This window comes from Schistocerca americana, chromosome 4 (genome assembly GCF_021461395.2).
Source record: "Schistocerca americana isolate TAMUIC-IGC-003095 chromosome 4, iqSchAmer2.1, whole genome shotgun sequence".
Lineage (NCBI taxonomy): Eukaryota > Metazoa > Arthropoda > Insecta > Orthoptera > Acrididae > Schistocerca > Schistocerca americana.
In genome coordinates, this window is record NC_060122.1 from 65336018 (window position 1) to 65480196 (window position 144179).

The 144179-nt window shown below is 41.5% G+C and overlaps 1 protein-coding gene across 1 annotated transcript; it reads right to left on the minus strand.

The window, feature by feature from the left end:
• Window positions 1-22737: 22737 nt before the first annotated feature.
• LOC124613194 (endothelial differentiation-related factor 1 homolog) lies at window positions 22738-105274 on the minus strand. The gene is made up of 5 exons (XM_047141854.1): window positions 105004-105274; window positions 104881-104932; window positions 75310-75470; window positions 48672-48765; window positions 22738-23932 (listed from the first exon to the last, which is right to left on the minus strand). Exons 1-5 carry the CDS (start codon window positions 105073-105075, stop codon window positions 23871-23873), a joined length of 441 nt encoding a protein of 146 aa, XP_046997810.1. The 5' UTR covers window positions 105076-105274; the 3' UTR covers window positions 22738-23870.
• Between the last annotated feature and the right edge of the window lie 38905 nt (window positions 105275-144179).

Here is a 144179-nt window from a genome sequence, read left to right on the forward strand (position 1 = left end):
GTTCCTCCTGCCACCGAACCTCACTAATTCTATCTAACTTTAACCTATCCATTTCCCTTTTTAAAATTTCTAACCTACCTGCCCGATTAAGGGATCTGACATATACAATACCATGGGTGACAAGGAAAACAGTACGTAAAGAAATATCAAGAATGATAAACTGGGGAATAATTGAATCTTCAGTCACCATATTGTAGCCCCTTTTCTGGCAGTCATGAAACTGAATGTTGCTGCCCACCTAGTTTTAGATGCCAGATGAATCAACAAGATCATGTCCCCAGTTAGGATGAAGCCAGAAAATTTAGATGAGCAGTTACTTAAATTACACAATGTAAAATACTTAGTTAGCATAGACTTGTGTACCTTATAGTGGCAGGTAGCACCTCATCCTTAAAGTAGGAAATCTATGGCATTAGTTTGTACTGGTAGTAGTTACTAATTCCATGTATTTCCCTTTGGATTAAATGTCAGTGCAAGGGTATTCTTAGCAGCCCAGGGTACAGTTTTGGGCCTAGAGTTACTAAGTAGACCGACATGCATGTATGTGTGTGACCTATTGGTTGCCATCACACATGGAATTGCTTATGAAAGTGTTATATCAATTCAGAGAGCATAAAGCCACAATAATCTTATGAAGATATGATTTTGGACATCAGGAAGTATAGTAGCAGACTAAGGAAAGATCAAGGCTATAAAAAAATTTCCAGCACCACAAAGCAGAAGAGAACTTTAAGCATCCTTAGGATTAATGTTCTTTTTCAGAAAGTTCTTGCCATATCAATTTCTGAATAATGATGCTCTCTTACACCTAAACAATACATGGCTGTGGACAGCACAATGACAAAAAGATTTTCATGCAGTTTGAGACCTTTGTTAATGCTAACTTGTTACATCAGCCAAGACTTTTGTCTAAGCACAGATGCCTCATTACAGGGGAGTGACAGCATGCCCATTTCAAATCAGAAAAATTGATGGAAAATCTACGTACATGTGATTAGTTTTGCAAGTAGAACCTTGAGGTAATGTGAAATACCTTAGTTGGTAACAGAACTGGAAGCCTTGGCAGGCATTTAGGAAATTTCAGTACTATTTATGGGGTAAGCACACAACTGTTTTGTGATCATCAAACCCTGTCCTCTCTACTAACCTGCAAATTGTTACATAAGCTTATTGCCCACTGGTGTCTGTTCTTGTAAGAGTTCAGTTTTGAAATAGTACACACACAAGGAGAGCAGAGTAGTGTAGTAGATACATTTTCACATTTGAATTCAGTGGGTTGATGAAACAAACTTAAGGCTATTGTGTTTTTCTTATGTATGTCAACACCTACTAACCACAATAACTAAGGATGTACCAAATGACGTGTAAATTACTGGACGAAGAGGAATGCTGGTGAAATGTAAAGCAGAGACTACAAGAAGAAAATAGTGAAGAGCTGGGCAAGTTCTGTACTCTGCACCAAAGAGTGCCGTGTCGTCATGGCACACCAGAGTGCATATGTTTACCTGAGGCATACATCAGTGACTTTATCAAATACACTCACCAAGCTTGGGAACATTATGGGGTATCAAAGTGCACAAATAATATCATTTCATATTTCTGTAATGACCAATGTAGAGTATACAGTCATAAGAAAATGTCATCTGTCAAAAAAGGTGAAGCATCCAAATCGATCTAGTTTAACAGAATTACACCAAATTATTCATACTAAACCACTGGAGTCAGTGTCCCTAGAAGCAGCTGGCCCCTACCACAAGCTAGAGGTGGGATAAAATACATAATTGCATTATATGATGCTTTCACTAAGTGCTGTAACATTTATGTTGTTAAAACAGTTTCTTCTACATCTGTAATACCTTCGCTGCGCAGTGCCGATGGTACTGTTACCGACGACTGTGCCGCTAAATCGGAGTTATTGAACGCAGTTTTCCGAAATGCCTTCACCAGGGAATACGAATAGAATGTTCCAGAAATTGAAACACGAGCAGCTGCTAGCATGAGTTTCTTAGAAGTAGATACCTTAGAGGTTGCGAAGCAACTCAAATCGCTTGATACGGGCAAATCTTCAGGTCCAGATTGTATACCAATTAGGTTCCTTTCAGATTACGCTGATACAATAGCTCCCTACTAGCAATCATATACAATTGCTCGCTGGATCTGTACCTATAGGTTGGAAAATTGTGCAGGTCGCACCAGTGTTTAAGAAGGGTAGTAGGAGTAATCCATCGAACTACAGACCTATATCATTTACATCGGTCTGCAGTAGGGTTTTGGAGCATATACTGTATTCAAACATTATGAATCACCTCGAAGTGAACGACCTATTGATACATAATCAGCATGGTTTCAGAAAACATTATTCTTGTGCAACACAGCTAGCTCTTTATTCGCACGAAGTAATGGCCGCTATCGACAGGGGATCTCACGTTGAGTCTGTATTTCTAGATTTCCGGAAAGCTTTTGACACCGTTCCTCACAAGCGACTTCTAATCAAGCTGCGGGCCTATGGGGTTATCGTCTCAGTTGTGCGACTGGATTCGTGATTTCCTGTCGGGAAGGTCACAGTTCCTAGTAATAGACGGCAAATCATCGAGTAAAACTGAAGTGATACCAGGTGTTCCCCAGGGAAGCGTCCTGGGACCTCTCCTGTTCCTGATCTATATAAATGACCTGGGTGACAATCTGAGCAGTTCTCTTAGGTTGTTCACAGATGATGCTGTAATTTACCGTCTAGTATGGTCATCCGAAGACCAGTATCAGTTGCAAACCGATTTAGAAGAGATTGCTGTATGGTGTGGCAGGTGGCATTTGACGCTAAATAGCGAAAAGTGTGAGATGATCCACACGAGTTCCAAAAGAAATCTGTTGGAATTCGATTACTCGATAAATAGTACAATTCTCAAGGCTGTCAATTCAACTAAGTACCTGGGTGTTAAAATTATGAACAACTGCAGTTGGAAAGACCACACAGATAATATTGTGGGGAAGGCGAGCCAAAGGTTGCGTTTCATTCGCAGGACACTTAGAAAATGCAACAAGTCCACTAAAGAGACAGCTTACACTACACTCATTTGTCCTCTGTTAGAATATTGCTGCGCGGTGTGGGATCCTTACCAGGTGGGATTGACTGAGGACATCGAAAGGGCAGCTCGTTTTGTATTATCACGTAATAGGGGAGAGAGTCAAAGACGTTTTTCGTTGCGGCGAGATCTATTTACGAAATTTCACTCACCAACTTTCTCTTCCAAATGCGAAAATATTTTGTTGAGCCCAAACTACATAGGTAGGAATGATCATCAAAATAAAATAAGAGAAATCAGAGCTCGAACAGAAAGGTTTAGGTGTTCGTTTTCCCGCGCGCTGTTCGGGAATGGAATGGTAGAGAGATAGTATGATGGTTCGATGAACCCTCTGCCAAGCACTTAAATGTGAATTGCAGAGTAATCATGTAGATGTAATCAGATGGATTACAAATGATTATTTACTGAGAGTTGATCAGCCATTAGCTTTACAAGCAACAAATAGAAAGACTTTTTTGAAGGAACAACACACAAAACATTCTAATTTCACACTTCCACCCAGAAACAATCTAGTAGAGAGAGTGTTTAAGTGTGTAGCAATTGATTAGGACATATGCTCCTCACAAACTAAGTGGATAAAATGTGACCCCATTTGACAATCTTTGTGCCTCTACAGGATTCACACCAAGTTAATTTTGGAAAAACTGAAACTGACGAGTGGGTCAAACCACTACCATGATTGCTGCAAAATGAATTATTTTTAGAAGAAAAGATTAGGGCATACATGCACTTTCCAAATCTGAGAGAAGATACTCTTATGCACTCACCCTAAATCAACCAAACTAAATTTTAAGTGGCAACTACTATATGCAGGGCAATACACAATAATCAGTAACCCACACCCTGGATGCTATTGCTTGGGTCAATCCAGTTCAGGAGAAACACGGGGTTTATATTGACATAAAGAAATTTCTGAGATGAAGCCAACAGGAGTAGTACAAAATATCCTATTCCAGGTTCAAGTAATAATAAAAAAATCTGTACATATGTCAATATTAATTTTAAGACTCGATTAAGGAACTAAACTAGAAATAAAGATGGAGGAAAAGCAACTATGTACAAAAGATTACCTATATTACACTAAAAGTTATCCAGAAGTATACTATTTACATAACCACTGCCATGAGTAACCACGAATAATGAAAAATAATGACTGAACACTACAATGCACCTAGGGAGAAAGAAATGAATTTTCTATCAGTAAACATTAATTTCTATTGAAACCATCATTAGGCTACCTGAAGAGTAAAGCGTCTAAAAGGTAAGTTTTTACTCTATATAAATGCAGTGTTGTTCCACAAAGCTGACAACACATGAAAGATAGATGCGTAACTTCACTACCCAGAATTCCGTCTAAACTCAATTTTAGTACATATGCACTGTAAGACATGAAAAATGTTTCGCAAAAAATGGAGAATAGTGCGGTCCTAAACCACTCTATAAATATTGTGCTTAGGTATGAGTAATGAGCTGACTACATTGAGTTGAGCACTTAGTTTATTTAGTATTGGTTATATGGAAGTGCATGTCCCAATGGAGAGAGGATATACGAATAGCAGTGGTAGGTACCAAGAAATGACTGCTGGTAGAGAATATTATTATTGTGTGAGTACGTATGATAATTAGTCCTGAACATAAGGTAAGAAAATGTTCTATTTCTGGTGCATGTACAATAAGTTGTGTATGAACAACTAAAGCATCTAGCTACACAACACTTAACTACTTGTGCTTTTCCTGATTAGCATAACATCTTTTGCAGAAAAGAGTTGACCTACACCTTTTTCCGCTGGTGATATAGTCTCAAAATGGCACAAAAGGTTATGCATATAACCTATTGTAGATAGGGAAATGTTTACACAAAATTACTTTTTATTTTTGCAATACTGAAGTAAAATGACCAATGCTGTGTACTGCCAATAGTTGAAATCAGTGCATCAGTATCCTTGATACCATGGAGAGCAAGCAAACGAATATTCATAGTTACAAGAATATTTGGTACAGAGTAAATAAAACAGGCAAACATTTTTGTCACTATCTAAAAGATTGAATGATCCTTGCAGTGAGAATCACAGTCACACACATTGCAGTTCTGTGTAGCTCTGGTAAGAATAAAAATCACAAATCATTCGCCATTTCCTATCCTCCAGTCTCATGATAAAGGAATTTCCCCAGACAGTCTATACACCTTACTTACAGTAATGAGTGTCCAAAGAAAACATGTATGCAAAATGTAAATTCGGGTAAACACGATAACAGCTGTTACTGTTTGCTATCACAACCAAGGACTGAAATATGCTCAAACAGAGGCAGATGTGGTGTTGATAGGTCATGAAAATTTTATAAGTAGAGTAGATTATTCTGCAAAGGTGTTTAAGAAAATAAGTATTTATTGGGGGTACATAGCTGTACCTGGTGCAATATATGCATTAGAATCATTGGAGTTGGCAGAGAATAGTTGATGCAAATGTGAAGATGAAGCTGTACAATGCTTTTTTGTCAGACTCATTATCCTGTTATATTCAGCTTGTTAGAGATGGTTTTCTTGTCCTTTGGATTCTAGCTAACTTAAGAAAAACAAAACTTTGATCTGCACGAGTCCATGAAGTATTTTGTTTTAATATATATAATACGAAATTTGTTTGTCATGAATGTATTTATTGAATAATAATACAGCAAGTCAATGCTAAACCAATGCGGTGTAAAAAGAAAATGTGCGCTTCGCCTCCATTAAAGCCTCATGGAAAAGTGTTAAAAATAATAACTGCCAACTTCGATGACCCCAGAGGGGGGAAAAAAGAAAACAAAAGGTAAAAGGTTGGAATTTACAATATTTATGGATGCTGGAGTACATGAGTGCATCAAGTGCATAGCTTAGCACTACACAAACTAAGAAAATTAATCATCACAATATTTTATTCACTTGTATTTATGCATTTATATTTTATCCTTCTCTCTCTCCTTTTTAATATCTTGTATAGGACAAAGAAGTATGATTGATTCATAAATGTGGTCTCTATGGCAGTTGTGGAAGACGACCATGACGTGATATATATAACACATGAAGTTGTAAGAAAAGCAAGACAGCAGTTTATGGCAGCCAGAGCTGTTGGACAGAGTACGCAAGAGATAGCAACCATGAATGGCAGCCCCATAAGGCAGGAGATAGAGAATGTTGAAGAAAAGGTATATTCATCTTTAGCACCAGTCTCTCCCATCAGCCAAATATGCTAGGAATAATGGACTTGGCCAACTCAGATTAATGCCACTGGCATCAATCAATCAATCACCCAGCAGCCAACTAATGCAGGTATGACTAACTCCTCTGTCAGGTATAACACCTAACAAGAAAGAGATTTGGAGGACATACAACACCCTGGTATGTTTCCACTGCAGAGAAAAGAGTTTTCGACTACTACACTGCCAGACATCGACTGTCGCAACCATGCTATTCATGCGAGTCAACTGTAGATGATTATGGTCAACCTGTGGGACAAAGCCTATCGCTGCACCATGCAGGGGTCTCCCCCGTAACACACCATAGTTGTTCGGTGTCTCCATACAGAGGTACAACTTCTTGTCTAGCTGCCGAATTTAAGAAAATTTATGCAAGTGTCCATCTGTGGAACTGAAGTTGCCTCTGATGAGATTCCACACTGAGTGAGTCATCAAGATTTCAGGTGTCTTCATTGACTGCCAACTTGTTCAGGTACTAATTCACTCAGGGACTTATTTTGCGTAATGTTGAATGTTTATCGTACCAACTGAAGATGATTGTTCTGTGATACAAAAGTGACTGTGCTGAAAGTCACCAGGAAGATATATTGCAAGCATAACTATCAATAACAGAACATGGTCCTTTGAATGTGTCATTTTGTTGGACTGAAATCACAATATTGTTCTTGGAAGGACTTCTTGTAGGCATCAGAAACAGTCATAGACTGTAGAAGATCGGAGCTCCAGACTGCCATGAGCAGCCACAATTCTTCCATAAAGATATTTCTGTAGAAACAGTCCAAGAAGATTTGTGCTTTGCTACCCCCACAAACAACGCAGTGGAGGAAGCTGCCCATATGATATAGCCAGATTGAGGAACAATATTGGTGTGTTTTAGCTGTTCTGCAACAATTTTCAGATGCTGTAAAACCTGAAGATGAGAAAAGGCAGCCAAAAGGTAAAACACCATATTAACACTGGGACTCACCAGTTAGCCAGTGCCCACATAGGGTATCTCCAGCTGAACAACAGGTAATCTGGGTGGAAGTGGAGAAAATGCTACAAGAAGACATCACTGAACCGACGGAAAGTTGCTTCCTGGAGTCCTTGTGAAGGAAGATGATGGCATTTCCGCATAGACTGCTAACAACTGCACAAAATCACAAGAAAAGGTGTCTGTCCTCCGCTGTGCCTTGCACTTGACTACTTGAAAGAAGCAAATTATTTTTCAGCTATGGGCATGCAGACAGGATTCAGGAAATTCGAGTTTCATGTGGCTGACATGGAAAAAGATTGCATTCATAATTCCTGACGGCCTGTTTAAAAGTTCTAAGTTATGCTGTTTGTACTGTGTAACACCCTAGCCACCTTTGAGCATATGAACCTGCTTTGACGCAAATGGACAAAATGTCTTTACTATCTGAAGGACATCTAAGATTCCTGACAATCACGCTGAAGTGTGTTCAGACCACAGGCCTCTGCCAGAATCCAAAAAAAACACCTTTTCGCCACCTAAGGAAAAATCTTTGTGAATGGTGATTAGTCCATTGTAGTATATAGAAAATGAGAGCAATCACAGATTTTCTGACCCCTTGGCATATTTGTGATGGGAAAAGTTTTCTCAGAATGTGCACATACGGACAATTCATAAAGGACTTCTGTACCAAGGCATGTTCCTTGCAAGAAATACTGCAAAGTGATGCCAAATTTTACTTGAACGAGGTGCAAGAAAGATCTTGAATGAAATTTTCACTCTACAGCAGAGTGCGTGCTGATATGAAACTTCCTGGCAGATCAAAACCATGTGGCGGACCGAGACTCGACCTCGAGTTCGAGTCTCGGTCCGGCACACAGTTTTAATCTGCCAGGAAGTTTCAAGAAAGATCTTCACTTCTCCTGTAGGAGATGCTGTCATCATATCCTGGGCTAGCATTATATGGCCAGAAAGCCGAAACAGAACTTCACACCAATGTGTGTGGTACAAATTCAGAAAGGTGCTGAAAAGGTGATAGCTTATGATTGAAGAGCACTCCCAAGTCTGAGAGCCAAGAAAGAATGCCTTGCAGTTATTTTGGGTCATCAAGTTCTGGCCCTATTTATTTGCCAACGATCCACCATTATTATGGTTCACCATTCTCTATGCCAGCTGACAAAAATAGATGCAAAGACAAGGATGGTGACTACCTTTCAGGGAAATCTTTTGCAGAACACAGTACCCTGGATGAATTTTCAGTCATCACTGCATTAAATGACACTGCTGCTGAATAGAGGGAAGATGCGGCATTACAGAAAACCATAAAGGTCACGAAGAAGAAGAAGAAGAAGAAGAAGAAGAAGAAGAAACAACCAAAGAAGAATACCATTTAGTAAATAGAATATAGTATAAGAGGACTTGTAATCTGATGGGGTAGAAATGGTTACTTGTCATCCCAGCTCATCTACAGGCAACTATCTTGAAGTTAGTGCACAACACTCCTACATCTGGTCACTTGGGATTGGTGAAGACTCCCAGACAGAATCAGATGCAGATATCATTGGTCAGGTCTCTGCTGATACGTTAAGACACCAAGTAAGCCACTTTATAGAATGCCAATGACTGAAGCACCTGTCACAGTTATCCTTGTGGCATCTGATATCAATTCTGCCTGCAGCAGTACTATTCCACCAATTTGGAATCGACCCCTTGGGGAGGCTCCCAAAGTTGACATATGGGAATCAACTGATAATAGTCTGTAATGACTGCCTCACAAGCTATACTTTCACCAAAGCTGAGGCAACTGCAGAAGCTCCAGAAGTGCGTGGTTTCTTGTAGAATATGTCATTTTGAAGCAAAGAGCACCCCTTATCATGATCTAACAAGAGCGCATAACTGAGGTGGTGAAGAATTCACATTTGCCAAGGTGCCATCAATCCTTGAAAGGGGATAATTATCTGGTTTCATGACCTTATTGACTCCTCTCATGTTTATACAAATGTGGTAAGCCAATTGTCCATTACTGGTTTTCTTGGGGACAGTCCTTAAAGGTGAGGCCCAGGGACTGGAAGAACTTTGGATGACTCCTGCTTGTAGCAAATCTGAAATATTATTCCCTGCTGCAGGCTGAAAATGATAGGGAAGTGATGTGGCTTGTGGGCTGTAGGCCTAGCATCACCTGTAAGAATATCGTCATACTTTAAGAAGGTTGCTGGAAGTTGTTTCTTTTCTTCACGCAAAGTTGCAAATACTGCTTATACAGGTGTTCAAGCTTCTTTTCAATTTTTGCTTTTATAGGTGATGTAACTGGAGTTCATGTCAACTGTTATTTGAGGCTGTTCATTTATTGGGTATGCTGTTATGTCTTCGGCATTTACTCTGTGCACCTTGGTGAATACGGTACTCTGGAGAATTTTTATGTCTCTTCCAAAATTAACTATGCCCATTGGTAAAACTGTGCCCTCTTCTGATACATTTGTTTACTGTCCAAAACTTATTTTCGTATTGGATCCATTAACAAGAAATTATCACCTCTAAAAAAATCTTTCTTCACCTCTATCCAGAAGATATCCTTGCACCACCTATTATTTTCTCAGTTTTAACTTCAGTGCTATGGTACATGGCTTAATGGATTGTCTGAACATGGGAATTCATTCTGGTCTCCCTTGCATCCTTACAGCGACAACCTGCCAGGAGGTCTCCCTTGCATCCTTACAGCGACAACCTGCCAAATTGGTGGACATTTGTGTATGGAAGCTGACTATGACTCAAGATCCTGTTTCTAAACCCCCTTGAATGTGAATCGGCGCTTCCTTCTGGGTATTTCCAGGTCCACCTTTTATGAACCTATTACCTTTTTTCCAATCCATTCAATCCACAATGTGGCTGTTTTAGATCTAGACCAAATGTGGATTTAACAACCAAAACACTTGTCTGTGTGCCTTTTATCAGTGACAAATGTAGACCGTGTATTACTGATTTTGCCTTGCGAAGTTACATTTGCCACCTGAGTGAATTGTACCTCTGTTATAAAACCACTCCCATTGTACCTCTGTTATAAAACCACTCCCATTTGCAAGCCCCATTCCTTCGAGCACCTCAGTAACCTATTTGGTTGGAGTGAAGATATACGGATCTCAGGAAGCCCCCTTCCAAGCAACTGATGAAAAGGTTGGCATAGGAAGGAGCCATTCTGGTTTCTGTGGCTGTGCCCCTGATGTGTCTGTCTGCCCCTCAAAGGTAAAGTAGTTGGTTAAGTATAAAGTTGATTAAGGTGAGCAGGAAGAATGTTATAAGTTTGGAATCGGGTGGGTGCTAACTGAGGAAATGTTCAGCAGCAGACATACCATGTACATGACCAATGTTGGTATAGAGGGATATGGCATCAATGGCGACAAGCAAGGTGTGTGGTGAGAATCAATCGGCACAGATTTCAGTCTTGGTTGGTGTCTTTAATACAGGATGGAAGTCTTTGTACTATTGGTTGCAGGCACTGATATACGGTCAGTGGGTGCTTTGATCTTAGGGAGAAGATAAAAGGTGGGGGTTGCATGGTTTGTGTGGGATAAGAATTTCTATGGATTGAGGAGTTAGTCTTTGTGGAGGGGTATGAGGTTTTAAAGAGGGACTGCAGGTCAGTTTGAATCACAGGGATGGCATCCTGATGAAAGATGCTATATCTCAACACCTGCAACCATAATAGAAAGCTTCCCTCCTTTATTAAAGATGTCAACCATTTCCTAGATCATCTGAAATCCGTGCCCATCCCAATCCCACCACACATCTTGCTTGTTACCATCTCCCTCTATACCATGTCTCCCGTGTACACAGTCTGTCCACTGCTGAACATTTCCTCACTGAACTCCCTGCTTTTCTTGGGAGTCCCAGTATGTCCAGTACATCATTATATGAAGCTGTTTCTTATGTTCATATATCTAGTGCAGTGCAGTACTAATCATTGGAGATTGGTTAACCACAATCAAGTGTGTCTGGGAACAATATTGGGGATATGAATTATGATTGCTTAGATTATGTACCATAAATCACCCAACTGTAATTTATGTAGTACATCTTAAGTCTACCCTCATACTGGCCAGCAGTTTGTGTATCCTGGAGCCACTGACAAAGTCCCAGACACACTGCTATATGTCTAAACAGCACTGATTTACATATACATGTACATACATACTTCACAAGCTGCCATATCGTGCATGGTGGAGGTACCATTACTAGTCATTTCTGTTCAAGTTCCATTCGCAAACTGAGCAAGGGAAAACAATGGTATGTATGTCTCCATGTCTAATTTATCAACTTAAAGATACTTACGTGAAATGTACATTGGCAAGCAGTAGAATCATTCTGCAGTCAGCTAAAATGTAAGCTCTGTAAATTTTCTCAATAGTGTTCCACAAAAAGAATGTTGTCTTCCCTCCAGGAATTCCCACTTGAGTTCATGAAGCGTCTCTGTAAGAGTCACATGTTCATCAAATCTACCAGTAACAAATCTAGCTCCTCACCTCTGAATTCCTCCTGTCAATCTGATTGGGGGCATCCCAAACCCTCAAGCAGCATTCAAGAATGGGTCCATTAGTGTACTATATGTGGCCTTCTTTGCAGATGAACCATGCTTTCCTAAAATTCTCCCAATAAACCAAAGTTGACCACTCACCTTCCCAGCTACCACCCTTATGTGGTCATTCCGTTTCACATCACTTTGCAACATTAACCTAGATAGTCAATTGACATGACTGGATCAAGCAGTGCTCTGCTAATGCTGTATTCGAACATTACGAGATTGTTTTCATAATCTTGTGCATTTAAGTTAAATTTCTCTACATTTAGAGCAAAATGCCATTCATCACGCAAACTAGAAATTTTATCCAAGTCATCTTTTATCATCCTGCAGTCACTCAATTTGACACCTTTCCCTACACCACAGATGTGCTCTTACAGTATGCAATGGAAGTTCGCAATTAGCACTGTGTATACTGATTAGACCATGAAGTCTCAATAGAGATGTGCCATGAAGCTCCTTTTCTCATTCAGTTGTATTACTCTATTGGAAAGCAAAATCCTCATCAGGAGGAGACAGGTAATCTTATTAATCACTACTTTTAATTTCTCTGTGTACCACCTGTCTATCTTTTTGAGCACATACTTCACCTTCTCCAGACACCACAACAAAAAATCAGCAGAAGCAACAATGGCACAAACCAACAGCTCCTGCTATGGTTTAGTGGCTAAGTATTAAATGATGAGGCCACTTATGGACCTTTTGGAAAACCATATGAGATTTTCTTCATTACAATGTTAGAAGCGTGGATAGTTATCTATGTACTTTATGACAAAACCACAATACACAGATCAAACCTGTCCACCCTAGGAATTTTTTTAGATACTTGTTGCTTCTTTCTCCTACATGAATGATTTGTTAATGTGAAAAATGCTAAGTAGCACTTTGGTTTCCACTCTAAATTTACTTCCTCCTATAATGGGCTGGGTCAATTCAAAGGAAGGCTAAATTGTGCACCTAGGAAGCATCGTGGTATTAAAACCAACCTTCAGGTTGGGGATAATTTATCTTACTTTCTTAGAATGTGTGTGTTACTCAAGCACCCACCCATTAAAATAATCAACAATACTGTCATATAGGGAAGATGGAATTTGGAGGTTATGTAACTGGGCAAACATAGCAATCCACAGTGGGTCACTGAGTGCTCATGCTGTGTCAGCCATAATGCCGACAGCATATTTCCTCAGTGAGCAGTCAGCAATATGGAGAGCTTCATTGATAGAATAAGCAGTACATCTTCCCACACCAAAATACAAAATGCCTCTTTGGCTAATTCAGTGTGTGCTTGTAAACAGTCATGCAAGACGTTCTCCTGGACGTTCACCAAACATCCCAGACAGATGTTTTCGGCTCTGGAGGATCTTCATCTGCACTTTCCTTACTGATGACAGTACATGTATTCTTTCCAGCACCAGTCAGTCATTAAGGGGGCAGTACCTGTTTTCTTCCATACAACTGGTACTCTTCTTACCACAAGATAGTCATTAAGGAGTTAGTCTGAACTTGGGCAAACTTTTTTATGGTCTCTTGGATTGATCCCTACTGCAAGAGAGGCTTTTTCACACAAACTGATTTATTGCTTTCATTACCTCCTATGCAGAAAGGATTGTGACGTCATTCACTAGATACAGTTCAGTTGTCAGTATCCTCAGTTGTGTATGTAGTCCAGGATCCATCTTGTCATTGTCATATGGGGGCAATGAAGCAGATACTTTGCAGAATCTCTACTACTGTTTGTCATGATTTCTGTCTTTTTATTTGAAATGGTCAGGTCCAATATTTATTTGAATCCGGGGTTTCTTTATTTAGAAATCTCTCCCAGCAGTTTACCTTCACAGAAAACAATTTTCATTTATACTACAGCTTCAAAATCATTTGTTATTTCCTCTACAGCCACGAGCTCTCTAGGGACCTCAAAGATTTGATAGATCATCAGTCCGAAGACTGATTTGATGCAGTGCTCCAAACTAGTCTATCCTGCACAAGCCTCTTCACCTCTACATGACTACTGAAACCTACATTCATTAGAACTTGCCTACTGTATGCATCCTTTGGTCTCTAAAAAGTTATTATTGGTCAGTTAAAGAAAAATTTTAATTATTTATTATAAATAATTATTCTTTATGTGAGCTTTTATTTTAATTATTGGTTTAGCTTAGTTCCTTACTCCCTTTTATCTTTCCCCTCCTGAAAACCTGGAAAATATAAATATTTCTTTTTAAATACCACAGGAAAGCAAGAGATGTATTCCGCAGTGGCGATCTCATGGAAATTCCTGTGTGTGCTATGTTGTTTGATGAGTCTGGATGATAAGTCCAACAATTTAGCAAGTTAAAATTTATTAATTCGGAGATATCTCTTGACGGATTACGTGCATGGAAAATGCAGGTTTGCACTATCACTTCAATAGCAAAATTGATCTACTACCTTCAGTGTCTCATTTCCTAATCTGATTCCCTCAGCATCACTTGATTTAATTAGACAACATTCTAATACCCTTGTTTTACTTTTGTTTATGTTTATCTTACCATCTCTTCTCAAGACATACATTCCATTCAACTGTTCTTCAAACGCTTTTGCCATCTCTGGCAAAATTACATCACTGGCAAACCTCAAAGTACAGGCTGTTTATAAATTAGTTATATAAAAGCAACCTTCAATAGTGGAAAGGGCAAATAACATACAGAAATATTTAATACAGCTACAAATGCTGTAAACAAAGGTTTGCCTTTCTTTAACATAAATTCTACCATAACATTGACTTGCATGTTCCTACATTTCATTCGAACCCAAACAGATCTATCTCGAGGCCAGTTTCTCCATTCTTCTGCGGGTAATTAGTGTCAGTGCTCTGCAAGCATGACTTACTAGCCCATTGGTACAGTAGTGTTCACAATTGTCGGTACCTGTCTTTTTGAAACTGGGGTTATTACTGGTGCACAGCAGAATAGTAATGAAGAGTTGAAATAAAATATTGTTAGAATCAGCTGGGACGTTGTTAAGTGAAATATGTCACCAGCTAGGCATCAGTGTCATAACCATTGTCAACACTCTGGAGTGCTGAAGTAGAAACAAAGTGAGCTTATTGCCTAACAGTCAGCAAGAGAGTGCATTGGAAAGCCCTGATTCTACACCCACATGACAGAGCAGAGCAGACAAAACACTCTTCTGTAAGGAGGCTACATGTGGTCTTCACCCAGGAAAGTCATAAGATCGCCTTACAGGGAGTAAATTTTACATAAAGGAATGCTCTGCAGTTGAACACTACGCCAGCAAAAAGTGCTGACAGGTTCAAAACAGGAGCACATTCGGCCACTTGTATGGGGGAATCATTTCTGACTATTATAAAACCACTGCCTTCCATTCAGTCATTCTAATAGTTAGGTCACTCCATTGGCATAACTTATACTGATGGAAGGTTGGCTCTGCTAGTTGCGGGACGCTCTGGTGACTACAAAGTGTCTACGGTCTCACGAGTGCCACCTTGGTGGAAACTTCAACTCTGCGAGCTGCACTCCTGCTGGTCACAGTGGTGTCTGAAGATGAGGGTCAGACCGATCTTCTGTGGATCAAGAACCAACGTGCCTGTCTGCAAGTTGTTCAGTTTGGGAACAGGGCACCTGTGCTGCCACACCTGGGCAGTATAAATTCTGCTCTACCAATTGTGTGGTGGGACCACCTGCCAGGCTGTCCTACACACCATCTCAACAACGCACATTTCTGGGGCTTGAGCATAAGGGCAGCTTCACTCCTGAAGAGCGCTGAGGCTCTAACAACCGTCCAGGCTGATGGACCCTCCTAAGACGGGGCTGTAGCACTGGCCTCAGACAACGCCTTAGCCCACAGATTACTTACCAGGGGCTGGTATCCCACCCTGCACTTTTGTGCAGCATGGGTTCAGCATGGCTGCTGCTGCTGGGCAGCGCTGGAAAAAAGATGGAGTTTTTGTACAGCTCTCGTTAATAAATGGTTAACTGAATGTCTCATTGGCACCACAGAGCTCCAAAGGGTCACTCACCCTTACCTTTTACTCCGCCTCCTGTTAACAATGGGACCCCAGACTGGGTTGTTACACTACATTCTTCCTGAAGTCTGAGTGAATTTCCTGTATATCTTGCATACCAGGTGGAACACTTTTGTTACAGATGGCTCTCCCAAGGATTTCACAAGTTGTGAGGGAATGTCATCAAACACAGGGGCTTTGTTTCACCTTAGGTCTTTCAGTGAACTGTCAAATTATTCTCACAGTTTCGTATCTCCCATCTCATCTACTTCCTCTTGACTTTCTGTAATATTACTTCCAAGTTTATTTCCCTTGTATAGTCTTTCTGTATATTCCTTCCATCTATCCCTCTTTGACCTGTACAGGTTATCCATCTGAGCTCTTTATGTTTATACAGCTGCTTCTCTTTTCTCATGAGGTCTCTCTTAACATTCCCCTACATCTACAACCTTGCATGTGTCCACTAGCCAGTCTTTGTTAACCATTTCACATTTTCTGTCAATTTTGTTTTTTAACCATCTGTACTCCTTTCCTGCATTTTTTATCTTGTCTACATACCCTTTTACTGTGCATTTAGTCTGAGTGGTCACCTGCCATGTGTGTGTAATTTTCAAGTGGTGTGTATATATGAATGTAGCAGTCTGTCATTATTACTGAGAAAAATTAAGATGCAAAATGCAGTATTATAATGTTAAACCTTATTTTTAATCTCTATAGAAAAATACTTTTTTGAAAAAGGTACTTCACTAGAAGAAAAAAATGCATATGTTATTACATTAGTTAAACTTCAAAATGTGGCATCTTTCAAAACGAAAATTCAAGCATATAAAGATGCACTACATTTTATACAAATGCATCTATAGTCACTTCATTTGTCATGTTTTGCACATACAATGCACCTTTTCTGGACAGCCTTCTTTAATGTTCCTGGGATTTGTGACACAAAGTGACACTTAGGTTAGGCATAAAAGATTATCACAATCAGATGATCTCCTTCCACGACAGCCCTCTGAGGCCAGCGGTGAATCTCTATGATCTCCTTGGTAAGTTTCTGCCAATAACCAGATATTGAAATATTTCTTCCCTTTCGAGGTTTATACAATGTACGTGCAACCACAGAGACACATCCACCAAATCATGCCATTTTGCCACTTTTCATACATAATCTATTGAACTTATGTTCATGTCACTGCTGTTGACAGCCCTCATATTTTCAGTTGTAGCTCAAAATGCTAGTTTATTTTCTTTTTGCTTCATTGGTGCTGCTGTCAATTTTATTGGTGATTGTTATTTTACTTTTATGGAGAATTCGAAGCATCCTCACTTCCCATTTGTCCTGTCACATAAGTTCAAGAAGTTTGAGAGTTGACATAAACTCTGTCTCACTTGTTTTAAGTTGTTTTGATAAAGGAGGCATGTCTCCACTGTTTTTTGTTACAGTTCCACAAGCATTAGTCACTCTGCCATCCAGATAAGAAAGTAACACCAGGCCAGTGTAGCAACTGTCAACATACAGTGTTTGATATTAACCTAAGTAGTGTTCTACTAAAGTAAGAACAATACTTCCAGGCATTCTAGCTTTTACACCAAACTTTTTTTCTTTTTTATGTCCTTTGCTGCATCCATACAAATAATAAAGAAAAGAATATATCCAGTTTCACTCACACAGCACAAAAGATTTTACACCAAATATATGGCATTTCAATGGGATGTACTGTTTGAGGAAGACACAACCTTTGTAGAGAACTAAACTTTCGTCACTGAACAATTTTTTTTTTTTTCAATTTTTTTTATTTATTAATTAATTTATTACTTTCTTAAGGTATGGAATGCATCTGGAAATGATTTTCTTGAATGATCCACAATTTGCCCAATTTTCCAGATTTTGCCATCTCCAGAGTCCACATTGTCATCAAAACAAAGCGTATCATTGTTAGTAACAGAAGATTGACAGTATGGCTAATATTTGCACAAACACTGGAGTAGACAGTAATGGATCGTTACCCCTGCAACTGTTTACTTAATTTTTTTCCACTTTAGCCAGAAAACAGTAAATTTCATCACTGTTCATGTGTTTCCAACGTTGCAGTTCTACATTTTCACATAGTTTACAACTTTTTGGCTAAAAACTGGAAGTGGTCACATACAGTAGATGAAGTGTCTAAATTGGCATTTTGCAACCAGAATGACTGTTCTGGAGATTGTACACTTTGGGTTTCAAATCAGTCTTTCCATCTAATTTTTATTTATTTTTTTGCTAGAAGATTTGTCAGGCATATGCTCAGACACTTTGGAATTGGAGGAAGAAGCAATGTTTCCTCAAACTTGGCTCAGACTTTGCCTTTGTACCAGCTCCAGCTAAAGCTGTTGAAAATTAACTTCTTGTTCTCATTCATTCCACACATAAATAACAAGTGAGATGCAATTCACCTTCTTATATTATCTTGAAAATTACAGCTCAATGCATGATAAATGAGGACAGATACCAATTGGTATACTGCCTCTCTGTACTATTTAAATAACAAATCTGATACTCAACGTGAAATCAACAAGAACCATACATATATTATCTTTAATATTTTGCGTTCTTCCATTTCATGGAGCTCTTTTATCCGCACCTCCTGCTCCGTAGAGCTCCTATCTCCAGTTTAGCAGGTAGGGTTATCTCTGACTGCTACCCACTTCTGTACAGCTAGCTCTAGTATCAGCACCTATGATTTAAATTAAGTGCATCACATAGCTTTTTTACTATTATTTTGAGTATTCCAGTGCTTCCTCATTCTGTTTTTCTTTTTCCTATCTCTACGTCCCACACCAGACTTCTATATACTTCCGATTTTCTCTGGACAGTTCACTTGCTTGACTGACCTTCCTATTGCTACTCTCCTCCAAAACACATTTCCTTCTACATGTTAGCTTGTCACTTTTATCTTTGGGTTATTCTGATATGTGGCCCCTTTATTACTCCCCTCAAAAAAGTGACAAGAGCAACTCCTAGGAAAAACTATTTTTGCTGTGAATAAAATTAATTAAATCGCACTCCAACTGCTTGTGTTATACATAATCTCCATTTTAGTCAAACTTTCTGGATTCAAAATAACACATTCCTTAGGTTTCATTACCTTTATCTTTCTCATATAGCCTACACTTTTCGTTATTTATAGTATCTAGATTTTCCACAAATGATAATTCTTATACACTAGCCCAATGCCAGTGCAAAATATCTTTATGTACATAATAGGGTAGCCATATCACTAATAGTTAAATAGCTAAATGAACTTTGTCCACTGGGTTGTCTAAATATTTAGATCATGTTAAATGCCGCTCAATATATTTTTAAAACTTCCCCAAGAACTATCATAGTGCTTTGGACCGAGTAATTCTAAAGTTAATTTTTTCTTGTATTGTTTGCGACCAGTGTTTGCATTTAAATTTCTCTTGAAAATCCTTCCATGAAGTAAATTCTTCTGAGTGAGAATCTGCCCACTCAGTAGCATCCCCTACTAGATAACTTAATGTAAAATCTTTTTTCTGAGAATCCTCTCCTTTTAGAGGTAAAGATCCTGAAAAAACTCTTGAGAAGTATGTTGGGTGTACATCTCCATCAGATTTAAACTTTGTGAAATGCTTGTAGAGGTTCATGCTATTGCCTAATTCTAGCTCTTCTAATGAATTATTTGTATCTAAAGATTTCCCTCTAAACAGACTTTCTGTGATTTCTTGTCTCATTTTAGCTAACTCATCCCACAATCATTTAAATTCATTATTTGGATGAGTTACTTCGTCCCCAAAAAGCTGCACATTATTTAAAGTTTGTGCACTCTCTTCAAATTTTTGATCTACTAATGCCAGGACTTTTTTTTTCCAAAGCTATATAACATGTGAAGAAACTGAATATCCATTCTTCCTTCTTTTCTCTAAAAGTTCAATATGATTTTGTGCATTTGAGATCTGATCCTTAATAACTTTACGATCATTGACCACCAGTGAGAGAGCTTCATAAGATTCATTTGCAGCACATCCACCAAGGTGCCACCCACTCCCAATGGGCGCTGTCTCCAGGAGCGCCACCCAGCCTCAGCAAAGGTTACTTGGCCAGCAATCCATTGCTTTGAGTCCCCATGCTCCAGTCACAATGAGCATATACGCCTTCACATACCTGCAGAGTTTTCAGCTCAATAGGGCTATCCCTGCATGGTCAGCAGGTCTATGCAGGTATTTGACGACTCCCTTCACAACGTGATGGCTACTGTGCTGGGTTTTGGGCATATTACTGTATTAAAGGGAAGGGTGCATAGATGAGAAGGCACAAAGGTGGAGCACACACCACATTTGGTGACCTTCCCTGCACGATCAACACTTCTGGAGAATTTTGAAAATCAGTGGCAGTTCAAACCCAAATAATGTGTCTATTTAATGAAAAGTTGTAGAAAATGCCAGAAGTTGAAACTTTAGTCGCAAATCATAAGCCAGGTTCTAACAGGGTCTGCACCAAGTATACCATACGATAGAAGAGCAGAGGGGAAAAGGATGAATTAAAGTATAAGCTTGCAGCACAAAAAGGAAGTTACTCTGCAATGGCTGGGGCTCTGTGGTAGCCAAGCACATGCTCACGGAGTTGTGAGGCCCTTGCTGAGGCCAAAAAAGAAACTACTACTAAATGACCAAGTAGATATGTCAAATATCCCACTAGGTGATCACATATTCATTCCCCCCATTAAATAAATAAAAAATGTGTGCGCACCCACCCACACAAATATGCAGATGAATAAATATAAATAAATGAGCCTGGGTAAGGCTAACATACATCAAGAGCAGGGAGGTAGCACTAGGGGAGAATACTAGAGTGCAAATTCCCACACTTCAGAGTTCAGGGAAACGAGTTCTGCACCACACGACAAAAATAAGCTATAAGGCTTGACAATTTAAGAGTAATCAATATGGCCAGCTTATTTGCGAGCGTTCATGCATTCTGCAAGTTTATTGAAGGACTGACACTGGAATCTAGATTTCAAAATATTCCGCTGTACTAATATTATCACTTAAAGCAGGTATTTGCACTTACATATTTGAACTGAAGCTGTTTGCGTCTAAGTAATTTGAATTGGGTTATTCCACATGAGGAGTGTGTAATATTGCTCGAGGCCCTGCGTATCAAAAGTTTGGAATAACTGTATTCAAAGTGCCAAATGCAGAAGAATGCAAGATATTCCCTGCTGCGCTGAAGTATTTGCAATCCAGTATACACAGTGAACTGGACCTGCATCATATTAAATACACTACATGTTTGCAAGGTTCTGTACAATACTGTGACTGTGATTGTGAGTAACAGTGCTTAGTACATTGTTAGGAAACTTAGTCACTGTTGGCAGCTACTGATTCACAGGCACCACGGTGCAAATAATGTCAGATGCAGGTGGCCTGTCAAATGCCAGACAAAAAAAGTGAAATTAGTCCTCCTCAATACTTCGATGTGGCATGCAAATTCATTAGAAGCAAAAATTGCTCTGTTTGCTAAAAATACTCAGTTTAACAACTTGTTATAAGGTGTATTATATTTGGGATTATTTCCAAAATGTTTTAAGCTGCTTTCTTTGCCAAAAATGAAACTAACCACTGCTGTAAATTTTATGTAAGTCCTTAACAGGGTATTAAAAAAATGTATACCAAAATGATTGTCATGAAAGAAAACACCAGTCAGCTCTTCAAGCTTTTAACTTCTCTTTAGGAGTCCTTCCTACAACCTTCCATTAACAACATCTAAAACATGAAAACATTTCGTATGGGAATCATATGAAAGACAATATTCTCAAGCATTTCAAAAAACTCTTCAAATATTAGCTAAAAACAAAGCAAATAACAAACCTGACAAATGTTTTAACTGGTATTTGCAGTGAACACACATAGGTGCTAACTGTTTTATGGACACCAACAAACAACGTCTACTAGCCTCTCATTTCACTATAATACTGTTATGGACAGGAGGCAAGAATGCAATGGTTTATATCTGAAGAACAAAAACATTAAAATTTTGCATTAATGAAATTTGTTACTTTTTAAATGTAAGTTGTTGAACAATGGTAGTTAGTGAAGAAGTTGCATTTGTAATATAAAGGGTGTTCCAAAATTACCTTCACCACCATGACCACATGAACTCGAGGGAGGGTCGTGTTCTTTTTTTTTTTTTTTTTTTTTTTTTGCTCAATTTCCAAACATTCTCCTACATCCAAGTGCCAGAGTTTCATCACACTGCACTTCACTGACACAGAATATATTATTTTCATGTTTTGTAAGTCCACACAAAGTGAATTTATAAAACATGAAAATGATAGCATGCTCTGTATCAGTGGAGTGCAGTGTGACATAAACCTAACTCTTGGACACAGAAGAAAATTTAAAAATGAATTACATGAAAAAAAAAAGACCATTGAAGATGTTTAAAATAAAGTGAAATGTATCTGGCCCAAATGAGACTTCATAGTCGCAAAGGTGGAATACATTCCATATTTATTAATTTTTTATTTTTTAATCCCCCCTCCAAAAAAAAAACACAAACACCATCAAAAGAAGTCTCATTGCCCATATTCACCTGATTTATGACCTAATACAAAAAGAAAAACTTCAGATTAACAACCATTCGAATTGACCATATTATATACTGACCTTATAACCTTCACATTACACAATCTGCTTCAGTCCTGACATTAAATAAATTTATTTCATAACACGCAGCACCGACAGGTGTTGGTACTGCTACTGTAGTAACAGGGCTACACAAATATTAATCTCAGATTTTACTGTAATTCCTCTGATTTCTATTTTGCTACACAATGAAATACAACAAATCAGTCTGCATTAAGTAAAGGAGGAGTAAAAAAAATAAAAAATGCAAAACTTGTAATAGCAGTCCAGTCACTTTATAACATGTGTTAAAAATACAAACTTAAAGAAAACTTTCAAATTAAACAGTTATCAAATAATGGACATCAAAAGCATGATACAACACTGTGTTTTCCACCCTACAGCATCAGTCTGTTTCTATTTTAACTACCATTAATATTTGTTTAAACAAAAGCTCTGTATACAAATACTTGAGAAACTCTAACAAGATAAAACATTAACTGCAAAAAACATTTAGCTAACTCATTTATCTATGTCTCCAAAATTAAACAAACTCCCATGAAATATGGGTGACAGGCCAGACTTTATAAACATTCCTGGGAACCAGCTGTATTTGAATTACAGAAAGATCTAATCTTGCACTTGAGAGTAACTTTTGAAAGAAGTTTTTCAGGAATGTCATGTCAGAAAGAAGCCTGTTACTCTAAACTTAATTCTTCTTCATTGTGTATGTGTGCTGAAGAAGGGAAATTGGTATTCAAACCATCAACAATACACAATGAATAATAAAAACAAATACTAAAACAACCACATGCCATATTAGTACATTAGATAATAAGAAATTATCTTACAATATATCAGATATGTTCCTACATAAGACATAGTTCACCAAATTTCAAAACATACTTCTGAGTAAGTCTTAAATGCACCAATTTATACATTGATCTTTGAATCGCTGCAATATAAAGGATATCTTCCTAAACATTACCCCCAACCTTACAGCCATGTCTTTCCTGTACAAGGCATCATGACTATTTCAACATATTATGGTTTTCTTAAATACAGAGCAATTGTGATTATGCATGTAATGAGATTACTTGCAGTAAAAAATAAAACAATTCCCTTAAATTGTTATCTAAGAAACAACTTGATCAATATATTATAGACAGTGAAATAAGTAGTTTAATTTTTTTTTCTGTTACATGTGCTGAAAACAAAATTTGGAAGAAACCAACTATCTGAACATACTAAAGTACGTTGTGAAATTGCAATCTTTCCCCATCCCTTCCTCTTAAAACTGAAGACACAAAGCTGTCAGGAATATTCTAGAAATAGATTCCCACCAGCAGGACAAACTTGTCAATCGATACACACACATGCAGTACAGTTGTGCCCCCAAGGACGAAACTACTTTTTCGTCCCAGGGGGCAGTAACGGTTGGCCCTTGTCCTTTCCTCGGAGTTTTATTCCTGAAAGATAAACAGACACTATCAGTACAAGATTTCAAGCAACTTCTATTGCTACTTTGCATTAGGTAAACTTTAACAGCAAATTTCAGCTCTCTTATGGATTAACTGCAGTAAGAGCTTCCTATCTAACATTTATTGCTTAAACTGTATGTCAAAAAATATGATACTATTACTTTTATTACAATCTTTGATGAAACAGTATGTGAGATACAAACTGTCATCTTACACTTTTTAGAGTGACAGTGGATATGTGAAAAAAAGGAAACAAGATTCAACATTTCACCAGCTGAATGATGGTGAAGAATTATGGCAGTTAACAGCACCCTTTGCATAGTATGAATACATGAGAAACAAAAAACAAGAGGGATAGTGTACAGGTGGAGGGAAAAGAAAATGCTGTCTGGCAGATTGAGAAGGAACTAGAAGGAGGAGGTCAAAGCTACCTGGCACAGCACTGGGAGGCTGTGCAACGGGAGAGGGAATGAGGATCAGAAAAGAATAGAAGCAGAGAAGGGATAAAAACCGGTGGGTGCCTTGTCCTATAGCAGCATACAATGAGGGTGATGGGACGTCGATTGGGAGTACGTGATATACTACGGGGGATTAAAACTATTAGGTGGAGGATGTGGGGACAGTAGATTACTGTAGGTTGAGCCTGGGATTTTTTTCAGGAGTGGAAAATGTGTTGTAAGGGTAACTCCCATCTAGACAGTTCAGAAAAGCTGGTGGTGGAAGACAGGATCCAGATTGCAGTCAACCACAATATGTACAGCTGCATTGTTTACCACAGGGTGGTCCACTTTGTTCTTGACCAGTCTGGCAATGGCACTCATTCTGGTGGACAGCTGGTTGATAGTCATGTCTATATAAAAGGCCATGCAATTTCACTGATGGTCCAGTCTCTGATGTGGTAGGATAAGTCCGCAATAGGACTAGAACAGAAAGTGTTGGGTGAGTGAGTTTGGAAGGTCTTCCACCTGGGTCTCCAATAGTAATAAAAATCCCTGTGCAAAGTGCTAGGATTGAGTTAGTTAGTTGGTTGGTTGTTTTGTAGTGAAAGGGACTAAACTGCAAGGTCTTCAGCCCCTTCATCCATTACATGGCAAACCAGAAGTAGTCATCAAAGGAAGGAGGCAAAAGGCAAATGCTGGAAAGCTTGAGTGTAACTAAAAACATAAAAACCATGATAAAAGTCCAGGAAACAGACAGCACACACAAGTCGATAAAAGATCAGTCGCCACACGGCATTAGAACCAAGAAATGAAAAACCATAAAGAGAATAAAAAGGTGGGAAGGTTAGAGGCCAGGCAAGGGCCACCAAGGGGCCCTGGGGGAGGGGGGAGCCAAAGAAGGGCACCCCGTCAACCCCATGACAGTCAATGACACCATGAACCCCTACCTTACAGGGATCAATAGAAACCACCTTTGCAGGTAAAATGGTAGCCCCAGGTCAGCCTAGTTGTCGCTGTCTGCTAGCACGAAAGGGAGTGAATCAGGAAGATTATAATGCCGCCTCGAAGTAGCCGAATCAGGGCAGTCTGCAAGTAAGTGGGGCACTGTCAGGCAGGCTCTGCATCGGCAGTGAGAAGGATCCTCACATCTGAGAATGTGACCATGGGTCGGCCAAGAGTGGCAAATCAAGTCTACAGAGGACAGTGTATTCCCTGCGAGAAGCATGCAAGGAAGACTGCCATGTGGTACTGACTTCCTTAATTGTTCTGTTTGTTTGGGGCGTCAGGTCAAACCATTGTGGGTTCCACGCTTCCAGCAATCAATGGTGTATAAACAGCCGGAAATCCGGTTCTGGGACCCCAATTTCCAGAATCCGCATCCTGCCGGCCAGCTCGTTCATTTCCCCAAATCCCAACATGACCAGGCCTCGAAATGATAATGACTGGCTGTCCAGCTTGATGGAAGTCAGAGACAAGATCCTGGATAGCCATAACCAGTAGGTTAGGAGAGTAGCACTGGTCTATAGCCTGAGGGCTGCGAAGGGAGTCACTACAGATTATGATACTCTTGTCAGTGCAAGAACAAACATGGATAAGCGCTAATTTAATAGCCATCAATTCAGCTGTGAAGACAATGCAGCCGTTTGGCAAAGAGTGGAGTTCACTGCTCTGTGCATGTGTGTATACAAAGCCTGTTCGGCCATCGACCACTGAGCTGTCAGTGAATATGCTACCGAACCCAGGCACTTCTGGAGGGCAGCCAGAACAAGCAGCGAAAAATTGTGGGTAACGGAATCTTTTGGACGATAGGAGACTTCAAGGCAAGTCCGAGGTCGGGGCACAAGCCATGGGGATAGATGCAATGTCTCCCTGACCAGAGGTGACAGTGGAGGGAGTTACAGTTCCGAACAGAGACACTGGAGGCATGCAGCAACTGTAAACCCAATTCTAGGTCACTGCTGTGGGAGGTGGTGCTGCCTTCCATAGAAAAGGACCAGGATTCTTGCTTTCATCATTTTATAAGGTAACAAACATGGGACAGAGCCGTTAAAGGCAATAAGGTGCACTGCACTGGTGATGGTGTTGGAGGAGGGGGGGGGGGGGGGGGGGGGGGGGCCTTGTAGAGCTCGCCTACAATCTCTCAATCTCTAATGGCTGCAGTGATCTCTGGGGTCCACCTGGTCTTCCAATGGGGTGGGGGGAGGGGGGGGGGGCAGTGAGGAAGAGGGGATGGGTTGGTTGGCTGCCATAACTGCCGCCATTGTATGCTGAATAACCGAATCCATACTGCCTTGTGACAGGGAGCTAAGGATGATAGCAGAGATGAACCCATCCCAGTCAGCATTATGGAGAACCCATCTGGAAGGCCATCTAGGGGAGCAATGCTGAGGGAGGGACAGCAAGATCAGCAAGAGGGCACTACAATAGAGGTCATCTTGGACCCTCAGTGGACAGATGATAGAAGACCATGAGCGCAAAAGGAGAGCTCAATGTTTGAATAAGTTTCACGTGCCACACTGAAAAGTGTGGGGACACCACAGTTCAAGAGGCAAAGATCCAGTTGTGCCAGTAAAGTTTCAATGTCTTCATCATGGCCAGTGATCACTGTTCCACCTCACAGAGGGTTATGGGTACTGAAGTCACCCATGACTAGGAAAGGTGGTGGGAGCTTAAAAACTAATGCAGACAGTATATCCTGGGACACATCATCATCATCAGGGAGATGAACATTACAGATCCTGATATGCCTGTTCCCAGACAGACACAGCCTCCAATGGAGTATCATGAGAGACAAGATCAATGTATACAGACTTCAGCACAAAGGTACAAACTCCATCCAGTACCCTCTCAGTTTGTACAATTCTTAAAATCACTTCAGTAGCCACGAAGGGCATGGGTCTGAGTTGCTGGAAAGCATGTATCCTGGATGGCAACATAGAATGCAGGGTATGTGCTTAAAAGCTGCCATAGCCCATCTAGGTGGTGGAAAAATCTGGTATAGTTCCACCGGAGGATACGAGCATCTGAATACTATTGGGGTATTAAGCGACTGGAGGTGTGCAGGTTATGACCCAGGGTACGTACTGCCACCAGCTGAGATGTCAGGGGATCTGCTGACATAGGTTCTGTGGAACATTGCCTGGGAGATCTGGTGTCTCAGTGGCCACCAGCATCTCCATCTTGGGCACAGAAGTAGTACATGCAGAGACCAGTGGTGTGGGGGCCACCGAAGTTTCCTTCATCTTCGAGGACTTTTGTTTGTCCTCCTCCTCCTCCTCCTCCTCCTCCTCAGAAGATGAGGTCTGAGGTTTTCCTGAACTGGTTTCAGGGACAGAGGAAGAACAAAAAGTCCAACAGCCAGCAGGGACCATGAAAGGGAGAGCCCCAAGGGACCTCTTCCTAGTTAGTGAAGCTGGAGATGGTTTTGGCACCCCTGGCTGGAGGATGAGCACCGGTGTCCCTGGCAGTTGGGGAGCCAATGGTCCCGAAGCGGGTGCGACGGGAAGACATATGTCCGAATTTCATACACCAGAAGCGTCTAACAGGAGGAGGAACATAGGTTTTCACGACCCTGACTTTCTCAGGCAACACATCACCCCCAAAAGCCAAGATGAAGGTCCTGGTAGCAACTCTGTTTTCCCTTGCTCCCCTGTGGTCACAACAGATGAAGCATACACCCCTTCACTCTAATTTGGCCTGCAGCTCATTGTCAGACTGCAGAAGAAGATCACAGTGAAAGATGATGCGCTGGACCATACTGAGACCCTTGTCTGGAGTGGCAGTCATGGGAATGTCACCCAACTTTTCACAAGAGAGCAGCACCTGTGACTGGGCAGGAGATGACATTTTCATCAGGAGGGAGCCGCTCTCCGTCTTAGGGATGGCGGCAACTTCCCTACATTTGTCCTGAATGTTTTACATAAGAAGTAAAGCTTTGTGGCCAATAGCTGTGTCCCCATCAATCCCCCACACAGACCAGGTACTGGGGGAAGAATTTTGTTCCTTGTTGTTTAACCGCGAGTTCCTCCTACAGCACGGCATGGGAAGGGAACGCATTGGGATCATACACAGTGGCATCATATGAGGCCTTTACGCTGCTGGGGCCATGTGAGCACCAGCGAGATAAAAGTTTATGTCTCTTCATGTGTCAACTATCTACCATGGTACCACCCACTCTGAACAGGGGCTCTCCCAATGGTTGCCACCCAGCCACAGCTGCAGCTACCTGGCCAGTAACCTGCTGCCAGGAGTCCCCATACCCTAGTCATGACGGGCACATACACTATGTGATCAAAAGTATCTAACACCCCCAAAAATAAACATTACTATTATTAGGTGCATTGTGCTGCCACCTACTGCCAGGTACTCCATATCAGCAACCTCAGTAGTCATTAGAGTGTCATTAGAAGTGGGAGAGAGCAGAATAGGGCACTCCGAGGAACTCGCGCACTTCGAACATGGTCAGGTGATTGGGTGTCACTTCGTGTCATACGTCTGTTCACGAGATTTCCACACTTGTAAACATCCCAAGGACCACTGTTTCCAATGTGATAGTGAAGTGGAAACATGAAGGCACATGTACAGCACAAAAGCCTACAGGCCGACCTCGTCTATTGACTGACAGACTGCCGACAGTTTAAGAGGATCGTAATATGTAATAGGCAGACTTCTATGCAGACCATCAAGCAGGTATCCCAAACTGCATCAGGATTCAGTGCAAGTACTATGACAGTTAGGCAGGAGGTGAGAAAACTTGGGTTTCATAGTCTAGCGGCTGCTCATAAGCCACACATCACTCTGGTAAATGCCAAATGATGCCTTGCTTGGTGTAAGGAGTGTAAACACAGGACGACTGAACAGTGGAAAAATCCTGTGTGAAGTGACAAATCACGGTACATAATGTGGCGATCTGACGGCAGAGTGCGAGTATGGTGAATGCCCAGTGAACATCATCTGCCAGCATGTGTAGTGCCAATAGTAAAATTTGTAGGCAGTGGTGTTATGGTGTGATCGTGTTTTTCATGGAGGGGGCTTGCACCCCTTGTTTTGCATGGAACTATCACAGCACAGGCCTACATTGATGTTTTAAGCACCTTCTTGCTTCCCACTGCTGAAAAGCAATTCGGGGATGGCAACTGCATCTTTCAACACGATCGAACAACTGTTCATAATGCACAGCCTGTGGCAGAATGGTTACACAACAATAACATCCCCATAATAGACTGGCCTGCACAGAGTCCTGATCTGAATCCTATAGAACACCTTTCGGATCTTTTGGAATGCCGACTTCGTGCCAGGCCTCACCAACTACATCAATACCTGGGCTTCCATTCCCCAAGAAACCTTACAGCACCTGATTGAACGTATGCCACCGAGAGTGGAAGCAGTTGTGTGGATGGAGCCATCAGAGACGAGACGGTCAGTGTTGAAGAAGATGGCATACAGCATTGAGGAAGACCAAGTGAAGCAGGTAGGAGAGAAGGTGTTGAGGTTGTGAAGGAATGAGGTTGGGTGTCTTGGTCACAAGTCCAGATAATGTTCGCAGCAACATGAAGTCAATATTGACCATTTTTTTCGACATTTGGGGAACAGTGTGTAAGGAGTTTGTTCCACATGGTCAGACTGAACGGGCAATTTTACTGCGAGGTTTTGAGGCGACTGAGGGAAAATGTTCAGTGCAAGTGGGCAGAGTTGTGGAAAAGAAAGACTGGTTGGTGCACCATGACGACACACCCAGGCACACCTCACTGGTTGTGAAGGAATTCCTGGCCAGAAACAAGATAGCAATTGCCCTCACCATGCTCACCAGATCTAGCCCTATGTGACTTCTACCTGCGTCCGAAGATAAAAATCACATTGAAAGGGTGACTGACTCAATTGAAGACATCCATGTGGAACCCAACAGGTCCCGAACACCCTTAACTCTGCAGATTTCCAGGAGTGCTTCCAAAAATGTGAACACTGGAATCGCTCCATACATGACCAAGGTGACTATTCTGAAAGTGACAGAGGACATTATGATGTGAGTATAGTTTACCAATTTTTACAATGAAATTCTCTGGTATTTTGGGTAGAACCTCATATGGTCTATCTCCTGGCACAAACCTGTTATTTGAAGATGACCTCCTGACATTAACACAACCAATTTGTCATTTGAACTATTTTTCTCCACAGTTTCCTGTTGACCAGTGACCACGTCATCAAACGAATCCACACCAGGAAGTGGTCACTGGAATGCAAATTTGTGGCAACTTCCCACTGAACTGTCTGCAACAGCTAGGGAGTAAAACCAGGGGACAATGGCTGAAGATGACCCTGTAGCTCTAAAAAAGTGTGTCATCTGACCAGAGTTCAAAATGCAGATATTACTTAAATGGACAATTCACACGATAATTCGACTCCTGGAGCAAGTGATAGCCGAGTCCTACTGCACACTGTGTGCCTCGAGGTCCCCCAAGAGGAGGAACGGATGGGAGAAGTGTCCAGAAGAATTTAGTTAGTGCATCTGCATCCAACCAACTATGAGGTGGAAGACATAAAGAACGAACTGTGACTTTTAACTGGTACGAGAATGCCCACTGCAACTGCTTGTATGGGTGTGGAAAGAGGGACAGGAAAGGAGTGGCATCTGTCAAACAAAACAGCCAATCCATCCTTAGTTGTATCTCCAATATAATCATATTTGCTGCACCGCAGGGGTGGTAGCCCCATAATGCATGTGTGTCGATGACTTCAAACAGTTTCTTGTAAGCATATGCAGAGCAGTCTTTCCTGGGCTAGCAGTTGTAATTCTTCCAAATGTGACTGGTATCCATTTAAGTTCCACTGCAACACGGAAGCCACTGTGGGAGCCATTGATTGGCAATGATTGTCAGGTCTTCCCTCCCCAGTGGCAGTGATTTACCAGAGATGTCCGGGGGAACATTAGATGGTGCCTGGATTTTCAGTTCCTCCATGTGGATGTGAATATCCTCGACAATAAAATCACCATCACAAAGGGAGAGCACTCAATAATCTGAACATTTAGCTACTTTTGATTTCTAACGACTTTTTGTATGATATTTTTTTACTTAGGAGAGGAGTTGCTTGCATGGTAGTGAGAAAAGCTAGAGGGCTTCTGATGATATGCAGTGGTATGTGGCTGAGGTTCGAAGTCCATTGTTGACATCTTCCGAATGATTACAGGTTCGAGTGTAGCTTTTACTCCCACAGGTACGCTGCCAACTGCACGTACTCTTAACTTTAATCCGTGGTATGAGTTTGTGTGGTGGAATCACACTTGGTGACTAGCTTTGTCAGAGGCGATGCAACAGTAGTAGTGAACATCGCAGATTGCACAGTTTTGAATGCTTTTTTAGCTTCACTATAGGGTGGTGGTTGTTGTGGTCTTCAATCCAGAGACTGGTTTGATGCAGCTCCCCATGCTACTCTATCCTGTGCAAGCTTCTTCATATCCCAGTACCTACTGCAAGCCACATCCTTCTGAATCTGCTTAGTGTATTCATCTCTTGGTCTCCCTCTACGATTTTTCCCATCCACACTGCCCTCCAATACTAAATTGGTGATCCCTTGATGCCTCAGAACATCCTCCTACCAACCGATCCCTTCTTCTAGTCAAGTTGTAGCACAAATTTCTCTTCTGCCCAATTCTATTCAATACCTCCTCATTAGTCATGTGATCTACCCATCTAATCTTCAGCATTCTTCTGTAGCACCACATTTCGAAAGCTTCTATTCTCTTCTTGTCCAAACTATTTATCGTCCATGTTTCACTTCCATACATGGCTACACTCCATACAAATACTGTCAGAAACGACTTCCTAACACTTACATCTATACTTGATGTTAACAAATTTCTCTTCTTCAGAAACGCTTTCCTTGCCATTGCCAGTCTAGTTAATATCCTCTCTACTTCGACCAACCTCAGTTATTTTGATCCCCAAATAGCAAACCTCATTTACTACTTTAAGCGTCTCATTTCCTAATCTAATTCCCTCAGCATCACCCGACTTAATTCAACTACAATCCAGTATCCTCATATTGCTTTTGTTGATGTTCATCTTATATCCTCCTTTCAAGACACTGTCCATTCCGTTCAACTGCTCTTCCAGGTCCTTTGCTGTCTCTGACAAAATTACAAAGTCATCAGCGAACCTGGACGTTTTTATTTCTTCTCCATGAATTATAATTCATACTCCAAACTTTTCTTTTGTTTCCTTTGTTGCTTCCTCAATATACAGATTGAAAAACATCAGGGATATGCTACAACTCTGTCTCACTCCCTTACCAACAACTGCTTCACTTTCAAGCCCCTTGACTCAGAACTGCCATCTGGTTTCTGTACAAATTGTAAATAGCCTTTCGATCCCTGTATTTTACCCCTGCCACCTTCAGAATTTGAAAAAGAGTTTTCAAGTCAACATTGTCAAAAGCAAGTCTACAAATGCTAGAAACATAGGTTTGCCTTTCCATAATCTATCTTCTAACATACGTCGTAGGGTCAGTATTGCCTCAAGTGTTCCAACATTTCTACGGAATTCAAACTGATCTTCCCCGAGGTTGGCTTCTACCAGTTTTCCACTCGTCTGTAAAGAATCCGCGTTAGTGTTTTGCAGGCGTGACTTATTGAACTGATAGTTCGGTAATTTTCACATCTGTCAACAGCTGCTTTCTTTGGGATTAGAATTATTATATTCTTCTTTAAGTCTGAGGGTATTTCACCTGTCTCATACATGTTGCTCACCACATGGTAGAGTTTTGTCAGGACTGGCTCTCCCAAGGCTGTCAGTAGTTCTAATGGAATGTTGTCTACTCCCAGGGCCTTGTTTTGACTTAAGTCTTTCAGTGCTCTGTCAAACTCTTCATGCAGTATCATATCTCCCATTTCATCTACATCTATGTCCTCTTCTATTTCCATAATATTGTCCTTAAGTACATCGCCTTTGTATAGACCCTCTATATACTCCTTCCACCTTTCCGCTTTCCCCTCTTTGCTTAGAACTGGTTTTCCATCTGAGCTCTTGATATTCATACAAGTGTATCTCCTTTCTCCAAAGGTCTCTCTAATTTTTCTGTAGGCAGTATCTATCTTACCCCTACATCCTTACATTTGTCTCTAGCCATTGCACTTCCTGTCGATCTCGTTTTTTAAATGTTTGTATCCCTTTTTGCCTGCTTCATTTACTGCATTTTTGTATTTTCTCCTTTCATCGATTAAATTCAATATACCTTCTGTTACCAAGGATTTCTACTAGCCCTCGTCTTTTTACCAACTTGATCCTCTGCTGTCTTCACTATTTCATCCCTCAAACCTACCCATTCTTCTTCTACTGTATTTCTTTCCCCCATTCCTGTCAATCGTTCCCTTATGCACTCGCTGAAACACTCTACAACCTCTGGTTTAGTCAGTTTATCCAGGTCCCATCTCCTTAAATTCCCACCTTTTTGTAGTTTCTTCAGTTTTAATCTACAGTTCATAACCAATAGATTGTGGTCAGAGTCCACATCTGCTCCTGGAAATGTCTTAAAATTTAAAACCTGGTTCCTAAAACTCTGTCTAACCATTATATAATCTATCTGAAACTTTCCAGTACCTCCAGGCCTCTTCCATGTATACAACCCTCTTTCATAATTCTTGAACGAAGTTATGCTCTGTGCAAAATTCTACCAGGTGGCTTCCTCTTTCATTTCTTACCCCTATTCCATATTCACCTAATAGATTTCCTTCTCTTCCTTTTCCTACTGTCGAATTCCAGTCCCCCATGACTCTTAAATTTTCGCTTCCCTTCACCATCTGAATAATTTCTTTTATCTCAGCATACATTTCATCAACCTCTTCGTCAAAATCTGTGGAGCTAGTTGGCATATAGACTTTTACTACTGTAGTAGGGGTGGGCTTCGTGTCTACCTTGGCCACAATAATACATTCACTATGCTGTTTGTAGTAGTTTACCCACACTCCTATTTTTTATTCATTATTAAACCTACTCCTGCATTACCCCTATTTGATTTTGTATTTTTCACCATAGGGTATCCATCTCTCTAACTTTCAATTCCAGTTTTTCTTTCTTCATTATGAACCCCATACTTTGCTTCATAGTGGGTGATCCCCACAACAATTTAATACATTTCAGAAGAACTGTACAAGAATGGCCCAACTTGCAAGCTGAGCCTCTAAAATTTGCAAACGTAGCCACCCTGTCACATGCCATAGTGGTATGACCAAATCTTTGGCACCTGAGTCATCGCACTGGACTGGGAACAAACAGTCAAACCTTTAAGACGGATATAACCTGCAAGGATTTGTTAGGCAATTCTGAAGTACTGTACGTTACAATAGATGTTGCAGTTTATTCCAATGTGCCATTAACTCTCCTCATATAGTACTGTAGTTCCACATCTACATCTACATTTATACTCCGCAAGCCACCCAACGGTGTGTGGCGGAGGGCACTTCACGTGCCACTGTCATTACCTCCCTTTCCTGTTCCAGTCGCGTATGACGAAACGCGCCGCTCTTCTTTGGATCTTCTCTATCTCCTCCGTCAGACCAATCTGGTACGGATCCCACACTGATGAGCAATACTCAAGTATAGGTCGAACGAGTGTTTTGTAAGCCACCTCCTTTGTTGATGGACTACATTTTCTAAGCACTCTCCCAATGAATCTCAACCTGGTACCCGCCTTACCAACAATTAATTTTATATGATCATTCCACTTCAAATCGTTCCGCACGCATACTCCCAGATATTTTACAGAAGTAACTGCTACCAGTGTTTGTTCCGCTATCATATAATCATACAATAAAGGATCCTTCTTTCTATGTATTCGCAATACATTACATTTGTCTATGTTAAGGGTCAGTTGCCACTCCCTGCACCAAGTGCCTATCCGCTGCAGATCTTCCTGCATTTCGCTACAATTTTCTAATGCTGCAACTTCTCTGTATACTACAGAACCTCAAGATGAGCTATGTACTGTTTAGGTGAATGGTTGGTGAGGCAAACAAAGTCTTGCCGCCCCCCCCCCCCCCCCCCCACACACACACACACACACACACACACACACACAACCACCGCCGCCATCACAACAACTACTCCCCCCCCTCCCCCCAATTAGGCAAGTGCCACCCACATTTTTCTATTCATCACTTAACTCCTCAAGGGCGATCTCATTTGTATCAGAGCAAGAAACCATACCTATACAGAAATTAAGGGTGTTACAAAACTCAGGCAAAACAGTCACCTAAGGCCATGCATTCCAGAAGCTTAGATACTTTGGTTTGAAATGGTGGCTTCAACTAGAAGTGTTGCATTATGAAGTCACGTATCACTTTAAAGACCCACCAATACCTTCCAACACCTTGCAAGTATAGAACGGGGAGACCACCTCAAAGGTTCCCTCTGCTCTCTTGATTACAATAGAAGTTTTATGGCAGGCCGGTACCCTGTTACTATAATTCTGAGACTGCTTCTTGGGCTGACTGACCAACTGAGTGCTCTATATTGACTCGAACTCGGTCGGGCACACAGTTTTAATCTGCCAGGAAGTTTCATATCAGCGCACACTCCGCTGCAGAGTGAAAATCTCATTCTGGAAACATCCCCCAGGCTGTGGCTAAGCCATGTCTCCGCTATATCCTTTCTTTCAGGAGTGCTAGTTCTGCATGGTTCGCAGAAGAGCTTCTGTAAAGTTTGGAAGGTAGGAGACGAGATACTGGCAGAAGTAAAGCTGTGGGTACCGCACGTGAGTCGTGCTTCGGTAGCTCAGTTGGTAGAGCACTTGCCCGCGAAAGGCAAAGGTCCCGAGTTCGAGTCTCGGTCGGGCACACAGTTTTAATCTGCCAGGAAGTTTCATATCAGCGCACACTCCGCTGCAGAGTGAAAATCTCATTCTGGAAACATCCCCCAGGCTGTGGCTAAGCCATGTCTCCGCTATATCCTTTCTTTCAGGAGTGCTAGTTCTGCATGGTTCGCAGAAGAGCTTCTGTAAAGTTTGGAAGGTAGGAGACGAGATACTGGCAGAAGTAAAGCTGTGGGTACCGCACGTGAGTCGTGCTTCGGTAGCTCAGTTGGTAGAGCACTTGCCCGCGAAAGGCAAAGGTCCCGAGTTCGAGTCTCGGTCGGGCACACAGTTTTAATCTGCCAGGAAGTTTCAAAAGCTACCTCAGTTGGTGTGAAGTGTTTTGTTTAAATTTACAGCTGGATTCAACAGAACTATACTGAATGAGTTCAGAAAACAAGGAGCTGGAAGGTGGATTTTAAACAGAGACAGAAACTGATCATAATAGTGGTTGGCTGAGGCAACGTATAGATCAAGTGCAAGGTGGGAAAGAACCAAGGATTCATCAGTTTGAAATTTAAGAAGAGATAGCTGGAAAAATGTGTTGCTGCCAGAGGTGAGAACTTTCAGTTGAAAGTTTTAGGACTATTGACAAATGTGGAGCCAGACTAGAGGAAAAGTAAGTGGGACTGTATTCTGGTCACGGACAGAGAAAGTCTGAAGTAACTATCCCATTTATACAGGATAACACACCATCATGAACATTTCAAGATACTGAAACGAAGTTAATTGGAAACTTAAAGATCCAGAGGGATAGGTAAATATGTTTACGTATAATCCACTACACTTTTTAATGGCATTTGATAGCTCTTAAAATAACGAGCGTGGTGACATAACACTTGTGTTTAAACCTTTGGCAAAAATATTTGACAAATGTGAAAATTTGAAGACAAGGCAGCAGGAAGTGACTATTGTAGTGTAAACACTATCAAGTGGGAATCTCGTAGCACGTCTGCTGCTGTTACAGGCCTTTTGACTGATTACTTGTTTCCACAAAAACTGTCCACTGATACAGGAGTGTGTGCAACTACTTGGAATTTTCTTCCTAAGACATTTTTTGTAACACTAGAGGTTATCACACAGTTCTATTTACAAAGATGGTAGCTGCCTCTGTATCTGTGTTACATACAGTAGTGCCAGGAGGCAATATGTTTTATAATAGTAGCATAGGCCTATTTTATGCCACAGGTAACGATGGAGCATCACACGAGTGCTCCCACTTGTCTGCATTTACACTGTGATTGCTGTTTCTAGCCATCTTGCCTTTCAATTTTAGGAAATTAAGCTAATATTTTAGCAAAAAGTTTCGAAACTAACTTTCACGAGAGCTATATCATTGTTCTCTTCTTTTCCCGAGCTTTTAAATGCCGTTAAAGAAGTATACCGTTTGATTACAAAAATTACTAGTAACTTCAATATTTCAAGTGATACAAGAGTTAAGCACCAAAATTATGTCTCCTCTGCCTGCTATCATTTGCCAAATACCTTGTTTCGATCTTTAACCATTCACAAAATAACAGGGGTTTTATGTTTTACACAAATCACCCTTATTAAGCCTTCAACTTCATTTATGGTCTCATTGGTCAACTTCAGACACACTCTTAATCACTGTGCCTTTATAAATCAAACATAAAAATAGGCAGACATCTATGGGAACTATGGTGGACACGTCCAATGCCAACCTTTCAATAGGCTGTATGGTAGAGGAGTTATCAACATCAGATATTTGGCTCCCTGGTTTTGCACAGCTCTCCAGTCTAGATTAACAGTGAGAAAATAGTTCTCCACTTTCCTGCAACAGTAACTCCTTTCCCTAACTCAAATTCATATGGTCCATTTCCAGAGCCAGAGCAACCTACATTGACATAACCCTCCCTCTCACTGGAGCTTTCATCCAAAACTCAGTTCACATAAAATAACCCAATAAGCAGCAATACTTCGCTCAAAAGCTGCCACTGATTCACTACAAACCTAGGCATCTGTGGCAAACATTTCTGGACCAACAAAAAAATTCTTCTACACAGACAACAGCTGCCTTCCCCAGGCTTTCCTCTACTGCAGCTACCAAACTGATGTTGTCCAGACAAATCTCAGCAGTCTTCTCCTTCAATAAATACAGCTTCCATTTTGAAAAATCTGACACGCGATGCTTAATACCCAGTAGCACACATTACATAGCCAGGTCCCTACTTAAATTGAGAATCTCTACAAGATATCCTTACCATGCTATCACTGCCTCCTTCCGTAGCCTTCGTAACCTACACAGTGTCCTAATCAAGTGTCCCTCGTCTTTATTTCCACCTTTATAATTGTTCCCCCAATAAAACTTGCCCCTCCGCACCCACCCATGAACACTCCAACTCCACCACAAGCAAATTCTACAAATTTGATAGTGGAGCATATGTATGTTATCTACCAGCTAATGTGATCCCTGTATTTGTTTTTGTTAGAATGGTATGGCTGGTAGAGTGTATGACTGCACATGAACTGCCTAGTTAAGATACACCCAATATCCAGTTGCTGAGTATATTCTACAGCCCACGTGGGCAACCGGCCGCCCATGGTCTGCTCCTGGCCCATAAAAATAACTTCGTGCCTACATCTGTGCTTCACACCGGTAGTAGGTGACAATGGCACATGAATTACTGACTCCTTGTGAAATGTGCTGATTTGAGCAATGGCAACAGGGTCCATAACTTGGTGAATAACTAGTACTCTGCTATCAGTCCACGCGCAAAGCTCTGTGCTAGTTGTTTGTTAATTTCATATCAGTCTTTCCGTGCATCTTACTGAGTTTATTCACATAATGTCTGACATTCATGAAAGTAGATGCTAAAGATCACCAACTCAAGGAGAAATAGATAAAGAGTATTATTTCTTTACCAAGTGTAGAGAGAAAAGTTTCTGCTGCTTGTGCAGTTAACCACTATCTGTTATTGAGGAACATACAGTAAAACCCCATTTTTATGTTCCTGCACCCTGCATTTTGTTTCCCCGCTTTTTACATTTATTTTTTTGGTCCCAACAGAAGTCCTATTCTTTCAGTACAATGCTTTCCCATCATTAATGACTGTGTTACAATGTTTCTGGGAATTTAAGTTTTCTTTGATGTTATAATGACCTTTAACATTAATTTTCACACAGATTTATTTAAAAAATGTGTTGTATTCCTGCTCAAATTCAGTCTTGGAACAAAGCAGAAAACACAGACTGTAAGTTATTGATCATGTAACATACCAGTAGCACGTTAAGCAAAATTTTCCACTGGCAGCATGTTGGGTCACAGGTTTGTAGTGTTTGGAAGGGTGGGAAAGTATGCTGTGTCACAGCCTTAACAATAATCATGATCTGATGGTAGTGACTAGTAGCAACCATGCTCCAGCTCAATGCATTTTATTATAGTGGCCTTAAATTAATTTCACAGTCTACAAAAATAAACACTTTGAAGACAGCCATCTCTATAATGGGCTTTCATCAATTTCATTACTTCTATGTGAAATACACTAATCGGAGGCATGTAGTAGGGTTGCCAAACTACTACTTTTTTTTTTTTTTTTTTTTGTCAAAGTAAGGGAGACTTTGACCCGACAAAATTAATAGGCCTAACACAACTTATTTAAATCTTAAAGCAGGTTTATTGCATGGACCAACCAAAAATCTTCTTCATAACAATTATAAGCTGAAGGCCTACAGAATTTTTTTACTTAAAACTATATTTGTTTACACTTTTGACAGCAGTCTGAAGTTTGTGACCCTTCTTTACAAATTGAACAAATTAATCACACGTGTAACAAAAATTAACACTTACTTGTAGTTAAGCTTTCATTAAATAGATTGCAACGGTTCCTATCATCAGACCACTTGCCGATCATCAAAGAAAAAATTCTTTCAATGTTCGCATTAGATGCCAGTATACTGAGAATGAAGCCAAGAATCTCATTTATCTCCTTGGTTTTAATTCCTTTGACCTCTGCCTCAATCATCATGGATACCCACTTTTCAACAGTGCTACCGTCGGTGGCAATTTTAGCATTTATTATATTTTTCGAACAACAAAATTCATTGTACAGGTTATCCTCATTTATGCCTACCTGAATACGAGTACGCATATTCTGAAAATCATTAAAATTAACTGAAAACTTTAAGGACTGCGGGAGCAAGGACTGAAATGCAGCATTGTCAGAAATGTTTACATTTTTTACAATGTAAGTTTGAAAGGTATCATAAAATTCAACATGATTCTTTGAATTTTCTTCTGATTGACAGGATCGGATCTATTTAAAATCTTGTGTGCATTGCTTCCAAAAAACGAGTCACCTTTTCTTCGCAAAATTTTCTTAGACAAAGCTTCAAAGGCACTACAGAACTCCATAATAGTTAAATCTCCAGATGTTTTGAGGTTTCCAAAATAATATTTCCAATGTAAGAAAAAAATTGAACATATGCTCCAAGAATTAACGTTTTGCTTGGATACTCATCACTAAAATATAATTTCAAAGCTTTAGCTGTTTCATTTCTGCTTTGATAATAACTTATTATTGGCTACCAGTTTTTTATTAGCCTATCAACAGCTGGTGTGAGGGATAGCCACCTAGTAGGCACATGCCTTAAAATTTCACATCAATCAGTACCAACAAAACTAAAAAAGATTTTAATTCTTCCCTACATTTTGCTGACACTTAAAAGTGTCCATAAATGTTAACTATCATTTCTATGTCTACATCTAAGACATCAGAAACATTAAATGCCATTATGGATTATGTGATTTGTGCAGTTTGCTTTAAATATTTTGTTATTTTTCACACTCAACAATTTCATCATGGATTTATTTGTGCCATAATTGACACTAGCATTATTGCCACTATAAGGAGAAATGCTATTTACATTTAATCAATGAGATTCAAGACTGTTTTCTATCAAAGCATGAACACCATGAGCACTCATCTGCTTGTTCCACAAAATCTAATAGTTGGGTCATTCCATGTCAGTTCTACCAGGGGCTCCAGCTCACAGTCTCAGATTTGACTGAAATTCAGTACACTAATTCTACCATGTGTGGAACACCCAGGTACAAAGTATTAGTTTCCCCTGCCAATTAGTTCCAGAATTATGAAAGAAGGTGGCGTGACCTGGAAATTGGTTGATTGGTTTTGGGGTTTGATGGGGGCTAAACATCGAGGTCATCAGTCCCCAGTTCCAAATAGACATACTTGTAAAAGGCCTATACAGTAAAAGCGTAACGTCTACACCCAGAGGGCAGGAACACCAAGGCGTACAGAGCTAAAATGAACACCACAGTAACACAAAATAGAGGACACTTAAAAGGAGCAGAGCAAATAGTTGACTAGAGTAAAACAGACTACAGTGGTTGATGGATCAAGTGAAAGGTCAACCACTTAACTACAAACGAAGAACCTCCAGCTGGAAAGTGTCGATAGAGGTACCAACACAACTTTTTACCATAAAAGAAATTATTTTGGCAGCCATGTCACAATTAAAAGTCGCTGGAGTGGGTGTAGCCTGAGAAATCATGCGAGAGCACCCACACTAGAGTAAGTGATAGAACCCAGCTGCACGGATAAAACGTAAAACTGAGTCAGCTATAGAGGCATCATCACCGAGAATTAAAGGAAGTGCAGCTGGTTAATTTAAGGACTGCCGCAAGGGGGCTAAAAGGGGGCAGTCCATCAGAAGATGGACCACTGTCAGTCCTGCATCACAGCAACACTTGGGCAGGTTCTCACGACGAAGGAGATAGCTGTGGGTCAACCGCGTATGTCCAATTCGGAGACAGCAGAGGACAACTGAGTCCCTACTCGTGCCCCTCAAGGATGAGTTCCATACAGCCGTGGATGACTTGACCATGCGGAGCTTGTTTGGCGTGTTCAAGACAGACCATTCAGAGCTCCAGACATCACGGACCTTGCAATGTAGGGCTGACCACAGGTCTCGTTCCACGAGACCAAGCTCCAGGGGTGGCGAAGTGGTGGCCTGCTTGGGCAACCGATCGACACGTTCGTTTCCTGGAATGCCGATGTGGCCCGGGGTCCACACAAACGTCACTGAACAACCATACTTGGCGAGAGCAAAAACAGCATCTTGAATACCTGGAAAATGCAACCAGCACCTGGCAATATCTTCAGACCCAACTTCAGGTCTTAATAACTTTTGAACTGTTCCACACAGTCCAGTGAAATTTTTACAACCCAGTAACATCCATTTAGAGAACACACACTATGAATCAAAACATCAACATATTTCTGACGGAAAAAAAATATCCAAAAATGGGATTAAAAAAATGTAATACGTAAAAAGGTACCTATTCTAGGTGCCCTCTAAGCCAAATATAATTCACTCAAAAAGGGTATAAATTTTTTGTGGTAAGCTTAATGTGGTCTAAACACACACAGAACTTATCATGCCGATATGAGTCACAAAAACTGAGTTACATGGACACGAAAATACAAAAATTTGAAAAATTACCTGAAAAACATGGATTTTTGAAGTGTGGTAGCACAAAAAGGACAAGTGGTATCCAAGCCAAATTTCACACTTTGCGTAAGTAGACCATAATGATATATATCTCAAAATTTCAGCATGTTATTGCAAGACATTTGTGTACAATGGAAGTTGACAGATGTATTTGGTGATGTGGCCATTGTTCCACAACACAATTTTGTAAAAACATATCGTAAACTGTTCTGCGTCTTCTTATCCGCTCCCACAACTGTTTAATCACTAAGCAACAACATATAGACGGATTACCACAACCTTAACTGCTAAAAACCAGTCAATTGTGCTTCGAACAGAAGTTCTCCCACACTTTGGCTACTGTACTCTGTACATTGAGTGGCAAATTGTACTGTCTTCCTGACACTGTGGTAGGAACTTGAACTGTCATAAGAATATATTCAAAAGGAATCCAACACCTGTCTGCCAAACGTGGCCAATGAAATGTTCTTGCTGGTCCTGCTGGTGCCATGAAGTTCACAAATACATCACCTTCTGCTTCACAGCACTCTGCAACACATCCTAAGTACCATTTGTCATCATAAACAGCAATAACATAGCAACCTCGTTGTATGTTGCTTCTTTTGCTTCTGAATCCTGAGTCAGATACACTGTGAAGACACATGTTGTGCACGAACCTATAGTTATAACCAGAACCTATAGTTATAACCAGACAGTCTGCTAATCTGCTCATTGTCAGAGCCCGCTGGAGAGAAGTGATGATTGCTCCTTGTGCCTGCAACAGTTTAAATGTGTTCTATTCTGCTTTTTATCAACTCTTCGATTGATTTCACCCCATCTTTTGAAACATAGAATGATTGTATGCCAGAGATATTTTTCTGTACCCAGGTAAATAATTGAAGAGGTGTTAGAATGTGACCTTCTGTAGGGTGCTGCAGACTAGCTCGTGATGCCATGCGCTTAATGGTAGCACTAATACCATCACATACATTTTTACGATGACTTGTTGCAAAAAAAGTCCATTCTGTGTGAATCTGAAAATCATGGTAATGCATGCATAAATTTTTGATATTTTTACAGTTTTTGTACTGACTAGCTGCCCCATCACTGAAGTATTTCGCAAAATGTATGTGAGGCAGCTTGTTTTTCACATATGCCATGACAGGGCGAATGTGGGCATGAACTGCAATGGCATCATGAATTAAACAGTCACTAAAAATGCATAGGTTCATGACAGACACATCACCTGATTCACCTCTATAGTAAATTGCAAATGGTTGGAGAGTTGCTTGACTGTTGTCCCAATGGTATCCTTGGATGGCATAATTTTCAGAAAAGTCTAGTATTACTACAATTTCATTTTGTTTCAAATTATCCTTACAAAACTGGAGATAAGCCGATTGTGCTGTTGCTGTGAAGCTGTTTGTGGTCAGTTTGTCTGTTTTTTGACAACACATTTCAAGAAAATCTTCCACTTTGCTTTGTTTCAAGAATTGGGCGATCCATGTGTGTCCAATGTTTATAAGAAAAAAATTCATCGTCATCCATAAGGAGTTCACCATACAGTTTGTTATTCATGTGTTCTGCAAGATTTGCCTTTTCACACCTGTGTATCATGCACCGGTAGGAACTGAAGTCACACACTAGCAGCTTCATTGCACCTCTGTAATCCAGACCAGAATCCTTTATAGCAGCAAACATCAGCTTAGCATTTTGATGGGTCTCACATACACAAACATTGTGTGTGCCCCTTGCACTTACAGGCACAACCCATTTTGTCCGAAGATTGGAAAAAGATGATAAACCTACTTTGGTACTGGGATACTTTTCCTTGAATTTTACATATAGTTCTGATATGTTGCATAGCAACAGTCTTTTTTGCATCTGTGCACGTACATTTCCTATTTTCACCGTTACATAGTCTTTTTCTTTCCAGGTATTATTCGGCTGTAGTCATTACTTTCATAAAGCTCCGACACTAGCTACTTTACTTCTGAACTAAATTGCTTACCCTGAGCCTGCTTAAGTTGTGAAAGCACTTCTTGGGTTGCTTTTATTTTCCTAGCTTGCTTTACCATATATGTAGAAACATTGAATTCCTTTGCAGTGTAGTAATAGACCAGCTGGAAGGTGCAGAATCAGAGCATTTCTGGCACGATTTCTGTTCCTTTGGAGCAGATAGTTCTTCCTCTTCCACCATTAGTGTGTCAGCTATTTTGTGTTTTAATTCCATTTGAGCTTCTTGTAGTTTTCTTCTACCATAGCTGGGCCTGTCTCTTTTCCCGACTTTGGGAGTCTTCATGGGAGACAAACCAAGAGCAGTTACTTAAGTATTTAATTGCTCATCCGCTGTGGTTGTAGGTGACTGATACTCTTCGTCACTGTCATGTATGGCTCTGAGCACTATGGGACTTAACATCTATGGTCATCAGTCCCCCACTGTCATGTAAATTATCAGAATATTCTTCATTTTTTAGCAGTGTACCACACCCGAAACATAACTTTTGTCCTGGTTTCGTGTGAAGTCCCATGCACTGATTCACTTTCAATACTGATTTTATATCAATTTCTCTGAGGCTACACTTCACTGCCTTTTTATGAATCCGAAATGGATCAAAACAACAACTTTGTAGGAAAGAATACTTATCCAGAAACACTTTCATATGATGATAACAAACACTAAAGTTTCCTGGAACTGTACTTCTTGTGCCCACAGGGTGTATCCCGCATCTCCATAGCAACAAATCTTGGTCCGATTCATCCGGATCATACAGTACAAAGCAGATGCCACATTTTGTCCCATATGTTGTTTTATGACAATCAGATGCTTGTGCTCTACCAATGCTGCAACTTGTTTGAACAAAAGCACCACTAGTACACTCTTCTGCCTCCATACTGACTTTCCACAACAGTACTGACCAGTCTGAACTGGAATCTTAAAAACATGAGTAACCTGTAATTGTTGCTTGTTTCCTTTGTGTTCCTGCCTAACAATGACACATTCTGTCCCTGAAAACTACCATTGCTTAACTTTCTGTTGCTTAATGGTTCCCAACAATTGCTGCAGCTTTATCTGAAACAAGCTGTCTGCATCATCACTATTACTTGCTAAATCGTGTTAAAAGAAATGTAACCAAATACATCTCTGTCAACTTTTATTGTACACAAATGCCTTGCAATAACAAGTTGAAATTTTGCCACATATTATATTATGGTCTACTTATGCAGTATTTGAAATTTGGCTTGGATATCACTTGTCCCTTTTGTGATACCACACTTCAAAAATCCATGTTTTTCAGGTAATTTTTCAAATTTTCGTATTTTCGTGTGCACGTAACTCTGTTTGTGTGACTGATACGGACAAGATGAGTTCTGTGCGTGTTTAGGCCACATTAAGCTTACCACAAAAAAAAAAATTATACCCTTTTTGAGTGAATTATATTTGGCATAGAGGGCACCTACAATATGTACCTTTTTATGTATTACATTTTTTTAATCACATTTTGGAATTTTTATTTTCCCTCAGAAATATGTTGTTGGTGTTTTGATTCATAGAGTGTGTTCTCTAAGTGGGTGTTACTGGGTTGTAAAAATTTCACTGGACTGTGCAGAATAGTTCCAAAGTTATTAAGACCATGAAGTTGGGTCTGAAGATAGATTGCCAGATGCGGGTTGCAATTTCCGGGTCACGCCACCCTCTTTCACAAGCCATAATTCTGGAACTAATTGGCAGGGGAACTTAAAATTTTGTACAGAGTGTTACACACTTGGTATCATTCGTGTGCTAAATTTCAGCCATATCTGAGATTATCAGTTGGAACATTTTCTCAAATTGGCTGAATTGACATGGAATGACCCAGTTTATTTCTAATGCCAACACAAGGTTCAAAGTACCTGTTACTATAGGAAACATTTTCCTGTTCTTGAAATTCGACACACCTGAAGTCACAGAAAAAAAAGGTGCTACACTCCTCTGGATCATTACGCACAGCTAGAAGATCACTTACACTTCTAGGCATTAATGCGTTTTTTGCAATAGACTCTGCTTTTGTCCAACCACAACGTATTTTTTTGGCCACATCCGAATCCATAAATACGTTCTTTGCAAGTTTATTTGCACAGTCCATACTAACGTAACTTAGGTTGTGTTTCACTGTAGGATGCACAAACGATAACTCGCCCACTGCAACTCTGTCAGATTCACCACCAGTGGGACTATCACTCAGGCATTGAAAATAGCTGGATATCTTAGAAGTGTTACTTCCCCTAACTCTGCTTTTGTGTCCTTTGGTGTTGGCGTGCTGCTGACAATCTGTATTACCACCATGTGCTACGCTGAATTCATGCTTGCAAAGGGTGCAATATGCTCTAGAATTGTTTCCTTTTACAGGATTAACCCACAAATGAGTTTCTTCCCATTTCTTCTGGTAAATACAGAAGCACTTTCCGCACTTTTTATGCAGATATTTGGATTCTTCAATTTCGCGTAACTCGGTCTAGGCCGAATGACAAAGAAACAACATAATCGCAACGTGACTTGTGACACCATGATGTGTTTTGTGTTCCCTACATATCGATGTAGTAACTGTATCAATAATACTATGCCGTAACGATCATCCAGCAAGGGTATTCAAAAAATATGCAGCAGGTTTAAATCTTAATCGGTGTCTTTTTCTCAAATACAGCAGATTGTATCTCCCATATAAAATAAAAACGGGAGACGGGTGTATGCTTAAAATTCAGAAGAATACGGGAGTTCCTGTATAATATGGGAGAGTTGGTAACTCTAGTATGAGGTCTTAGGCTGGTTCAACCTGATATCACATGTAAACATTCCTCCTAAAGATGCTCCGTAACAAGTCAATTTCCGTACTCTTTCTCACCCTGAACTGAGCGACAACCTTGTTGGTAACAAACCATAGATTTTGTGCCTATTGTTCTCTGTTTACGAAGACCGCCAACTGTTTCAACAAACATTTTGTTACAACTTTTATTTACCATAATTTTATAATGATTATGAATAATAAGTCTTATGCTAGGAAATATCTTTTAAATGTGGTTTCATGAAATACTCTTGCTCCTGTGCTTTATTTACACTATGCACAGGATCAGAATGAACAGCATTCAGCCACCGCCTGTGTTGTGATTATCAACTGAACGTGTCTGCAACAAAGAAGGGAACGTACGTGTGTGTGTGTGTGTGTGTGTGTGTGTGTGTGTGTGTGTGTGTGTGTGTGTGTGTGCGCGCGCGCGCACACACACAAAGCCACTGCTTTTGTGATAATCATAAGAGAACTAAAACGTACAAACAGGCATTTTCTTCCTTGTTTCGATCACGTCGAATGGTGTAAATAAAACACAAAAACAGAAGTCTTTCATGAAACCACAGTAAAAAGACGTTCATGCTTTAATGTGAGACGACTAATCAATAACCCTTTAAAATTACGGCGAATAAAACTTGTAATACAATAATGGTTAAAATACTAAAGATGGCAGTCTTCGTAAACCAAGAATGAAAGTTATGAAATCTATAGCTTCTTGTATTTCCCATGCTTTGCTATATTTTATATTTTCCTGCATTTAAGACTTCTTTGACTCAGTCTGCTGAAAAGTGTAAAAAGGGTTTTTTTACTATAATATGAAAAGGCACTTTCTACAAAATACATAGTTGAACAACAGGGCTATTATGGAAAGACAAAATTAAAATATTAATTTCCAATAATGGGACAAGCAACAGCAAATGAGTGCCAAACTGAGGACACAGTGCAACAATTCGGAAAATACAAGTTGTATGGCGAGTAGAAAAATTGTGAAATCATTAAAGACTATTGCTGAAGATGGACATGTGAAGAAGTGCCTCTTTGACACTGCAGCAGATGTAATTAAAAAAGTTGTTAAACACTTGCAAATATAAAATGGGATCTACATATGCTGAACTGAATAATTAAATAACGCTAACAACATGAAAGACTCACCAATGGCTCTTTCTATTTTTCCGAGTACTATCTGGTTGGGAATACCACGGCCAGCTTCATAATCATTGATAACTTGCGGCTTCTCATTAACTTTCTGAAACAGAACACATACATACATCACTGTGGAAAAACAACAACATTTTTATGATTTCTTTCAGTCTGAAGAAATCTGTTTACATGATTTTTAAATAACAAAATAATCACTGAGTTACAGTAAATTTTACATTTCCAAACTGAGATGCACAACTGTAAATAGGTTGAAGTTGGATACATTCGGAAATAGACAAGGTGGTGTCAGGATGAACAGGATTTCTGGCCAGGTGAATACACTGTTATCAACGCAAAATCAAACACAAGTAACAAAGGAATAAGACAAACTGTGACTGTTATTCATCAACAAGTTGAAAAACCAGAAATGCTTGAGTGTTTCAATGGAGCACTAAGCTATTATTGGCTGAAACAAATATGGTCTTCATGACAGTGTCTGTGATATTTCAGCAGTAAAACACAGTACAGTTATTTGCCAAAGAACTTGCATCATTTAGCTGGTGAACCTAAACCAGAGTTGTGGAACAAATATATCGAAGATTAATAAATGATAATGAGCAGTTTAGCAACATGTCTATTAAATTCTATGTTTACATCTTTACAAGAATGATAAATATTGTTCACTCCTTTAGATCAAACCACTACTTTCTGGAACTAACTTACGTGAGTAATGCACAGAAGAAAATCATGTCACTACACTAAATACCGCTCCCACAGGTACTACAGAAATAAGAGTAGACTCGCTATAGTGCGTGCGTGCGTGTGTGTGTGTGTAAATAGTATTGTGGTATAGTGGTTATAGTCAATGGCTGGCAATGTATGATCAATGGTAAAACTTGTGTCAGGTCTTCATTATTAATTCGCATCAGATCTTAGTTTTAATAACAGTGGGAACAATGAGACTTCGAGAACACACACACACACACACACACACACACACACACACACACACACACACACAGTGATTGCCAAGAGAAGATGTAGATGTTTGAGTTCTTTTAAATTAGTTCAGCAGATTTTTCTCAAGGACTCATTGTTCCCACTGTTATTAAAACTAAGACCTGACACGAATTAATAATGAAGACCTGACAAGTTTTACCAGTCATCACACATTGCCAGCCATTGACTATAACCACTACACCAAAATACTATTTACAGTAAATGAAACCAACCAATGTTATTTGTAAACTAAGAAATCAACAACTTCAGCTCTTTTTTTTAAAAAAAAAAAACACTTCTAACACATTAGCCTCTGCAATCTATCCAGCATGAAAATTTGGGCCATAATTCTGATAGTAGCCTGTTATGATCTGAAAGTATAAATTTTAAACTTTCATACACACCTGTGTCACCCCAAAATTACTGTTTTGACATGGGTAACATGCTTTGTTCGTTGTGCTGAAGTGTGCGGTTTTTAACCTGTGGCTAGTGCCAGAGATACCTTTCCTTTGAACATTTTTATGTTGGGATTCACAAATGCAGTGTAAATGAATGAAACAAATTAGTGTGTCATTAAAGAAGTAGTATAACACTGTTTAGTTACTAACCTTGCTGTTGTATTTTTTTTTTCTTTGGGATTTAATGTTGGCACTGTTAAATGAAGTACATCTGCTGGATACATGCTATTCTTCAATGTGACTGGCACAATTAAATTGTAGATCTAAAATCATTACTTTCATTTCAAAATAATTCTCCTGTCGCTTAGGTTTATTCATTTTGATTTTGAAGCAGATATATAGCTGCATGATACAATACAAGAGTACTGTCAAAATTAAAAATTAAAATAACTGAATATGTGTACAACATTTAAATCTTGCTACTGATATTACTTTCTATTTTTCGCATAGAGTAACATTTTCTCAATTAAAATTCCAGAACACATGAGCAGATTGGTGCACCACCAGTCTTCTCTTCCCCACTAACCAAAATCACACGAAGAAGGCGCTGGTTGTCACTCTGTTTTACAGTACTTCACACTTGGGCACTGGCAGCTGTAGTACAGCAGAGTGAGTGACAAATGACCAGTGCTCACAAAGTTTAAAAGCTGTACTTTCAGAAGGCCGTAACTGCCATTATCAGAATTGTGGACCAAATTTTCATGCAGGACTGATTGCTGGAGCCAATTTCTTGTAAGTGTACTTGTCTCTCCTTAAAATATGAGGTCAAGTTGATGATGTTTTCTTGTCAGTTACTAATGCAGAAATACGTAACAAATTAAAAAGTAGATTTACTTCATTACTATTTCTTTTCTCACAGCTTGGGTAAAACTTGGCATTCACTGATCCATAAAATGTACTTTTCAACACTTGAATTTTAAACAGAATTGTTTTGACAGTGTTTTGTGTTACTTTTGGAATGGTTCACTTCAATGTAAACTTTGTAAATGCTGGACGAGAATGTTATTCAAAATTAGGTACATTATCAGTTCAGTGTACATCCACATCAGAAGTTTTTCATTTAACAAAGCTTATTGTTTTTGAAAGTGCCAATATATCTAATTATTCAAACCAAATGAAATAGTCTTGTGTAAACAGCTGGTATTCAGAGTCCAGATGCAGTTCCTGGCTTCACAATTATTGAACAACCACACTTGGTGCTGTGAATATGAGATCAGATGAAAACTGCACGTGGAAATGAATCTAGGATAAACTGAGTTTGTGCCAACTTGACAGTCAAGTTGCATGATAAGAAGAACATGGATGTTGACTGCATGCAACAACACAGACACGACAGATGGAAAAAGACTGACCAATGAAAAAGTTACGGTACTTCAATATGTCAATAAAACTCTAGTACAAGACAATTTATCTCTGACAGGTTACTGAGATTATCAGATTAATCCCTAAGAATTGCACAGAAAGTTCATTCCTCATATTCTGAACCAGAGTATTTTAATTTCTCACACATGCTGACAGTAACAGAGCAACATGCATCCACAGCAAAACTTAGTCTTTAAAACAGGGAAGAAGACATTTAGAAATTTATGCAACAGGATGTGGATGAGCTCACAGAGGTAGAGGCTCCGAGGAAGAGAAGCCTCTAAAGCACTGCTTTTTCCTTTTCTTTTTTTGTGAATAAACAGTCCTAGAGACGTGTACTCATGTTTAGTTTGATAAAAACAAATTGTAGTGAGAAATCTGAGAAATGAAATGTGTAACCTATCATTATGTTTTTTTTACACCCTGTTTCATGGCTTGCTGAGCAGAAAAATTACTGACCACGGCTACCAGGCCAAGAAATATGAAACATTTCTAAAAGGAAGAGTATAAATGACAACACCAACAAAACACAAATATGCTCATAACTTTAACAATTCCAGTCTAAAGAGAGAAGCAAAGGAAAAATTATACACTTATGTAAACAGCCTTTCGACTGTTCAAGAGTTTTTGACATTTAATGTCTGATCTACTGATGAATTCCTGCACTAAAACTCAAAGAACTGGTCATTTCAGTTTATATATTTCTCACATGAAACAAAATCTGAAAACAAAGCCTTTACTGCATCATTTCATATCAAATTTGGGCAACAGTGGACCACACAAAACAAATACTCTAATCAGGTTCTCCCCCTACTTTTTCACTCATTTACTAGTTACTACACATTCAGACAGTACTGTTATATCAATAATTGTATAGTCAAATAATAAAAGGCCACCCCAGTTGTTGATACAAACTAAGTATAATACCTATTTCAGTCTTCACATCCCTGCCAATTTCAAATGGGTCTGAAAATTGTGCTATGATGAATCAATGTCAAACTGTTTCATTCTTTCACTCTGCTATTGTTTTTGTTATTGTGTCAAGATTCTTCCACATTGCTTCACTTTTCTTGAAAACCCTGAAATTTTTCATTTTGGTTCTGAAGTTTTCTGTTTTTAACAACTTACTCAAATAATTTTATCTTTTTAAATCACTGAGTATCTTTCATCAACTGATTTTTGTTCCTCCTATTATTCAAATATTACAATATTCTTTTAGTTACTCTGTTGTCCTACCTTCTCCAGATTGTCAAGAGTTAGGAGATTATTTGTTAACACAGTTCTCTGTTGCATCTTAATTTATAATTGTCTTCTCTGTCTACAGTGGGTCCCTGAATTTTTTGAAGTAGTGTCCTCTTTTTCCTTGAATTTTGCTATTTCTCCTACTTCATGTGTGGCAATGCACTCTGCAACATGAAGTGCTTGTGGTTTTATAAATATTCTAAAGTACCTAATATTTTCTTATTAATGGAGTACATTTTTTACTGTAGGTGTTCCCTTTGAGTCGATGTGATATCTTCTGGAAAATGGTGTTATTTGCCTCTTTGCTCACCCCAATGATTTTTCCTCAGTATTTAAAGTCTTTAATTTCATTGATTTATCCAAAACTTTTTTTGCAATTTTGGGGAACTACAATATTTGTCATAGACTGCATCAATTTCATAAAAATTGAAAGTAACTGTTTACTCATTGTGGAATAATCAAGATATCGCCAAGTATACAGATGACACCATATTTTGACTCTGAAGGTTTCCTGTTACCTACTGCAAAATGTATTGGTACCCTTCCAATAAGTGATCCAACACAAGACTCCTGGCTTGAGAAGATTTCTATGAACGAATTACTGTGCTAGTAGATTAACGGACACTTGACTGGACATTTAGAATTATGCTGCATTTTAATAATAATAATAATAAAGGACATCAAGGTCAGCACTCAAACACCCAACGCAAGAGTGAGACAGCCCACCAGGGTAGCTCTGATGCAAAGAGTAACATGTTCAATCAGCAAGATAGATATAGAATTTAACAAACTGTGATAAGCTATAAAGTACAGATCATTCTGTTTACATACCCATACCAGGCTCTGAGAAGGAAACAAACTTTTTGTCATGTTGACAAATGGCTCTGAGCACTATGGGACTTAACATCTATGGTCATCAGTTCCCTAGAACTTAGAACTACTTAAACCTACCTAACCTAAGGACAGCACACAACACCCAGCCATCACGAGGCAGAGAAAATCCCTGACCCCGCCGGGAATCGAACCCGGGAACCCGGGCGTGGGAAGCGAGAACGCTACCGCACGACCACGAGATGCGGGCGTCATGTTGACAAATAAATCAATATGTACAGATGCATCTTTAGAAGAGTTTGCAAACATACAAGGTGGATGTAAAAGTGCAATGGACCCAAAAGATGAAAATAATCAAGGATGTACAAACTCATGCTGAAAACTTAATACCAAACTTTTTGGCATGCTTTTTTATAACTTACCATATTAGGCATGGAAACGAGACATCAACATTCGGCAAACTGTTTTAGTGTGGTTAACAAGTACTAATATAACATCAGCACTATCCAAAGGGCATTTTAGTGTATTATGTTCCTATCCTCCTCTTCAAAATCTCGCAAGCCTGGTTCAAGAACTGTGGTAGGTGACAGGACTCCTCAGAGAATGATTGTCTTGCTGCTGTTCGCTTGTCTCACAAAATGTCACACCCAACTTGAGCACAGAAAACTGACAATAGGGGTTAAGCAAGTGATGTTCACTTTGCTGACCAGAATACAAATGGAGCACAAAAGGAGCTAATGAGTAAAAGCAGCAGGCATCAAATCTGTGGGTCATTCCATGTAAACACACACACTTTGTTGGATCCTAAGGCGACCAATTCAAAATTTAGTCATATTCGGTACATGATTACCATCATGCCTAATAGCAAAACTGTCAAAAAGCGCTCTCCTAACTCTTAATTATTATTCATAAATTCTGGTTTAAAGACTCAAGGGTGTGTACCGGATCATCGGTCAGGCACAAGTTACCTATTTTCAGAGATCTACTACTTAGTAGTGAGTTGACACACAGACCTCAGTCTTTTATTTGCATTTAGAGTATACGCCATTAAGTTGATATGATGTACAAAAGGTAGGCTGCATTGTTCAGATTTTTTCTGAAATATGTTGCAAAATCCTTTTTCCATACTGCTCTTAAAATTGGTGATTTTGTAAAAAAACTGTAACTTTGTACCGAAAAACAGTACATACCTCAGCTTGTTTACTGTAACATTTTAGGCCTAGTATTAAGTAGAAATAATACTGAAAACATTTGGCACCAGAATTAATGGTTCTTACCTCCGATTGAAGTTGGCTCCGTCAGGAAAAAAAATCATCAAATTTGTCTGTTTGTTTTGTTTTAGGGAACAAAAACAGCTAGGGTCATACATGCCCATGTCAGAACTGTAGAAAACAAAGACTAAAAAGGAGTTAAAAGTGACTACACATTTAGCCCAATCAACAGAAGGAAAGACAGTTGAAACAGGGACTTTCTCTTGGCAAAAGGGCCATAAAAGATGCCTTAGAGACAGCGGAGGTTCTGAACTAAAAATCAACTGTCTTTCGCAATATTACTACGTTGGATAAAAAGTAAAACGTGAGCAACAGCCTGTGCATCGTTCACTAAAACAGCTGATAACTCAGAAGGAAAACATAAATGAGAATGTTAAGTGTTAAAAAAATGGCATTGTCAGGAAACGTCGAACCATCAAAGTTAGAGAACAGTGAGCACAAAGTGGTGGGGGATCACCACTTAACAAATGGTGACTGCTAAAAAGGCAGTGCCAATACACAACACTGCTAAAATGACCTGCTCGTGGTGAGAGGGATGAAGGGAGGTCAGCCAAGCTGCTGGAGAGGTTTAATTCCTCGTAGCTCGTTCCCATGAATGGAAGACCAGTGCTGATGCCTAAGTGACACCATCTGCCGATAGGTGGCAACACAGATATCATCAGAAGGAATGGCAGAACTACTGGGCTGAGGTAGCAGGAATGCAGCCTTGGCAGCAGCGTCAGCAGTCTCATTTCCAATAACACTGACATGACCAGGGATCGATGTAAACATCACAGTGGTTCCATCAACAGTGAGCAAGTAAAAGCTTTCCTGGACCCGTTGCACTACAGGATGGACAGTGTACAGCACAGAGACTCTGAAGGGAGCAACATGTCGCAGTATATGACAATTGAAAAGCCTGTGTCACCGGACGTACTGCATGGTATGATACAGGATGAAGAGCTCCATTGTAAATACTGAGCAGAGTTCCAGAAGCAGATAACATAAATCTGTCAGTTCCAACAATGAACGCACACCGGACACAGTCAGTCCAAGAGCCATCAGTGTACAAAAAAGTACTATCATGAAGTTCTGTGCAAAGGTCAAGAAACTTACGGCGATACAGTGAGTCTGGAGTAGTGACCTTTGTAAATGAATGAAGTCCAAGATGAACACAAGCTGCTGGACGAAGCCAAGGTGATGGAAGGGTTCACACCCACTGGGAAAGTGGCAGTTCGTGTGAAGGTAAGCTACCGGAGCAAGCACCAAAAGTAAACTCCAGGAGGTAACAGAACAGGCCGCATAGTGGGGTCTTTGGTGTGACGTCATAAGCGAGTGACTGCGTGTGAGATCGCTCTCTAAGTTTTCATATATTTTTAGGTTTCAGATACATATTTTAACGGTTTTTGTGATAATATTTACTATATAAGTGACGCATTAGTAGTTTCTTCATTCACCTCTGCCTTTCTTGTGTTGTGACCTGATATTTGTGAGTGTTTCGTATCGAGCAACTTAACCTCTTGCCTGTGTTTACATTCCGCGCTGACCAGTTGCAGCTGTAGCGGCGCATCGAAAGCTAAGTACTAATTAATTGTTTGTGTACAGTGGTTTATTTAGGAACTTTAGTAGTCTTCAACCGGTGTTCTTGGTGTTTTCTGGTGAAATAATTTCAGAAGAACCTTTTGGGAACTGTTTTCAGCTTCGTTACTGTGTCATTAGACGTTTGATTCTCTTTCTGTATTAGTCTTTTGTTATATTCATATTTGTTGTTTATTAATACTCTTAATAATAGTAGTTACTTCCCTTGTAGAGTAAGTTTGTGATTATTGTAGTCAGGTTTTTAACATCTTCTTATTGTAGTAGCGGAACTTAGAAAAAGTAAAATTTTACCATGAGTGAGAAGTGGGGGCTTTGCCATAGGTTCGTGAGTAGTGGATTGCAGTGTGAGACTTGTTCGAAGTATTTTCACTGGGGGGGAATGCAGTGGGGAAGCCAGTGGGCATTCTGGTGAGATCCTCTCCTGGAACTGCAGGTTATGTAACAAGAGTAAGTTGATAGAGGAGCAGGAGCGTAAGATCTGTGCCCTTCAGGTGCAGGAGCTAGATAGGATGAGGAGGGAGAAGGGGGTTGGGAATGGGAGCTGGCTGTTGGCAAGAGATCTGCTAGGAGAAGAAGATTTTCAGATAGTTTTACTATTGGTGTTTACAATAGATATGACCAACTGTCAGAGTCTAGTGGAGAGGAATCTCTAGTAGCTGTAGATGTAGGAAGTATGCAGCAGACCTCAGTAGTTACTGTGCCTAGAACAGTTGCAAAATTGAATAGGAAGAAGGAGGTTCTGCTGTTAGGTAGTTCTCATGGCAGAGGGGTAGGCCAGCAGTTGCAGGAAGTGCTGGGGAGTGAGTATCAGGTCACCAGCATTGTGAAGCCTAATGCAGGGTTGGCTCAGGTGACTGTTAACATAGGGGGGGTTATGTAGGGATTTTACTGAAGAGGACCAGGTAGTGATTGTGGATGAGGCTGGTAATAGTATTCATAGGGATGGGGAGTATAACATAGATGGTGAACTGGAAAAGATAGCCACTCAGACTGGCAACACGAATGTGCATTTCGTGGAACTGTTTCAGCGTCACGATCGGCCTCATCTTAATACAGCCGTCAGGCGTAATAACATGAGACTTTGGGGTGCGCTGATGACAGAAAGCATGGGTCACATTTCAGTTGGTGTCGGTGGAGTCTATCAGCAGGACGGGTTTCACTAGACATGGCCTGCACCTCAACAGGTATGGGAAAGGGAGGTTGGCAAAGCTTATAGGTGACAGCATAGGTGGGGGTGGTGGGATCTCTCATGGGAAAATTCCTGCAGTAGTGGGTGTTAGAGCTGCACCTTTTTTAGATTGAAGTCAGCTGATAGGTATTCCTGCTTAAGGGAAGTCTCTCTAACAAGGGAATCACTTTTGACAAAACTCAGGTATCCGAGTAATGAGGGAATTAGTATATTTCATCAAAATATACAAGGTATTAGAGATAAAGTTAGTGAACTGCTTATAGATGTTGACTCTGAAATTATTGGTATATCTGAACACATCTTAAATAAGGAGATAATTCAGAGGCTTCCTTTACCAGGATACAGGTTGGTTGGCAGCTTTTCGAGGAGCTCTTTGCGGTGTGGGGGAGTAGCCATGTATGTGAAAAACAGCATCTCATTTGAGTCAATTGATGTTTCAAAGTACTGCACTGAAAAGGTGTTTGAATGTTGTGCAGGTGTGGTTAAATTTAACGGAGCTAAACTTCTAACTGTTGTTATTTATAGATCCCCAGACTCCGATTTCACAACGTTTTTGCTAAAGCTAGAGGAGGTTCTTGGTTCAGGAAATACAAAAAGTTAGTTATATGTGGTGACTTCAATATTAATTGTATAAGTGATTGTGCAAGGAAGAGGATGCTGGTAGACCTCTTTAATTCATATAATCTTATGCAAACCGTGTTCTTTCCAACGAGAGTGCAAGGGAACAGTAGAACAACCATAGACAACATTTTTGTTCATTCCTCATTACTAGAAGGGCATTCTGTTAGCAAAAAGGTGAATGGCCTTTCAGATCATGATGCACAAATTTTAACTCTAAAAGATTTTTGTGCTGCAACACGTGTTAAATATAGTCATCAGCTCTTCAGAAAAGCTGATCCAGTTGCTGTAGAGACCTTTGTAAACCTTATAAAGGAACAAGAGTGGCAAGATGTTTATAGCGCTGATACAGTAGACGATAAATATAATGCTTTTCTCAAGACTTATCTCATGCTCTTTGAAAGTTGCTTTCCGTTAGAACGTTTAAAACAGGGTACAAGCACAAACAGGCAGCCTGGGTGGCTGACTAGAGGGATAAGAATATCTTGTAGAACAAAGTGGTCATTATATCAAAACGTTAGAAACAGTCAAAATCTAAATGCAGCAGCCCATTACAAACAGTATTGTAAGGTGCTTAAAAATGTTATTAGGAAGGCAAAAAGTATGTGGTATGCAGATAGAATAGCTAAGTCTCAGGATAAAATTAAAACCACATGGTCAGTCGTAAAGGAAGTTGCTGGTCTGCAGAGACAGGTCGAGGATATAGAATCAGTGAGTAGTGGGAATGTCCGTGTTACTGATAAGTCGCATATATGTACAGTATTTAATTATCACTTTCTGAATATAGCAGGTGAACTAAATAGAAACCTAGTCCCAACAGGGAATCATATAGCGCTCTTAGAAAAAAGTGTTCCGAGACTTTTACCTGAAATGCTCCTCCATGATACTGACAAGAGGGAGATTGAGTTAATAATTAAATCACTAAAGACAAAGAACTCTCATGGATATGACGGAGTATCTAGCAGAATACTGAAGTATTGTTCTATGTATGTTAGCCCAGTTCTCAGCCATATCTGTAACTTTTCCTTTAGGAGTGGTCGGTTTCCTGACCGATTAAAGTACTCGGTAGTGAAGTCACTTTATAAAAAGGGAGACATTGATAATGTTGACAATTTTAGACCTATTTCTATGTCATCGGTGTTTGCTAAAGTTATCGAGAAGGTCGTATATACAAAGTTACTGCAGCATTTAAATTCACATAATTTGCTGTCAAATGTTCAGTTTGGTTTTAGAAATGGTTTAACAACTGAAAATGCTATATTCTCTTTTCTCTGTGAGGTTTTGGACGGACTAAATAAAAGGTTGCGAACGCTAGGTATTTTCTTTGATTTAACCAAGGCTTTTGACTGTGTTGACCACAAAATATTACTGCAGAAGTTGGACCATTATGGAGTAAGGGGAGTAGCTTACAATTGGTTCGCCTCTTACTTTAAGAACAGAAAGTAGAGGGTAATTCTCCGCAATATTGAGAGTGGTAGTGATGTTCAGTCCCAATAGGGCACTGTTAAGTGGGGCATTCCCTAAGGGTCGGTGCTGGGGCCATTGCTGTTTCTTATTTATATAAATGATATGCCTTCTAGTATTACAGGTGATTCAAAAGTATTTCTGTTTGCTGATGACACCAGCTTGATAGTGAAGGATCTTGTGTGTAATACTGAAACAGTAACAAATAATGTAGTTCATGAATTAAGTTTGTGGCTTGTGGGAAATAATTTGATGCTAAATCACAGTAAGACTCAGTTTTTACAGTTTCTAACTCACCATTCAACAAGAACCGATATTTTGATCAGACAGAATAGGCATACTATAAGCGAGACGGAACAGTTCAAGTTCCTAGGCGTTCGGATAGATAGTAAGCTGTTGTGGAAAGCCCATGTCCAGAATCTTGTTCAGAAGCTAAATGCTGCTTTATTTATCATTAGAACAGTATCTGAAATAAGTGACACTTTAACACGAAAAGTAGTCTACTTCGCATATTTTCATACGCTTATGTCATATGGTATTATTTTTTGGGATAATTCTTCTGATTCAAAAAGGGTATTTTTGGCTCAAAAACGGGCTGTTCGAGCTATATGTGGTGTAAGTTCGAGAACCTCTTGTCGACCCCTATTCAAAAATCTAGGAATTCTGACATTGCCCTCACAGTATATATTTTCTTTAATGTCGTTTGTTATTAGCAATATTAGCCTATTCCCAAGAGTTAGCAGCTTTCACTCAGTTAATACTAGGCAGAAATCAAATCTGCATGTAGAATGCACTTCCTTGACTCTTGTGCAGAAAGGAGTGCAGTATTCTGCTGCATCCATTTTCAATAAGCTACCACAAGAACTCAAAAATCTTAGCAGTAGCCGAAACACTTAAGTCTAAACTGAAGGGTTTCCTCATGGCTCACTCCTTCTATTCTGTCGAGGAGCTCCTGGAAGAGCTAAAAAATTAAGCAAATTCCAGTGTTACATTGTTGATTTTCTTCATTTAAACTTACGACTTGTTTCTAATATCGTGTTATAATTTCATGTATTGACTCGTTCAATGACCATGGAGATTTCTCCTTAATTTGGTCCCACGGAACAATAAATAAATAAATAAATAAAAATAAAAGGAGTCATCGAAAAAGGATGCATAGGATGGGTGGCAAATGTCAAGTGTGCGTGCTGAGGAGAAGATCATGACAGTATAACAAAAGTAGTTCAGCAGCTTTTGCACAGACACTCAACCAGACTACTGTAAAAGGTGCCAGTGGTCAAACGGATGCCACAATTGTAGATTGTATTGAGATGGATTAAGATGGACCAACACCCAGTCTAGTTTTGAATGGATGAGGGACCAATACAAACGGAGGAGGGTGGTTCGATCCACTCCCCAGGAAGTACCGCTGAGGACATGAACATTGAGGGACCCCGTACAGTGGGTGGCCAGGTAAGTCGTGGGAAGACCACAAATGCATGAGCCCAAGGAATTTTGGGGTTTCAATAAATGGAAGAGCAACAGGCCAAGATGTAAAGACAGTGGAAGAAACAAATTCCGCCACCAGAAATTCAAGCAAATGGTTTTGTCAATGGAAAAGTGAAAGCCATTGTCGAAGCTCCACAAAGAAAGATGATAGAGACAACACTGAAGATGCTGCTCAAGGAGACAAGTCCGTGGAGAACTGCAATAGATTGAAAAATCGTTGACAAAAAGGGAGCCAGAGATGCCTAGCAGGAGACAGGCCACAACAGAGTTAATGTCGATAGCAAAGAGGACAACGCTCAGGGTAAATCCCTGAGGCACACTGGTTTCCTGGATAAAGTTGTCTGACAAGGCAGAACCCACACGTACCTTAAAAACATGGTTTTTTAAAAATCCCCGAAGGAAACAGAGCAGCCAACCATGGAAACCCCATGTGTAGAGACTACGGAGGATACCAGTCCTCCAGCTCGTGTCATATGCTTTCTCCAAATCAAAAAACATGGCAACAGTCTGGTATTTATGCAGAAAAGCATTCGGGACATCGGCTGACGAAAGTGACAAGATGTTCAACTGCAGAACGGCACACTCAAAATCGACACTGTGCAGTCGTTAGTAAATTGCAAGACTCGAGCCACCACACCAGTCAGGCATGAATCGTACATTCCATCACCTTGCAAACACAGCTGGTAACAGAAATTGGGTAGTAGCTAGAAAGGTGTTTGTCTTCACTGGGTTTAGGTATGGGTATGACAGTGACTTCATGCCAGTGTCTGGGAAACGTGCCCTCTACCTGGATGCAATTGTACTTATGAAGGAGAAAGGAGCTGCAACATGTGAATGTGAACACCATCTGGCCCTTGGGCAGAGGATCCAGATGAAGTGAGAGCATGATCTAGCTCCCTCATAGTAAAGGTGACATTGTATCATTAACGATTCTGAGAAGAGAAGGGTGTTGTCCAAGCCACCTCCACTTGTTTCCAATGGAGGAAGGCAGGGTGATAGTACGTGGAGCTCAAAAACTCATCAAAATAGTTGGCCAAGGTGTTGGAGCTAGCAATAGGGTCCACTATGACATCGTCTGCTACATCAGGCTGGAAATTCAGGAATGGACCTTGTCCCATCTGAGAGCTGTCAAAGGTTGGCCCACACAATTTAAGAGGGAGTGTAACTGTTGAAAGAACTAGTAAATGAAATCCAGCTAACTTTGTTGCTATCATTAAGAATGTGATGACACTGTGTATGCAACTTTTAATAGATAATGCAGACAACATATGATGACTATAATTAAATGCAGGGAGCATCTCTCTGTGCACAAATTGCATTGCAACATGGATCAGTCCGTCAAGGGACTGGGACATGGTGCAGTAAAGATGGAGTGTGAGGAATGGAACAGTCTGCGGTGGTAAGGATAACATTCGTAAGGTATTCTAAATGGTCATCACAACTGGGGAAATGTTGTTCATAGAAGGTCATCAAGAAGGAATAAAGCATCCAGTGGGCCTTAGAAAGCTGTCATCTGGCTGTACATGTACGTGGGGTAGGTGTCAGCAAACTGATAGCACACAGGAAATGATCGCTTGCATACGTGTCAGAGAGAATGGACCACTCGAGATGACAGGCAAGCTGGGCAGTGCAGGAGAGGTGTATGTTGAGTCTGAAAGGAACGTGGGTGCTCCAATGTTAAGGCAGTTGAGGTTAAGGTGATTGAGGTCAGCCAAGGGGGTACCTCTGACAGGTTCTGGGAGAACCCCACAGGGGATGGTGCACATTGTATTTGCAGAGCAGCAGAATGGGGTCAAGGAGTTGCCCTATAAGCTGGTGGAAGTCTGCCCTTGTGATACTGAATGACAAAGGGGTGTAAACGGTACATAGGGAAAAGGTGAAGTGAGTAAGGAAAATGCAGACTGCAACAACCTGAAGCCGGGTAGTCAGGGAGATAGTTTGACTATGAATGTCATATCAGATGTGCAGCACGGCTGCCCCACGAGATGGAATACTGTCAAGAGGTCACGGCAGTAGTGAGGATGCAATTTTGTTTCCTGGAGGCAGAGAACAAGTGGATACTGCAATTCCATGAGCAGCCGTAATTCCTCTTTGTTGGATCTAAGGCTGTGAATGTTCCCTTGGAGGAGAGTCATAATGAGGAAAGCGGGGAGGGGGGGTCACCTCGGCAGCTGCTGAATGATAACCTTTGAAGACTCAGCGCTACAGGTCACATAAGCTGGAGGATCCTGCTCCATAAGATCTTCAGAGATGTCGGTATTCTCCCCGTCGGTCTGTGGAACCTAGGGCAGAAAAACGGTTGGTGTTGTGACCAGCAACACGGAAGTCAGTTTAGTGAGGGTATCACATGGTGACACCATTGAAGAGGATCTCTGTGTTTGATATCTTAGAGCCTTTTCAGGTGGCCGATGATGATTCAGAAGTTTGTTGGCTGGAAGGATGTAAAAAAGTCTTTGTGGGAGTTTTCCTTCTGTCCTTTCCAGCCTGCCTATTGCGTAGCAGGTGTCTTTGCCCTTGGAGGTGAAAGTTTGGTGGTTTGTTGCACAGCTGGAGGAGGATGAGACATGAATGTGACTGATACTGGGAGATTTTACAACGCAGTGCTGAATTTTAGGTCACATGTCTGTGTGGACATGTCCTTCGTGGAGTGAGATGTAGAAAGAACATTACTGTAAGTGCTGGATGGTAAAACACAGTGTTTCCCACTAGCCAAAACCTTCGAGCAACAGGGTAAGGCACTTTTTCCTTCACCCAGATCTCTTGGATGGCCTGTTCATCGAGATACATGGGACAATCTCAGGAGGAGGCTACATAGTTGCCAATGCAATTGATACAGCGGGGAGGAGCCGGACAATTGCCCTCATGAGCATCCCTACCACAGGTTACAGATTTGGTCGAGTGTGGATTGGTTGGTTGGTTGGCTTGGGGTACAATGGGACCAAACTACACGGTCATCAGTCCCTTCCCCCGACACAAGCAAAGCTCAAGGTACAAAAACACCCAACACCACATCTAAAAAGAAAACAAATGGAACAAACAAAGAAGGGGAAAACTTACACCACAAGGAAAAGCAGATAAAGGCATTAAAATCATAGAACATATGGTCTGGGCTGGCTGATCACAATAATAAAAGAGGATGAGAAGCCACTCTGCAACACATTAAAATGTCCATCCCAAAAAGACAAGGCGGGATGAACACATGTAGGGAAAAGATGACCACCAAGACAAACAAATGCAAAGAAAGTGCGACAGAGTTAAAATGGAGGGAGGGTGGCGACCTCAGAGAGAAGTGGGCAGTCCAGCAAGATGTGAACGACAGTCGTATGTGAGCCACAGTGGTGGGTCCTCGCGATGGAGGTGTTAGCCACGTATGGCCAATGCAGAGCCGGCACAGAACCACAGAGTACCTGCAAGAGGCCCGTATGGAGGTTTTCCATACATTTGTAGTGCTTTAAGGGCACGCAGTTTGTTGGGCATTCTGAGATTATGCCATTCCGTCTCCCAAAGCTGAAAAACCTTATGGCATAATAATGATCACAGGTCTGTTACAGGGATGCCGATCTCCAGAAGCGGTTTCCGTGTAGCCTATTTGGCCAGCCAGTTGGCAGGTTCAGTGGCAAGTTCATTTCCTGGGATTCCAACGTGTCCTGGGTCCACACAAACACCACGGAATGACTAGACCATTCCAGGGCATAGATGGACTCCTGGATGGTTACTACCAAAGGATGGCGGGGTAGCACTGGTCGACATCTTGTAGGCTGCTCTAGAAGTCAGTACAGGGAATAAATGACTCACCAAGGCATGAGCGGATGTGCTCAAGAGCATGAGAAATGGCTGCCAGCTCTGCAGTGAAAACACTGCAGCCATCTGGCAAGGAGTGCTGTTCATTACATCCTCCATGAACATAAGTAAAGCCAACGTGAACAATAGCCATCGAGCCGACAATGTAAGCCACTTCATGGTCCTGCTACATGTCAAGAATCAACAGGAAGTGACAGCAGAGAGCTGCAGGGTTATCTGAGTTCTTAGGGCCATGTGAAAGGTCCAGGTGAAGCTTCAGCCGAGGTGTACACCATGTAGGTGTACATGAATGGACCTCGAGTATAGGTGGTAAAGGCAAGGACTCCACTTCAGAGAGATCAAATGTGAACTGCAATCTTAAGCCCTGACCTGGGCCTCCGACGATGTGGGATGGGATGGGAAAAGGAGACAGTAATTCGGATGCTCAGGAGAACTATGAATGTGTGCAACGTAACTGGCGAGCAGTTGTGCACGCGTAACCTTCAATGGAGGGACTCTTGCCTCCACCAGGACACTGGTCACCAGACTTGTCCTAAAAGCTTCTGCTGCCAGTCCAACCCCACAGTGGTGCACTGGGTCGAGTAAACACAACAGTGAGGATGCTGCTGAGCCATAAACCAGACTCCCATAGTCAAGGCGGGATTGAGCAAGGGCTCTGTAGAGCTGCAGCAGCGTAGAGCGATCTGGACCCCAGTTGGTGTTGCTCAGGCAGCGGAGGGCAAGTGCAAGGATGCTGAGGAGCTCCCACTCTGTAAATGGAGCATTATAGGGTTCACTGTGACATTCAGTGAGCAAGAGGGCTCTCCTTTCCATCTGCCATTTGAGGGTGCGAAATGCCGACGGATAATTTTCTGATGCGGTGGCTTGAGCATAGTGCTCAGCAATTGAGTTTGCGTTGGTAGATAACACGCCACTGATGTTAATGCCAGTAACACCTGTCAGGGTCTGGTACCCAAAAACACGTCTGATCTTCATCTAGACTTGGGAAGGCGATGTATCAGGGTGTATACGTGGAAGAGGGAAAAAAATTCCCGGATTTCCCTGTTAAAGATACACTTTCTTCCAGATGAAAATACACATTTCCTGTGTTAAATGTGCCAGTAAAATTTTTAACGACATAAACGTCTGATCTTCTGGGCTCGAAATTATTCTGAATGGTCACTTTCAAAGAGTTGATTTTTGAATGAGAGGTAAATGCTCTGTGATTTAAGAAATTCATCGCACATTCGAGCACAGAGTTCATCTTGCGTAAAAGGAAATTTACTTGGAAAGTAACGCTTTTCAAACAACCATTTGGAATATTTTTCCACGACCTATTAGAAATAGGTTCGCTTTAGCAGTTGCCAGAGAGCGCCAGATAACCCGCGTCACTGTGCTTACACAGCTGCGATGCCACAGGAAGATCTTACATTATTTCACAAAAGAAACAAGACATTAGAGGATACTCCAAGAGCATGGGAGCTTTGTGAACCATAGTAAAATGCATAATTCGGCTTAAAGTGCACATTCGTATGTCCAGATTCGGATGTAAATTTTCAGGGAGTACCAGTACTGTATTACCTCATGTTTGGTTCTTTATTATGACATAATGCCATACGTGCTAGAAGATGAAAATGTGCACTTTAAATGCAGCGGAAAGTGCAAACTAGCCAATAGTGTGGAATTAAACACACTGCCTCAGCAGAAAAGATTAATAAAAGTGAAATTTCTTTAACAAACCGACAAAAATAACTTCATTGTTCTGCAAGGCGATTAATGCTTGACTGTCAGAAAGTGGAAATAAAATAAAAGCTGAAACTAATAACGTATTGTAGCCTTCCATAATTATGTGAATGTATTTTAATTCACTTGATAGCTCCCGGCCACAGAAATCCATTTTATTTTCATTTGATGTGAGAGCAATAAACAAAGAGTAAACAGCAAAATCACTTAACGTAAACACGGGACACATGGAGAATACCATCTCCCCACTACAACTCAGACTGCTCTGCGCATCGGGTCCGCATCTACGATATTTCCAAACCGGGGCAATATGGTGCTCCCCTCCCTCAAGTGTTTCACGTTCACACAGCTTTCTTCCAGCGCACGTTTCTGTATTTCGGTCTGTGGAATTCAAACGTGTAATATTTTGTAATGGGTGCCATCAAACTATATTCAGGCCAGAGGAAGTTAAAATGTCCTGTGGTGCTCCCAGTCGGCCGGTTTGACACCCTGCCCCCTCTAAAATAACTCTCAGTTGATACGGGATGGGATTATTTGTAACCAGCAGAACAAGAACTCTTCAGAAAATTTGCAGTCTTTACGGCCTATTAGCTAATAACTTGGTGTTTTGTGTGACGTAAAATTAAATATAGGATACATGAAACCAGTAAAGACAAGCAAGACAGTACACATTTCTTCATTCCTTAAATCCTAGCATTTTTTTCTCTCTTATCTTGCCACTGCTTCGTATGACGTACTTTCCTTTCTGCGAAAGAAAATCAACTCAAAGTTCGTCAAAGTTTTGCTAAAGAAAAAAAACAAAATGTCGTTGTCTAATATTATAAAAGCTGTTAATGCAGGTAGTACCCAGGACTGGTGTGGTTTCTCAATCTGATTACATATATTTTGTCATTGTCTGCTAGATAAAACGAAACAGGCCTGCCTAATATTGCAGCAATTGTTACACACACCAAATAAACGAGACTGTTTCGGCACAAATGGCCATTTTTATAACATGACAGAATATAATTCACGCAGTACCAATATCAAATGCCTATTGGGCCTACTACAAGCAAAAAGTTTTATGTTAGGAAACAATTCCATATTTCAGCTTCTGAAGCATGAGATCGAAAAGTAGCAGTACGAAATTTTTATATAAATTTGGAATAGTCATTCCTTGTTCTAACAAACTATCTTGTCATTACTAATTCTGTAACTATTCCTGCCAGTGTCAAAACTTATTCTCTTGGTTAACTTCACTAACCCAGCCACAATCACCGGTTTAGTTATCCCGCATTTATTCTCTGGTTAGCCTTTATTACGTGTTCATACCACGCGTTTTCCGTGCCTCTCCCAGAATAGAACTTTAGTGGCTGCTAGCCGGGGACTGTATAACTGGCCCTTATTAGTGTAGCGGACTGCTGAAAAATGTTCTGTCAAAATTTTATCTTCTTGGATACACGGAGAAGGTAATGTGTAATCTTTGTGACCTGTTATTCCTGTTATTTATTTCCGCTCTGGTAGTCTGAATCTATGGATTTCGCTAGTAATTATAACAATGCTGATCATTTGCAAACCCAGTCAGCCACATAAATAGCAATTGGCATTCACCCGTTCGGCTTTATTCTGCTCGGCTCATATAGCCCTGTCCCCTTTTGTCTGCTGGAAAGTTTATTTCTAGATGCAACGAGGATTCCCCTGGCAGAGATATCACGTACACTATGCACGTATTCCAAAATTAACTTACGATTCATTCAGAAATCAACTTTGTATTTGTTCAATAATGTTCAAAAACCAACAGGGATGCACTTCAAAATTATATGATTAATCGATAGACCAACATGCACTGGATGCTAGGCGCTGTGTGAAACAAGGTCTTTTTCCTCCCTGAAACTGCCGCCCATGGAAGATACCCCGGTTTGTCCTCGCCCCCTAGTCACGCTCATCGGAGGCACTTTGTTGTTATTAAGCACTGCATAGTCTTTCTAAAGCATTTGACACATTTTGCTGTTGGCAGACACTCGTATGAGCACTGTGTTCTGTTGTATATGGTGCATTTCCTTTGCAATTTAACTTTTATTTTCTTTTTTTTCTCTCGTTCATGTTTTATTGCTGCATTATTATTCTTCAGTAGCAAGATACAGTAATATCCTTTGTTAGAGAATTGTTTCTTACCAGTCAAAGTTAAAAAATTTAATTGAAAACTAAGACAATGAAAAATTCCCAGATTTCTGAAAAATTCTCAGGTTTTTCCCGGTTTTCTTCTGGATGAAAAAATTCCTGGGTTTTTCCCGGATCTCCCGGATGTCCTGGGTCGTATACACCCTGTGTACGGCACCCAATGGTTGAGACATACCTCTCCCAACACGCCTGTTTCTATCTCTCTATAAGCTGGCAAATGTGGGCAGGGAGACATTTGAAAGCTATTAGGTGCTCTACAGAAGGATGCCGCTTATGTCGCTGTATAGCTCATCAACGATCTTTAATGGCCTCAGCGATTTTCCGGCTACAACCAAGGTACTGACTTTCACCAGGGGCACCCTAAAGAACAAGGGATTGTGTTTTCCGCTGCAGAAACAATCGTTCTAGTGACCTGCTCAACTACCACTTTGATTGTACCACGTGGGGGAGATTGAACGGTGACATTAGAGGAGAAAGCTTCTCAGTCTGTCTTGTTTAAAGCCCATCTTGGTAGACGTCCATGGGAATGGGGCTGGGGAAGTGACAGGAAGATGGGAAAGTAGTCATTACCGCACAAGCCATCGTAGGCTCTCCAGTGGACAGATGGGAGAAGTCCTGGGCTGCAGAGGGATAAATCAATTGCCGAGTATGTGCCATGAGCTACACTGAAATGTGTGTGGGCCCCAGTATTTAAGAGGCAGAGGTCAAGTTGAGACAGGAAAGTTTTAACATCTCTGCTTCGGCCAGTAAGCACAGTGCCACCCCACACAGGGTTATAGGCATTAAAATCTCCCAAAAGTACGAAAGGTTTAGGGAGTTGTTGAATCAGTGCAGCCAATGCGTTCAAGGGTACTGCACCATCTGGAGGAAGATATATGTTGCAGACAGTTATTTCCTGTATCGTCCTTATCCTGACAGCCACAGCTTCAAGAGGGGTTTCAAGGAGCACGGTTCACTGCATACCGATTTCAGGACATAGCCACAAACTCTACCTGACACTCTGTTATAGTTGCTATGGTTCTGCTGCGAAGGGCAGGGGTCTGCATTGCTGGGAACCAGGTTTCCTGGAGGGCTACGCAGAAGGCAGGTGTAAAGCTTAACAGTTGCCATAGCTCAGCCAGGTGGTGGAAAAAACCGCAGCAATTCCAATGGAGGATGACGTTATCATGAGGCATGAAGCATGCAAGGAGGCAGGTCACACCCCAGGGTCATCTGCTGCCACCGATTGAGTATCTGTATACATTCTTATTGTGGATGAGGCATCAGTGAGATCCAGGTCCTCAGGGGCCACTGAGATCTCCACCTCATCCGCAGGTGCAGAACTGGTAGGGAGTGGTGGTGTTGGGGTCCCAGAGGGTCCTTTTTCTTAGCAGACTTCTTTGTTTGCTTGCCCCCTCGCTTCTCTTTAGGTGCTCACTGGGAGGACTCCTCTGAAATGATTGCCATGACAATTAACACACACAGGAGGGGGAACACAGGAACTCCCCTTATGGAGTGGACGTCCACAGTCACCACAGAGAGGGGTCTGGGAACAGTGGGAAGACATGTGTCCAAAACGCAAGCACTTATAACATCTCATAGGTGGTGGGATGTACGGCTTCACATCACATCGATTAACCATAATCTTGACTTCTCAGGGAGGGTATCCCCTTCAAAGGCCAGGATAAAGGCACCAGTATCAATGTGATTGTCCTTTGGGCCCTTCTGAACACACCGAACAAAGTGAACACTCCACCATCCGAGTGTCTGTAAGTTCCTCATCAGTTTGAAGGATGAGGTCCCTGTGAAAAATTACACCTTGAACCATATTCAAAGACTTGTGGGGGGTAATTGACACAGGAATTGTACCAAGATGGTCACAGGCACGAAGGGCGACAGACTTGGCAGCTAAAGCAGTTTTGATCAACAACAAACCCAACCGCATCTTGCTCAGAGAGTCCACTTCGCCAAACTTGTCTTCAATGTGTACCACAAAAAATAAAGGTTTGGTATTGGTGACAGTATCCCCAGCAGTCCTGGTGCAAACCAGAAACCAGTGGAAAGGTTTCGCCCCTAGCCGACTAGCCTGACTCTCCTCCCAGGGGGTAGCCATGGAAGCGAAGGCCAAAGGGGCAAAAGAAGCAGCACTAAAAGAACCATTTCCATTCAAAGAGACGGCTGTAGAAAAACGGCCAAAGTTCTGGTCCCATATGCGTTTCATTTACATAGCATCCACCCTGATACCATCCACTCTGACCATGAGCTCTCCCCACAGGCACCACCCACCCACAGCAAGGGCCGGCTGGCACGGCGGACATTACCAGGACTTCCAATGCTCCAGGATGACAAGCAACTACTCCTAGGCTTACATGAGGAGGTTACAACTCAGGTATCATAAGAGTGATCCCTGGGTTTTCAGGGGGCTCGACCAGAAGGGTACATAGCGACCCCACCACACGGGCTGGCTATCGTGCTGGCTACGTACCCTAGCATCAGACAACAACGTGAAGGAAAAGATGGAAGGAACTAGGAGGGCACACGCCATGAGACACTAGGTAAGGTGCTCTTCCCTAAATGGCTCACACTACGGAATAGAAATTTAGTAATGGAGGTCAAACCCCAGAGGGGGACCAGAGAATGCCAAAAGGATGAGGTAATTACGAAACAAAACCAAATTGCAAAGCCAACAGAACCACGACGATAGCGGGGCCAACATAAACAAGGACATCACGAGGGGGGGGGAGGAGAGGGTGGAGGGGAAGGAGCAAGGATGGGATGGGAAGGGAAGGGAAGGGAAGGGAAGGGAAGGGAAGGGAAGGGAAGAGAAATGCAGCCCAGGAAAGAAAGAAGGCTGCAATAGCTCGGGGCTCAGTGCTTGCCACGCACATACTCATTAAAGGACCGTTAGCCCCCTGAGGGGATGCACCATGGAAGTGAAAAGATGCTGCAAAGGTTGGGGCCCATGGGAGCCAAGCACGAATCTGCCAAAGAGTATCGAGACCCCTGGAGGAAATGTCAAATTTGATACACAACCAAGCCCTGAAGGTGTACGTAGACAACTTAATCTCAGATCGATTTTTGCTGGAATTTTCATATATCTGGTAGAAAAATTAGGCGCAAAGAATATCTTAACTCATTTTATTAATTGTCAAAGAATAAAATGTCACACATAGCATCCACAGTCAACACTAAAGGGGGCTGGTAAATAAAAATCATGTGTATTCTTCGAAAATGAAAATGTCACACATAGCATCCACATTCAACACTAAAGGGGGCTGGTAAATAAAAATCATGTGTATTCTTTGAAAACTTGTTCCTAAAATATTTGTTGTTGACCTGGAAGTCATAACTGTGAACAGGTGAAAAGTGAAAAGAGTTGTCAGTTTTTTCTTAACGCATATGTTATATTTCAATCATAAATGTCTCTTTAGTGTAAGAAATTACAAGAGAGCTTGGGTGCAAAAATGTGGTGATATTCAGTTATTCTGTAAATACAAAGGCTAACTTCAGTTAAATAAAAGAAAAGATACAAGTAATAATGAGAGATGACTTTTCTTTTACAAATATACCAGTATGTAGACACACAAAAATTCTGCAAGGAACAGTTCCGTAAGTAAATTCAAATATAAAGAAGAAAACTTTACTTAAACTCTTCCACCTTGCATATAACGTTTTCCTTGACACAGTGACCCAAAAGCAAAACAAGCTCACTTAAAGGCGAGAGAGACAATCGTTTGATAGCAGTTACTGTCAAGTTTAAACAACCATGCACTGTGTCTCTGTAATGATGAGGCACTCACCTTACATATAACATCAGATTTCTGTTTGCTGTTGCTTCAGGGCCCAAACAGCTGACGTCCTAAGTGCTTACTTAAAATGGTTAATTACAGAATGAATGAAGTCACTCAGAGGTTAATCAACTGGAATAGAGGGATAGAGCGATAGCTAAAAACTATCACTTCCTTTTTTAGGACGTTGTTCAAACAGATGAAAATTAAATTTCCTTTGCCATATTACTACGACAAATGAAATGAAAAACACAATCTACTGTTGTGCTATATCTGCTAAAATATCTGATAATCCAGATGGCAAACATACATTAAAACAAATGGTTATAACATATGAGAAGGGGACCCAAATAGCACCTTTCCTACTGGGCCATCTAAGGTCTTGTGATTCAGCAGTTTATTTGAACATCTTTAAATCCGTGTGATATCTGGGAAACGTGTCCTACGCACTTGTTTTCACTGTATTTGAAAGCGACTTACTGCCTGCATTTGCAGCTGTTCCAAAAAAACATTTTCGCAAGCTGCTGTAGCAACAGGTGGAATAGTACATAGCTTTCAAGTACGATGAGAACTGGTACACAGGACACATTTCCCGGGTATCACAAGAATTTGAGGATGTTCAAATAAACTGCTGAATCACAATTCCTTTGACGGACCAGTAGGAAACATACTGTTTGGGTCCACATCTCACATGAAATGTGTTAGGTGGATGCCCCAACATTACAAAGAGACAGTGCACTGTTGTATTAACTTGAAAATAACTGCTGTGAAAAGACCGTATCCCTCACCTTTAGGCAAGCTTATTTCATTTTTTGATTGATATGTCAAGGAAAATGATGTTATATGCAAGGTGAAGAGTGTTAAAAATTTAATGTCCTTCTCTGTATTTGAATTTGTTTATGAAACTGTTCTTTGCAGAATTTTTGTCTCTATATATCTACTTATTTGCAAAAAAATATCTCTCTCATTACTACTTGTATTCTTTCATTTATTTTACTAAAGTTCTCTGTTAAATTTATAGTAACAGAATGATATATCACCACTTTTGTGCACCCAAGCTGTCTCCTGCAAATCTTTACACTGAAGAGACATTTAACAATATAACATATGCATTAAGAAAAGGATTGACAATTCTTTTCAGCTCTCACCTGTTTACAGTTCTGACTTACAGGTCAACCACAAATATTTTAGGAACAGTTTTTCAAGGAATACAACTAGGTTTTTATTTATCAATTCCCTGTAACGTTGAACGTGGCATTTTCATTTTATTCTTTGACAATGAATAAAGTCAGTCGGGACATTCTTCTTTTCACAATTCACAAATTTCAAGAACAGCTTGGAAAAAAAATGTGTTTCACAACGTTTTTCATAAAAGATCTGAATGATGTATTTTACTTTTCATACATTACATCAACTTAGTGGGTTACATACTAGACGCATAAAAAAACTGGGACCTGTAGAGCAACTGATTACTGGGGAAATTTAAGTCTGTCAAATGACTGGGCACAGATCTCTGAGACTTCAAAACTGTATTTATCAAAAACAGTTAAAGAGTTTGGGCAGTGCTATTTGGCAGCTTTACTATTAAGGTAGGTATCCATATACCAAATATGAAATAAATTCTGAAATGGTCAACTTATTACCCCCCATGCGATTACATGGAATGACCCCTGGGCAATCTGCAAGTTATGCAAAAGTGGCAAAAGAAAGTGAACGCCACATGCTCATCTGCACCAAAAATGCAGCTGTAATTTGGAGAGGTAGCATTGCCCATTTTCAGTAACTCCCACGTTTGAGCCCCTCTCCACCATCATGCACACCTCAAAGAAGTGAAGAGCACGCAACTTGGCAATGAGTCTGCAGTCCTTTATAGTGTGGATGAATCCACCACTGAATGAAAACTCAAAATGCTCCTTAGTCAATGGCGTTAAGTGTAGGATGTACAGCGTATTTTCATCAAAACTTTATCTTTGACATACTGTTCGTATTTTTATTACAGTTGGTAAAAATTATCGTTAGTTTACAATAGCTTAACTCTTTGCACTCTATATCACAAACACTTGTTCTCTCCATGCGCTCCTATTTAAGTTTCTCCGGCCCAGACAGCGAGCATGCCACAGAGAACTGCAAGAGTCTCTCTGTGGAAACAATGTGGCCACCGACGCACAACTAGGGTATACATTAAAACAAAAACTGTGCTTTCATTCAAATATTTACGTAAGCATTACCATACAAAACTTTTCACTGTGGGATTTTTTTGAAACTCTTCAAGGTGGAGACCTTCCATCGACATTTCATTCAAATTTTTTACAAATAAGTCACTGCCCATCATCAAAATCATTTTAACTCTCATTTTCACCTCCAGAAGCTCTACAATCTCTCACTCAGAAAGGACTACAGATGAGAACTAGCCATTTCACACCTACTAACTTGAATGTAGTAATTACAACCTTGCCCTCAACACAACTGCTACAATTCTACACCAAGTTAACACAGGCTTCTCCAGAAGCAGTACTATGCAGAAATGATGCCTCATACAGTCAGAGTCATGAATGGATAATGTGAGAGCTACGAAAAATCATGTCTAACGAGGCTTGACATCTGAGTGAAAAACAAAATTCACAATCTGAGCACCACTACCCGATGGAGTGGAAAAGGGTTAATGCTTTAATTTTAAAATTTTTTTCCAGAAGTACTTACTGTAGCAAGATCCTTCTGGCTCCAATTCTTGGACTGGCGGCCTTGCTGTATGAGTTTTCCTAAATCCAATGGTACTTTTTCATGCTTCAGTTCTTCAGTCTCTCTGTCTAGTTTTGCAGTGTTTTTTGTTGTGCCATGTTGCTTGTTAGTAGCTGCACCCCCTGCAAAACATCTAAAATCAATGTTAAGCTGCTTCACACTGCAATGAACATAGTAAGTGTGACATGGTACACACATATTGTATCCCTCTCAGTAAATGTTCCTTGTAAATTAAATTTGTGGATTAACAGAAGTGTTGACTACAGCTTCAATGACTCAACCAAACAGCCACCTTTCAATCCAACCTAGACCTTGAGCTTCATTACATGTCACTACAACAAACCTTCCAAAAATTAATATAGATGAAAAATAACTACTGCTAATATTCTCCTCTATATATGTTCATGCACAGAGGACACAAAATATTTTTACATTATGGGATGAAGCAGACATATGCTGCTGGTAGGTTCAGTTTACACAAATTCATAACCATTGTTTAAACCCTATAATTCCCATGCTTTACAACCTGTCAACATTAATTGTGACTGACATGCCTCTGTTGCAAACAAGCAACTGAACAAATAGTTTCTCAAAACAGGAACATATTTCTCGAGTCTTCTTTCTTCTTCTTTTTCTTGTGTCTTTGTCCCATATCAGTGCAGGGTTGTCATGGCTATTAATGGATAGGGAATAGATTGTTTAAGAGGTGTCCAAATGCCCTTCCTATCACCAACTCGTTACCCACAGAAGTAAATATATGCGTTCCAACTGTAAGAGTATAGCATTATCCATGTCAAAGTGTCCAAAAGTTTTATAAATGTTGTAAAATTGTTACCAGAGACCGGCCTTGGTACCAGCCTGGTATTCACCTAGTGCAATGTAGGAAACTGCCTACAAACCACACCTCGCTGGTCGGCACACCACCCCTCAATGTTAATCCACTGGGTGGATTTAATCCAGCACCAGCGCACTCCCCAGTCCTGGAAGTGGCGCTTTAGCATGCATGGCTATCTGTGCAAATAAACAGACTTACAGGATAGAGAGGAATATTCAACACTAGTAGTCGGCTTTGACCAGTGGCATAGGAAACATGAGACAAACCTTGTAAACAAAATGGTGACTATAATATTATCATTGGCAGTATCTTCCCAAGATGTCCACACAAATGCAAGGGTGAGACTGCTTGTCACTGGGAGCTCCAATGCCAGGCACGTGATGGAGCAGTGGGTAGATTGGGAGAAAAGGTCAGTGTCTGCTCCACTTGCTTGCTGGGAGAGGGGTACTTGCCCAAGATGTGGAAGAAGCTCCACCAGCAGCAACTAAGTGCAATGGGTCCAACCGCCTACAAATCATTGCTCATGTAAGCACGGATTCTGAGGCCTCTTTGGTTCCTACAGGTGGCTAGCTGCTTTGGTGGAGACCACTATCCTTGCCAACAGGGTGGAAGCAGAGCTATCATTTTGCAGCATTGCTCTCAGTATCAATGCTCAGATGATTCTGTGACAATCTTTGATGTGGATTCGAAAGTCTCTGCATAGGTTCAATAAGATGCATTCTGATTTCAAACAGGATAGCATTCATCATAGCAGTTTGCACAAAGAAAATGTTAATATAGTACTAGTAAAGTGCAGGAGCATCTATGGAAAAGGTTCTGGAACTAGTCTCTTTTACCAATGGAAACAATACCCTCAAAGTACTAGAGACAAAGCTGACACACCAGATGTTAAAAGCAATAAAATTCTAAATGTACATCGTAAAGATATGATGAACACTGGTGTGGAGGCATGTTTATAGCCATAAAAAATACAATAATATCTAGTGATATCAGTACCAATTCCAAATGCGAAATAATTTGAGTGAAGTCAAGTGTTACAGGTGGATCATGGTTATCAGACGCTTTTATAGACCCCTCTACTTAAAGAGCAGTAGTGGTGGAACATTGATGGATGGCTAGATTAATGTGTTTAAAGGGACCAAACTATGCGGTCATTAATCTATTAATCCTTTGTATGTCAAGCCAGGAATAGTCATCAGAGAGGAAGGATACAAAAGACAATTCCAGAAACCAGGTCACACCAATGCACATTCCAATTCTCCAAAAACTGTCAGTGTACAGTCAACTGAGGTCCAGTTCCAGTACCTCATTTGCACAAGTCAACATCTTGGTACCTAACTGTGGCAACCAGTTAACATGTTTGTTCCCTGGGACCTCACTGTGACCATGGGTCCATACAAAGATGACCAACTGTCCAGCATGCTGGAGAGCATACAGGATATCCAGGATGGTCCCAACCAATGAGTGGCGATGGTAGCACTGTTTAGAGTGCCTGAAGACTACTGAAGGAGTCACTGCCAATTAAGAATGGCTTGTCAGCACAAGAACAAAGGTGGCTGAGGGCTCGAGCAATGGCAACCAATTCTGCATTGAATGCAATGCAATCATTCAGGAGGAAACATAGTTCACTGCATCTGCATGTGGGTACGCAAAACCGGTACATCTGTCAACTGTAGAGCCATCAGTGTATACCATGGCTGAGCCCGGAAGCACATCGAGGACATCCAGGAACAGATACGAAAAACCATAGTGTCTACCGAGTACTTTTGTCCAATGGCAGCAAATCAGAGGACAGCGTATACACCATGGGGTGCAAGCAAGTTCAGCCTGACAAGAAGTGTCAGTGGGGAAAGATGGAGTTCAAAGCAGAAAAGCAGAGGCTCTGTATGTTAACTGTGATCGTGACATCAGACCTTGGCCTCTGTTATGGAAGGTAGATCTCCCTACCAGGAAAAAGGACATAGTAATCTAGATGCTCAAGGGAGCAGCAAATGTGTGTTGCATAGAGAAACAGCAATTGTTAGCGCCTAACCTGTAGGGGAGGGATGCCAGCCTCCGCAAGTAGGCTGTTCACAGGGCTGGTCCGAAAGGCACGTCGCAAATGGGACCCCCCAATGGTGTGTCCGGTCCAGCATCTACAATGCTGAAGGCGATGCTGAGACATACACGAGGCTCTGATAATCAAGACGCAACAGGATTAGAGCTTTGAAGAGCCACAAAAATGTAGATAGTCTGCAACCCAGCTGGTGTTACAGAGACAGATTAAGGTGCTATCAGCATGTTCGCCAAGTTCGTGAAGATGGGAAAGCCATGTCAACCGCCATCAAAGATAAATCCCAAAAACTAAGACTACTACACACTGAGCATTTGGTCACGGAGGCAGATTTCTGGTTGAAAATGGACAGTATGACAGCGACAGAAGTGCACGACACATTTTGCAGTGGATTTGTAGGACTCTCCTTGAGAGATCAGGAGTGCACTGCACAAAGGAAGCAGCTACTCAGGTAGCAGAATACTTTTAGAATGCACATGAGGCTAAGTAGTAGTTTAAGGTGTTCTGATGAACGCTCACCAGTCAATATACAGCAATGGAAGCCAGGCGGCATTCAGAGTAAAGACACTTCGACTGTCAAAATTTTATAAATAAACTGTCGAAGTATTGATAATAATGTACCCGAATTTACTGCCCTTCAGGAACGTTCTCGCACTGAAATTATTCTTGTGACAGAGTTGGCTGAAACCCGAAATGGAAAGCTCCGAGATATTTAGCGGGTCATGGAATGTAAACTGGTAAGACAGATTAGAGGCCATAGGAGGAGGTGGTTCATTGCAGTTGACAAAAATATTGCCTTATTGAGGTCGAAGTTGAGTGAGAGTTATCTGGTTGCATATGACAGGAATCAGTGAAACCAAGTTAATTGTTGGACGTTTTTACCGGCCACTCGATTCCACTGTTAGAGTGAAAGTAAGTCTAACTGGGATGTCTATGGACTCATTGGAGTGGGTACAATAGAGTCATGTGAAATACTTTTGAACATGTGTTCTGAAAAGTGTCTCGAGCTGCTAGTTCGGCAGCTCACAACAACTGAATATCTTAGACCTTTCAGCTACAAATAGGCTGGACGTTACTGAAAATGTTAGTACAGAAACGGGAATTAGTTATCAGGATGTCATAATAGCAACTATGGTTAAGAAAGTTAATAAATCAGTCAGGAGGCTAGGAGAGTTTCTGCTAAATACAGCAGAAAGCAGTTGTTAGCATCTCACTTACACAGTGCATTGACATCACTTAGTTCCGATCAGATTGACGTAGAGGAATTATGGGCAAAGTTTCAGCAGATTATAAATGTGGTCTGGAGAGCTATGTGCCTAATAAGGAAAAGACCCACCATGGTTTAATAACGAAATTTGGAAAATGCTGAGGAAGCAGAGGCTGTTGCACTCTCGGTTCAAAAGAGAACACACAAATGACAACAAGAAAAGGTTGTCAGAGACTCGTGCATCAGTGAAATGATCTATGCACGAAGCTTACAACAGCTACCACCGTCACGCCTTAGCAAAAGATCTGGCAGGAAACAGAAGAAAATTCTGGTTCTATGTAAAAATCGCTAAGAATCTAAGGCTTTCAGCCAGTCCCTTGTTGACCAGTCTTGCGTGGGAGTTGAAGACAAAAAAAGAAGCCGAAGGTTTAAATTTCACGACCAAGAAATCATCACACAGGAGAATCATACAAACATACACTCATTTGACCACTGGACAGACTCCAGCATGAACAATACTGTAGACCCCACAACTGCAGTTAGACCACCAACAGCCACACTCAATACACAGTCCTGTGAGATCCCATTCTATTGTGTATGGGGAGTGCTGTAGGAAGCACCAACTTTAACTCTGAAAGTATGGCAACACAAAAAGTTCAGAATAAAAATCGGGAGTTGGCCTGGACAACCTACTCGTGGAGAGTAATGAGGATATGGTGACACCATGTGATGTCTTAAGCCTTTTGCAAGTAGAAGAAGAAAGCGATAAGGTGGTGACACTGAGCAAAAGCTAAATGGATAGCAGATTCCAGCCTGCGACAGTCAGAAGACCCCAAGACTCAAAGTACCAACACGACCATTAGCTCATCATATGTTCAAGCAACTTGCACAGAACATTAGTGAGATTAATTTGGGTGATAGCTGTCCATCTCAAGGGGGCTGTTTACCAGTTTCCGTGCTGGGACTATCATGCTTTCTCATCACTGAGACGGTAACTCACCCTCACTATGGATACTGTTGAAAATGGCAATGATGTGATGTTGGCAAACCACTGATGAGTGTTTGAGCATTTGGCTGAGGACGTTGTCTGGCCCCGAAGCCATCTCAAGGCAAAGGGCTAGGGCACTGAGCAATTCCCACTCACTGACCAGAGCATTGAGAGGTTCCAGGTGACTTGTAGTAAATGGTAAACAAAGTCTCTCCATCCATTGTCTGAGGACACGAAATGCAGGCTGATGATCATCAGATGCAGAAACTCTAGCATAATGAAAAACAAAATGCAAAATGTTTGGCAGAGCATCTGGATCAGTGTAGATATCACCATTCACAGAGATACCACATAAACGCACAGGGTACCGGTGTCTATGGAGGTGTTGAATCTTTACTCAGATCTGCAAAGGAGGGTTACTTGGTAGAATGGTAGCAACAGCATTCTCATTTCTATCTTTTAAGAGGTGGTAGTCCTTGGCACGCAGTCATTTGAAGGCAATTAGTTGCTCTATCGATGGATGTTGCTATGGCACTGGAGAGTTCGCCTCCGATCTAATGGTCACAGCGATTTTGGGGGGGTCCACAAAGGCAGTGTCTTCCGAAGGGAGATCCTCATGAATAAGGGACTGCTGAGTCAGCTGCTGAAAGAATGGTACCAGTTTTTCTCTGGAGAACTGAATCGATACCTTCATGTGGCGGGTGTAAAAGGCAACAGCACGAGCGAAAGCAACCCAATCGGCTTTGGGGAGAGCCCATCTGGGTGGACACTCGGGCAAGGTGTGCCAAGAGAATGTGAAAACAATTGGAAAATGATCACTGTTGCATAGGTCATAGCGGACTCTCCCCAATGGATGAAGACTTGGGCTGCAAATGGAAAGATCAAAGGCCAAATTAGACCCATACGCCACAATGAAGTGTGTGGTGACACCGATATTCAAGAGGCAAAGATAGAGCTCTTCGAGCAAGTTTTCGACAGCTTTACTGTGGCCCGTGGTTGGAGTTCCAGCACACAAAGGGTTGTGAGTATTGAAGTCATTTAATATTAGAATGGGTGGGGGAAACTGAGGAAAAAAGTGCAGACACTTCATCAGGAGGGAGATACACCTTACAGATGGTGAATTCCAGAGATGTCTTCACACAAACAGCCACAGCCTCCAACATCATATTGAGTGGCATTTGTCTGCTGTACACAGAGTCCAGAACATACATGCAAACACCACCTGAAGCTCTTCAAAGGGTGATTCTTAAAATAGCCCTGACAGCCACAGACACCAGGGATCTGCACTGCCAGAAGACAAGTTTCCTGGAGGGCGTTGCAAAAAAACAGGGGAATGCACAAAAGATGTCGTAGTTCAAGAAAGTGGCCAAAAAAAACTGCTACACTTCCACTGGAGGATCAGGCTATCAGTCTTCTGTGAGGGTGCAGAGTGACCAAGGAGGCAGGTAATGTCTCTGGACCACCCATTGCCACTGGTCGTGAAGATACACCATTAACATACAGCGTTCCGAATCAGGTTATGTAGGGGTGTCAGGGGCCATAATAGCCACCAGGTACGCTGCCTTGGATACATAGGTGGAACATGCACGTTCTGGCGGCACAGGGCCACCAGAATCGCCCCATTTTTTGGAGGACTACTACTTGTCCTTGGACGATTTAGACCGTCTGTGAGGGTCCGTCTGCTGCAAATTGTGGGACAGGGAAGGAAGGCGAAGTCCTAAAACTTGAAAGCTATGGCTCCTTCAGCCACTGGCTGGCATCCAGTTGCAGGTCACCAGAGTTCAGGGAAGGGAGCGTCCCAAAGGATTCGTTCCTGATAAGGGAGGTCAGAAGAGCACATTGCTTCTCTGGCTGGGGATTGGGAACTGACGTCCCCAGCAGACAAGAGTGTTGACAATCCTGAACCGGTTGTGGAGGAAGCAGTAGGAAGAGAACTCCCAGCCACAAGGGTGGGAGGTGTAGTTGAGCAGATCCAAGAGCCAGATGCAGACGACATGGAGGGCCAAGTCACAGTCACTAAAGAGGATGTTGATGCCACAGCAGCAATCATAATACTGTAGGAAGTACAATCGTAATACTGTAGGAAGTAGGGGACTATTTCTTCTTGGCATCTTTATGTGTGAGGCGATCGAGAGTTTTATTCCTGGCTTTTCTTTTCTCGTCTGAAAATTGTGCAGTCTGGTAAACAAGGAATGGTGCTCCTCGCAGTTGACACAGATGGGGGAGGGGCAAAAGAAACATTCCTGTGCAACTTACCGTCACAATCCCTACAGATGGGCTGGCATTACAATGCAAAGAGGGGTTTCCAATCACTTCTAGTCAAGTTGTGCCACAAACTTCTCTTCTCCCCAATCCTATTCAATACTTCCTCATTAGTTATGTGATCTACCCATCTAATCTTCAGCATTCCTCTGTAGCACCACATTTCAAAAGCTATTCTCTTCTTGTCCAAACTATTTATCGTCCATGTTTCACTTCCATATATGGCTAAACTCCATACAAATACTTTCAGAAACTATTTCCTGACACTTAAATCTATACTCAATGTTAACAAACTTCTCTTCTTCAGAAACGATTTCCTTGCCATTGCCAGTCTACATTTTATATCCTCTCTACTTCGACCATCATCAGTTATTTTACTCCTCAAATAGCAAAACTCCTTTACTACTTTAAGTGTCTCATTTCCTAATCTAATTCCCTCAGGATCACCCGATTTAATTTGACTACATTCCATTATCCTCGTTTTGCTTTTGTTGATGTTCATCTTATATCCTCCTTCCAAGACACTGTCCATTCTGTTCAACTGCTCTTCTAAGTCCTTTGCTGTCTCTGACAGAATTACAATGCCATCGGTGAACCTCAAAGTTTTTATTTCTTCTCCATGGATTTTAATACCTACTCCGAATTTTTCTTTTGTTTCCTTCACTGCTTGCTCAATATACAGATTGAATAACATCGGGGAGAGACTACCACCCTGTCTCACTCCCTTCCCAACCACTGCTTCCCTTTCATGCCCCTCATGTTAATGGCCTTCATTAACAAGTGGTAAAAGCGCCCCTTCATTAATACAACATAAAACTACGTCAGCTGCTGAGAAACTGTCTCCTAATTTGTCACCCACAATCTGTTAAGTCAGAATGAGCCATTCTGCATTCCAGATACCTTAAACTTTATGGTGTGATACTAATCGGAGGTCTGTTTCCGGAATACCTACTAAGAGTGTTTTCTGGTAGCCAGTTTAGCCAGGCTATAAGTGAGTTCATTCCACAGGATCCCACCATGGCCCACGTTCCAAACGAACATCACTGAGCATCCACACTGTTCAAAGGTATACAGGGAATCCTGGATAGCAATGACCAAGGGATGGCAAGGGAAACATTGGTCGAGAGCTTGTAAAATGCTTAAGGAGTTGCTGCAGATGAAAAAGGACCCACTGGTGTAGGAATAGATATGCTCAGGAGCACAAGAGATGGCTATCAACTCCACAGTGAAAACACTATAGGCACCTGGCAAGGAGCACTCGTATAAGAAAAGCCTACATGACCAGCAATCATCAGACCATCAGTATAGGCTACTTCAGAACACTGGAATGGGGAAAAATTGGCAGAGGAGGGTCTCCAGATGGACCAAGCCTTTCGGAGCTTGTGATAGGACAAGATGAAGCTGTGGCTGATGGATGCACCATGGAGGTGTATGTGAATGGGTCCAGAGTAGAGGTTGAAGAGGAAACAACTGAAGTCCAGAAAGGAGAGACCAGATGTGTATTGCGATTGTAATCCTCAACGTGGGAGATGGATTATGGCATTTGGAAAGAGGATGCAGTACTTCGAATGCTTAGAGGAGCTGTAAATGTGGGGAGCATAACTGACACACTGCTGTTGGCACCTGATCTGCAAAGGAGGGGGCGAGGGGGGGGGGGGGGGGGGGGAGAGACTCCAGCCTCCATGAGTAAGCTATTCACAGGACTAGTTTGAAAAGCTCCTTTCACAAGTATAACCCCGCAGTAGTGTACTGGATCCAGTATCCGCAATGCTGAGGGTGATGCCGAACTGTATGCCAGACTCTCATAATCAATGCAGGATTGTATCAGGGCTTTGCATTTCCTTGTGGATGCGGTCCAGCCCTGGGACTGCATCAATGTGGCGGGCTAGGGCATTGACAAATTCCCACTCACTGAAGGGAGCATTATATGGCTCTAGGTGGCATGCGGTAAAAGATAATGGCTTTCACTCCACTTCCTGTTTTAGAACATGAAGGACAGGCTGATATTTCTGAGACTGAGGCTCAAGCATAATGCAAATCAAAATGTCCAGCGACGGTGTCTGGGTCATTGCAGACAATACCTTTCAAGATAATACTAGCTATACCTGCAGGCATCTGGTATCCTTAAAGACATCTGATCTTAGCCCAAACCTGTGAAGGAGAGGTACATAGTGCGATGGCTGAAGCATATTATTCCCAGCCTTCTATCTTCTGTCCTTCTATTAGATGGCAGACCTGGGCACAGTTGCCACCTATAGTATTGGAGAGCCTGCCCCCAATCTCTAATGGCCTCTGATTTCCCATGACCACCAAGGTACTGTCTTCCATCGGGGCATGCCTGAGGCAAAGGGAATCGCTAAATCAGCTGCTGAAAGAATGGCTGTAGCTGTACATCACCCAGTTTGTTACAAAGTGAGTTGTGCCCGTGACTGGACAGAGGATGATGTTTTTATCATAACGGAACCACTTTTCATTTTGGAGGTGGCTGCCATATCCCTAAACTTGTATTTTAAGTTCTCCACAAAGAATAAAGGTTTTGTGGCCAAGAAGGAATCACTATCAGTCCTCGTACAAACCAGGTGCTGCGGGGATTATTGCTCTGCTTGTTGCTTGTCCATATGTTCCTCCCACAGCGTAGTCAGTGACAGGAACATTTTAGGGTCGTATCTCTTTGCATTACAAGTGGACTTTCCTCCCACAGAGACTGCTGGGCCTGTATGGCCACCAGCATGAGGTAATTTTTTCCACGTCATTTGTGTCTCACTCATCACGGTGACACCAACTCCAAACGGGGCTCTCCCCACAGGCACCACCCAGCCTCAGTAAAGACTACCATTGCTTGAGTCCCTGTGCCCCAGTCACAATGGACACATACTCCTTGGCATCCATGGAGACTTTTCAGCTCTGACACCATCAGTGCAATACCTGTGTTGTCAGAGGGCACTGTGCAGGTACTTACTGATTCCCTCCCCCCCCCCCCCCCCCCAATGGGTGGCTACCGTACTGGGTTTTGGGTTTTACCATATTAAAGGGAAGGGTGCAAAGATGGAAAGGCACAAAGGTGGAGCATACACTGCATTTGGTGACCACCCCTGCACAATTCACACTTCTGGAGAGTTTTGAAAACTGGTGGCAGGTCAAAACCAATAATGGGGACCATGTGTTATTTCATGAAAAGTTGTAGAAAAGGCTGAAAGTGGAAATTCTAGTCCAAAATCCATGCAGGGTCAGCACCAACAACACCATCCAACAGAGAGGCAGAGGAGGAAAGGGAAAGTGGAAGTATAAGCTTTCAGCACAGAAAGGAAGTTAACACTGCAAAGGCTGGGGACCCTTTGTAGTCAAGCATATGCTCACAAAAGAGTTGTGAGCCCCTGGGGGGAGGGGGATGGTGCCTGTAGAGCATCGACAGTGTCGAGCGTGGTACTTTACCCTCAACGTAATACACTGCATATACATAGACACATGTTGTCAAGGAGAAACTTTTTCAATTTATTTTCAAATTTTACCTTTCTGTCTGTTAGACATTTTATATCACTGGGTAAGTGGTCAAAAATTTTTGTTGCAGCATTGTGTGCCTTTCTGTGCTAAAGACAACCTTAATGTTGAGTAATAAATGCCATTTTTTCTTCTAGTATTGTAATTATGTACCTCATTGTTCCTTTTGAACTGTAGTGGATTATTTACAACAAACTTCAAGAGGGGATAAGTATCCTGTGAAGCAGTAGTCAGAATGCCCAACTCCTTAAACAGATGTCTACAAGATGACTGCGAGTGAGCACCACATATTATTCTTGCAGCATGTTTTTGGGCAATGAAGACCTTTCTTAAAGATGAGGTATCCCAGAACATTATTCCATATGACATTACTAAACGAAAATAAGCAAAATATGTCAACTTGCTGATTTCTCTCTCCCCAAAATTCGCTATGATTCTAAGTGCAAATGTGGCTGAACTAGGTTGTTTAGGAGTTCCAAAAGGTGTTTTTTTCCAATTTAAATTCTCGCCAATATGGACACTTAAGAATTTGAAATTTCTACCCTATGTATTATTTCATTGCCATGTGTTACACTTATCACTGGTGCAGTACCCCTACAGGTGCAGAGCTGAATATGATGTGACCTTGTGAAATTCAGGGCGAGACCATTCGCAGAAAACAAGTCAATGATACTTTTGAGAACTTTGTTCGCCATTTCTTCCATTTCTGTATGTGTACTGGGAGTTGGTTGGTTGGTTGGGTTAAAGATTAAAGGGACCAAACTACAAAGGTCATCGGTCCCTGTACTGGGAGTAATAACAATACTGTGCTCCCTGCCGCCGTTGGATAAGCAGCTGCAGCAGCAAGTCGTATACTCCTAGCTCACTCATTTGTTACATAGTTTAATTCTTAATTTCTTTGCGTGTTTTTGGTACTTGCATTGTTTAATTCATAAATTTCGGGCGTATTATAGTATTTGAGAGTTGTAGCATCGCGTTTTAGTACCTGAATAGTGTAAAATCGCGTAGTCTCCTTCCGCCGCCGAGCAGTGTGTCAGCAGTGCGCAAGTAGCAGCATTACTGCATTTACTAGGCAATCTTTTATTTTAATAACCGTTTAAATTTTGTGTCGATTTGTTTGCGCTCTCTGTAGATTAGTTCAGACGTTCTTTGTATATAAGTTTTTAGCATGGATAGGGACTGCAACTGCTGTGTTCGGATGCAGGCTGAGTTGGCATCCCTTCGCTCCCAGCTTCAGGCAGTGTTGGCTTCGGTCACACAGCTTGAGGCTGTTGCCAATGGGCATCACTGTGGGGGTCCGGATGGGGGTTTGTCGGGGACGGCCAGCTCGTCCCACGCAACCCCCGATCGGACTACGACTGTGGTTGCCCGGGATACTGCCCGCATTGAGGCTGATCCCTCACCTGTGGTAGAGTGGGAGGTCGTCTCAAGGTGTGGCAGGGGGCGAAAGACATTCCGGAGGGCTGAACAGAAGGCCTCTCCAGTTTGTCTGACGAACCGGTTTCAGGCTGATACTGATCTTCGGCCTGACATGGCTGCTTGTCCTGTTCCAGAGGTTGCCCCTCAAGTCTGCAAAATCCGGGCCGTCGCAGAGGGTGGGCTTACTGGTAGTTGGGAGCTCCAACGTCAGGCGCGTAATGGGGCCCCTTAGGGATATGGCAGCAAGAGAGGGGAAGAGAACCACTGTGCACTCCGTGTGCATACCGGCGGGAGTCATTCCAGATGTGGAAAGGGTCCTTCCGGATGCCATGAAGGGTACAGGGTGCACCCATCTGCAGGTGGTCGCTTATGTCGGCACCAATGATGTGTGTCGCTATGGATCAGAGGAAATCCTCTCTGGCTTCCTGCGGCTATCTGATTTGGTGATGACTGCCAGTCTCGCTAGCGGGATGAAAGCAGAGCTCACCATCTGCAGCATCGTCGACAGGACTGACTCCGGACCTTTGGTACAGAGCCGAGTGGAGGGTCTGAATCAGAGGCCGAGACGGTTCTGCGACCATGTGGGCTGCAGATTCCTCGACTTGCGCCATAGGGTGGTGAGGTTTTGGGTTCCGCTGGATAGGTCAGGAGTCCACTACACGCAACAAGCGGCTACACGGGTAGCAGGGGTTGTGTGGCGTGGGCTGGGCGGTTTTTTAGGTTAGATGGCCTTGGGCAAGTACAGAAAGGGCAACAGCCTCAATGGGTGCGGGGCAAAGTCAGGACATGCGTGCACCAAGCAGCAATCGGTATTGTAATTGTAAACTGTCGAAGCTGCGTTGGTAAAGTACCGGAACTTCAAGCGCTGATAGAAAGCACCGAAGCTGAAATCGTTATAGGTACAGAAAGCTGGCTGAAGCCAGAGATAAATTCTGCCGAAATTTTTACAAAGGTACAGACGGTGTTTAGAAAGGATAGATTGCATGCAACCGGTGGTGGAGTGTTCGTCGCTGTTAGTAGTAGTTTATCCTGTAGTGAAGTAGAAGTGGATAGTTCCTGTGAATTATTATGGGTGGAGGTTACACTCAACAACCGAGCTAGGTTAATAATTGGCTCCTTTTACCGACCTCCCGACTCAGCAGCATTAGTGGCAGAAAAACTGAGAGAAAATTTGGAATACATTTCACATAAATTTTCTCAGCATGTTATAGGCTTAGGTGGAGATTTCAATTTACCAGATATAGACTGGGACACTCAGATGTTTAGGACGGGTGGTAGGGACAGAGCATCGAGTGACATTATACTGAGTGCACTATCCGAAAATTACCTCGAGCAATTAAACAGAGAACCGACTCGTGGAGATAACATCTTGGACCTACTGATAACAAACAGACCCGAACTTTTCGGCTCTGTATGTGCAGAACAGGGAATCAGTGATCATAAGGCCGTTGCAGCATCCCTGAATATGGAAGTTAGTAGGAATATGAAAAAAGGGAGGAAGGTTTATCTGTTTAGCAAGAGTAATAGAAGGCAGATTTCAGACTACCTAACAGATCAAAACGAAAATTTCTGTTCCGACACTGACAATGTTGAGTGTTTATGGAAAAAGTTCAAGGCAATCGTAAAATGCGTTTTAGACAGGTACGTGCCGAGTAAAACTGTGAGGGACGGGAAAAACCCACCGTGGTACGACGACAAAGTTAGGAAACTACTGCGAAAGCAAAGAGAGCTTCACTCCAAGTTTAAACGCAGCCAAAACCTCTCAGACAAACAGAAACTAACGATGTCAAAGTTAGCGTAAGGAGGGCTATGCGTGAAGCGTTCAGTGAATTCGAAAGTAAAATTCTATGTACCAACTTGACAGAAAATCCTAGGAAGTTCTGGTCTTACGTTAAATCAGTAAATGGCTCGAAACAGCATATCCAGACACTCCGGGATGATGATGGCATTGAAACGGAGAATGACACGCGTAAAGCTGAAATACTAAACACCTTTTTCGGAAGCTGTTTCACAGAGGAAGACCGCACTGCAGTTCCTTCTCTAAATCCTCGCATAAACGAAAAAATGGCTGACATCGAAATAAGTGTCCAAGGAATAGAAAAGCTACTGGAATCACTCAACAGAGGAAAGTCCACTGGACCTGACGGGATACCAATTCGATTCTACACAGAGTACGCGAAAGAACTTGCCCCCCTTCTAACAGCCGTGTACCGCAAGTCTCTAGAGGAACGGAAGGTTCCAAATGATTGGAAAAGAGCACAGGTAGTCCCAGTCTTCAAGAAGGGTCGTCGAGCAGATGCGCAAAACTATAGACCTATATCTCTGGCGTGGATCTGTTGTAGAATTTTAGAACATGTATTTTGCTCGAGTATCATGTCGTTTTTGGAAACCCAGAATCTACTATGTAGGAATCAACATGGATTCCGCAAACAGCGATCGTGTGAAACGCAACTCGCTTTATTTGTTCATGAGACCCAGAAAATATTAGATACAGGCTCCCAGGTAGATGCTATTTTTTTTGACTTCCGGAAGGCGTTCGATACAGTTCCGCACTGTCGCCTGATAAACAAAGTAAGAGCCTACGGAATATCAGACCAGCTGTGTGGCTGGATTGAAGAGTTTTTAGCCAACAGAACACAGCATGTTGTTATCAATGGAGAGACGTCTACAGACAAAGTAACCTCTGGCGTGCCACAGGGGAGTGTTATGGGACCATTGCTTTTCACAATATACACTCCTGGAAATTGAAATAAGAACACCGTGAATTCATTGTCCCAGGAAGGGGAAACTTTATTGACACATTCCTGGGGTCAGATACATCACATGATCACACTGACAGAACCACAGTCACATAGACACAGGCAACAGAGCATGCACAATGTCGGCACTAATACAGTGTATATCCACCTTTCGCAGCAATGCAGGCTGTTATTCTCCCATGGAGACGATCGTAGAGATGCCGGATGTAGTCCTGTGGAACGGCTTGCCATGCCATTTCCACCTGGCGCCTCAGTTGGACCAGCGTTCGTGCTGGACGTGCAGACCGCGTGAGACGACGCTTCATCCAGTCCCAAACATGCTCAATGGGGGACAGATCCGGAGATCTTGCTGGCCAGGGTAGTTGACTTGCACCTTCTAGAGCACGTTGGGTGGCACGGGATACATGCGGACGTGCATTGTCCTGTTGGAACAGCAAGTTCCCTTGCCGGTCTAGGAATGGTAGAACGATGGGTTCGATGACGGTTTGGATGTACCGTGCACTATTCAGTGTCCCCTCGACGATCACCAGTGGTGTACGGCCAGTGTAGGAGATCGCTCCCCACACCATGATGCCGGGTGTTGGCCCTGTGTGCCTCGGTCGTATGCAGTCCTGATTGTGGCGCTCACCTGCACGGCGCCAAACACGCATACGACCATCATTGGCACCAAGGCAGAAGCGACTCTCATCGCTGAAGACGACACGTCTCCATTCGTCCCTCCATTCACGCCTGTTGCGACACCACTGGAGGCGGGATGCACGATGTTGGGGCATGAGCGGAAGACGGCCTAACGGTGTGCGGGACCGTAGCCCAGCTTCATGGAGACGGTTGCGAATGGTCCTCGCCGATACCCCAGGAGCAACAGTGTCCCTAATTTGCTGGGAAGTGGCGGTGCGGTCCCCTACGGCACTGCGTAGGATCCTACGGTCTTGGCGTGCATCCGTGCGTCGCTGCGGTCCGGTCCCAGGTCGACGGGCACGTGCACCTTCCGCCGACCACTGGCGACAACATCGATGTACTGTGGAGACCTCACGCCCCACGTGTTGAGCAATTCGGCGGTACGTCCACCCGGCCTCCCGCATGCCCACTATACGCCCTCGCTCAAAGTCCGTCAACTGCACATACGGTTCACGTCCACGCTGTCGCAGCATGCTACCAGTGTTAAAGACTGCGATGGAGCTTCGTATGCCACGGCAAACTGGCTGACACTGACGGCGGCGGTGCACAAATGCTGCACAGCTAGCGCCATTCGACGGCCAACACCGCGGTTCCTGGTGTGTCCGCTGTGCCGTGCGTGTGATCATTGCTTGTACAGCCCTCTCGCAGTGTCCGGAGCAAGTATGGTGGGTCTGACACACCGGTGTCAATGTGTTCTTTTTTCCATTTCCAGGAGTGTATATAAATGACCTAGTAGATAGTGTCGGAAGTTCCATGCAGCTTTTCGCGGATGATGCTGTAGTATACAGAGAAGTTGCAGCATTAGAAAATTGTAGCGAAATGCAGGAAGATCTGCAGTGGATAGGCACTTGGTGCAGGGAGTGGCAACTGACCCTTAACATAGACAAATGTAATGTATTGCGAATACATAGAAAGAAGGATCCTTTATTGTATGATTATATGATAGCGGAACAAACACTGGTAGCAGTTACTTCTGTAAAATATCTGGGAGTATGCGTGCGGAACGATCTGAAGTGGAATGATCATATAAAATTAATTGTTGGTAAGGCGGGTGCCAGGTTGAGATTCATTGGGAGAATCCTTAGAAAATGTAGTCTATCAACAAAGGAGGTGGCTTACAAAAGACTCGTTCGACCTATACTTGAGTATTGCTCATCAGTGTGGGATCCGTACCAGATCGGGTTGACGGAGGAGATAGAGAAGATCCAAAGAAGAGCGGCGCGTTTCGTCACAGGGTTATTTGGTAACCGTGATAAAATTACGGAGATGTTTAACAAACTCAAGTGGCAGACTCTGCAAGAGAGGCGCTCTGCATCGCAGTGTAGCTTGCTCGCCAGGTTTCGAGGGGGTGCGTTTCTGGATGAGGTATCTAATATATTGCTTCCCCCTACTTATATCTCCCGAGGAGATCACGAATGTAAAATTAGAGAGATTAGAACGCGCACGGAGGCTTTCAGATAGTCGTTCTTCCCGCGAACCATACGCGACTGGAACAGGAAAGGGAGGTAATGACAGTGGCACATAAAGTGCCCTCCGCCACACACCGTTGGGTGGCTTGCGGAGTATAAATGTAGATGTAGATGTAGACTGGTGTCATCTGCAAGAAGAACTAATTCTGCTTCTTGTACATTAGATGGTAGATCATTTACATGTATGAGAAACAGCAGTAGAACTAAGACTGAGCCTTTGGAAACCCCATACGTGCTTTCTACCCAGTCAGAATTATGTCCCTGAATTCAGTTGGTTGAATTACTACTAAGTACAACTTTCTGTATTCTTTTGGTCAGATATGACATGATCCATTGGTCGGCTATACCTTCAATCCCACAAAACTTCAATTTATGAGTATACTATGAGTAATACAATCAAATACCTTGGATACGTTACAGAAAATACCTATCGGTGTTATTTTGTTATTTAATGCTTGTAGTATCTGGTGTGTGAACATGTAAATGGTATTCTCAGTAGAGCAACCCTTCTGAAACCCAAACTGTGATTTGCTGAAGATATTACTGCTGCCAAGGTGAGATACTATTCTGGAATACATCACCTCTCAAGAATTTTGGAAAATGATGTCAGCAGTGAAATAGGTTAGTAGTTACTGACGTTTCTCTTATCACCTTCCTTAAAGAGGGTTTAAATAATGGCATATTTTAGTCTCTCTGGAAAAAAAGCCTTGAGTTAGTCATGCATTACATATTTCAGACAGTACTGTACTTATTATATGGGTACAAATCTTTAGCACTCTATTGGAAACACCATCAAAATCCGAAGAGCTTTTATTCTTGAGAGAATGTTGGTTGGTTGGTTGGCTTAAAAGAGGGGGGAAGGGACCAAAGTACGAGGACATCGGTCTCTTGTTCCTAATAAAACAATGCCACAAGTGTGAGAATAAAACGGATGAAACATATAACACAAAACAGAAACAAAGGAAAAACAACAAAAACATAGGAAAGGCAATGAACACTAAAAAGAACAAAAGAAGACAAGAAAACAACAGAGACACTAGAAACAGAAGAGAGTAAAACAGGAAAGCAGATTAAGGTGGCTGGCTGACCATGAGAATAAAAAGGAAAAGCCAGCCACTCTGCAACACATTAAAACCTCCACCCTATAAGCACTAGGGTGGAGGACACATAGGGACAAAGGGAATGCGCTAAAACCTACATAGAAGTATAAAACCCACTCTCATGGATAAAACATAAAACTACACCTGCTGTTGGGGAATTGTTGCCCAACACCGAAGGCAGGGTGCTGGGAAAGTTAAAAGTCCGCCGCAGAGCGGCTAAAACTGGGCAGTCCAGCAAGAGGTTGATGACTGTCATTTGGGAGCCACAGCGACATGGAGGTGGGTCCTCACGACGGAGCAGGTAACCATGTGTTAGCCATGTATGGCCAATGCAGAGCAGGCAGAGGACAACTGATTCCCTGAGAAAGGACCGCATGGAAGACTTCCACACATTCGTAGTCTCCTTGATGACATGCCGTTTGTTGTGCGTCCTGTTATGCCATTCCGTCTCCCAAAGACAGAAAACCCTGTGGCATAAGACAGAACGCAAGTCAGTTTCGCCTGTTTGGCCAGCCTGTCGGAAAGTTCATTAGCGGGGATTCCAACGTGTCCTGGGATCCACACAAACACCACTGAACGGTGGGACCATTCCAGGGCATGGATGGACAGTACCAGGGGATGGCGAAGGTAGCACTTTCCGATAGCTTGTAGGCTGCTCAATGAGTCAGAAGAAACAATGTGCCAGGGCACGAGCGGATGTGCTCAAGAGCACAAGATGTTGCCGCCAGCTCTGCAGTGAAAACACTGCAGCTATCTGGCAAGGAGTGACGTTCAATATGTCCTCCATGAACATATGCAAGGCCTACGTGACCATCAGCCATCAAGACGTCAATGTAAGCCACATCAGAGCCCCGGAACATGTCAAGAATTGAGAGGAAGTGCCAACTGAGGCCTTAGGGCCACGCAAAAGGTCCAGACAAAGCTGCAGCCAAGGCGTACACCTCGGAGGTGACGGCAAGTAGAGGTGGTAAAGGGAAGGCCTCCAATTCGAAGAGAAGGGACCACCAGTTCGAAGAGAAGGGACCACTGCAAACCGCATTCGTTAACCCCGACCTGGGCCGCCGATTCAGGAGATGGACTGCTGCGGGCAGAAAAAGGAGACGGTAATTCGGATGTTCAGGAGAGCTATGAATGTGTGCAACGTAATTGGCAATCAGTTGTGCATGTCTGATCTTCAATGGAGGGACTCCTGCCTCCACCAGTATGCTTGTCACTGGACGCATTCTAAAAGCTCCTGTTGTTAGTCTAACTCTGCAATGGTGCAATGGGTCAAGCAAACAATGCTGAGAGTGCCACTGAACCATAAATCACACTCCCATAGTCAAGAGAGGATTGAACAAGGGCTCGGTAGAGCTGCAGCAGCGTGGAGCAATCTGCGCCCCAGTTGGTGTTGCTCAGGCAGCGGAGGGCATTGAGGTGCTGCCAACACTTCCATTTCAGCTGGACGAAGGTGAGGAAGTCAAATCAACCGAGCATCGAAAACCACACCTAAGAATCGATATGTCTCCCTACAGTGAGTGGCTCTTCATTAAGGTAAAGTGCTGCTTCCAGATGAATGATATGACGCCGACAGAAATGCATGACACATGTCTTCATGGCGGGAAACTGGAAGCCATGAGCTAGAGCCCATGACTGCGCCTTGTGGATGGCTCCCTGTAGGCAACGCTCAGCGACACCAGTACTGGAGCAGCAGTACAAAACGCAGAAGTCGTCCGCGTACAGAGAAGGTGAGACGGAGGGCCCGACAGCTGCTGCTAGACCGTTAATGGCCACTAAAAATAGAGACACACTCAATACGAAGCCCTGTGGGACTCAATTCTCCTGGATATAGATGGAACTATGGGAGGCACCAACTTGGACACTGAAAGCACAGAGCGACAGGAAGTTTTGGATAAAAATGGGGAGTGGTCCCCGGAGATCCCACTCGTACAATGTGTCAAGGATCTGATGCCGCCAGGTCGTGTCGTATGCTTTACATCAATCAAAAAAGATGGTAACCAGGTGTTGGCGTCTGGAGAAGGCTGTTCGGATGGCAGACTCGTGGGACACGAAATTATTAGTAGTAGAGCGACCCTGGAGGAAGCCACCCTGACATGGAGCCAAAAAGCCACGTACTACAGGACCCAACCCAACCGCCGACACACGATACGTTCCAGCAGCTTACACAGAGCGTTGGTGAGGCTGATGGGCCGATAGCTATCCACATCCAGCAAGTTTTTACCGGGTTTGAGCACCAGAATGATGGTGCTCTCCCTCCATTGCGATGGAAGATGCCATTGATATGTTTGAAGACGACGAAGATATGTTGCTTGTAGTCAGATGAGAGATCTTTAATCATCTGGATGTGGTGCCAATCATGCCCAGGAGCTGTACTGGGGCAATGTGCAAGGGGAGCTCCCACTCTGTAAAGGGGACATTATAGGATTCACCGTGGCGTGTAGTGAATCAGAGGACTTTCCCTTCCAACCGCCGTTTAGAGCGCAAAAGGCTGGGGGTAATTCTGTGATGCAGAGGGTCAAGCAAAGTGCTCGGCAATCGTGTTTGTGTCTGTAGATAACACGCCATTTAAGTTAACACTGGGAACACCTGTTGGGATCTTGTACCCGGAAACACCTTTGATCTTTGTCCAGACTTGGGAAGGTGAGGTATGGCACCCAATGGTCGAGACGTATCTCTCCCAATGCTCTTGCTTCTATCATTTGACAAGTTAGCAAACATGGGCATGCAGCCGTTTAAAGGCTATGATGTGCTCCAGGAAAGGGTGCCACTTATACCGCTGTAGAGCTCGCCATCGCCCCTGAACTGCTTCAGCGTCTTCCAGCGTCCACCAAGGGACTGCCTTAAGGCGGGAGCACCCTAAAGAGCGAAGGATCACATTTTCTGCCACAGACATAATTGTGCTAGTCACCTGCTCAACCATCATATCGATGTTACCGTGCGGTAACATCGATATGATGGTGGATATTCAACGGTGACAGCAGAGGTGAAAGTTCCCCAGTCCACCTTGTTTAACGCCCATATGGGCAGGTGTCCGTGGGCCTGACACCGTGCAGTGACAGGAAGATGGGGCCATGGTCACTACCACACAGGTCGTCATGTGCTCTCCAGTGGGTAGATGGGAGAAGTCCTGGGCTGAAAACTGATAAATCGATGGCCGAGTAACTACCATGAGCCACACTGAAATGTGTGGTGGCCCCAGTATTTAAGAGGCAGAGGTCGAACTGAGACAGTAAAGTTTCGACATCTCTGCCTTGGCCATTGCAGACAGTTATTTCCTGTCGTCCTTATTCTGACAGCCACAGCTTCAAGAGGGGTTTGTAGGGGCACAGTGTCACTACAGACCGAGTTTAGGACATAGATGCTAGCTCCACCTGACACCATTATAGTTGCTACGGTTCCTGTAATATGCCTTATAGCCGCAGAGGGCAGAGGTCCGCATTGCTGGGAACCAGGTTTCCTGGTGGGCAATGCAGAAAGCAGATGTAAAGCTTAAACAGTTGCCGTAGCTCAGCCAGGTGGTGGAAAAAAATGCCACAATTCCACTGGAGGATGACGTCATGAGACGCCAAAGAGTCACCTGCCGCCACCAACATATTGTCTGAGCAGCCTATATCCATTGTGTCTGAGGTCCTGGCGAGATCTAGGTCTTCAATGGACGCCAGAATCTCCACCCGATTCTCAAGACGCAGAGCTTGTAGGTAGCAGTGGTGTGGGTGCCACCTCAATTTCCTTGGTCTTAGGGGTCTTCTTTCGGGATTTCTCTCGCTGCTCCTTGGGTTTCCCTGTCTGGGAGAATTTCACTGACTGTCTCTGGGACTGAGGATGAGTGTGAAGCCCAACAACCAGCTGCTTTTGAGCTCTACAGCCACTGGCGGGTGTAATCTTTCCACTAAGAGAAACCCAGGAAGGGAGCGACCCAAGGGACCCCATCCTAGCGAGAGAAGCCGAAGAAGGCTTACGATTCTCTGGCTTAGAAGTGGGGATGGACATCCCCGATGGTTGGGGGGGAGGGGGTGTTGCTCCCGAAGTAGGTGGTGCAGGAGCAACAGGGAGGGAAATGGTCCCCCCATCAAGGGGGCAGGTGTAGTCTTCTGGCTATGAGAGGTGACGGGGGTTGGCGGTGTCAGGCACATGGAGTATTGGGATGTGATGGGCATCCGCAATCTTGACATGTGACGCTGCAATTACAGCGGGAAGACATATGGCCGAACTTCAGCACTTAAAGCACCGCATTGTGGGAGTGATACAGGGCTTTACATCACACCGTTAGACCATCACCTTGACCTTCTCGGGCAATGTATCACCCTCAAAGGCCAAGATGAAGGCACCGGTGGCAACCTGATTATCCCTTGGACCCCTGTGGACACGCCAGACGAAATGTCCACCTCACCACTCTAAATTGGCTCGCAGCTCATCGTCAGACTGCAAAAGAACGTTCCTGTGAAATATGATACCCTGGACCAAATTTAAGCTCTTATAGAGCGTGAAGGTTACAGAAACATCCCCCAGTTTGTCACAAGCGAGTAATGTCCGTGACTGGGCAGAGGATGCTGTTTTGATCAAGACTGACCCAGTTGTGATTTTGGACAATCCATCCACATCCCCAAACATGTCTTTTAAATGCTCAACAAAAAAACTGAGACTTTGTTGTCATGAAACATTCCCCATCACCTCTTGAAAATACAAGGTACCGGAATGAATAAGATCCGCTGTCATCCTTAGCCTGACGTTCCTCCCATGGTGTGGCCAGGGAGAGGAACAATTTGGGGTTGTACCTGTGTGCGCTGAATTAAGCTCTTGAATGCTTAAGAGACTGCTGGTGTTTGACCACCAGAAAAAGATGATGGACTACACCTCATCGCGTGTCATTCGCCCTGATGCCACCCACTCCAACCAGGGGCCCTCCCTATGGGTTCCACCCAGCCGCAGCAAAGGCCACCTGGCATGGTGGCCATTGCCGGGAGTCCTGATGCCCCAGGGGGATGGGCATCTACCCCTTGGCATACGTGGGGAGTTAACAGCACAGGCATCAGCAGAGCGATCCCTGTGTGGTCAGGGGGGCCACAATCAACAGGGTACATGGCAGCCCCACAACGGACTGGATGCTGTGCTGGATATCAGGTGCAAAGAAGTCCATGGTCATTGTCAATGCAGAAAGGACACTGCTTAGTGCATGTGGGAAATACACCCGGGAAGGTGTCCTCGCCCAAGAGATGGAGAATGAGTGGGACTGAAAAGCGACGACGAGAAAGTGGGCTAAAGATCTCGATGCACGATGAACACAAGCACCATGTAAGGCACCTTTCCCCAATTGGCTTTCTCTTCGGGAAAATTCTGAAGAATGGAGGTCAAACCCTACAGGGGACCATCATGTAAAGGCCAAAACGTGTGAAACTTCTTTTAGTCACCTCTTACGACCAGGTAGGAATACCTCAGGCCTATTCTTACTCCCGGACCTACAGCGGGATTGAGAGAATGTATGACGCTCTTAATTTCAAAAGTAGAAGTTGGTGATACATTCGTATGGTGTAATTTTATGAGAGTTACTTCAACATACTGCTGTGATCTCTCCTTGAACTGTTGGTCCCTATGCTTTCTACTATGTTTAAGAAATTATTTTTAAATACATTTGCTACCTGTGACTTGTCGTTTATAACCCTTCCATTCATCTCTATTTTTTAATTATCTTTCTTGGCAATTTTGAGTACAAAGATTAAGTGGTAATCTTCTAACATGCATGGTTTTTGAGTTGTATCAAAGCATTCTAGATTGTGGTCGAGTGTGGGACATGGAAGCCACATTGAAACTGCAATTACAAAGAGAGACTGAATGCATCTTGTCAAGCAACTGTTCACTAGCCTTCAAAATAGATTGCATACAGTGCTGGTCGAACATACAGAGACATGGTGGTCCACAATAATCCTAGGGACAAACACTGAGTTTCATTATAAGAATGATAAAATTTTATCAGCACTGGGAAGAAAATTCTCATACTCGTCACATATTATTACGTATCATGAATGTATAAGGAGGCAGTCAAATGGAAGCAAGACGCCCATCACAACAGAACCATGGAATGGTTCCATACAGAAGTTATCACCATATGCTTTAAGACTTTTATCCCACTGGGAGACAAGACACTCAATTTATGTTTCATAGGACTCAGCTGGTTCCTGACAACCCCACAACTACACCCACTCTTGCGTTCCTTGTCCAACAAACTGACATCCAAGAGCATATGCAGGGGTCCTCTGCTCGCCGAGTTCCTTGAGCATGGAACCACAATCAATGGGCACGGCTATGAAGGCACTTTGCAGGAACTGCAATGTGTCAAAATCAAAACGCACAGGAATGCTGTGACATGGGATCACCCTGTTGCACACTAATGCCTGCCCTCACACTGCCAATCTGTCGAAGGCTACACTTAAATTATTTGGCTGGGAAACACTGCAACATCCTCCATACATTCAAGATATTTCACCATATGATTCTCACGTACTTGGTGACCTGAAAAAGAAAGCGCACATGGATGTCTGTTAGTCAGATGAGGAAATGAAAGAGTGGGTGTGGTTGTGTATCCTCCAGCGGCCGACCACATTCTATAAAATCTGAATTAATTGTCTTATCTCCTAGTGCGATACATGTCTTAACTTTTGACAGGAACCATTCCATGGTCCCCATGTGACAGACATTCAGTTTTCATTTGATTGCCCCTTATATGTCCCCATCCTTTTACTAAGAGGTTTCAGCATCATATGATCTTTTAGATACCATAACTGTGTCTTTAAACACCGCTAATGCATTGCGAATCGCCATTTCACCAAATATGACATATCACTTCTAGGCAACAATCAAAGAATAACCACCTGACTAACCTTGTTGCACACAAACTCATACAGGTTGTAGGATATAAAGCAGCAAAATGCAAGGTCAGGTGTGTTTAGCAATGACAACAAATTTAATTTTGCCAAATCCCAATGCTTTGCTGATAGGCCTAGAAAAAAAGGGGGGGGGGGGGGGGGAGGAGTTGGTTTCTTTTCCTTTGCACTGGTAGTGAAACCTGTGCATACCATACTCTCATCAGTGGCAATATCAATTATCCAGCTTTATTCTGGGGATTAGTGTGTGTGTGTTTGAGGTTTACGGACGCTAAACAGCGGGGTCATCAGCGCCCAAACGCATAAAAACAGGAACACATGCAGTGAAGGGACTAAGACGAACAGCGAACAAGGGGAACAGCTAAAAGACACAGACCTGACGCAGTTCCAAATCCTCACATACAGAGGCAAAACAAGAGGAGAAGGAGTGTACTAAGAAAGGAAAGGAAACACAAGGAAGGGAGGACAGAAACCGAAGGGAAACAAGGAGGTATTCGTGACTGGCGGACCTCTTACCTAAAATCTGGGTGAGCCAGTCATCCAGCAGCACATTAAAACCCTCTCCCTAAAATCCGAGGCAACAAATTGGACAGGACACAAAACCGTAAAACCTTAACCACAGACGTTGCGTCGTCTTTCAAAATAGAGGGCAAATCCGGTGGCAAAGAAACCACCGCCCTCTGGTCAGAGAATAAAAGACAGTCAAGTAAAATGTGGCGGACAGTAATCTGGACGCCACAAGCACTGCAGATTGGGGGATCCTCCCACCGGAGTAAAAAACCATGTGTGAAGGGACTGTGCCTGATGCGGAGGCGAGTGAGGAGAACCTCATCCCGCCTGCACGACTGGTAGGACGTATGCCATGGCCGCGTGGTGGCCATGACCAGACGCAGCTTATTTTCACCGACTGCCAGCCACTCCTCTTCCCACTGACGCAGAACGCGAAAACGCAGGAGGGAGGTAACAGCATGGATGGGGACCGCACATGGAACAACGTGAGGGAGGGAACATGCATCCTTGGCAGCCACATCCGCCAGTTCGTTTCCCCTAATACCCACGTGCCCCGGCACCCAGCAGAAGGAAACCTCCTTCCCCTGCCACTGCAGGTGGAGTAGGGCATCATGGATGTTCTGGACGACCGTATCCGCTGGGTACAAGTGTTGCATGGTCTGAAGGACACTCAGGGAGTCAGAACAGATGAGGAACTTAAGAACTTAAGACTGGGAACACATCTCATCTGCTCCAATGCCCGCAAGATCGCAAACAATTCGGCATCAAAGATGGTAAACGCCGCAGGAAGCCGTAACTTGACGAGTCAATCAGGGAAAACAACAGCACAACCAACAGAGTCCCCCTGTTTAGAGCCATCCGTAAATACTGGTACATGGTCGGGATGCTGGTTGAAAATATCATAAAATAAGGAGGTAAATACAAACGCAGGAGTGCAGCTCCTCCAGTACTCCGACAAGTTTAAAAGGACGCAACCAGGGAGGCAGGCGAGTAAAACCTTGCCGTTGGGGGGCCACACGCTCCACACCAAGGGACTCAAGCAAATGCTTGGCACGAATCCCAAATGGTCTCGTTGCCCTGGGACGACTGGAAAAGAGACGTTCCATAGGCGGTCGGGCAACGGTAGGGTACGCAGGGGAGGTAGGACAGGCAAGGAATTGACACACCCGTCGCACCATGAGGAGTTTCCGCCGGATGGCAAGCGGCGGTTCCCCTGCCTCAGCACACAGGCTGGGGATGGGACTGGTACGGAAGGCACCAGTGGCCAGTCTGATACCCTCATGGTGTACTGCGTCAAGAATCTTCAGATACGAAGGCCTTGCTGACCCATACACGGTGCAACCATAGTCAAGACGCGATCGGACGAAAGCCCTATAAAACTGCAGCAGACGCACCCGATCTGCTCCCCAGGACCGATGGCTCAGACACTTCATTCTGGGGATTAGTCATAATTAGTGATAATCAAATAAGCACAAGAGTTCGGGTATGGGGACAAGGTGTGTCCCAGGGATGGATTGTCTGGTAGATGGCTTTAGCATTCCATTTGACTGGTCCTGCAATTCTTGCTCACTTTCATTGGCAATAGCAATGTCATCAGCAAGTCTCCTCATTTATATCGTTTGAACTTTAATTTTAATCCAGATTCTGAATCATCTTATTTCCTTCATTGTATTTTCCATACGCAGATTGAAGACCAGAGAAGACGATGTCATCACAACACTAAACCCCCAACCATTTCTTCTCTTATTTTTTCCCTCTGTTCCTGCAGATATTGAAAATTACCCAGTTAAGATTTATCTATGGAGATTTCACACTATACAGTCAAAATAATAATAATAATGTCTGAGAAAGGAAAGAAATAATAATAATGAATTTTCAGTTAACAAATTACATGAAAGTATTTTTGTTTTTCTTTAAGTATCAACAAGGAAAACTGTCTACTGTGCAACTTTACATTTTCTAATGTAAAAATGGCTGTCGCCTTTCCACTCTTTTGTGTATTATTTTGGTAAACAATTTGGATGCGTGAGCTGTCAAGCTGAATGTGTGACAGTTATCATTTATCTGTCTTGCGATCTTCAGTATTGTGTGGTGATATTCTTCCGAAAGACAGTATGCCTCCAAATTAATCACTTCTGGCTTGTTTGCAACAAATCTTTCAAAACTGTTTTTATCTGCAGAATTCCTTTTACACTCTTAAGGTCTTTGCTGTTAAAGTCTCCAAAAGTGATTAATGTTTCCAAATGCTAAATCTGTGCCTCTGACGATCAGTTTTTCTATTTCTTCACATTTTTACTGCTTTACTCAAATACAGCAGGCAATTTCTGTTACAATTATCTAACAAATGCACTGGATTAATTAGATTTTAACAAATTAGGAAAATAAATGAGATGATGTAAACCAAAAAGAAATTTCTTGTATCAACAAACATTTGCATCATTTCAATCCTCCGAAAATATGATTTTGTCTTGTCGAACCACAGTACACCCAGGTATAAGTAGGATTCCACACACAAAAGATATTTGCAAGCATGCTATGAAACAGAGCACCCACAAAACATGACTCACCGAATTGTGTTAATCCCAAAGTAAAATTAGGAACGACATAAAACTCTGCACATGTGAGTGTTACCTCTTGTTTTGCTGACAGTACAACATAATACTGACACACAATGCTATTAACTGGATAAAAGCAGAGAGAATACTACAAAATGCAAAAAATGGATCACACTAATTAAAAAAAAATGTAATTACATGACAAACTGACTGCTGCGGCATCACTGAATGTAATGGATGTAAAAGTATGCAACACATACAATAAGTAGAGCTGTTTAGTGCCAGTTAAAGATTACTCCATTACAATAATGTAACACTCATGGATACAACCATGTGCAAAAACCTATTCTTAAACAGAGAACTGAAAGAGCAAAACTTTATAATGTAATATCATATAATGGGTGAATTAATGAGTTGAATTAATTACTACTCCACATATAATGGTATAGAGGCTTGCAAAGCACACATGTGGAAGGGATTATTACAAAATGTTCCCATGGCTCCACAAAGATAAATTGCAAATAAAATGTGGTAGTGTAGAGTCATAAACAAAAACTGAGCAAGTTACATAACGCCGCTAGTGGCCATTATTAATCTTTGGTGCAAATCATGGACTTATCAAAACATATTTAAGTTTAAAAACACAATTGTTAATTACTTGGGCCTCTACTAAATATCATGAAATCATCTGTAACTGGGAAAATAAATCCGAGATCTATTATTATTGTTACTATTAATAATTCTTAGAGTAACAAACTGCATCAAAGGCATTTTAAACGAAATTTCTTTTGTTCTTGATACGACCTATGGTCTAAGCAAATACCTTAACCCAGAACTTATTATAGTGTGTATTGCAATAATACTACAATATTTTATGGAAACCTGAACACTTTTTAGGAACTGTAAGAATTTTTCATTGTGACAATGCTTGGACACACTCTGTATAACAGGGTTTGGTCATTTACTTTCACACTCCATTATAGAAAGATTTTACACGTTTCTGGTGCAGAAACGTTAAATTTTAGAGAGCTTTACATCAATTCAAAGGTCTTTTTAATAAACATACGCCACAGTATGTAATAGACAGTTTTGTTATTCACTGCAATTCCTCGTTTCGGGTGCAATTACGCTATACCCATTACCTTGGATTACGTACATTCAAGGTTGATAACAGCACTTAATTAATGAGAACTCACAGTTAAAATTCTGGCTACAAAGTCTCTTTGTGAAAGGGAGGTTGTTGCTCTTACTACTTCGACAATATTAAATTTTTAGATACTAACGTAGAATGTTTCTCTACTAATATCGTACGGATACTCACACTTTACTTGCGTATCCACGGCGACCCCTTGACGGCGGGCAGCATTTACAGCCTGAAATTGAACACGCTTGTAAATTCAAATCCAAAACAAGACACACGATATTGTTTTGAAACTACCATTACCTGTTCGGATTTCAGTGCTGAGGCCTTTGGAGGTCTCTTTCGTAAAACGGTAACAGTTTCCCAATCGGACATTGTGTTATACTTCTGAATAGTCTAACAAAAGTTGATAATCACCACGTTGCAAACTGTACAAACAGCTAGAAATTTACCTGACACTTATTCCGAACCACACAACAGATTATCGCCTTTCAATGACTACTAACATTGCATCACACTGTTGAAATGTATATCGCAGAGTAGCCAACTCTGCCAAAACGTGTTCAAGGAGCCTCGTTGCGGCTGTCAGTACGTATTACAATGAACTATTATTGAAGAAATATTTCTAAGTGACCTGCACCACAATATTCATTTTTCGAGTATGTGTAGAAGTATCTGAAACATAAGCCATAGGGAGGAACTACAGATGTAGAGACCTCTACATTATATACGTTTCAATACTGTCAACATATAGTTGCTTCTTACATTTGGTGCTGTTGTGGCAACATTACTTCACTGTTGTGCATGTGCAATGCCAAGAACGATAATACGTGAGCATAAAAATAAATCGAATGAATGCCTACCATTTTATTCATTCCATTGACAACACAATTCCATACTTTAATAATGATAGGTTTCTGTTCGCCTACTGCCTGTTTTTCACTTCGTAGTTTATTTATAACATGGTCTCGTTTTTAGCTGATCTACTAATATATACGGGACGGAGTGAAAGGGTCGCATTTATTGCTCTGGACCTACCAAGAGTTCGAATTCACAGGAATGTTTCCACTGAGCTACATAGTTTCACTTTCAAGGCCAATTCGCACTTGAAAGAACGAAATGTCATGCCACGTCACATCATAACATTCAACAACACCGTTCAAAGGGCGGCATTCACACAGGTCGCCAACGGCACGGAATGTCACCATCGAGGTTTTTCGTATAGAAAGTTTAATTTCTTTTCGGTGAAATCCACCCATCAACCAAATACTTTGTTTACACATCAGGTCAAGTTTCAAAATTTACGGCTTACGTATCCTGGTATACTCCGTCCATAACAAATTGAAAGTAGATATCAATGTGACAAACATATGTAACCATTCGAAACAATTGTGACTGAATATTGAAGTCTGTGTCTTTCAGATACTTTCCTATAATATAGTAAATCCTGATGTTATTCTCACTCTTTTATGGCAGTAATGGATGTCGACACTGGAATCTTCAGCTGATTAAATTTGCGATATTATTTCGTTTGGTATCTGATATTCGTTGCATGCTAATATTAAATGATATAAGTCGGCTCCTTCTTCACTTTCTTCGCTGCACTTAGCCAAGTCAACAACTTTAATTTTATAAAGGTGACTAGGGTAACATCCAATCGCTTTCTTATTACAGAGCTCTGGTGCCGTTTACTCTTTCTGACTCCGTCAAAAAACGGTTTCCTCGGCAGTTTCAATTGAATATTGTTATAAAAACGTCCTTTGTTTCTTTTGGTAATTGTCCACAGCCTGCTCCATTATTTCTGTGCTTCGTGTTGTATCTTCCGTATTACATGGACTGTGGCCTGTGGACTTGGTCACTGTTTCTATGTTTCGAAACAGTGTATCGATACGTGGAACTGTTTCAGTGTTTCGGAACGGCTGTGGTTCACTGTTTCGAAACAGTGGTGTTTCATTCCGCCCCTGTCTCAGATAACCGGACCAGATTCGATCTCGAGCCACACACAGAAACTGTATCGTTGTTTCAAAATAAGGCTGTTTCAGTCCACCTGTGCTTGGAACGGACTAATTGTATCGAAACAGTGATGTTTCATTCCGCTCTGTGTCGGACGAGATCAGGGCTCGGCACAGGTACTGAAACACAACATACCACTGCGTGAAGAGTTTGACAGAGCACTGAAAGACCTGAGTCGAAACAAGGCCCCCGGAGTAGACAACATTCCATTGGAACTACTGACGGCCTTGGGAGAGCCAGTCCTGACAAAATTCTACCATCTGGTGGGCAAGATGTATGAAACAGGCGAAATACCCTCAGACTTCAAGAAGAATATAATAATTCCAATCCCAAAGAAAGCAGGTGTGGACAGATGAGAAAATTACCGAACAATCAGTTTAATAAGCCACAGCTGCAAAATACTAATACAAATTCTTTATAGACGAATGGAAAAACTAGTAGAAGCCGACCTCGGGGAAGATCAGTTTGGATTCCGTAGAAATACTGGAACACATGAGGCAATACTGACCGTACGACTTATCTTAGAAGAAAGATTAAGGAAAGGCAAACCTACGTTTCTAGCATTTATGGACTTAGAGAAAGCTTTTGACAATGTGACTGGAATACTCTCTTTCAAATTCTAAAGGTGGCAGGGGTAAAATACAGGGAGCGAAAGGCTATTTACAATTTGTACAGAAACCAGATGGCAGCTATAAGAGTCGAGGGACATGAAAGGGAAGCAGTGGTTGGGAAGGGAGTAAGACAGGGTTGTAGTCTCTCCTCGATGTTATTCAATCTGTATATTGAGCAAGCAGTAAAGGAAACAAAAGAAAAATTCGGAGTAGGTATTAAAATCCATGGAGAAGAAATAAAAACTTTGAGGTTCGCCGATGACATTGTAATTCTGTCAGAGACAACAAAGGACTTGGAAGAGCAGTTGAATGGAATGGACAGTGTCTTGAAAGGAGGATATAAGATGAACATCAACAAAAGCAAAACGAGGATAATGGAATGTAGCCGAATTAAGTCGGGTGATGCTGAGGGAATTAGATTAGGAAATGAGACACTTAAAGTAGTAAAGGAGTTTTGCTTTTTGGGGAGCAAAATAACTGATGATGGTCGAAGTAGAGAGGATATAAAATGTAGACTGGCAATGGCAAGGAAAGCGTTTCTGAAGAAGAGAAATTTGTTAACATCGAGTATAGATTTAAGTGTCAGGAAGTCGTTTCTGAAAGTATTTGTATGGAGTGTAGCCGTGTATGGAAGTGAAACATGGACGATAAATAGTTTAGACAAGAAGAGAATAGAAGCTTTCGAAATGTGGTGCTACAGAAGAATGCTGAAGATTAGATGGGTAGATCATGTAACTAATGAGGAAGTATTGAATAGGATTGGGGAGAAGAGAAGTTTGTGGCACAACTTGACCAGAAGAAGGGATCGGTTGGTAGGACATGTTCTGAGGCATCAAGGGATCACCAATTTAGTATTGGAGGGCAGCGTGGAGGGTAAAAATGGTAGAGGGAGACCAAGAGATGAATACACTACGCAGATTCAGAAGGATGTAGGCTGCAGTAGGTACTGGGAGATGAAGAAGCTTGCACAGGATAGAGTAGCATGGAGAGCTACATCAAACCAGTCTCAGGACTGAGGACCACAACAACAACAACAATTTTTTTTAAATGTGCTGCCACTGCAAATCGTTCGGTCGCGGCACAGCCCAGCAACACCATGATAATCGCTAAAAATGCTGAAAATTCTTTAAAGAAATATTATAGATGACATGGGCAAGCTAATTTACATCAGTAATAACAATTTTGATAAATTACAATGTATTTAGACTACCACAATAATTAAACTTACATTACTTTGTAATTTCTCCTCTAATGGAAGGTAAAGATAGATACAGACAAAAGAAGTCTACTCATTCATAAAATGCTACATCACAGGTTCCTCTCTCTCTCAGCTCTCGAGGAAGACGACAAAGAATGCGCACTATGTATCCCTATTTATACTATTGCTGCTCGTTAATTTCTCTTTGTAATCCAACATTATTTTCCTCTGTGGCTGTATTTTACATTTTTTTTATCGCAGATATTAACATATTTCGTAATTACATTATGAGTATTGAAATATTACAATCACAAATACATCGAGAATATCATTACAGAAAATATTACAAAATAACGAATGCCCTTTATACAAAATTAAATAATATTTTTTTGTTAAACAATTACAGGTCACTTGTCCTAGGATATATCACTTAGTTTTTTGAAATCATTTAGTACAACGTCACTTTTCGTAATGTTCTCACTACCTACGTGTTACAAATCCATCTCCTACACTTGTTAATGTTCATTTTCTCTTGTCAATATATGGGTATACATAACAAGTGTTCAATGTTTGTCAAAAATTGAGTTCGTTGACATGTTATGCAGTTTGTGTAAATATTTTGGAATATGAAACTTCCTGGCAGATTAAAACTGTGTGCCTGACCGAGACTCGAACTCGGGACCTTTGCCTTTCGCGGGCAAGTGCTCTACCATCTGAGCTACCGAAGCACGACTCACGCCCGGCCCTCACAGCTTTACTTGTGCCAGTATGGAATATGTCAATAATGCTGTAGTTGGTGAGCGGTGCGGAGTGATTGTTGAGCTGCGCTCAGCGCGGCGCGTCGGCTCCGTGTAGTGACCCCGGTGTGGATAGCTACGGCGCGGAGAGGCGTGTGGCTGTCTGGTCTGCTACGGGCTGCTGTGGCCGCTGCATGGCTGAAGTAGCCGGATGCGCGTTGTATATCAGCTCGCCCGTGTGACATCTTCTTGCAGTGCTCCAGCAAACATGCAACAAGTTCACAAACAGTGTACTATCCTTATGGGCATTTTTCCTGCTGTGGGAAAGAATGCACACAGTTATTGGCAGTTATTATTCAGTAGGCCTTCACTAGTCTGGTTTGCACAATGTTTCGTTGTCACAGTAATGCATTTTATGTGCACACAATATTTTTCCACCATCTCATGACTTGTCATTAGTCACACGCAAGTTTTCACCTTAGAACAAAATGTATCTCTGTAGTCAATGCGCTTTCCTGGCGCCCCTTGACACACAATGAGTTATAGTTTGACACTAGCTTGGTCCACCGTCTGTTATCGGCTCACTGTTCGTGTCATGTTAGTTCCTTGTCCACTTGCACACACGACGATGATACAGTTTCTTATTGCTTGTTCAAAACAACCTCGTGACGTATTGCTGCAGTTTTAACAGTCACTGTCTGTCTCTGCCACACAATACTGCACTTTTGTTTAAGTTTTTTCAGTTACAATGTCCGTTGTGCAATTTTTTGTAACAGCACATTCTTAACTTCTTTGTTCGCTCTTTACCAAGGTGTGTGATAATTGCATACATGGTAACAAATATTAAGATTTCGTATTAATTTGCCCAAAAATCATCTATATTTATGTTCGAGTAGATTTTATTTGTGCATTCCAGCCGGATTCAGGCATATTGTTCAATAACTCCTTTGAAATTATGTCTCACTTTACTTGCAAGGTCCTGCGTAACTACAGTGTAGTCTCTGTAGGCTAAAATTGACTTGGACTGTATCAGGCTAGCTCTTTTTACTGATTTGATCCGCATATGCTTCAATTGAAGCTTCTTTGTGCGTAAATTTGCGTTACTTAAATTTGCAATAAGTTTGCCTCCCATGGTGCCCTCGGGTCACTACTGGGTGCATTACTCTCTTTGATAATACTGGTTTGAAAATTAAAGTTCTCAGGGTCTCATATTATTGATATTATCCTGGGTTCGAATCTGTCAATCTGACAGCTACACACACACACACACACACACACACACACACACACACACATATATATATATATATATATATATATATATATATATATATATATATATATATATATATATAATAGAAAAGACTGTACCAAGAAATATTTCAAGTGTGACACACACATAGAATATCATTCAGTACACAAACTAATCACTACTAAAATGTTCCTCCTGACTGATCTCTGTCACAATTTAACACTACAAATAATTGCACTAATCAGGTTATCTGTGCAGACATTTAGAGCATGCTTAAACTAACACTAATTAAAAAGAAGACATAACACAAATAATCATAAACAAAAGAGAAAGTCAATCATATTCTTATAACTAAATACTTTTACATTAGTACTTAATCTCTACAGATCACATCATTAATGTTCATTCATTTCCAAAAGAATGTTGCACCTTTTCACACATAACATTTAGGACTATTAGTCATTTACTGTAGGAATATTTTCACATCCTTACGTGGATACAGTCCCCGTACTCTCCCTGAGCAGGGATCTGCTAAGAGATAGCTACACTCATGTGGCACACTTGCTATTCTAAAAGGTCCATTGTACACCAATTACCACTTGCTATTCTGTTTCAAGGATGCCGAGTACTTAGGATGATTGTGTAAGAGCACCAAGTCCCCAACACTAAGTTTTTGATTATTTGTCACATGTCGATTATATTGTTCTTTCCTTTTCTGAACGCACCTGGTAAGGTTGCTCCCTGCTTTCCTTATCCTCTCTTCCTTAGGCTCAGGAATGGCTGGGACCTTAGGCAAAGGTGCCAGCCACTCATTCAGTACTCTATTATTATTCATTATAATCTCGGTTGGTGGATACCCCGTAGAGGCATACAGGGTTGCGTTGTGAATTTCCAAAAATTTAGGTATCAGATCTGGCCATCTTGTGTGCTTATATGCAATGTATAACCTGAAAAATTTATTTAACTCTCCAAATGTTCTTTCTACTAAACTTGCTTGTGGATGAAAACGGGATATTGGTATGTGCTTTATACCTTGTTCATGTAAATAGTTCTTCCAGGTATGACCTGTAAAATAGGAAGCATTATCTGATATTATCGCTTCAGGCTTACCCACCTGTGTAAAATATTCTTTCCCTAACCATTTAACTATTCCACGAGCGGTGGCTGATTTAAGGCAGTATATTTTTAAGTATTTAGAGAAATGGTCGTATACCGCTAAAATGTACTTTAATCCACCCCTGGCTCGAGGGTAGGGTCCTGCTATGTCTGTAGATACTAACTGAAGTGGCCGCTGAGGCACTATAGGATGCAGTTCAAACCTTGTGGATTTAGTTTGAAACTTAGCTTTTTGGCACAGAGGACAAGTCCTGATAATGGTGCGAGTCTGCTGGCTTATTCCCTTAAAGTAACAGTATCTGGATAAAATCCTTATTGTTTTGCCTATCCCAGCGTGACCCCATGCTAAATGCGTGTGCCACACTACAGTTGGGACAGCCTGTTGCGGTATACACACGACTCCATGGTCATTTGACACACCTGTTTTATAATACAGAATATTATCTACTATTTTGAAGTTCTAAACACTTTTAAGATTGGTACCTTCTATAATTTTGCTAATGACATCTCGCAAAATCGGATCAGTTTCCTGCAATGTGGACATGTTCTTACACATATGTAAAAAGTCCCTCCTATGTACCTTATCTTGTACTAAGAGTATTCGATATTCCTCCGATTGTTCCAAAATCTTTGACACTGAGGATTGCCCTAGTGGGAGCCTCGACAAGGCGTCAGCTACAACATTATCTTGTCCTTTTATGTACATAATCTTAATGTTATATTCCTGCAATGCTAACCTCCATCTTAGCAAGCGGGTATGGTATAATTTGCAAGACATTAAATAGCTCAGAGCCTGGTGGTCACTGAATACTTTGATTTCTTTGCCATGGATGTAATAGTTGAATTTCTTTACCGCCCAAACCACTGCAAGAGCCTCTAACTCGGTAGCGGAATATGCTCTCTCACAGCTGTTTAGTGTGCGGCTGGCAAAACCGATTACATTGATTGTTGTGGGGTTGTTGCTCCTGTCCCACTGAAACAAACAAGCGCCCAGACCGTATGAACACGTATCTGTTGCTATGCAAAAATCTTTTGTCATGTCTGGGTGTCGCAGTATGTTTGCATTCATCAAGGCGTTTTTGATAGCGTCAAATGCGCGTTGACATTCTTCTGTCCACACCCAGTGCGCATTTTTACGCAACAGGCTCAATAACGACTCGTTATTCATTAATTGGTTTGGAACAAACCGTCTAAAAAATGATGCAAGACCTATAAACGCTTTGAGTTGTCTCTTAGTTCTCGGGCTAGGAAACCCACGAATTGCGTCAAGTTTTTTGCTGTCAGGTTTGATGCCTTGTGGGGTTATTATGTGACCTAGAAATTTAATCTGATTACGTCCAAATTTGGATTTCTCAAGATTCACTGTTACTCCCGCTTGCTTAAACCTTCCTAAGACTCTACCCAGTAGTTCTACGTGCTCCTCCCAGGGAGGCAGTAGCAATCACCAGATCGTCTACATACATTGTTACCCTTTGCAGCAAATCCGGACCCAAAACCATTTCGAGGGCTGTTATGAAAACTCCTGCACTTACATTTAGGCCAAAAGGTAGTACCCTAAATTGGTAGCTCCTTCCCCCAAATATAAATGCAGTATATTTCCTCGACTCGGGTGTGAGCAGGATTTGCCAGAATGAACTTTTCATATCAACAGATGTCAAATATTGCACTCCATGGAATTTTTGAATTTGCTCATCTAAGTTTTCCGGATGAGTCCTGACAGGTACAATAATTTCGTTTATGTCTCTTGCATCTAATACTAACCGTACCTGTCCATCTGCTTTAGTCACCGCCACCAAAAGACTACTATAAGGGGACAAAGACGGTTCTATTATTCCCCACTCGATCAGTTTTCTAATTTCTTTAGCTACTATTTCCTTCTTGGACCAAGGAATGGAGTATGAGGCTCGACAGTAGGTTTTGTGAGGCTTCACCTCGATATTGTATTGATATCCCTTAACAATTCCTGGTCGTTCTGAAAATACATCTGCATAGTCAGATAATAACTGTACCAAATCCTGCTGTTGCATTGAGTTCAAATTTTCGTACTGTGATACTTTGTTCACAAGTGCGTCCACATTTGCTTTTAATTGATCACCTTGTACGTCTGGATAATAGAGATTTTGTCCTAGAGAATGATTGTCTAAATGTAGTATCCACTGATTCCTACATTTTACGTTAATAGCATTACAATTAGGCACAGGTACCTCTTCAGATCTGAGCATGGACAATTCTATCCTCCTACCCGTGTTCATCAAACTTAATTTTCCCCGAGAAAAGTCGATTACTGCGTACCTTTCTCTCAAAAAATCTACCCCCAAAATGCAGGCTACCTTTAAACCCTTTACTACCAGGAACAAGCATGCTATGGCTTCTCCCCCTATATACATCTCTACCCGCACTTGGAGTTTAATTATTTGTCGCTGTGCGCTGATGGCTCCAGTGACTTTGCAATTGTTCACAGGAAAAGTCAGCATACGCTTTTCTTTCCCCAGTACTCTGAATAAGTCCATACTCATGACACTGACAGTAGCACCTGTATCTACGATTGCTTGCCCATCAATATTTGTTAATTTTGATCTCTATTATCGCTTGTACTTTGTCTTTGTGCTCCTTTATGCACGTGGGTGGTTCAGTTATTAATTCATGTCCCATCTGTACCCCGTCATTATACCTGAGGATACAGATTTCCGATGTTTTGTTCTGCGTCGGGTAGCTGTCACTCCAAACCTCAGCCGACGATGGAGAGCGTATCTCGGCTGAATCTAGTTTGTTGGATTATTACTGGTGGATGGGTGTGGCTGCTCTGTGTCGCTGACCTCCACTATGTGTAAGTTGTGTTGCGTCCGCCGCCACGGTTGCGCAATTGGCACATTTTGTGGTGGCGGTCGGTTATTGTCATATCTTTCACTGTTTTGCCGGTCCGGACTGAGCCACTGGTTCTGTGGCCAAGTTCGGTTTGCCTCGTCATAGGTATTGGTGTTCCACGGCCCCCTGGCATTTTTCCTATTGCTTGGTGGGCCTGTTTCATATCGGTCATCGAACCTCCTTTTCCAGTCATTGTTCACCGGCGGACTATTGCCTTTCCGGTCTCTACCTCTATTCCCGTTTTGTACATAATCTTGTCTCCTATTGTTACCTCCACCGTTTCCATTATTTGGTGGAGGCGTGTTATTTCGACCATTTCTGTAACCGTTTCCGTTACTTCTAGCCTGTTCAGAGGCTGCCTTAACATCCTCCTGAATCAGGTCAATTGAGTCCAGAACAGACAAGAAATGTTCCATGCCGTTCTCCGGTACGTGTATAAGTTTTTTCTTTACGTGTATCGGCAAGTGTGATTTCAAATGTCTGATCAAATCCCGGGATGAAATCTGCTCGTCCCAGTAACGGGTCTTATTAATGTATTTCTCAAAATATTTTCGCAAATTGCCTAATCATGGAGAATACGGCTCTGGATTATATACCTCTTTCCGTAATCTCTCCTGAATACATGTTGACCAATATTTGGCCAAGAATGCCTTTTCAAATTGCTCATATGTGTCGCAACTGTCAGCTGCTTCGTTGCCCATAATGCAGCATCTCCTTGTGTGTAAGACATAACGAACAGTATTTTCTGTGTATGACTCCAAACGCTAGGCAAAATGTTTCTAAATCCCTTGATAAATACTACAGGCTGAACAGATTTCCTCCCCGTTGTAAAGATCTGAAACTGTCGGTTTTTAATCAGGCTTTCTTCAATCACTATTTTGGAGTGACATTTGTTTGTTTCGCTAATATTGGTTGCCTGTTCTGTCTCGCAGTCGCAATTTTTCACTGCTATATTTAAATGCCTATCATTGTTGGACCTGGCTGGCGTGACACACGCCTGTGCGTCGCAGTGCAACAAGCTGTTTTCCAGCTCCGCAAGTCGGCGGTTGACATTCCGCTGCCACAGCGGAATGTCAGTGTGCACCGCCCTTTTTAGGTCCTGCACTTCCGCACTGCAGCCCAAGTCCTTGGCCTCAATAGCGGCGTGCACCTCCTCGTCTATTTTTTGTGTAAACTCGTTTTCAATTTTGTTCGCCTGTTCGGACATTTTCTGCTCTATTGCATGACTTGTGTCAATTTCTAATTTTTCAATCCTGTTAGCCAGTACACTAATTTCATCTACGATACTGGCGTTAGCCACCTGGATATTATCTACTCTTTCACTCAGTTCTTGCACCGCTTTGGGTATGGTTTCATAGTTTTGTCTCAAACTAACAATCTCACTTTGCATAGCTTCCAAAGATTGCATTAACTGCAAGTCTCTCTCATGCTAGCATCGATCACGCTCTGCTTGTTTAGCATCACGTCCACTATCGCGTTCTGCTTGCATACGTGCAAATTCAGCTTGGAAATTGAGCATGCGCTCGAACATAACCCTTAATGATTGCACTTCTGACATCTCACCACTCTCTGGTCCGTGTCTAGTGCTTGTAGGTGGCACAGTATTTCTACTTTCAACTGAATCACTGGCTGACAGTGGCAACATTTCTTGCCCTTCTGCCCCCGGATTCTCACATTGTACTTCCTGAACTACGCCACTAACATTACTTTGTGCCCCCCTTTCTAACTCGGTATCACTGCTTGCTAACTGTAGTTCATCATCCATGTTTATATTTTTCTGACTACGCGATCTAACCATAGTCAACAAAAGAAACAAAATCTGAACTAAATATCCTAACACTCAGGTTTCACCGACATAATCACACAAGAAATGGTCATTTGTTGAAACACACTTATTATATACTACGATGACTAACTACTCAAATGTTCTGTTATTTAAAAAAAAAGATCACTAACAACAAGCACACCACTAATGATCCGAGAACACCGCACTGAGACTACTTTACCACCCACAGGACAACTACACTGTAGCTTTACCTTTTGGTGATCTATCTTGGGTGCAGCTGCCCCCTGGTATTGTGGTAGGTAATTAATTTTTTGATATAATGAGCTCTCTTCTTCAGCTGCCTCTGGGTATACAGTGTTCTCATGCAAAAAATCATATACAGGTATTACCACACAATATTGGTTAGGCAATACATACAATACATGAAAAATTATTAATTGTTCTCCAACAAAGTTCGACTAGAATAATTCCCTAATTATCTCATGGGTATTTTGTGGGCACTGCTTATTCGAGCCCCACATTGTTGGGCGCCAATTTGATGTAATAAAAAAAAAATTATATATTTATTTATTATGTAAAAATGAAAATGAATGAAAATTGATTTGAAAATCGGGAGAAGAAATGTTGCTTTAAATATTTTTGTTATTTGCTCTTTCAGTACGAACTTTGTTGTAGAACCCCTTATTTACGTGTGGTAATAAAAATTCATTTAGACAGAATTAAGCACATTTAAAATTACATGAACCTTAGCAACCCTCTCATGCTGATAAATTCATATTAACTGATTAAGAACAATTTGTTGAAAATTGCATAAATTAAATTTTTTACGTATTTCGGCCTTGGCACACATTTTCTAAATGCAGTGGTTTTTTTTATATTTACTGAGTTCTTTCCCGGTGTTACCTATGGAACACAAGACTGTCTCTGTTAGCATAAAATGGGTAAATATTGCCAAGCCGACCTGAACGTTTAATTATCATTGACAGAACACACTTCACTATATGTTTAAGTTATTTGCTTTAGAAATTGGAAGAACCAACAGATTAACAACTTCAACATTAATTATCTGCCTATGAATGCACAAATGTAAAACCAGTAATAAATTCCGTCAGCCTCAGGATCGCTGTAAAAGAAAAATATTTCGTAATTCACTGCTAATTTTATTAGCTCCCGATTTACGGGTTTGGTTAATTTTTTAGCGGAACAATTTTTTTTTAATGTGCCGCCGCTGCAAATCGTTCGGTCGCGGCACAGCCCAGCAACACCAACGATAATCGCTAAAAATGCTGAAAATTCTTTAAAGAAATATTATAGATGACATGGGCAAGCTAATTTACATCAGTAATACACAATTTTGATAAATTGTAATGTATTTAGACCACCACAATAATTAAACTTACATTACTTTGTAATTTCTCCTCTAATGGCGGCTAAAGATAGATACAGACAAAAGAAGTCTACTCATTCATAAATTGCTACGTCACAGGTTCCTCTCTCCCTCAGCTCTCGAGGAAGACAACAAAGAATGCACATTATGTATCCCTATTTATACTATTGCTGCTTGTTAATTTCTCTTTGTAATCTTACAACATTATTTTCCTCTGTGGCTGTATTTTACATTTTTTTTATCACAGATATTAACATATTTCGTAATTACATTATGAGTATTGAAATATTACAATCATAAATACATCGAGAATATTATTACAGAAAATATTACAATAATAACGAATGTCCTTTATACAAAATTAAATAATATTTTTTTGTCAAACAATTACAGTACATACGAATTGCTTCATAGGCGTACATAGTACAATTAAATGTCATTTCATTTTATTAATAGTGTGTGTGCTGCCAGGGAACGTTACACCATACTAACGGAATGTGGGAATCCCAGTACCCACCTCCAGTTCCGTTCGTGGTGGTTCTTCTGTCTTCAGCTATGGCTGTCCTGAGCCAATTGAAAAGTATGAAAGTCACACGACACGAAAGCAGCGCATTTGCTGCAGGAAATACGAAACTGCCAAGACGCGTAAGTGATGGTTTCATACTTTCTGTGACGTGATTAGCGCTCTCGCACCTCATTTGTGTTTATATGGACATACTTGTACAGTAGAGATTCAAGATGATAAAATGTGTAGGTTTATTAGATTACAAAACACAAACTGTTTCACTGTTTCGAAACAGCATATCAAAACATTACATTGTACTGTTTCATTTGTTTCGAAACAGTTATGTGTTTCAGTTTGCCCATCTCTAGTGGCCTGAGTTATCTCTACTTTGACATATACGTCAGCAATTTTGTTTCCATAGATGACTGCACGCCCTTTGATCCACAACAAATGACATCCATATTAACTTTTCTCGCAATAGGATCAGACTCGGTGGATATTGTATGTAATGAGGTGTGGCCGCATTCCGATATGAAGTTTCTGTCCTTTGGAGAGTACTCAAAGAATCCTTTTATAAATATATCATTCCCTACTCCATAGGTAACTGCTTCGTGCACTGCTAACATTACAACAGCGAAAATAGACGCTTCATTAGGTTTAGCGTATCTCCCTGTAACGTTTGTTAATGGACAACAGAAATCTCTTCTAGTGTCTTGGAGCATTTCGCGTAAATTTGGACGTAATTTGGCCACCTGTTATCCAAGACATACATGTACAATTTAGTCTGTTCTCGGCATCGTTTTTCGGCGTATGCAAATAACATACCTTGTTACCCCAAGTTATTGGCGTCCATGTGTCGGTTTATTAAGTATTTCTGTACTAGTAACTGTAGTCGAATTTATAGTAGCATTTCTTTTCCCTCTAGAAAGTGTGCATTTATCAGTGATGTCAACCACATTGGTATAAAATACATGAAGGTATAATTATCTCTATGATAGAATAATTATTTTGACATTTTCATTGCGAGCAAATCTGGGCTACTTCGTTACTTGTATCGCAGCGCATTTTTCTCTCGTACGATTTCAGATTTTCGAAAGATGAAGATCAGAATTCTGTGAGGAGAAGGAACTGGCAAACGTCTCCATGGGACGCTATATATTCTCAGTATTTTCGAGAAGAGGACATCGGCCAAATATCGCTTTCAACTGATCTTCTTAGGGAAACTGTTGTGCCATAAAATTTTCGTGCTTACCCAAAACATTTGCAAAAGTTTCATTAATTCCTAGATTCGAAGTTCATTTTTCTGTACTAACAAAAGTCATGGGATACCTTCTAACGTAGCGTAGGATCTCCTTTTGTCCAGCATAGTTCAGCAACTCGACATGGCATGGATTCAAGAAATGGTTGAAGTCCCCCCGTAGTAGTTGAGCGCCTCAGAGAGAACCTGCAGAACGTCGTGAAGAAGTTTCGTGATCATACTATTGTAATAGGGGGAGACTTCAATCTACCAGGTATAGAATGGGATAGTCACACAATCAGAACTGGAGCCAGGGACAGAGACTCTTGTGACATTATCCTGACTGCCTTGTCCGAGAATTACTTCGAGCAGATAGTTAGAGAACCAACTCGTGAAGCTAACGTTTTAGACCTCATAGCAACAAATAGACCGGAACTTTTCGACTCCGTGAATGTAGAAGAGGGTATCAGTGATCATAAGTCAGTGGTTGCATCAATGACTACAAGTGTAATAAGAAATGCCAAGAAAGGAAGGAGAATATATTTGCTTAACAAGAGTGATAGGGCACAAATCGCAGAATATCTGAGTGACCACCATCAAACGTTCATTTCTGAGGAAGAGGATGTGGAACAAAAATGGAAAAAATTCAGAAACATCGTCCAGTACGCCTTAGATAAGTTCGTACCGACTAAGGTCCAAAGCGAGGGGAAAGATCCACCGTGGTATAACAATCATGTACGAAAGGTACTACGGAAACAAAGAAAGCTTCATCATAGGTTTAAGAGTAATCGAATCATAGCTGATAAGGAAAAGCTGAACGAAGCGAAAAAGAGCGTAAAGAGAGCAATGAGAGAAGCATTCAACGAATTCGAACATAAAACATTGGCAAACAATCTAAACAAGAACCCTAAAAAGTTTTGGTCATATGTAAAATCGGTAAGCGGATCTAAATCCCCTATTCAGTCACTCGTTGACCACGATGGCACCGAAACAGAGGACGACCGAAGAAAGGCAGAAATACTGAATTCAGTGTTCTGAAACTGTTTCACTGCGGAAAATCGTAACACGGTCCCTGACTTCAGCCGTCGCACGGACGCCAAAATGGAAAATATTGAAATAAACGATATCGGAATTGAAAATCAACTGCTATCACTTAGTAGCGGAAAAGCATCCGGACCAGACGAGATACCCTTAAGATTCTACAGTGATTATGCTAAAGAACTTGCCCCCTTTCTATCAGCAATTTATCGTAGATCGCTGGAAGAACGTAAAGTACCTAGCGACTGGAAGAAAGCGCAGGTCGTTCCCATTTTCAAGAAGGGTCATAAATCAGATGCGAATAATTATAGGCCTATTTCGCTTACGTCAATCTGTTGTAGAATAATGGAACATGTTTTGTGTTCTCGTATTATGACGTTCTTAGATAATACAAATCTCCTTCATCATAACCAACATGGATTCCGCAAACAGAGATCATGTGAAACTCAGCTCGCCCTATTTGTCCAAGAAATTCACAGTGCCGTAGACACTGGCGAGCAGATTGATGCCGTATTCCTGGACTTCAGGAAGGCATTTGATACGGTTCCGCACTTACGTTTAGTGAAAAAAATACGAGCTTACGGAATATCGGACCAGGTTTGTGATTGGATTCAGGATTTCCTAGAAGAAAGAACACAACATGTCATTCTTAACGGTTCAAAATCTGCAGATGTAGAGGTAATTTCGGGAGTACCGCAGGGAAGCGTGATAGGACCTTTATTGTTTACAATATACATAAATGACTTAGTTGACAACATCGGTAGCTCCGTGAGGCTATTTGCAGATGACACGGTTGTCTACAAGAAAGTAGCAACATCAGAAGACTCGTACGTACTCCAGGAGGACCTGCAGAGGATTAATGCATGGTGCGACAGCTGGCAGCTTTCCCTAAACGTAGATAAATGTAATATAATGCGCATACATAGGGGCAGAAATCCATTCCAGTACGATTATGCCATAGGTGGTAAATCATTGGAAGCGGTAACGACCGTAAAATACTTAGGAGTTACTATCCGGAGCGATCTGAAGTGGAATGATCACATAAAACAAATAGTGGGAAAAGCAGGCGCCAGGTTGAGATTCATAGGAAGAATTCTAAGAAAATGTGACTCATCGACGAAAGAAGTAGCTTACAAAACGCTTGTTCGTCCGATTCTTGAGTATTGCTCATCAGTATGGGACCCTTACCAGGTTGGATTAATAGAAGAGATAGACATGATCCAGCGAAAAGCAGCGCGATTCGTCATGGGGACATTTAGTCAGCGCGAGAGCGTTACGGAGATGCTGAACAAGCTCCAGTGGCGGACACTTCAAGAAAGGCGTTTCGCAATACGGAGAGGTTTATTATCGAAATTACGAGAGAGCACATTCCGGGAAGAGATGGGCAACATATTACTACCGCCCACATATATCTCGGGTAATGATCACAACGAAAAGATCCGAGAAATTAGAGCAAATACGGAGACTTACAAGCAGTCGTTCTTCCCACGCACAATTCGTGAATGGAACAGGGAAGGGGGGATCAGATAGTGGTACAATAAGTACCCTCCGCCACACACCGTAAGGTGGCTCGCGGAGTATAGATGTAGATGTAGATGTAGATGAAATAGTGAGCCGTGCTAGCCTTAAAGTCATCCATAACTGCGAAAGTATTGCCAGTGCAGAATTTTGTACTCTAAGTAATCTCTCGATTATGTCCCACAAATTTTCGGTGGGATTCATGTTGGGCGATGTAGATGGCAAAATTATTCTCTCAAGTTATCCGGAATGTTCTTTAAACCATTCATTAACAGTTTTTGCCCCGTGACATGATGCACTGTGGTTCATAAAAATTCCATCGTTGTTTGGGTACATGAAGTCCATGAATAGCTGCAAATGGTCTCCAAGTAGCTGAACATAATCATTTCCAGTCAATGATCGGTTTGTTTGAACCAAAGGACACAGACCATAACATGTAAACACAGCCCTCACCATTGTGGGGCCACCACCAGCTTGAAGAGCGCCTTATTGATGACTTGGGTTCATGGCTTCTTGGGATGTACACCCTTCCCCCTCCCTATTCCTACCACCAACTCTTGCCAACTGAAATCGGGAGTCATCTGATCAAGCCACGATTTTCCCATCTTCTATCCGCCACCTGGTCATGATCCCAGCAGAGGCGCTGCAGGCGAGGTCATGCTGCTAGCAAAGGCACTCACGTCGGTCGTCTGCTGCCATAGCCCATTAAGGCCAGATTTCGCCGCACTGTCCTAATGGATACGTTCGTCGTTGATGTAATCCATTGAATGACTAGACAACAAATTATTCATTTACAATTTTCACCATATTAATTCTCTTTTGTGTATATATGATTATTCTTCCCTGTGCTAATCGTTGTGTCGAAAGACTTTTCTTTCTTTTGTCAACTGCTCCTCGAGAAAGTGATGATAATTTATGAGCATCAAAAGCTTTGAGATGTAATGATAATTTTAAGCATCTGTCTATTTTCAGGTGTAGTCAAAAGGCATTCCCCACACTCCAGATGCACCATCTCAAGACACAGTTGTTAACATCAAGAGAAAGTTGTACACTGTGTTTGGAGTAAACGTACAAAACAGGACAAAAATCAAGTTTCTTCGCCAAATAAACTGTCGCCTCAAGCAGCGAAATAGTCATTTGGATTATGTGATAAAGACCTTACAGAAGTACATAGATGAAGAATAATTTAGCACTTAAAAGTGTATCCAGTGTAGCCTAAATAAAGAGTTATCACAACATCCTAGAACAATAAGTGGTATTAAAGTGCAAGTGATGCAATAAGTATGTCCACAGAATCCGTTTGGTCTAATGGTAAGTGAAGTTACAAGAAACTGTTTAAACAAGACTTAATTTCTGCCCTTGAGTACTCACATGAAACATTTTTGATCACTTGATAATCACTGGTATTATAGGTTTGGAATGAGGATGCCGAAAGTCTTTTTCTCACAGAAACAAAAATGAATGCACATACAGTAATCTAGTTATATTTGAGGGGCAGTTAACTAGATTTGTGGTAAAACACACTTGTTATTAAGTTACAAGCTTGTTTTGTTTGAGAAAGTGAATAAAGATCTAATTTCAAAAAAACAATGAAGCATTGTTTTCTTGAATGTAAATTGATCAGTTTGTTGTAGAAATTCCGTTTAACAGACATAATTTTCTAATATGTGTGCACTATCAATTGTAAAGGTTATTTAAAATCATGACTGAACTATTTATTCCCTCCTCTGCAAAATTGTTAAACAAAATTGATGGTATGTAGAATGATCTAAACTTTCTTAGAAGGTGAAAAGTATGTGAGAGATACTTCACTTGATATTAAGTCTAAGTTTTTTATTATAATGGTAATGCTTAATTGCACCTAAGATCAGTCAATAATTTTCATACAATATTGTCATGTACCTCTAACTAAAAAGTGTCATTTCAGTGCTTAGATTCTGATAGTCATTTTGGTATTGAAATTATTGGAAGGATCTTATGTCATTTGAATCAGTAATTGTAAAAACAACATTAGTCCAAAAAAGTAAATTTTTCAGGAGAAGCAAAAAACTGTATACAGACTAAATAATGCACAGAAGGATAAATCCATTAATTTTAATATTGACTGTGTATGTTAGGTAAGCTTTAACAATAAAACAAAGTACTTTAAATGTATTAACTTTGCATGAACGATTTTTTTAATTGTACGGACTTATGTTGTTATTGCAGGATGAACATTTTGGACTGGCATTTTAACATCAACATTTGTTTATGCTATCAAAAATTACTTTATTGTATAAATTTAATATACAATATTACTTGTACATTGTCTAATATTGTTTTACAGAGAAACTAAAAAATATTGTTAATGTATGCACACACTGTATGGAAAGACTAAAGATATGTCGATGTAAATCATGACATTAGGAATTAAATTTCTTATTTCACTTAACAGGACAATGAAGGATTAACACTACACTGTACAGGTTATTTTATACCAAAAATGTATTATGAATCATCTTCAGGAGTGTCCACAGAAGTCCACTCAGTCAATTCCAGATAAAAAGCTTTGTGCTCATCAGGAATATATTGCATTAGTTGTCCCACATCTTTCAATTTTTTGACATCAATTACAACTTTGTTATTATATGCAATTTCTGCAGGCAACTTTGGTTCTGTCTGTAATAAATGTCGCAATGAAAAGTGGTGTTTTACGAGACCATCAATATGATAGTAACAGACAACTTTACTTCGAAGCATTTCACTGTGATGGAAGCTCATAAATGAGGACACTATGAATTTCACTTTACTGCTTTTGTCCACATTCGTCCCATAACTGTCATCAGACAAACAGGATCGCTTATAAAATTTGGGCCACCATTTTTTGTAACCCAAAATCTCTTACGAGGTAACAAGCTTTACATTAATATTTTGTTTTTTGGATGATGTCACCATACATTGAACATACTCATACAAAGAATATATTCTGTCTTTTCTTCTTATCACCTGCTTTATGGAAGTAAATGTATGATCACATGGTAAAAATGAATGGCCACGCACAGGAAAACACTGGAATACATCTTTGAATCTGCCAGAACTTACAAGGCAGTTCATTACGCTAACCACTGTGTTGTTCTTATCTTGCGCAGGGCACCCATCCGAGAACAGGTGTAATTCAGTAACACTATCAGGTATATCTGTGTTGATGTAATCAACCAAAAACGAGCATACTTCCTTAGGTCCTTTGTGGGCAGTACCTTCGTGGTACATATATACCTTGGATTTGTTGCTCTGTAGGTCTGTAATACAGAATGCATTAACATTAATTTGCCGTAAATAAAAAGCTTCCTGTACTGGGAGCTTAGGCAACTGCAGATTTTGCATATAATCGAAACACAATGCTACCACATGCTCATTTTCTGCACACTTCTCCTTAACAGCTACCATCTTTAAATAGAATTTTTTGCTTCTTCTTTTATGTACCATGAGTTCCGCTACAGCCACACGCTTTGCAGTATCGTTAAATGATGGACTCTTAATCTTCACTGAAAGTGACTCACCAGACTAGCAAGTATCGATTTGCGGCCGCCCAAAGCGTAAATTAAAACGCTCATAGAAAACTCTTAAATAAATTCCATATGACACTCTGGTATGAGGATATAACTTCATGAACAGTTCGTACATACTTTTTACAGATAATTCAGGATTTAAGTAATACATTTCTTTGCTTGAATAATGTGAGATTTTCGTAGGGAATGTTTTAATATGCTCCTCAATTATCGATAGGACTTCCTGTGGTGTGGCATTGGTTGAAGCAGTACATCCTCTACTGTCACATGGGCGAACATTATCTTTCACAGTTACAAATTCGTCGCACACGTTCATTTGAAATGCCAAAAAGGCTACAAAATGCCTTTTTGCACACTTCGACCCGCCCAGCATCTCCAGCTACCACGTGATATCGATAATTCAGTGCTCTTGGCTTAGGCTGGCCATCACTTTTCCGGGGTCTTCCGCGTACCACGTCTTCTTTTTCGATCAGCCCTGCAAGGCAAGCATCTTGTGTGTTCTTACTCTCAAAATCGTGAAATTTAGTGAATATATCTATCTGTTCATGTTCAGAGATCCTCTTGAAACACAGTTTCTTACATCTGAAACATATTAATACACGAATACCTATGTCGGGAATTCTAAAAGAGTTGCAAAAAAAAATATTTACGTAAAATCAGTTATTTTTTATTGATAGAGTAAATTATCCATATGATATTTACGTACCATAAAACTTAGAACAGATGGGAACCTCTAAGAAGTAAAAAATACACAGACAGGAGATTAATTCACATAGCCTTTGCACTCACCCACAGTCAGGTCCTATTTTTACAGCATTAATTTCTCTTCCACTGTGATTCACATAACCAATTCCCTTCGTTCTGGCAACTTTTATGACATTTCTTTTATATAGTTCAGGTTGCGCACCTCTCTTCTTCGACTTTGTGCATAGATAATCCAAAGAAACGTGTTCTATAAACCAAACTAAACGGCAATGTATACGCAGCTGCTACAACAATGCACACAGGTAATAAGATCACAGGCATCAGATATGCTGCCATCTGGCATGCATTCTGTTCACTACATGGAAAAAGATCCGAGTATGTTCGTTTGGTGCTGCCATCTGCTATTTCTTGCAAGTAAGTCCTTGACTCATGTTGTTACCGCAAAGAACACGAAAAACTGTATGCCTGTAAAAGCATTAAATTGTGTAGGACAAGTGTGATTTTTGCATAGATGCTGCATCTAAGTATCCTGAAGGCTTCTCTGCATACATCTCATTTTTGCCAAAAAGTGGACATGTGTTGTTTTTACAATTACCGATTCATTTGTACTGTTAACTATTACTGGTAATAGTCTGACTCCAGTTAAAATGATCGGCTTTTTTAATGTGGCGTAGGCGATGTTTAAAGAATGTGACTTTGCATCAATCAATTAAATTCTCAACTATCTAATTATGAGTATGCCTCCACAAAAGTATGTCATGTCTAAGTACATACTAAGAGGTGACTGTCAATCCAGTGGGTTTAAGTAGAGAGAGCAAGTATCACAAAGTGTTTTAGAGGAGAAACCCTTGTTTTGGTTTTAACAATTTGGCTGACTGCCCCAACCCCTGGTTACAGCCAATGCCTGCTCTCAGTATAGGTAATTCTATCTCCCTTCATTTTTATCATCATTATGACAACATAGCCCCAAAGATGTTCTCATTGCTCTGTATTGTAGTATGTACAATTTCTTTAACACGTATTTTGCTGCATTCCCATAGGGTATACACCCATAATCAAGTATACAATATATTAGCAACTTGTAGAACATCAGGAGAGTTCCAGACTCAGCTCCCCACCAGATGCATCTACACCTACATCTAAATACATACTCCGCAATCCATCACACGGTGCGTGGCGGAGGGTACCTCGTACCACAACTAGCATCTTCTCTCCCTGTTCCACTCCCAAATAGAACGAAGAAAAAATGACTGCCTACATGCCTCTGTATGAGCCTTAATCTCTCTTATCTTATCTTAGTGGTCTTCCCGCGAAATATAAGTTGGCGGCAGTAAAGTTGTACTGCAGTCAGCCTCAAATGCTGGTTCTCTAAATTTTCTCAGTAGCGATTCACGAAAAGAACGCCTCCTTTCCTCCAGAGATTCCACACGAGTTCCTGAAGCATTTCCATTACACTCGGATGATGATCAAACCTACCAGTAACAAATCTAGCAGCCCACCTCTGAATTGCTTCTATGTCCTCCCTCATTCCGACATGATAGGGATCCCAAATGCTCCAGCAGTACTCAAGAATAGGTCGTATTAGTGTTTTATAAGCGGTCTTCTTTACAGATGAACCACATCTTCCCAAAATTCTACCAATGAACCGAAGACAACTATCCGCCTTCCCCACAACTACCATTACATGCTTGTCCCACTTCATATCGCTCTGCAATGTTACGCCCAAATATTTAATCAATGTGACTGTGTCAAGCGCTACACTACTAATGGAGTATTCAAACATTACAGGATTCTTTTCCTATTCATCTGCATTAATTTACATTTATCTATATTTAGAATTAGCTGCCATTCTTTACACCAATCACAAATCCTGTCCAAGTCATCTTGTATCCTCCTACAGTCACTCAACGACGACACCTTTCCGTACACCACAGCATCATCAGCGAACAGCCGCACGTTGCTATCCACCCTATCCAAAAGGCGAACCTACCGAACTTCCCTGGGGCTCTCCAGATGATACACTCGCCATCGAGGACAACTACTGGGTTCTATTACTTAAGAAGTCTTCGAGCCACTCACATTTTTGGGAACCAATCCCATATGCTCATACCGTAGTTAGGAGTCTGCAGTGGGGCACCGAGTCAAACGCTTTCCAGAAGTCAAGGAATTTGGCATCCGTCTGATACCCTTCATCCATGGTTCACAGGATATCATGTGAAAAGAGGGCGAGTTGCGTTTCGCAGGAGCGATGCTTTCTAAAGCCGTGCTGATGCATGGACAGCAACTTCTATGCCTCAAGGAAATTCATTATATTCGAACTGAGAGTATGTTCGATAATCCTGCAGCAAACCGATGTTAAGGATATTGGTGTGTAATTTTGAGTATCCGTCCTTCTACCCTTCTTATATACAGCCGTCATCTGCGCTTTTTTCCAGTCGCTCAGGTCTTTACATTGGGCAAGAGATTCGCGATAAATGCAAGCTAAGTAAGAAGCCAATGCAGTAGAGTACTCTCTGTAAAACCGAATTGGAATCCCATGAGGAGCTGGCGATTTATTTATTTTCAACCCATTCTATCACTATGTCCTCCATGCGGGAATCTGTATGAGACTCAAACGGCGGTATGTTTGTACGATCCTCCTGCGTGAAAGATTTCTCAAAAGCTAAATTTAAAATTTCAGCTTTCGCTTTGCTGTCTTCCGTTGCCAGACCAGACTGATCAGTGAGCGACTGGATGGAAGCCTTCGACCCACTTACCCATTTTACGTAAGGCCAGAATTTCCTTGGGTTTTCAGCAAGATCTTTTGCTAAGGTATGACGGTGGTAGTGGTTGTATGCTTCGTGCATCGCTCTTTTTACAGCAGCACGAATCTCTACTAACTTTTGCATGTCCTCATTCTCCCGATCTTTCTTGTACCGCGAGTGCACATGGTGGATCAGCGAATGTTCAGTCTTTGATTAATTTGTAATATTAATTAGTCGATGTATCTGTACCATTGCAATCTGCTGTCTAGGTACATCCCTAAGAAACCTGATTGATGGTTTATTAGAGAAGATATATGGTCACAGTAGTGTATTATCTGGTGTTGGTGTCAGCTTCTTCCTTGCAAAGGCGATTCATCTGCCGGTAGTGTGAGCCTAGTTTCTAGAGACTCTGCATGCACTGTTGACATTGCACCATTATGCCAAAATAATTTTTCCTTAAAGATGATGAGAATGTGTAAATGCATATATCATTTACGTACTGGAGGACTTTGATATTAGCAGAAAAAATGTTTTTGAGATCAGCTACATTCAAAGTATATAGTATAGGTCTCAGAACGGCCTCTTGAGGCAGTCCTTTAATTTCAGTAGCTGAAAACGTGTGTTATACTGCTGTCATATACGCAGTATTAGTTCTGACAGCAGGACATAACCTTGTAATTTAGATTATTTTTATCAGGATTAGTATCTTCACATTACTGAAAGCTTCACTTACGTCAAGATATGCCACTTTTGAATGTCCTAGCACTACAAACGTTTTTTCATGTTACTATCCTGCGATTATCTAAATGTACATCTACCTGATTACTCTGAAATTCACAATTAGGTGCCTGGCAGAGGGTTCATTGAAGCATATTTAACCTATTTCTGTGATGTTCTACTCTGGAACAGCATGTAGGAAAAACGAACATTTAAATCTTTCTGTGCGGACTCTGATATCTCTTATTTTATTATAATGATAATTTCTCCCTGTGCAGGTGGGTACCTACAAAATATTCCATACTCCGAGGAGAAACTTGGTGATTGAAATTTCTTTTGAGTATCTCGCCGCAGCGAAAAATGGCTTTGCTTTAAAGACTACCAGTCACTTTATCTATGTGATGATTGCACTTTAAGTTATTAGTAATTGTAGTCCCCAAGTATTTCACTGAGTTTACAGCCTTTAGATTTGTGTGATTTATCGTGTGACTGAAACTTAGCGGGTTCTTTTTAGTGCTCATGTTGATGACTTCAGACTTTTCACGATTTATCAATTGCTACATTTTGCAATACACAAATATCTCATCTAAACCATTTTGCAAATTTGTTTTGATCATCTGATAACTTTCAGCGATGGTAAATGACAGCAACATCTGTAAACAATATACGAGAGCTGCTCAGATTGCCTCCTAAATCGGTTATGTATATCAGGTACAACTTCTTTGGGGAGCGCCAGATACTGCTTCTGTTTTATCAATAACTTTCTGTCAGTTATTACGAACTGTGACCTTTCTGACAAGAAATCACATATCCAGTCACACAGTTGAGATGATATTCCATAGGCATGCAATTTAATTAGAAGCCACTTGTGAGGAACCATGTCAAAAGGCTTCTGGAAATCTAAAAATATGGGATCGATTTGATGTTTCCTGTCAATAGAACTCAAGATCTCATTACTTCCTGAGAATAAAGAGCTAGCTGGCAGTGCCATCTAGCGGGCTAACCATAGCGCCATCTGGTTTCCCCCTACAAGCTAGACAAGTTTCGTTCTTTGTGGTTTTTTCGTTTGACGCTTATTTTGTGAGATATTTGGCCCGGTCACGATCAATGGTCTACCCTGTATATACAAGCACACATAGTGTGCACAATATTTTTTTACAATTTGCATTCACACATAGTGTGGGATCATTCACACACGCACATTGCACATCACAAATGTTTGATCTATCTGTTACACACACACACACACACACACACACACACACACACACACACACACACACAGTGTGCAGTCTCATCGCTCTCCAGCTAATAGTATGCAAACTGTAAGCAGGAGATCCTGGGTTCAAGTGCCAGTCCGACACACATTTTCAGTCATTGCTGTTGATTTCCCACAAAGTCCCAATGCAGGTGCAACCTTAAGTTCCTTTCCTTTGAATTTCTTTTCTTCGTCCTGCCCCTTCAATTTGCGTAATAGTATGAGTATCTCATCCGCACAGATGAAGCATTTATCTTCATAGCGCAACTTCATAGCCAACTTTCTCCGGCAGTGTAGTATGTTCCTCATGACCTTGTGACTGTAAGGCTACTTGGTGTACCATATGCGACGAAGCATTGGAACCACCACCGCACAGACACTCCTTGTAGTCTTCAATTGTGAGAGCCTGTGAGGCCACAAGCTACACACCCTTAGTCTATCTTTGGATGGAAACCCACCTATATGGTACGCATACATTTTGGATCTGGGCCACACAAACACCACAATGTGTGAGGCATTCACCTCGCCTTTCATCAGGTCGATAAACTTCTTTTTCTGTGGTGTTATACTCTAAGGATTATCAGCCAATTATCTTGACGTGTCGAATTTCTCATGCCTGTATTTAATTAGCTCATATGGATCACAGCCTTACAGCCGGCCGCGGTGGTCTAGTGGTTCTAGGCGCGCAGTCCGGAACCGCGGGACTGCTACGGTCGCAGGTTCGAATCCTGCCTCGGGCATGGATGTGTGTGATGTCCTTAGGTTAGTTAGGTTTAGGTAGTTCTAAGTTCTAGGGGACTGATGACCACAGAAGTTAAGTCCCATAGTGCTCAGAGCCATTTGAACCATTTGAACAGCCTTACAGTAGGTGTAACTGATCCATATAAGGTATCTCCAGAACATCAAAGTTTGGTTTTTCCAAACTCATAGCGGAATCGATACATGTGAAATTTACTGAGGTCCGCAACAGACGTACGAATATAGGCAGGCTTCTTGAAATGCACTGAATCTATAGCCATCTTCACAGTGATTAGCCCATAATGGAAGACTGTGTCCCCTTGAAATTTGGCCTGGCAGTGTAATCTCTCGCCCATACAATAAATGAATTTCGCATTGTTTCTATCATTTTCCCTGGTTTTGCCGAAAACAGAACTACTCACAAATTTATAAAAGCCCTTTTCAAAGTCACAGATAACAAGATCCTTCTTTTCAGCGTCTGCATCACTGTACTACACCAACAAGGTACACTGGTTGAAGGACATGTCTCACGTGGTTGTAATAAGGCGCATCTCCAAACTGAGTCATTTTTGGAGTTTTCTATAATGTAGAATATATCTTTGCTTATTCCCCAGCATTGTCATCAGCTTTGGGATGGAACCATTCCATGGGACCAGGCGCTCTGGACACAGCAGCAAGTCGCTATGTGTATCATGCAAGTTGGTGGGATACGCCAGGTCTGCCTTCGAGGTATGTCCCTCACCAAAATCCATAACCACATCTTGCATTTTCTTCAAGCTCACGATTTTCTCTTTGGACAGGCAATGGAACCCTCCAAATGGCAGAGGCTGTTCCGTGGCCTGCCCATTGGGATTGTTTACATCCAGGTATCAAATCGTCAGATGGATTGTACACCTCTTTACTCATTTGCTGGTTAGTCTCCTTGGTTGTACCTGTTCATGCACTGACATTTGAAAAAACCAACATATCAACATTGGTCAACAGTTTAATGTTGATACAGATCTTTTTTTAACATTATGTCCCACGAAAACCCTGGCGTGATGCAATAAAAGCCAGGATCTGGAGTGTATGTGTCCACACATACACACCAGTATTTCTGAAAAATGTCTGCAGACACGTACACATTTGTGTCCATGTACAATTTAGCATATCCATCTAAATCAGAGATAATGAACTGCTGCCAAGCATTCACCGCATGCCTATACTTCACATCCGTTATGGCAGTGTCTGTGAGTTTACTGGTGCATGTAGTTATATTACGCAATGTGTAAAACATTTTACATTTGCTTTCAACCTTTTCTTCCTTTAAGCACAAAGAAAATCTTACCCTGGCTTCATGTTATTTTTCTATCCTTCTTATTTTTACATTTTACCCTAAAATCTCTTACTTACTATATGAATTAATTCTAAAGGAATTTCATGATCTGTTGTTCCCTTTGCATGATTTATTCTCTTCCTGAGACAAAAATAGAGTGCACAAATAAAGACTAGTATCACTATAACACTAGTGGTTGATTCACTGATTATAATGTTATTTTGCTTATGCTTCTCCTGATATTTCCACACATGCTGTAACATTTGCTCTACCGAAATTTATCCTTTTTCTTCAATGACTAATTCATCTATTCCACATAGCAAAGTGGGATCTAAAGCATTATTCACAAAGGTTAGATTTTGGTTGGGTACAGGCTAAAGGTTTCTCCAGCCAGCACAACACTGGTCGAGTTCCTGTACTTAACAGAGTATTTATAATCATAGCAGGATGGTGAAACTTCGTTCTGGCTATATCCCACTTAGTACAGGTTACTAATAAACCACTTTCCTTTAACTCTTATTATGTCATTCCCGTAAATATATTATTACTGTAGCAATTCAATGTAGACAGTACACGCCAAACCACTGAAAACGTGGTTGCGACTTAATGCTACTTTTTTATACTTTGGTGCTTCCATATTCCCGGTTCATGAAGGTTTTTGCAGTTAGTTTAAAGGAAGATGGCCAACAAAGTTTCATTTAGCTAATCTAAAAAGGCTAAATGTGAATGACAAAATAATTGCTGTACAGATAGATGCTTTAGCTTACAGTGAACTTTTGTAAGAACTATGCATTCTGCTCTCCCTGAGAGCAGAGAATCTGTCAATGATGAAATCACTGAAGTCTATAATGTTGCCAAGAAAGTGCTTCACAGTAGAGAGCGCTGCTAGTGCTGTTAGCCGCTTTACTTGTTAGTTTTCTTGACTAACTTGAATCCAGCATTAGTCTCCTCAGGACTTGATCTGGAGCGTATCTTTAAGCGCCACGGAAGAGAAATTAGTTTCCCTAAGCCTATGTAAATCTCTGATTGCTATGTGTCAATTAGAAATGTGGTATGTGCTGTACCCTGTGCAAATTTTGTGTTACAACTCATTTATTCTGGATTAATGCCGTTAGGGGAGTTAGCAAAAGCAATGTCGTTGGCAGAGGATAAAGACTTGTGTAGGAGCATTGCCTCTAGACTTGAGGGTGGCTTCAGAGCAGTGTGTGCAGGAGACTTACTTGGTTGTGAGGTGTGAACACACGCAAATGGCGTGCTGTCGAGCCTAAGTGAGGCGAAATTGTTACTAGCGAGGCACCAAGAGCATGACGAGTGTGGGCAGATGTAAGAGGCTCCAATAACATCAAGACCCTGGCCCATAATTGGTCATTGGTAACCAAGGTGCGCCCACAGCATTACATGGAGCAATGGGAGCAGTGTAGATGACAACAAAGGTGAGGGCTTAATGTCCTGTTCATTTCATATTTTATGTGAGTGATGGTACTGTTTTAACTATTAAATCAAACCCAAGTAAGTAGAAAGAATAAGCTGTTCATTAGAACAACTTGTCGTACACTTCTCTCGATTAACAGTCAAAAGTTCTTTGGTGATGATAGTCTAGTCCAAAATCAAATTTATTAGGTATGTGCGATTATGGTCATACGATCACATTAACTGACCATAAGGGGGAACTTCGCAAGGGGTTTCGCTGGTGAGAGGGACAATATCAGTTTTGCTGTTGAGTATTGGTCCGCAATTTTGCAGCTACTGCAAGTTTGTATGTGAATAAAAACTTTTCAGTACAGAGAAAAAGTCACTCATTTAAGGCAACAGTAAGTGGTGAAAAGAAACCACAACAACAAAATTTCTATTAATCAATAAAGGAAACAATATGATGAAGAAAAACTAAGTAAGTAATTGAGGATCAAACAGAGGATCTCGCTTGCAGCGGAATCCATTGTTGAAGACCCAGTGGCAAGCATCACTAGTGGTGCTACAGAGATACAAGCACTCACAAAAACGGAATTTCTAGCACTTTCGAATGCTATGGAATATACATTAAAACTGGACCAACTAACTATGGACACAGTGATGAAATTATTAGGGAAGCAGATTCGCAGCACAGTCGCAGAAAGACCCTTCTGTAAACGTGAATTATTAAAAATTTTGACTAGCAAATAAAATGAATGCTGAGACTGATCAAAAGTAAAATAGAGTTCAGAGAAAAACGATCGAAATTGTTGAAGGCAACATTAGAGTAGTGGCAGGATGTAGTGAAAACAATAAATAAAAAAGTAGATGCTGTCAAAAAGGATATAACAGTTATAAATACCGAAATCAGTAATTTTAACCTTGACATTGTGACAGTATAATTGCAAATGAGTGAAATAAATAGGCGATTTGACTCAGAAAGTGTGAGGACTGAAGAAAATGTTGAACCTATCGTGGAAAGTAAAGTTGACGAATTTCTAATGGGACAGGTGGACACAGGACAAAAAGAGGACACGAAAAAGGTTCCAAATTTTGAAATCTACTGTGGATATAAGATTAACAAACAGCTTGACACTTGCAAACAAAAGAAGTCAGAAGTAGATACGTTAACCATAACCACGTGCACGGTAATAGCTAAAGGGGCAAAATTAGAATTGAAATTGCAGAAAAGGTAGAACTATGAATCGCATCATGAAGGTAGTACAGAGATACTGGCGAATAGGAGCACTTTGAGACACTCAAAAAGCAGAGTCGATTCCATGTGGCTGATTTTATTTAGAATTGTGAAAGGGTTTTGCCATCAGTGTGGACAGACACACAAAAAATCAATTCCATTATTGACGTGCGAGCGTGAGTGGTTAAGAAACGGGGTTTAAACCTCGATATTAATAATATGAGTTTTAAAGAATATAATTGCATTCTTGAAGGAATATTAGTCGGAACAGAAGCAAGAGAGTACGTAGTGGGATTTTGTAGTACCAAGGTCCAATGATGCCAATGTGCGTATCTTGATGAGTTTTGCGAAAAATGGGTCCAAAAATTAGAGTACTTGGGCGAAAGCTGTTCAGAAAGATCATTTTGGAGCTATGGAAGAAGCATCCTGACACACAAAGCGATATATTGGTACTAATAACAGAACGATTACTGCATTTTTAGAGGAAGAGGAAGACAAAGACAACTGATGGAATAAGCACGAAAATTACAGGAACCGTGCTAATAATCGCAACATTAGTAACAACAGTAATAGTGACAGGAATGAAGCAGGCTAGTATCGGGTAAACATGGCACGAGGACCATGGAGAGAGGTAAATGGAATAGAGGAATCACAATTCAGACAGGCTGTGGGAAGTGGTGTTACCAATACAAATCAGCAAAACAGTTAAGGGCGCAGTGGGCATGGGTAGCACTGATGGCTCAGAAACAAACAACTCAAGTATCGTTATGATAAACCAGATTGGGTGAAACGAGAATCAGAGATAGAGTGGGTTAGCATATTGTGTAATGTGCCCACAGTTACAATAATCGAGTTAGGTGCACACACAAGCAAAGAGCTTACTGTGCATAAAGATGAGATAGTACCAGTCATAAACTAAGTGTTCAAAAATGATTCAAACAGCTCTGAGCACTATGGGAATTAACATCTGAGGTCATCATTCCCCTAGACAAAATTACTTAAATCTAACTAACCTAAGGACATCACACACATCCATGCCGGAGGCAGGATTCGAACCTGCGACTGTAGCAGCAGCGCGGTTCCAGACTGAAGCGCCTAGAACCGCTTAGCCACAACAGCCGGCAAAAGAAGTGTCAGACGTTGTTAAAGTGGCAACCAAATTGCAAGCTCCAGTATGGAGTGATAGCAAAACAGTAGAAGATAAAATGTTTGTTACTGAGCAAGATGAAGTGGCAAGTAAGGACGTTTGGTTAAACCAATTCTGTCGGATATACAACGGATTGATGGAGTTTGAGTGAATGTATTGTAGTTGTGCAAATGAGGAGAGTGGAAAAAATATCACACTTCTCAACCCTGATCAGATCATCAAATTTAAAGAGGAAAGTGCTGTACAGAAGGTGTAGGCATTTCTGGAAGGAGTGGAGGAGTTGACTGAACATAGCAAAGTCAGTCATCGCAAATTCAATGTGAAAATAGGTAGAAGGAGCACTGTGACTTTTCGTGGGATGACTGGACATGAATTCTACAAAGCCAAGTAGATTACAATATTTATGAGGTAAAAGAGGACTTAGTACAGTCAGACTACTCTGAAGAGGTTGCAATATCTCCTTCATGGCACAGAATAGTAAGGGGTAGAAGATCGAAAAAAAAATATTAAAACTCATTCACACTGCCATAGGCAAAGTCAAGTCATGCCAGAGACAGAGGAAGAGGCAGGAAGCGATCCAATACGTCCCAAGTGGTTCACATCGTTGACACATTACGACACCATCTGTCAAGTGAGGATCTGCAATCGATGGAAAGGAGACTGTAACAGAAAATGAAAGGAAGTGAGACAAACATATTCTTTAGCTCATAAGACATGTTGGGAGAAACTCTATCTCTTTCACAAGAGCACATAGCGAGGAACTGACACAGCACTTAGCAACGTGTTAAGTGAATACAGCAGAATGAGGAGTATACATGGTGTAAATATGAACCGAGCACTGCATCTTAACCTCATGCTGGCTCCCTTTATATATGTCAGCTCTCCAGCTCTCGTCATGAGTTGATCATTGGGATCATTGGGATCAATGGCATTCACAGTAACAGCATTTGATTCCATGATTAAAATACTGTAGTGAATCTATGTCCTGTTATTATTTGGTATGGTCGGGGACAACACAGCTCGTTTTTGGTATTGGAACTATAGAGTTTCGTGAACATATGCAAGTCTTGTGACGAGGGTATTTCGTGATTCTTGGTTTGACTTCCGGGATCGGCATCATGCGAAAATTAATCTTGTACAGTGCACAGTTGAAATTGGCGGGAATTCGTTTCTGATAAGTCCAAAACTGTAAATGTTGCAATGTCGCACTTTACACCTATTGGTAAGGTGTCACCAAATGAACTGCATACATATACATTAAAGATAATTAAGCATTCCAAAGTACCTGCTGGTACTGGGAGGCTGGTTTGGGAATCTGAAAATGACGATGGCTCACAACAGAAGGATGAGTCACTGCAGAGCAACGAAGCATTAGAAGAAATTTATTGTTGTATATGATAAAAGTTGTGCCTGTAACCCATGTTAACAGGGAGCTGATGGTTGTGGCAGGCACTGATAATTTTGGGACAGATGAATTGAATCTCCGAAAATCACTAATTATAGCGAGTTTGGAGGTACTCTAGGATGACGATGTCGATGAGTCATGAGGTGTTCGAATCAAACAAACCTAAAATGCATCTGCACTGCTTGTCAAGATTCATCTCTTGAAAGACAGGATACGGCAAGTCATGGAGGCTTTGTTGTTAGGGTCTTCAGATTTGTGAGTATTCAGTTCAGATAATCCACTACTAACAACTCCTATCACACTATGCTGCATACCAACAGGCAGTAATCCACCAGCCTATAGAAAATCATACTGAAAAGCTGAAACACCTACACCCACTAGCAGACGAATTTATACATCAACAGTTATATGAGGATACTATCGAGCACAGCAATAGCATGTGGCCAGCAAATCTTGTTGTTGTATCCAAGAAGATGAGCTGATGGTAAGTTACTCCAAAACATCGATTTTGTTGTGAGTGCCATTACACAAACGCATGGACCACAACAGATGCATATTCTAACCCAGACATCACAGATACATTAGACAACCTAGGAAGATGTAAATATATTTCAACGATTGACCTTAAAAGTGGTTACCACCAAGTGGAAATGTTTCCTGAAGACAAATCCAAAACTGCTTTCACAATACATTCACAACATTACCAATACTGAAGACTGCCGTTTGGACTGAAAAATACACTCCTGGAAATTGAAATAAGAACACCGTGAATTCATTGTCCCAGGAAGGGGAAACTTTATTGACACATTCCTGGGGTCAGATACATCACATGATCACACTGACAGAACCACAGGCACATAGACACAGGCAACAGAGCATGCACAATGTCGGCACTAGTACAGTGTATATCCACCTTTCGCAGCAATGCAGGCTGCTATTCTCCCATGGAGACGATCGTAGAGATGCTGGATGTAGTCCTGTGGAACGGCTTGCCATGCCATTTCCACCTGGCGCCTCAGTTGGACCAGCGTTCGTGCTGGACGTGCAGACCGCGTGTGACGACGCTTCATCCAGTCCCAAACATGCTCAATGGGGGACAGATCCGGAGATCTTGCTGGCCAGGGTAGTTGACTTACACCTTCTAGAGCACGTTGGGTGGCACGGGATACATGCGGACGTGCATTGTCCTGTTGGAACAGCAAGTTCCCTTGCCGGTCTAGGAATGGTAGAACGATGGGTTCGATGACGGTTTGGATGTACCGTGCACTATTCAGTGTCCCCTCGACGATCACCAGTGGTGTACGGCCAGTGTAGGAGATCGCTCCCCACACCATGATGCCGGGTGTTGGCCCTGTGTGCCTCGGTCGTATGCAGTCCTGATTGTGGCGCTCACCTGCACGGCGCCAAACACGCATACGACCATCATTGGCACCAAGGCAGAAGCGACTCTCATCGCTGAAGACGACACGTCTCCATTCGTCCCTCCATTCACGCCTGTCGCGACACCACTGGAGGCGGGCTGCACGATGTTGGGGCGTGAGCGGAAGACGGCCTAACGGTGTGCGGGACCGCAGCCCAGCTTCATGGAGACGGTTGCGAATGGTCCTCGCCGATACCCCAGGAGCAACAGTGTCCCTAATTTGCTGGGAAGTGGCGGTGCGGCCCCTACGGCACTGCGTAGGATCCTACGGTCTTGGCGTGCATCCGTGCGTCGCTGCGGCCCGGTCCCAGGTCGACGGGCACGTGCACCTTCCGCCGACCACTGGCGACAACATCGATGTACTGTGGAGACCTCACGCCCCACGTGTTGAGCAATTCGGCGGTACGTCCACCCGGCCTCCCGCATGCCCACTATACGCCCTCGCTCAAAGTCCGTCAACTGCACATACGGTTCACGTCCACGCTGTCGCGGCATGCTACCAGTGTTAAAGACTGCGATGGAGCTCCGTATGCCACGGCAAACTGGCTGACACTGACGGCGGTGGTGCACAAATGCTGCGCAGCTAGCGCCATTCGACGGCCAACACCGTGGTTCCTGGTGTGTCCGCTGTGCCGTGCGTGTGATCATTGCTTGTACAGCCCTCTCGCAGTGTCCGGAGCAAGTATGGTGGGTCTGACACACCGGTGTCAATGTGTTCTTTTTTCCATTTCCAGGAGTGTATTTCGGCTACATCAACACCTATTAAATGAGATACTTCATGGATCAAAACCAAGGATCTGTATGGTAAATCTTCATGATATACTCGTGTATTCGAGAACTATAGAAGGTCATGTTAGACCTCTGGATGAAGTATTTAGTAGATTGAGAGCAGCACATCCTATATTTAGTGTGGAGAAATGCCGTTTTGCCTAGACACAAGTAGGTTATCTTTGGCATATTATCAGTCAGGATAGGATGACGGTAGATTCTCGACTTACTTCCATTTTACGTGACTTTTCAATGCCACAAACTAATAACAATTACAGTTGTTCATTGGAATATGCAATTGTTATCGTAAGTTCGTGAGTGGATTCCATGAAACTGCACAGCCATTAATTACATTTCTATGAAAAGGTGTTGGTTTTCAGTGAGCAACACAGAGTCAAGAAGCATTCGAGAAACTCAAGAAGATATTAATATCAGACCCTGTGTTAATAATTCCTGACTTAGAATGGAAACTCATCATCTTGCATGATGCCTTCAACAATGTCTGGGTTTTTTTTAAGTCATTATATTGATGGAAAAGAAATACGGTGGCATATGCCCCCAGGCAATCGAATAAGCCTGGAACTAATTAAATGACAACTGAAAATGAAATGTTAGGAATTATTTACAAAATCTCTTTTCTTTAATGCTATTTATGTGGTCGAAAATTCAAAATATTTATAGACTACACAACTTTAAAATGGTTATTAAGGTTGAAAGATTCATCAAGTCGAGATAGGCGTTAAAATCAAGTGAGTTCGACTATGAAGTAATTCATAAGCCAAGAGTCAAACATACAAATCATACAAATGCTTATACCCTAAGTGGAAGATAGAAGTTTTACAAGTAGTATGTAGAAGCCAGGTAAATTGGATAAAGGTACTATCAGCTGTCAGTGTCTGTTAATTGTTTCGAATGCAATCTCAGTTTGAAAGGCTTGCTATGCAGATCTACAAAGTATGGAACTTGTGCTGTAGTTCCTGGAGAGATGAGACTGGAAATATTACACCAAGCACATGTCCACGTCTTATCAGATCATGAAGGGAAAAGAACATCTGATAGACATGGAGCTGAAATATTTGGCGGAAAGCGCACTGAAGTGACCGCATTCTGGTTCTGGGATACCCAGTGCCCACTGATATGGGCCTCGATTGGCCACCATGTTCTACAGATCTGTGGCAAGTGTGACTCCTTTTGTGAGGCTGTATTAAAGACAAGGTGTACAGCAATAACCCGAAAACCATTGCTGGGCTGAAAGTAGCCATTCAGGAGGTCATCGACAGCAACAATGTTCCGACACTTTAGTGGGCCTTGCAGAACTTCGCTATTCGTCTGCACCATATCATCAACAATGATGGCAGGCACATCGAACATGCCATAACTTAAATAGAAATATCTGTGGTGACGTTTACGTGTTGAATAAAGTGTATTTACGCCGTAGTTTGTACCTAATTTAAGTTTTTTTCATATAGTTTAATAACTGTCACCCTGTACACTTCTTGTAAATGGTCTGAGTGTGACCAACTGCTTATAACATTGCTTTAGTTAAATATTGTTGTGATAGATTAGTTTATTGCAGAAAATGGTCAATCAGAACCATGTCTGTAGAACATAAGCACAATATGTTTGTGGTGGGGACGGCCTTCAGCCAGTGAAGGAGACACCAGCAGAACACTGCTGGAATCAAGTGGAGATGGTCACTTTTCGAGTGGTGCACTCAAGGGAGCGATTGGGCCATTTTTACATTAGATTTTGAAGAAGATGGACACTTTGCATTGACATTTACTTTCTTGAATAAACATTATTCACCTGGGGTGAATCTCTGGGGTGGTCTACATTAATTTCAGACTTTAGAACAGAATGCTTTTTATTAATTATTCATTTATCTTTTGTTTAATATATCTGGTTGTTTTATTAATTCGCAGTTCTAGCCAATTCACAGAATATTTGACTGTATAATCACAGCTACAGATTACTACTTTTTAGCAAGTTAGCTTCTTGGCATTAAAGCAGATGTGTGTGGTTTATCTAATGGCATTATCAAGCTATTCATTTTAAATGGAGCTGTACATACCCGAATTAATCAAGATACCAGCAACATCAGATGATAGTTTGCTAGTATGGAATGCTGGTTACAGAAGCTATTTGGTAATATTGCAATTGGGATCTTCTCATCTGGAACATGAATTTAATCCCTTTAGAACTGCTATTGTAGTTCTTACACTTAACAATATTCTGTGATACAGGTCCCAAATCCATTGCAAAATGGGATGTGTGGGGTCCTGCCACTCGTCTCGTATAGGGTGCCTAAAGGATGCTGCATTCTTGGAATGATATACAACAATTCAAGCAAATAACATTAGCAGTTTTATTTCAATAAAGCAGATTGACAATACTTAGCTTTGAATTTACAGTGGTGTTGCAATGGACGACATGCAAACAAATCAGAGTCCTTTGCTGTATACGAAGTCCATGTAAGCAATTGGTATGGATCACACATCATAGTGCTCTCCTAGTCCTGTCTGAAAACTGTCCAGCTGGGGCTGGCAGGAGCGGCGCTTATGTTCTCTTCAGCTAGAGGGCATTCCAGCCATGGTGCAGCCAACATCATCTCACTGTCTTCTCTGCTCTTGCATTCTTCATCTTCAGTCTGGCACTTGTGGTTAAGCCTGAACAGGAAGTTTGTGTGGAACCTCCATACATTAGATTTTGGATCAGTTGCATGCATGAGAATTAGTGGCAGTAATTGGGTGTGGGGATTTCAGCTGTGGAACTTTAAGAAAAAAGAAAATACAAAGAGGAGTCCGGAGACCCATTCTACATCAGCCAGTGGCAGTTGCTTCGACAGTGGTGCAAGCAGCAGCTGTGGACGCAGCAATACTAGCTACCGGATGCGACTTTAAGTTCGTCAGCATTGGCAGTGACATCAGGATCAGCAATGGCATCAGCATCAGCAGCACCTATACTTTGGGCAGTGGTTTTACAGCAGTAGCAGACAGCACAGCCGATAAGTGAAGTACATACGCTGATGGTGTTAATATATGTTAACTGCAGGGTTACTGTCAGTGATGGAGAGTAAAGTGAATGACTAACCACCCAGTCTGAGTAGTTCAGATTATACTAGTCTTCCAATTAGACCTAAATCTGAATGCATTAATATCGAAATGGAACTGAAATGGAACTGATGGGGCACATGGTCCAAAATCAGAGTGGGGAAGTAAGCTTTCCCATTATACATCATTACAATTAATGCAAATTTTTCTAGAAATACGATCTAGTATAGATGTATTGGGTACAAACCTAAGTTCAGTAAGAATAGAGCTAGGTTTACTAGGGGCAGAAAATGGAGAATATAAAGACAGAAACTGAGAATGTAAAATGTACTGTGAGTCTTGTACTGTGGGAAGCAAGGGAGATGATGTTGTTATAGGTGGCGAATGCACACGTGAATTAATCCAGTTCTTTATATACAAGAACATAAAGTAGTTACTTAACTTGAATAGAGTCCATGTGTTGTCGTACAAGCTCATCAGCAAGAATCCTGTTGCAAACAATATCGGTAATCTTGCTATTGTCACAATTCTGGTCTCCATGTACTATAGCAACCTGTGACCCACTTTTTGATGGGACTGACTGGAGTGTGAGTCAGTGAGGCCCTCCAGTCAGCAACAGCAGCCTAAATTTATGCTCTCTAGAGGGCGTTGGTGGCGTGTTGCTTATCGGTGTGCTGCTGGCCTCTGTCATGATAGGCGTGCTTGATCCAGCGTCTACTATCGATTTTTACCAATTGGTGTGCTGTTGACAGATTAT

Coding starts and splice junctions, on each gene's coding strand:
- LOC124613194 (XM_047141854.1), bottom strand. CDS start 105,075: ATGTCCGATTGGGAAACTGTTACCGTTTTACGAAAGAGACCTCCAAAG. Junction 48,766..75,309: donor GCCAGAAGGATCTTGCTACA/GTAAGTACTTCT, acceptor GTTCTGTTTCAG/AAAGTTAATGAGAAGCCGCA. Junction 23,933..48,671: donor AAAAATAGAAAGAGCCATTG/GTGAGTCTTTCA, acceptor TTTATCTTTCAG/GAATAAAACTCCGAGGAAAG.